Source organism: Syngnathus acus, chromosome 3 (assembly GCF_901709675.1).
Source record: "Syngnathus acus chromosome 3, fSynAcu1.2, whole genome shotgun sequence".
NCBI classification, from domain to species: Eukaryota; Metazoa; Chordata; class Actinopteri; order Syngnathiformes; family Syngnathidae; genus Syngnathus; species Syngnathus acus.
In genome coordinates this window covers 12,697,987-12,837,979 of record NC_051089.1, presented here as the reverse complement: position 1 = coordinate 12,837,979, position 139,993 = coordinate 12,697,987, and the positions used below count along the sequence as shown (strand labels likewise).

The window sequence follows — 139,993 nt, the reverse complement described above, 5'->3', positions numbered from 1 at the left end:
TCCTTTTCTTTTCGTCGTCTTTCATATTTGTAAAATAGATTTGTAAAATAGATTTTCTATTTTCAGCCCAATATAGAATGGAATTATTTTGTATATATGTACGTTCCAGCCAATGCAAAAACACAACCCCTCATAATACACATTGTTAATGAACCCCATCTGGAAATCTACATGCAATATTAATATTCTAATGAAGCTGGTGTTAGCTTCCTGTTACTTTTATTGACAATAAACCCTAAAGGATATAGACTGAAAGTCCTTCCTATTGTGTGGCCTTGAGCTTGGACGCTACCAAATAAATAGTGTAGCCTTGTGAGCCATAGTCTTAACAATGGAATGAAACATCACAGCACATTGGCGTCAGTGCGGAAATGTCAATATATTGTCAAGCGAGAGATCATTTAGCTTACATGGAGGACATAATACCTGGTCTAGATAGCATTGCACCCCTTTCATCAAAGGTACAAAAATAAAACATGACTTATGGTTGTTATTAAGAGTCTCCTATAAATGTCTGAGGACTTGCAGTGAATACTTCATGTGGAATTGCTTTATTAATTAAATTGCAGTTAATCAACCTAATTTTAAATTGCAGTAAGCGGAAGTACATTGTTAATCAACTTAATTTTACTTCATTAAGTAAACAATTTGTGACCATATATCTTGTCCTGCCTGTCAATAACGTGTGGGGCTGTTCCAGTTTAGCTAGTGTGACAGCACACTTTAATGTTTGTCCTTAATAATTAACAAAGTTCTCAAATACACGACTAATAAATAACCATCGATTTGAAAGGTGCATCTAAAATATATTTGTAAAATGGTTGTAAATCGATGCCCAAAACTGAGCCACTTTGAGTTGAAGATGAAAGTATGAGTTTGAGTAATTAAGGATCATTTTATTACTTCGCTGAGTGTGCAGAATAATGAAAGTGAATAAAGCAGAAAATGGTACGTCGTAAAAGGTGACCATTTCTAATTCAGTCATACATAGTGAATGCATGGTTGGACATTGTCTGCAATATTAAACCAATCTTTTTAACACGAGAATGCTTCTTATTCTGAGACTGTGAGCAAATGGACCACTGTGTGCAAGCAATGTAGAGCCAATGCAGTAGCAAAAAATAGTTATTGGTTGTATAATGAATCACAAATGAAAAGTATACGATTTATAAAATATAGGAACTCATAAAAGAGAAATCAAATGTATGAATTTCAACTGCAAATATGCAGAAAATCCATGCATTAGTGATGGAAGACTTATTAAAATGTTGTTGCCTCTTGTTTTAAAACTTGAAATGTGTCAGAGAGTTTTGGAATGCAGTTCAATGTTTGGGCGAATGTTAAGTATAAATACGCACGAGTTCATTAAAAGTTTGCATTGCAAGTTTGTGCCATCATCAGAGGAGCATACTAGTGAGGGTCCACAGTGACGATATTATTTTAACATGATAGCCATTGTTTTCTATTCAGAAGTGGTTTGTACTTGGTATTTGAAGCTAATGAAGATGTTCAAGTGTAAAAATAATACATTTAAAAATACCTATTTTTATTGAGTGTTTAAAATCTTTTAAAACATTTCAAACACAACGTAAATAATAAATAATAGGCTGCCTAAATTTCTAAAAGAAGAACATGATTTAAAAAATAATATAGGACCTTGTCTCTCATCGGCCCTCATTTACGAATATATATTATATTAATCTTTATAGTTTACCATTTGATACTAATACCAGTAAAATAGCATTGTGGTTATTGTTTCATAATTGTAGAGTTTAAGACATAGATGGCAAACAATGCAAAAGAAGGAATTAATACAATCTTAAATTATTGTAGTCCTGTACTACTTTTCCCTACAATTATTTCTAACTAGTGAACGCACTATGGCTATGTACTGCACCATGCCTCATATAATAACATTTAGGTATTTGAGCATCCTTAGGGGTATTCCAACATTAAATTAAATCATTCGAATTTTGAATGACTATTAAACTGATTCTCATGAATTATCATCACTGGAGTGGTTTGACTAGTGAGCCTGTCTTTACCTAAACAGGGATTTAAAGTATACTGTGATTAAAATGCACTCCAGCTTGTGCATATACTAAAAGGGAAAGATGTGCGACATTCTATATTCTGTACAAAAGATAAATAGCCATAACTCAAAGCTTGTTCATTAAAAATATGGAGTCTTACGCGATGTGTCCTTGTATTAGGAAATATGACTATGAATAGACCCATGTATGCTTAAGGGGCTTTTATGACAGTCTGCAAAAGTGCAAATCTAGATTCTATGAGTCGTCGATTTGCAGGAACAAATATATACATATTCGTAAAATTTGTAAATTAGATCATCTCTGGATTGTAATCTATCAGTGACCCATTTACAATACTACTCTTGAAAAAATTCTCCAAATATTATATTACTTACAACATAATTTGTTATAATGGTGTTATGCTGTTCTTCTGGATTACTATATAGCTAAACCTCTACTGATGTAATAAACTTTGCAAATCCTTAAAATACTCGTAGTATATGATATTATTCCTCACTTTACTGGGAAGCAAAATTTGAGATTATAATTTCAAAACACGCCAAGAGTGGGTATTAGCTGACATCATTAATCCGTCTCAGTTTAATCCTCTGTGCACATCTTTCTCTTTCACAAAATGGGCTTCTATGGAAAAGGAATTCACATGTTTTCATATTCTCAATCAAACACAAATAATAAAACCTTTACTTATATTTATGTCTGCATTGCTAATTAGGAGTGGTGACACCTCAAATATCTATTCAAAATTGTCATTTATGTGGTACTGTGTTGTTTTCAATCTAACTTCCATCAGAGGACCTGGCCTGGGTATAGATATAGATCTGACAAGGTTCAATGGCTTATGTGCAATCATCCGCAAGTCACCACATCAGGTAGTCGATGAGAAGCGGGGGAAGCTCCAGTCAGTTGGTTTTCAGTGAGAGGGAAGCATTCATGCAGGGAAAGGAGGCATCAATCTGGCAAATGCTGGGAAAATCATCTTTGTCATGCATGTGCCTGCCCATCTGGAGTTGACTAATCAGGTCAACTCAGGTGGCACAGTCCAAAAAAACCCATGAGTGGGTCATTTTCATATTATTGGATTGATAAAGGTAAACTGCTTGTAAAAATAAGAATTATAATGATAAGAAGAGGAAGAAAATATTTCTTATGCCGAATTTCAAAGTTAGTGATGGTTGAACATTTTAGTCCATACTAATAAAGCCAATCATGAGATTACTACTCTAATTTCATGGCAGTGTAGTCTTAACAATCTTTCTTAAACTTGTTTAGGAAAAATCATATTCAAGGATAACGACTTTAATTATGCCACAATTTGTAGATACAGCTCATTGACAGTACAAATGGTAGTGGCCTACTGAAATACAACAACAAAAAGCTTCTTCGCACTCATTTGAGTTGCACAATTTGCATGTTTTTCCCTTCAAACGCTGCAGATAAAAATGCATAAATTAGCCTTATTCTTGATTTTATACATTGATAAAAACAGCAAAGTCATGCAATTGTGACACTTTCACTAATTCATATACGTATTTCAATTTTGCACAATGCACAATGGCTGCCACGTCCAAGCACAGATGAGATCATATCATAGATATCAGATTCTAGAGCCTTCTGGTGCATTGCAACTACATAATGAGGCTCCCCCAGTTGCAGTTGTTAAGATTTTCTCAGGGGGATTCCAAGGCATCCATTCAAAATAAATAATTAAAACACCCCTATGTGAGCCTGTGGGGATGGGTTTTTCTCTATGTATGGAAATTGAAATGTTTGTGTATTTCTTAGAGGTGGCCATGTAATACTGGTAAAAAAAAGGAAGAGATTGAAAACAAAGATAAATCATATTGTCTTTTACATGATAACATCTTTATTTCTTTTGGATTATATTTGATCACATATCTTCTGAAATAATATTCAGTTGACAGAAAATGAATTTGCTAGAAGGTGTTTTGTGGTTTGAGTTTTGGATATACACGGAATACGAATACAAAAATTATAATGTTCATACTGCAAAGAAAATTGCCTGTGACGCTTGAATTTGCAAGGATTTCACATCATATTTTTCACATGCCAAAAGTGCTCAAGAGATGAAACAGTAGCTTGACATTTGCAGTTTTGAAGGTCAGAAATGAGAGTTGGAACACTGCTTTTTTATTTTCTATTTTGCACAACCACATCTGGATTTTATATGTGTATTAAAATTGTTTGTGTATGTTATCAGAAGAAATGCAACTAAATAAATACATTGTAAAGTTGAAATGATTATTGATACTGCCTTAGCAAACCACTTCTTCAAAAAATTAATCAAACAATCCCCAGTGCAATTGTGCATGACTAAAGCAGTCATACTAATTGGACTATGTTTGAAGAGGGGGCTTCATCAAATTTCAATGTCAATATATTTTTAGTCATCATCCTATTCCACTTCAGTACTTGTCAGAAATTGCTTTGCACCACTAGCAATGCCCCTCAATATACACTCAAATTAAATGGAAGTTGCTCTTAATCCATTGCTATTACCGTTTTGCACCCTCCACAAGTCTCTTCAGATTGACGACACAGAAGCTACACTGCTTTCTTTTATTTCAAGACCAACGGCACATCAACAGCTCATCGGGAAACAGAATAGAAACTCTGTCTGTCATTGTATTGTCCACACGCGGACTCAAACTGTCCAAGTCCAAAGCCTAAGTCATTACAAATGGGCTAAGATACTGAGAAAAATCAAATAATGTGTTTTATCTGTGTTAATTAAAAATTCATCTGTAAAACCAAGTTTACAACTCATTGCTAGTCTTGGTTGAATACAGCTCAATCACTGCCTTTGGACTTTCACAATATTGATTTTGTGACCACAGATGATTCAGTTTCAGATTTGTGGATGAACCAGTCTGAGAAAAGTTGCAGGGGGTTTTCGACTATTATGTATTGTTTTGGCCCTCATGGAAAAATAGATGGAAATCCCTGTAAAATTGTTTTTAACCAAGAGATTACATGGACCTCCAAAATACAGTACTTATTCATTTCACAGATCATGCTTGATCCTAAAATATATATCAAGCTGTAGCAATTACCAAACATATATTTTTGCTGCCTAATACGGGATTTTTTTAATGAAGGTTGTAGAATGAGAAAAGAATGAAAAATATGAATGAATCATAGATTTCTTTTCAAAATACTAATTTATACATGTGGACATACCTTCGAAACATCTTTGTGTAGTACGGTAATTTATGGACTATAAACAGCACCTGATTATAAGCCGGACGAGCAAAAATTAAAGGAAAATCGTGGTTTTTTTCCATACATAAGCCGCACTGTATTAAAAGCCGCATGTGCCCGCGAGTTATTTACAAAGAAAGGCGGTACACGGAAAGCGTTTTCAAAGTTTTATTAGCATACCTTCACTTTTCTTTCCAAACAATGCCTGTGACACAGCAGTAACACAGCAGCAACACGGAAGTAACACAGCACTAATAGGGCTGGATCAAAAAACATACCGGTAAAAGTCCCTGAGACGCAGCAGTAACACAGCAGCAAAGTAATTTGACCAATCATTCCTCAAGCTGCCTGAGATTAATTTATTTTTCTACAATATTCTAATACATTGAGATGCACCTGTTTATAAATATGTAATGTATTATCTATGGGGGGAAAATACCACTATCCATCAGAGTCACTAGGTCTCACCTCCCTTTGACTTAACTCACGAATTGGTTTTCCTGTGATGTACAGTGGCTGCCTTTCTAGTCATAAAAGGAGAGCTGAAATCACTGCAAGGTGACTGAAGAGACAAATTACAGTGCATGTCCCAACAGTGTGGTACTCTCTTGCAAATAATAACAAGAAATGTCGATTACAGTCCAGTGCAATGATTTAACCAAAGCTGTTTTAATTCTTTGACTGAATGGGCAGAGGGATATTTTCAATTAATCTTATCTCAGCCTGGTAAATGGGCCTCGAAAAATGTCCATTTTGAGTTGTATTATGTGTCAGCGTAAACCACAGAGAGTAATGTTCTTATTCAAATTGTGAAATGACTGAATTATGACCTTAACGAGTACTCCGCATATTCCCAGCCCATATTATTCCCTAACATATGAATTAAACAGAAAACTAATTATACCAACTCTCCAACGCTAGGTCTCATTTGGAATTATTTATCTCTGCGATAGATCAGTTATAAGGCACACATACTAAAACAACATAATCAATATTACTATAACCTTATGAAACAATTTTTTTACTAACCCTATTTTCTGGATTATAAATCGCTCCATAGTACAAGTCGCACCAGCCATAAAGTGCATAATAAAGAAGGAAAAGACATAAAAGTCTCACTGGAGTAATCTTGAATGGCAATTTAAAATAAAAATAGAATAGAGACAATAACAGGCTGAATAGTTGTACGCTATGTTAACGTTACATGACACAAAGACATCGAACTGAGAACGTGCCTGGTATGTTAACATAAAATGAATAGTTATTCAGATAACTATAACATAAATAACATGCTAACAAGTTAACCAAACCATCCGTGTCACTCCAAATCATTAAATCCAATGAAATCTTCATCCGGTGTCACTTTTAAACAACTCCGCTGGTAGAAGATGCATCCCTTCCTCTTCTACGTCACTTACGTCAGACTCTTCATCAGTTGCAGAAATGATCAACACAGGCCTAGAGCGCCGTCTTGCGGAGTAGTGTGAAAATAATGAGAAATTATATAATAATGTGTTAATAATTTCACACATAAATCGCTCCAGACTATAAGTCATACCCCCGACCAAACTATGAAAAACAAAATGCGACTCATAGTCCGGAAAATACAGTATATTCAAACAGTATCTGTACTTTTTAGATGCTACGTTTTCAAAACAGGATTGATACTTACGGGTTTAATGCATGACAACAATTCAAATGATTCATTAGATCTGGGCGAAAAAAGCGTGTTACTTATCTGGACGCAGCTACGCTTTTCTTTAAATCTCTGGGACTACTCAATGAGTAACGTATATAGTACTTATCTGGACGCAGCTACTCTTTTCTTCAAATCTCTGGCACTAAGGATAATTAGTTCTTGTCAAGTCAAGTTTATTTATGTTGCCCCTAATCAAGGAAACATTTCAAAGGGGTTTACATACCCACAGGTGAGAAATATTAACAGCATCCACCGAAACAGCCATAATAAAAAATACTTTTCTAGTTGAAGTAGCAGAGCTTGTAAGTTTTTCATTTAATTCAGTAGTCATTTAAATGAGTACTTTTATGAACGTAGTAGTATTTCTACTTAGAGTGTGAATTATTTTCCCATCTCTGTTAATTTGGTACCCCTACTTCTACCATCATCATTTTTTTAGTGTCTTCCAAGAGGATAAATCAAATAAGCAACTTATTAACACTCATAGTTGAACGTTTCACTGTTTGTGCTTGCACATTTTGATGTACATGTGCATTTCTCGTTTCACTTCCTTTGGTGAGATAACAAAAATAAATATTGCGCATGGATTCCCGCATTTTGGCCTTCCAGAAAAAGACTAGGACATGGGAGTGAATAGTCACAGAACTGCAGTGTTGTAATGAGAGGGTGGTGTCAAAAGGGGGAGAGGCTCACCCTGACAATCTGTCACAGAGGATATTCTCAAGGTCTGATCAGGCTCCACTCTGCGGGCAACACACATTAAAATTTTCCATGAGGCACTTTGAGCTGCGTGCAAAACAAAAGCGCGCACACCATGTCTGAGTAAGTAGTTCGTAGACTGGAGCTCGGGCAATCCTGCAAGCCAGGCATGTCGCCGAGTCCATCATTTGTCATTCTGTGATGCTGCTGACAAGGTCACTCTTTTCAGAGCATCTTCTGAGTTTGAGAAGGACACACTTCCATGAAAAAAGCTCCCGTTTAATTAAGTCCCTGAACATTGCAATCACACATGATGAACGAGCAGTCGTTTGCTTCAAAAGTTAATGACAAATTGACAGCATTGGTACTCACTCACTCATTCGCTCATTCGCTCACTCGCTCACTGCACTGCACTGAGGAGCACCTTAGGTGAAAGGATGCACCACAGCAGACATCATTGTTAATGTTTTTGGGAGTGTGTCAAACTCACATAAACCTCAACAGAAAAAAGCAGGGGAAAAAAAAATAAAAAATCTATATCAGCACTGAGCAAAAAAAAAAAAAACAATGCAATAGTTTTACTTGTCAATATGAGATCACAGTCATTGTTGAAATTGTGCCATAATCAAGTCTTTTCAAAGATGTCGGCAAATAAGTGGGACAGATAATGACACAACTCTGCAAAGGATGTTGCATGACTGCTTTGGGAAAAACTGGCGAAAGCATCGTATATATACGTCCAATGCTGTAGTTTAATGCTAACATGCAGATAATTTCCATTTCTCTTATTCAATGTTCTATTTTAAAAGAGACTCACAGACGTATGTTCAGTGAAATAGAAATGTGTAATGTTTCTTTAAAAGTAAGTCAGCAGTGAACTATGTGAAAGAGAAAAGGTCTAAAAATTGAATTACAGAAACTCAAACAAGGCTAAATTGTTCATGTTTTATTATGACAAGGCTAAAGAAAAAAGAATATGAATGTTTTTTAAATAAACGTGTTTTCATCTAAAAGGAGCACCATACTCACCCTTATCAAGGCTGAATGTTTATTAATGAGCTGTAGCATTAAATTTTGATGTTGTTTTAACTTCAGTCTACACGGGGGTCATTTACATCTGAAAGGTTGTTAATCTAGTTTGTAATCTGACTGTAATCATCCATCCATCCATGCGTTACACTGTTTATCCTTACTACGGTCCCAGGTGTACTTGGAATGTGAAAGAAAACCCGAGTACCATATTGTCCGTACTATAAGGCGCACCTAAAAACCTCAAATTTTCTCAAAAGCCGACAGTGCCCCTTATAATCAGGTGCGCCTTATATATGGGCCAATATTGAGCCACTACAGCAGGCGTGTCCAAAATCTGGCCCGCGGGCCAAATGTATACATCTTATATATGGACAAAGTCTTAAAATGGGCCATTCATTGAAGGTGCGCCTTATAATCCGGTGCGCCTTATATATGGACAAAGTTTTAAAATGGGCCATTCATTGAAGGTGCGTCTTATAATCCGGTGTGCCTTATAGTGCGGAAAATACGGTACCTGGAAAAAACATATATAGGCACGCAGGGAATACATGCAAAATCCATACGTGAAGGACTGAGCATGGTTTTTCACTCACAACCTCAGAACTGTGGGGCGATGTACTGTGCTCACCATTTGGCTATTGTGCCACTATCTTTGCTCATATTAAACATTGTCTTTTTGGTCCCATTCACTTTTTTAATGGTGCACATAATCAAACACGAGCCTCTCTAAACGCCATCTGCCCTAAACTCACATTGATTATTTACATCAGAAGAGTTTATATGTGGTATTAGCTAGTGAGCCTTTGTATTCGATGCAACTGTGATGTCACACGCCTGCCCATCCGTCAATCAACCGGTAACCACCCACCAGTCACACACTCACAGCCACGCCCCACTAATACCCTGACTCACACACACACCTGCCAGCTGCTCGTTGGATGCCCTACTTAAACGCCGCGATCTCGTCACTCCCGTCAGTCTGTCCCATGATGCCACTTGTTAACTCACTGTGCTCTGTCCGTCTGACTCCCGTTGCCGACCTATTCAGTTCTCTGATCCGTATCACCTTGCTTGCCACCCGTCCTGACCACCTGATTGTTACCGACCACGTCTTGCTCGCCGCCCATCCTGACTTTCCGCCTGTCCCTGACCACGATCACCGCAAGCACCCTGCTCTCTCCACCAGGTCAGCTCCTGCCCACCAGCTTCCCAGTGTGCCATGGAGCGCGTTCCTCCACGAAGCAGTGAGTTCCATGCAACTGCCACGCCACGAAGCAATCATCGCCCCGTTCCTGCCCGAGCTCCAGCACTTCACTTCCCCTTCCCTAAAGCTCAATAAAGTCTGTGTCACTCTGTACTTGGTTGCTCCGTCTGATCTATCACAAATGAGGCATGAAAGGTGATTGAGGCACACAGAAAACCTTGACACCAAACCAAGCCTTACAGGCTTTATTGGATGGTTCTCTACAGATGTAAATTTTCAAGTGGCTCTTCAGCACATCTCTGCTGAGCTGAACAGATTTCCCACAGGAACAAGCGGTTAAGGACAAAAAAAAAGGTGGGAATGGAGGTGGGGGGGCCTGGAAGCTTTAAAGAAGGTTGGTGGGTGAAATAGGACATTGCTCTAGGCTCGGGTTGAGTAAAAAGACTTCTGCATGTTGGGTTTATGTCTATAATCCCTCCCTCCTCTTCACCCCGCTCACACCCACCCTTTTCAAGTTCCTTTTCACTGCAGTTCCAGCCTCGAAATAAAAGAGGTTTTGTGGGGTGGGGTGTCACGTATTTATGCAAAATAGTGGAACACGAAACTGGTGGCAGCTATCTGACAGCTGAATTATTTCTCTCAACCTTGACGGCAGCTGATACAAATCACTCTATGCATTGCACATCCTCTACAAGGGCTCGTATTTACTTCAGGTAGTTGATAGACATTCCAGTCAATTGTGAATGAGATCAGATTACATTGACATGGTCGCTGGAGTCTGATCAGGGGAATAATCAAGCCACATGCTTTTAAATGAAGCTAATTGACTGGACATAAATTAATTCAATTTGACGAAAGTTGTGAATTTAAGTCAGTGCTTCTGATAGTGCTTGGATCAGCAAAGTAAGAAGCTCTGGCTTGCCCTTACAGAGCACCACTGCTACTAACGCTACTACTTCTGATGATGATAACAGCAGTAATAATAATAATAATAGTTTCTTTTGTGAATAGTGTGCACCAGAAACAGTTAGAGTATGCAACTACATACATACTAGATTTGTCTCCACTCGGGTCAAGTACAATAATATGTTACAGGAAAATATGGATAGTTTACAACATCTGTAAAACAGAAATAAGCATACTTGCATCTCTTATTTGCATACAGTAAGTATTGCTAGGCCTATTTATTCCAAAGTTACATTTACAATTGAAGGTGAACAAAAGCTCACCCCACCCACACCAACATTTTCAAGACTCTCTGTGATGCCAATTGAGGGTATTGAAACACAGATTTGTGTTTTGATTACCATGGCAACAAGCAAAAAATTTGGGTCAACCATGACAATAGCTTCAAATAATCTTTTTAAACGTGAATTCTACCATGCATTATCAGAACAAAGAAACTGGGAACAGACGTAAAATACAGCTAAAAAGACTAAACTTTATTTGAACAAAGTTACTGTCTGCAGTTGTTATCTTGTACGTATGTACGTCCATACACACACACACACAAGGCACGATGGGGCGCTAGTTAGCATGTCCGACTCACAGTTCAGAGTTGCAGCGTTCGATTTCGGCTCTGGCCTTTCTATGTGGACTTTGCATGTTCTTCCTATGCCTTCTTTGGTTTCCTGCAGGTACTTCGGTTCCACCCACATTGCAAAACATGCATGCTAGGCCTATTGACCATTTCAAATTGTCCGTAAGTGTGTTCGTGGGTGTGAAGGTTTGTCTTTATGTGCCTTGCAATTTACTTGTGACCAGTTCAGGAATGTACCCTTCTACCGCCCCAAGACTGCCCGAAGTATCAACACCCGGGGGCATTTTTTCAGGTCATTGTAATATGCAGGTCAGTCAGAGGTCAGAACTGCCCTATCTACAATTACAATGAACCTTTTGGCCTGTCAGTACCTAAAACAGAAATTACCAGGTTTGATGTGTATCCCACTAGGCCAAAATGATTTAACTGGAAGGCGTTTCAGTCCCTTTGAGCCTGTTAGATAAACAAATCTCTAATCTAGGTTTTGGGACATCTGTCACATCTGAATAAATCATTCCACATGCTTTCAACATGCCAGTTAGAGTAGAAAAACTGGCACCTCGAGGTACTTCCTCTGTTCCTGTGCAATGAATTACGACTTCGTCCAACCACATATGTTCTTGAGGGTTTCCTCTTTTGTGTTTTATTTTGATACGACGAATTAAGGAGCATATCCATTAAAAAAATAAATAATACTTTTAATGAAGCGGTCTGCTCAAGAGTCATCAATTGCAGATTACCTTTCCTCAGTACAATTAGAGCAGAGGCTGACTGGATTAAAGAGTATTTAATTACATATTAGAAATACTGTGTATACAACAAAGAGAAAGTGTATCATGTTCGCTATGTTATTATTCTGAAAAATCATGTCATTTGTCTGTGTGAAGAAAGAGACAAGTTGACTAAAGCCAGATCAATATGAACAAAGCTCTTGATGTGAAAGAGGAAGTCTGGAAAACAAACGTCATGACATTCAGTCGATTTTCACCCTGACAGACTCCCTTTAGGACTGAAAGGTTGAGCATCTGGACAGGGGGAAGGATACAGCTAACACTCTATGCCTTTCACCACTGCTATCCAGGTCTAGATTTCAGTCAAATTAGACTAATGAGCAAAGGAAAGAATATATGGATTTAAAGTATAATTACTATTTAAATGTGATAAAGAGAAATCAACTTTGCTGCCTAGGAAGGAGATCGCCTTAGGAAGCAGACCTATAAAAGTGTCGTATTGAGTTGAGTCGAAATAAACCATTTTTTTTAGCTTCACTAGTTGACACTGCAGAAATAGGACGCAGGATTTGAATCGCACTATGCTAGGGGTGTCAAACTAATTTTTTTCACGGGCCGCATTGTAGTCATAGCTTCTTTCGTTATGACTGTCAACCCAAGTAAATGTATGAGCACCTCATATTATATACAGTCAAAGCTACAAAACAAACTGACAAATAACTCGTTTTCAGATCAGATGAGTAAAAACTGGTCAAATATTTAAAAAAAAAGATGTTATTAAAAGTGAAGACAATTTGCAATTCTAGTAATGACACACAAATTTGATGCACAATTTGTCTTCACGGGCCACATTAAATGACGTGGCGGGCCGTATCTGGCACCCGGCCGGGCCTTGAGTTTGACACCTGTGGACTATGCTATATAGATTTTCTACAGAATATAAAGTGAAACAAAAAGAAAATAGTCTTTGTTGCAATGGGAAAATTCAGGTTCTACAGCAACAAAATGGACAGGCGCAGCTCGAAATAAAGCATCAGAATTTTAAATTGATTATCTTGTAGAATATCTTGATATAATTTTATAACATCAGGTAATTAGTCTTTAGTTATACGTATATTTCAGTTGTAACTAAAATTCTTTTTTAATCCAAAAGTATGTTGTGCATAATTTTTGTCAATCGGTTACTCTGCTTGCTGGAGCTGAGAGTCACCAGATATCCAGCCACCAGCTGCAGGCTACTGAATTTTTGGCGTGCTAAATGATTAAGGGCACTGAGTAAGGATAAAGATGTCCCAGTACCATCTGAAGCTTATGTTAATCCTATGGTGGATGTGGAATTTGGGCGGCATTAGCATTATTACGGTTGTCAGTGGTTTTTGGAAGGTCTCGGTCTGTAGAAATTGGAACAGCAGTGCTACTCGTGTACGGTGAGATAGGAGTAACGAAAAACTAAACTCTGTTAATCACGATTCAAAAACCACCTGACAGTTTGGGACATGCACAGTTACAGAAAAGCCAGCTAACTGCACTGTGTTATTAAAAAAAAAAACATATAGTATATAAAAGAGGTACAGAGATGTGGTCTGTGTAAGGACCTTGAAGCATAAGATATCTTTGTCAGTAATTACATTTCAGGCTTGTCTCAGGTCACCTGTCATTGCTGTTTTGTTACGGTCATGATTATTTTATACCTGGGCAGTGTCTGTACTTGGCTAAGCAACTCTCAATTCACTTTTTCATGGTGGTGGCCAGTTGTTCTACAGATTACGCCAGTCTGCCAGATGTTCCAAAGGCTTAATGCAGTATCTCAACAATGGGCAGTAACAATCCTGTAAATGCTTTTATGTAGTTCCAAACAATAAGATATTTTTTCTGTATTGCAATATTTTCCTTCTATCTACAGTATAGTAAAATGTATTGTTTAAAGGTGTATTTTTCAGTAAAAGTCAACTAATGTGTTTACCTATAGTATTTACTGTACATGTTTGCCACTGCTTGTTGTAAAAAGTCATGCAGTTGTTTACATGTGTTGTGGGCATCTACAAATCCAGGTCCAGAAAGTAACAATCCCGCCACAATTTAACCACAGTTGCTTCTACTCAACCACTGATGAAAATTCATTGAGTTAAGACTGGGCTAAAATGTATGGACATTTTGGTTCACGAGCCAAGACAAGACAAAAATTATATCATTTCTTGGAATCGATTACCCCAGTCTCGGCCAGGTTCTTGGGCCATTCACTGCAAAATAATGCTAGGTGGCAAGTTCTTGCGCGCATCACGTCAAAATAATGCTTGGAGGTGAGTTCCTGTATGATTCACAGCAAAATAATGCCAGGTGAGTAGATGGTGAGGTGCTGGTCAAGCATTAATGGTCATGCTTTGCACAGGGCCTGGGAGAAAGAAAAAGACACAGGATAGAACGCCCCGTCGTCCTCCACCAAATGGAATCCTGTGCGACTTTATGATGTTTATAAATTGTGTTTTAGAGCACTGTTTAATCATATTCATAATTTCATATGGGTTGAATAGCAAACGCTAGGGGGGTGTAGCTAATATTGTACATACTATGTCAGGTACAACTATTTTGTTTGTTCTCGTTTCCGACCTCTTCCAACTATCTTTTTTTTTGCCATGTTTAGGTCCAAGCTGGTCCAATCATGTGGCGTGTGGCAGGCTTGCGTTGTTGAGAAACAATTGCACTTGAAAGCAAGATAGCACTGATACAATTACAGTATTATCTTTATTCCTTGTGTCGATCATTGCAAAGAACTTCCAACTTTGCATTTAGTTATACATATTAAATGAGTGAATTCATGGTGAAACAAAAAAAAAACCCTCCTAACCTCCAATCTCAGAAGTGGGTTGCCGCTGTGCTGACCACTTTTTCAGAGTGCCAATAAAGGGATAATATATTCAGCGTAAATTGAGTGAATGTTTTTTTGCATTTGCCTGTATGCATGCATATTTACCAAAGGTTATTGTGTTGGTCAAAACAACAACAATGACTGTAAGGAATAAAACGCTATGTGTGTTTATTTGGGTGAGTTCTTTGTATCTGCGGTATGTGCATGTGTATGATCCAAAGGTTATGTTATGTTATCTTGGCCTCTGCTGTAAAGCGGTATATCAAATGTGCATACATATGGCCGACTGCGATATATTTCATGGTGTCTCTTTGATTAAAGAGCCCTCTGACAAAGCAGCCAGTACAGCAGAATGACAGACGAAGCTCTGTGGATTTACACTGCATAAAGCTCATCCTGAGGGACCAACGTCTAGTTGGAATTTCAAGCAGTACCATTGCTGCTCGAGAGCTGAGAGAGGGGGGCTTTTTCAGGTCACTTACATATTCAGTGAAGGGCAGGCAGATTGGGTACGTCTTGTTTGTGGTGAATACCAAATAGCCGCCCGGAACCCATTTTCTTCAAGAGATCGGCTTTCGGGAAGAAAAACATGATAATCACATAATTACATGTGGACAGTACTAGCTTTTAGTTATTATTTTGGCTTTGGAATAAAATAAACGCATATTGATTCATTTACTTTGATGTGCTATGTAATTGCAGAATCCAATTAAAAGCAAAAAAGTATTTTAATAAAGCACACAATGTAAATTGAATATAATATTACATATGTATTCATCAGATACTCTATTTTGGAACACCTACACAATCTAATGAAACCTAATATAGAATTTAAAACATCCTCCATTTTACAGAGTTCATTATGCTGATTGACACTGCTAGAGCAGTATTAAATCACCAATGGGTTTATTATTGCTTAAGTAGCTATATAAAGCTACATGCGTTCACCTCTCCCTCAAAACAACAACCTCAGTTTTTTTCCTAAGAACCCCCTTTCTTCGTTGAGCTTCGAAATTCTTTCCGTCTCTATTTCGATTATTGCCAGTAAAGAAAGTCTCCCTTGATCAGTCCTATTCGAGATTAATGTTTTCAGTCTGTGCGGAGGATAATCTTTCCACATATACCGGTGGGAAAGCGAGCGCAAGCTGGAGCAACTTTGTCGCCTCCAGTACAGTCTGAATCAAAACCTATTCTGTCAAAAATCTTAAGACCTATAGCCTAGCCATCAACATTTATGGCGATAGAGTAAATGTATGTGGCAGCGTCATGGCTGAAGGAATGGTACACGCACCTTCAATACAGAAGTTCTGTATTGAAGAAAAAAAATCAAAAGCCAAACTGGGGAAACACATACATAATATATTCAGACTGAGACAAAATAACCTTGGACTTAGAAGATATTTGAACACCTGCAAATAAGCAGGACATGCTACCAGTGGCTGGTGTGAAATACTGGAAGAGAAATCTTATGTATTGTGGCTACAATACAGGCTGGTGCCTGTGCTGCTGATATGTGCAAATGTTACAAAAACTCTTCAACGCTGTTGTCAAACCCTGATACCGAAATACATAAACAATGCTGTGGAATGTTGAATAATACATAAATGAGAGGGACTTGCAGTCTTGAGGGCACACCGGGCACAGATTTCCTATTTCCACCCAACGTTGACCCTCATGGGGTTGCACCATTAAAATAAGCTGAGAGGAGCAAACTCTATAAGAAAATGGTCAAGCTACAGGAGGCCAGCATGGGAGACGATTAGGTGTGTGATCGGTCGGTGCAGGTGCCGCCTGTTGCTGGGGACGATGCCCGGAGTGCCTTCGGGATTTGTGACTCCAACTCTCTCGAAAGTGATTCAACTCTCATTGTTATATTCAAATCAAACTGTTAAAACTAAATCAACTTGGCATTGCTGTATTCAAAACAAATTGATATCAATTGTTAAGCAGACTGCATAGTTCACCATAAAAGATGAATTGAAAACGAACTTTAGCAGAATCACATTTCTTTTGAATATTCCATTCCACAGTGATTGTATCAGCTATAACTCACCTACATCTGACAACTGATATCATTCTTAGACTAAAAGAAAAAAACATAAAAAGACAAACACAAAAGCAAGCTATAAATCTGATCATCCTACACTCAAAAACAAATGTCCCTACACAGTAATGCAGTGAAAGGCTATCTTGCTGCAGCAGATGCTTGGCTTCCTTGTGCAAGCATGTCCCCTGACATGGCTCCCACAAGCTGGGTTCATTGAAATCAATACTCTGGGGACTGCCATGGAATCAGAGCTTTTGCTGCTGCTTCTTTGGCCTCCTTCTGGCACCATTCTAAACACATGCAGGGTCTTTTGTCTACAAGGCTCCCCTGGCAACGTGAGGTACCATTCAGCAAAGGTTAAATCAAATGAATGAGACTTAATGAGACTATAATTGCATGAAAGGTCCTCGACATAGGAACAATATGTAAGAAACGCTTTCAGAAAATAAACTTGAGCTCTCCTCAAATGAGAAACCTATGGAAATGACCACTCATCTAGTACAAGTGACCTATTTGTTGTTAATGTCCTCTAAACACACAAATTAACAAGATTTAGAGTATATAATAAGTAGTTTGAGCCTTTTATTTTGTTTATGATAAAAATATGGCCAACTACATCATGAAGTAACGAGTCCCGCTAATCTGTTCAGAATTTTAATCTTGTCTCAGCACAAGGTTGTACATGGAAATATAATATAAATTTCCATTAACAATGTATATTGATTAAAGATGAGAAATATTTCGCTGGCATGTTTAGGAGTGTCTTTCAAAGTCCTGTTATTTAATAGATTATCAAAGCACACCAATCGGCAGGTTTATCACAGGATTTTATTTCCCTTAACTTTTGATTTGTTTTATTCCTGTCAGGGGCGGAGTGTGGATGGAGCGAGGACGACCAAGTGCAGCTTGGACCAGGGTTTATTGCAGGGAACTCAAAAGACAAACCCGGCAAACTGACGTGACTAAACAACAAAACTAACAGGACTGCTCGCCAAAGACGTGAAACAAAAGACAGGAACCACGCAAACCGCGTGACAGTGAGCCATGCATTGTCCACATCTCATGCAATGCTCCGACGGCGAGTGACACGCAAACAGAACATAAATACGACACAGGTAACTAGAGGCAAGTGCGTGTGATTACACTAATCAAGGGCACACAGGAAGGGAGGGGTGAGCACACAGACACAAACGATGACAACCTATACACATCACAAAACTGGGGACGAGACATGACAATTACTGTAGTAAAAACTGATATGGCATCAATATTTCAGGGAGCTATGAGGAGAGAGCATTTAGGAAGTCTTGCCTCACAATTTGACAGGGCAATGACGCACAGTTAAATTGTTTAAAATGCGCCCTCATGATCCATTTTCAGAATTAATATCTTCAGAAAAACATCCTTTAAACACAATTCAAGACTGGTTAATATTAGCAGTTCTCTTCTGGCATTATGATGATTACACTTTATGTTCTCATGTTTATACTTCAGTTAGTGAGAACATCAATTTTATGGAGAAAAAAAATCCATGAATGTGTTGGCTTTGAATTTTTTATTCATGTCTTTTCCAAAACTTTGGTTATTTGAAAAGAAGGTGGCTTTAAACAAAAGGTGCCCTGTCCTGAATTGTTTAAAATATCTAGATGTAAATACCATAAAATAAAATGTGCAATTGTACTGTAAGATGTACTGTAATGTGTCCTTTCTGAGTTCACACTCAGTTATGGTGTTCATAGATGCCATTAGTTATGCAGCTTGTGCTGTGATTGACTGGCAACCAGTCCTGGGCATGGTGTCCACCGTCCGAAATCAGCTGGGATAATATACGGCTCCCCGGCAGATAGAGAGAGAGAGAGAAAAAATTGCAAGCTGGATTGTTAACAATAGTAATCAAATATTTACAGCTAGATTTTGAAAGGCTGCGGTGAGATGACGTGGGCTAAATGTCATTGAATGGATGGATGGATGGATAGATGGTTGGACAGGTTAAACGAAGCAAGGGAAGGGGGGGTTCTGTGATATGGCAGGAGAGGATGGAGAGATGATGGTGATGGCGTAGTGAGAGAATAGAAATAGAAAGAGAGAGAGAGAGAGAAAGAGAGAAAGAGAAATAGAGCGAAAGAGAGAGAGAAAGAGAAATAGAGAGAGAGCGAAAGAGAGAGAGAGAGAGAAATAGAGAGAGAGAAATAGAGAGAGGCAGGTGGAAAGAGGAGGGGTCTGGGTGGTCCAGACAATCAGTCCTTGTGTACCTCACACACACGCATATTTAAAAAAAAAAAAAAAAATTTAAAAAAAAAAAAGAAGACTGCCTCCCCGGTCTGCCTCTCCGCCCGACGCACTGCACGGTAAAACGCCACAGCCACTCCACTTTTCACTGCACTTTTCTCTCGACATGATCCGGGCCGAAGTGTTCTGACGAAGCATGCTTTGAGCGATACATTATATCAGAGAAGAGGATCAGCCAGCCCTCCCACTCGAGAAAGGAGCGCGCATATGGAAACATTTATGAGCGCTGAGGGGAATCAGCGAGCACGGAGCATCATGAGAACACTCCTGCTACCGACAAGGTGAGACAAATGAATATGTTCGTGTGTTGTGTCACTGATTTGAATGCATGCACGTGCATTTCAACGCAATGTTTTTGAACACTTGCCGGTTGGGTGGGATGCAATCGTTTGTGCAGTGCTGCCTTATCGAAGCATTACCGAGCATGACTCCATCTCACATCAGCTCATCAGCAAGCTCAACCTGTTCGCTGCAGTCTACATACACTATGTGTGAGCTTTGTGTGGTGGAAATCTCACCCTGGGTTTTACATCAGCTCCCATTTAGATGTAAGGAAGGCATCAGCGATGCAAGCTCACTGACTAACCATTATCTCTATTTGTCCAAGGAAAAAGCAAGCTCATTTCATTATTTCAAGGCAATTTAAATTTAACAAGAATTTTATGTGATGCCAAATGTAGTCTCTGCTGGACCTGACAAATGTAATGCTGTCAGATGAGGGGATGATGAGGATTTATTTATTGTACACATCTAAGCTTCCTGCACGAAGTCACACGCTCGTGATTCACTGTTTTGGATTTTTTTTTCACTTGCAGCAACCTCTCCCCTTGACATGACATTGTTTGTGCAGCTTTACTCTCAATTTTATGGGTATCATGAGGTTTTTTTTTTTCTTCGTTCAGGCCATCATTGTAGGCTATATGATGCATGGATGTTGGAGTTGGCAGAAATTGAGGCTACATAACAATTACCAAAACTGTTAATTTGTGTTACAAAATCTTAGAAAAATATTGACTTTTTGCAAGGGCTCACATCAATATAGATATTTATCAAATATAAGCAGTCAGAAGTGTCAGGAACGGAGTGTGGATGGAACGGAGCAGGGCGACCAAGTGCAGCTTGGACCAGGGTTTATTGTAGCAAACTCAAAAAGACAGACCCGGCAAACTGACGTGACATAACAACGAAACTAACAGGACTGATCGCCAAAGACGTGAAACAAAAGACAGGAACCAAGCAAACCGCGTGACAGTGAGACATGCATTGTCCACATCTCATGCAATGCTCCGACGGCGAGTGACACGCAAACAGAACTTAAATACAACACAGGTATCGAGAGGCAAGTGCGTGTGATTACACTAATCAAGGGCACACAGGAAGGGAGGGGCGAGCACACAGACACACAAACGATGACAACCTATACACATCACAAAACTGGGGACGAGACATGACAAGAAGTACTCACCATTTTGAGAGGACCACTATTTTTCCATTGGGATATTTATATTAGGAAGATTCTTTTGCAATATATTTTTCATTTTTATACTCGACCTCCACTTGTTCTGTGGACGTAAAATCAAGTTGAGTATTGTAAGTCTTAATCATTCACCTTAAAACCTTAAAATAGTGCTGCTGCTTCATTTCTTTAGTTTGTAATATAAAATAGAATAAAAAATAACTACAACTACCTACATTTAAAACTAGTAACTATTAAAAACAAAAAGTGTAATTTCTTACTCCCCTGTAAATTGTTTGTCTGCAGGGAGAACCTGACATGGATCTCAGAGTCTAAATGAAGTGCTTCCGCCATGCAATGTTCCTGGAAGGCAGTGATCCTGCTGGCCTTGGCCTCTATCGCCATCCAGTACACGGCCATCCGTACACTCACTTCCAAGCCTTTCCAGTTGTGCACGTTGCCCAGCCCACAGAACTGCGGTCTGGGAGATCAGGAGATCGAACCTCCCTTTGAACGGGGCGCAGGAGGCTGTGAAGATTACCCTTTCTTTTACATCAATGCATCACGCAAAACCCACATCCTGGTTTTGGCCACCACCCGTAGTGGCTCCTCCTTTGTCGGCCAACTTCTCAACCAGCACCAAGAGGTTTTTTACTTGTTTGAACCTCTTTATCATGTCCAGACCACACTCATCCCTCGTCTGTCCCACAGCCACAACACAGCAGACCGCCGCGTGATGCTGGGGGCTAGCCGAGACCTCTTGAGAAGCCTATATGGTTGTGATCTATATTTCCTCGAGAGCTACATCAAACCGACTCCGACGAACCACACAACCGACAAACTTTTCCGCCGCGGCGCGAGCCGAGCGTTGTGCCAACAACCTGTATGCGATGCCTTCGGCCCATCTGATGTTAACGTGGAAGAGGGGGACTGCGTTAAGAAATGTGCACTTCTCAACATGACCTTGGCGACCGAAGCATGTCGGGAGAAACGACATGTGGCTATCAAGGTTGTCCGTGTGCCAGAGATTGGGGATTTGCGCGCCCTCTTGGAGGACCCCAGACTGAATATCAAAGTGATCCAACTTGTCAGAGACCCTCGTGGTATTCTATCATCCCGGATTGAGACGTTCAGGGATACATACCGGCTGTGGCGCATATGGAGGGCCACGGGGCGGAAGCCCTATAATCTTGACTTGAGTCAGCTCACTGTCGTCTGTGAAGACTACCGAAGTTCTGTCTCAACCGGTCTCGGCCATCCATATTGGTTGAAGGGGAAATATATGTTAGTTCGCTATGAGGATTTGGCCAAAAATCCACTTCACAAGACAAAGGAGATCTATGACTATCTGGGGCTGCCCATGGATAAAAATGTGGAAGACTGGATACATGCAAACACTCGCGGCAGCAATGAGCCATCAGCGAAACACAAATTTGGTACAGTACGAGACTCCGCTGCTAATGCTGAGAGTTGGCGCTTGAAACTCTCTTTTGACATGGTAGAATACACTCAGACAGTGTGTCAAAAGGTTCTCCACCAACTCGGATACAAGACGGTGAGATCGGTCGAGGAACTGAAAAATATGTCCAACTCACTGGTGCAAGATAAAACTTTTGTCCCCTTTTTGTAACTGAGATCGCTCCCGGTGACTATTTTTATATATTTATAATTGTTGCCTTATCATCTCATCGGTTGGGTGTTGCTTTCATTTTGCTGAATCAAATTTGCACTAAATGATCATTTGAATGCACGAAGGGACTGTGGATGATCCCCAGATGTTATGAACAGCACACTTAAAACACTAAATAATCAAACAAGCTAGTTTACAAACGTGTCATTTAAGTTTTCCAATTAACATGACTTCATTCACTTTGTGTATGTAAGTGAAATGTTGCCCTTCAAAAAATGTGTGTGTAAATGGAATGGGTCATTTTTTTCTTTTACAAGGAATGAAAACTGTGCAATAAATAGTGAATGTTGCAGTCAACTTTTCAGTGTTTCTATCCATGAAATAAGACAATAGATACTGACATGCAGTGCTGGGAAAGAAGAATAAACAAACCTTTCTAGTTTCTGGGTTAACAGACATTAAACACCCAAGGAGGTCATAAGTGTTTCATGAGAGAATTTACGACCGGCTGTGACAAACATACTGATGAGAGCTAATTCTAAAATCTCAATTTAATACTTAGAATTTAGAGATTTAGTCCCAGTTTTCAAGATGATTATGGTGTTACTGACATGGATGTCGGTTGAGATTTTACTTTAGTTCTAATTGAGGTAGAATCTAATTATTTTTCATTTTGTATTTGCAGTGTCATCATCACATTATTCATACATTCAGTCCCCTTTGCTGGAAGTAAAATGTCAATTTATCAGATAAATAGCCAATAAATTGCTTCTTTCTACAGCTAAGCCTCGATTTTACGCGGACTTTGGGGTCCAAAACTTGTCCAAAAATCGCATTAACCCCGAAAGCGCGTTGTTTAGAAAGTCTTTGAGCGGGGGGAAAAAAAAATCAAAAGTTTGAAGAGCTCAAAACTTTATTCAAACGGTGTAACTTCCTGCTGGAACATTTGAAACATATATTATTAATTATTATTATTAATTATCATCATCATTCTTATCATTATTATCATTATTGAAATGCCCCCAAAATTGAATGTAAAAGAAACACTTTTCTTCACAGGCTGTAATATCAGTCGTCTCTGTTTTAACACAATAATCACATCCCATACAATCAAACGCGTGAAACTCATCTTCTTGAACACCAACAATGTAAAGAAATGATCTTAAGTTGAACTTTTTTCTGAATTTTAAGTTTCATTTACATGGTGATTTCAGCACAGACAACTGAATAGTATGCTTCTATGACACCCATTGATCGAGGCACAATGACTGATAGTTTACCCACAAAATAGCCCATGTGAATGAATGCTCATCAGTATTGGTGGCCCAATGTCCATTAAGATGCAGAGCACAAACCTTTTGATCCTCCTCGGCGTCAAGGCTGGAGGCAAGTGCTCTTCCCTCTATTTTTCTATCGTCCACCGATTTCTTGCTGCAGCCCTCTCGTGGGATTCATCCTTTACTTCAGCACTCGCGTTTGGGTTTTCACTTGACTTTACCTACAAAATAACTGACTGTTCTTCGAGCACTTTTCATTTCTAAACTTTTTTGTAATGCTCGGATTATGTGATTATTGCTTTAGCTACTTTGATGAAATTTACTCACTGTTTCAGCTCTTAATTGAGAAATGACTTATCCATTTTTTTTCATTCATCGATTCATTCCTTTATCAGCTGAGCAACACCTTGCTGGCCTGTGTTTTACCATATTGTAAACTACAACATCCTTCATGAGCTGTTGCTTTTTTTTGCTGTCCTTGTACTTTTTTAATACACTGTATATTAGATCAAGGAAAATGACATGATCATTTTGATCTGCATTTACTTAAAATATGTTATGGCTTCGTTCCTGTGCGAAGTTTTGAACTCTGGTTTCCTTTCATTTTCCAAAGACATGCATGGTAGGTTAATTGAGCACTCCAAATTGCACCCTGGTATGATTGTGAGTGTGAATGGATGTCTGTCTATGTTTGCCCTGTGATTGGCTGGCGATTTGTTCAGAGTATACCCAAAGACTGCTGGGATAGGCACCAGCTCACAACCTGTTCAAATCCATTACTTTGTTAAGAGCTGAACATCAAAGATTTTCAAAAACATGTTCAAGAACACATTTATTTAAAAGTAATTGTTTTGCTTCACCGTATGTTCATTTTCATCTACTAGCTCTTTTGGCATTATCAGCTCAGTAGGTATAAGGAGGCATTTTCTTTTTCTTTTTTTCTGTCATGCACAGGGTGAAATTATTAAGGTCACATTATGAGGGGGTGGAGAGGGAGGTTATCTCTGACTTTCAGGGGCTAGTGAATTATTTAACAGGGATGCAAAAGAAAAGAAAAGTCCAAAACTATAGCAAAGAAAAAAAGAGTTTCTACTTTCTAGTGTGACTGAGTCTTTCAAATTTATATATCCATCCATCCATCCCTACTGCACAGGGGTGTGTGTGTGTGCGCGTGCGTGTGTGTGTGTGGACAGACAGACAGACAGACAGACAGACAGACAGACAGACAGACAGACGGGATTTTTTTTTGAATGGCAGTCGTGGTTCAAGTTGAGCGGGTCGTTCAAAAATCGGAGGATGGGCGGTTTGAATCCAGCTCTAACCATTGTTTTGGATCAAGAGTTTCATCAAACAACGGCTATAAACTACCCATACTAATAAGTTAACGTTACAAAGAATTAATCAGGTTATCGCTATGGCTGGAAAAAAAACCATACTAATTTTATTACCAACATTTAAGGCTTAGACAAACTTTATTGTCATTTTGTCAACACTGGGTGTACACAAAACGAAATTTTGTTGCATACGGCTTTCAAGAAGACGCAATCAGATGTTGCATATGTCAGGTACAGCTTTCCCACCAGATGCTCAATAGAGCTCAAAGTGTCCATTCTCTGCAAAGTAAAGTGTATAGATGCTGTGTGGAATAATTGCGGACATGTTTGATGGACACATCTGGCAGCTAATTGAAGTACTAAGATGCATCAATAACAACCAATAAAAAAACTGCACTTCCATTACACATTTTAAAAGTCTCAATTTGACTGTACATGAAGGAGAACGTAACATTATATTTTAAAAGTCCAAATTGTCATTATATGAACATATTTGGTTTTCATTGCACATTAACATTACCTGTATTTACATGTTGCAGTACGTATACTCTGCACAATAACAGATTTGAATATGGCAAATATGATACTCTGTCCTTTCAAACCGCGAGCGACAGCAACTAAAGCTCTTATTCACCCAATTGCATACACATGCAATCACATTATGGAACCATCGATGGTTAATGCACCCGTGGAAATTAGTATATATACTATGTGCGTGAAAGAGGCTGCAGTATTTGTGTGTATACGTGTGCACGCAGCATCACATTGGTGTCAAGTCAGTGGTGCTCACATCACTGTGGTCAGCTGCCACTGAAATTCTCCCCACGGCTGGCCCATAGAGCCAAAATGAGATGAGTGGTCACGTGCATAGGCAGACAAGTATGAGCAGCCATGAGCAAAAAATGACCCTCTGAGAAGTCACAAAAGAGAAGAGTCATGGAAATATATTTTCTAATAAAATAAAATCCGAAAGCACGATGGGTTTGATGATTCATATTTTGATGACGTTGATGCACAACAGGAAGAAAGAAATGCATTTGGCCGTGAAGAATCTTTTGAAATCATGCAATACTTGCTTGGCAATTCATGCTTTGCAGATTAGATAACAAACCAATGAATGATCCAGGTCTGAGTCTGTTTTTTTATTGACTCAACATTTCCAAAGCCCAAATCTTCTTCCACTAAAAGAGACAAAAAATAAAATAATGTTAATTGTAGGATAATTATGGCCTGGAGAAGTTATCTTCCACTCTAGTTACACTAACATCTGCTTGCATAGTTAATGGCACACATGGAACATTCAATTTATGTTGACATATTTTACATTAACACTTATCACTATTACACTTTTTGAAATTAGAGAGGTACTGATAATACTGCCAATGTAAACTACTGTTTGAGTGGGTTCTATTTCCTGACTCTGTAAATATGGATTCATATTATATACGTAGTTCCAATCTTCCACTACAGCAACCCGCCTAAGAGGAAATTGGTGCGCTTATGTGGTGAGTACAGTTTACCCATGAGCATAAATATAAACACAAAAGCAAAAACAGATGCTTTGAATCTCTAGAGAAAAAGTCATGTGATTCGCATCTGGTCTAGGCAAGCCATAAAAATATGTAATTCGTCCATTGTCAGAGAAGCTTTAATGTTTTGCATGACTTCTTACCAATAAATCCTCATGATACTGTTGGTTCTGCACTTTTGTGTAATGAGGGTATTGGCCTGGTAATAACCCAACAGTTTCCAAATATTATATTATTTCAAGTCCAATCCAATCTTATAGTTGGTCTGCATCACTCAAATTATGTAGACAGAAAAGCTTGGGCCCTGTCAACAATGGCAGATTGTAGATATTGACTGCCTCACAAAAGATCACAAACTAATTAATTTAATTCTTTTTAAAAATCTAATTGAAGTCATGTTCTTGTTCTGTATGAAAATGTAGGATTATAACACCCATGTGATGAAAAATAAAGTAAATAATGATTGTTTTTAATTATTTCATTTATCTAGCATTTATTTATCATTTATCTAAAATGTATCGAAGTCACTGCAAGTGTAAGCGTACTCACACCTGACTTGTGTGTGGGTAGCGTGGGATTGATTCCCAATAGGCTCCACCACCCCCGCGACCCTGAAAAGCAGTGTTGAAAATGGATAGATGGATATTTATCTATCGTAATTACTAGAAGGGCTTACTAATGTTCCATTCAGACTGAGAAGAGGGGGGCTGCTTTCTGTCCTCCAACAGTAAAAAAATACAATTAAAATATGCTAGTGACTATGGTGGCCGGTAGTTGTGTTACTGGCTGTTTAAAGTTCAGTTGTAAACGAGCCCAAATACACCAACACCATTCATCCATCCATCCAAAACTAAACCACCTATCCATCCATCCATCCATCCTATTCTTGCAAATCATTTTATATAAAAGGCAACTTAATCAAGGTTGTATCGAACAATATTATTACAATCAAAAGATCATATTAGGTGCTTATTTGACACCATTTATAGCCAGCAAGACAAACAAGAGCACTGCTTTTTCTGTGTTCCATTATTTAGGGCCATGATGTTCCTTCTCCCTCCTTCCTCCTCCATGTCCTCCTATCCTGTCAGTGTAGAGCTATGACTCAACTCTGCCTGGGCTACACAACAGAGGTGCTGAGTTCTTGAAATGCAGTGATCGTGTAGGCCTGCAGGCAGTATCTGTTATGCACAACCGTAGCACGGTGTATGCCGTAAGGTAACACACATACACACACACACACACACACACACACACACACATGGGTCTTACTCAAATAAATTACCCCAAGATGTTTTGTCTTGTTTTCACTTTGCATCGCTGCAGCTTAAAAAGTGTCATAATTTTAGAGATACTAGTTCTATAATGTGCATAATACATTTGTGCAATCGGTGAATATTTGACGTATTTCTTTTCATGGCATGCTTGATAAATGGTAAATCTGAGCTGTGAATTCTATTCATACCAAAATGTCAGGCTAATTTTCAGAGATACTGTGCCCAAATACCAACGCTACTGAAGCGAAACATATAAACTCCGCACTGGAAGGCAAGCAAGCAAGATCCATCACCTCTTTATCAAGTCATGCTTGTATTCATAGAAGAACAACATCCAATTTATTCATGAACTATAGTGCTGAACAAGCACACCAGAGCAAGGACAATCTACTGTTTATATGATGAGTACTGATACTGAATAGAATATCCAGTTTTAAGTCACACCCGGTCTCTGTAGGCCGTTCTTGTATTCAGGTGACACGATGTTAACCTATTGCTACATTCCATTTGAACTGAAATTGTAAGGGTTACACATTCTCGGAGTGACTTGATTCAAATACAGTATTTTTTTTTTTAAAAAGCCTTAATCTAGGATCTCAATGTCGTAGGAGCTAGTTGACCTGGTTTAGAGTGTCTGCTTTGCTTGGTAGCTACTGCTGTTAAATTGCTACTCTTATTTTCTCTTTAATGCATATGTAGAAAGAAAAAAGGACTTGAGTACCCCTAATAAGCAGCAGAGGAAAGAATTTCCTTGGGAGATGATGTTATTAATCCAATATCTAAGAGCCACAAAGGCATTACTGTCTCGGGATGGATCTGCAAAGCCCTGGGCTTCCCTCCATCTATGTGTAGCTGAGCAGAAAATCTCATGTCATGCCATTTTGCTGTAAAATAATTGAAAACCCATATCTATAATTACAGTGAACACGCATTGTACCAGAAGGACCATAGTGTAGCTACTCGTGGGGACAAAATTGAACCTCTGTCATAGAAACAAATTATATCTTGTCTCAGTCAGATAAGATAGCACATTGTCCCTTTCCTTCACATATTTACATATTTCTGCCTCTCATATAAACAACATCTGTTCCTAACTTGCCGTACTCACCAGGGGTTCTTGTCACTAGTAGATTTAACTCATTTTCAAAACAAGATAAAAAGTCCAATGTAAACTGATCGATCATCATTAAATAGAAACCATTAAGCTTTGTTGAACACATTTAGACTGAGCCAATTAATTATTTTGACAGGATGCAATTGATGTTTGTATAATGCAGGTCTGCCCAAATGCATTTATTTTTCTCAGAATCGTAAAGATTTCAGAGTGTATTGTAAAGGAATTCTGTAATTACTGGAATGGACAAAACTTGGCAATTATTTACATCATAAGTGTAAGTCAGAGTGAGAATCGTCATTTATTTTGACGAATCATACTTTATAAAACACGGATTAAATTCTTAATAAATGTGCATTAAAACGCTAAATATGTTTGAGTGTCTTGCAAAATGTTTGCTACCTGCAACCTCCACTCCATTAGCTGTGACCAGGTTGTACAAGCAGACCAGCGGCAGAGGCATAGTTCAAAACAAAAGCCACACAAATATAATAGCTATATGATATTTATTAATCTGAAGTTGTGTTGTGAAATTTGACTCCAAATTGCATTGCTCCGAAGGGCAAAACCTCTAATTCACATTGCTGTTGTTGTTGACCACCATCGGGTCTGATAATGACCTGAGGGAACTGACCGATGCATCATATGACCTTCATGATTCAGTGACCCTGTGGCAACATTTGTTCCTCAGCTTGAAAAGACCCTTGATATCTGTAGTTTCCATCATGTGAAGGGCACTCAGACAAACATTTCGAAGGTACCAATGGGGACATGGGGGGGTGGAGCAAGAGACCCAAATTGCTACTGCCAACGCTCTGCATGACAACCTTTCTCCCACCAGTCACCGTCTGCTCTCTAATGGCAAAGTGGACACAATTGGAGTGCTTTCACAGGCAGATGAATTAATGCATGGGCTTTTTTGGGGGGCAAAAACATTTTGGGGGCTTTTTTGTATTTTGTAATGAAGGACAAAAATAAAAAGGAAAATGACTTTAAAGAGATAAAGATCTGGTTGCAGTATTGTGTGTGCATGTGCGTGTGTGTACGCCTCAAAAGATCAATAGTGTGTTTGAGTCTTTACACTGCCACATTGGCTTCCTTTGTCAATCCAAACTTCAGAAGCACTAGACATGTTTTTACAGAAGCACGATATAGTCTATATAGAGCGATATAGAGATGTAGTGTATATAGAGAAGCTCGAAGTGGTGGGGTGTCATAGCTATATTCAAATCTATGGTTTAGGCTGACAACCCTGAAACAATTTTTTTCCGTGATCAAAAGCGTATAGCATGCCTGCACTAATTTGGATTACATGTTTTTAAGAAAAAAAAGTGTTATTTTTGAGAAATGAAATAACATTTGGATTAAGGTCAGTATTTGGGTTTCGGAAACATTTGGAATAACCCATTTACATCCCTCAACGGAAAGAGCTACTTGTGCATTTAAATATCCCAATTGCTACGGCAACGCACATCGACATCATGGCACAGATGCATTTCTGCTTCTTGCATTTTACCATAAATAAAAAACATATTATAATATTGTGACTCACCACAGGAATAAAGCAGCAGGGTTCCCCCTTTGCTCCAGAAGTGTGTCTTTCTGCCCATTGCCAAGCTCCACCATGATGTTTGCATCTGCTTGTGAGTTAAGTGCCAGATGTATGGACTTATATACACACACACACACCATCACTGTAGCGATGGAAAATAATGTGACAACGCTGCAGAGAAATCAGTGTATTCAAGGTAGGCTTGCTACAGTGAGGATGATGCGCCTACAAGTACTTCCTGAACTATAGAAATCAAGATAGAGCAGGAGCATGCAGAGGTAACACGATCGCATTTACTAGCCCAGACGTTTGGGTTCGAAAAGAGGTAACCCCTGGGTCTTATTCTGAATTTTAAAAACCTGATTAAGGGCATGCTGCGAGTGTTTACAAACTAGAATACTGCCAATATTCGGGTTGAAAAGGGTTATTGATTGCATATAAACATAGTCAGAGAAGTAAAATGATGCTTATTATTGTGGCTGTAGTTAGAAGTCGTGTTGAGGTTTGTTTCTAATCATTTTTGACTTTCATGTAATTTATTTAGGCAATTTCATTATCCCACATAGCTCTCAGTACGGTGCAGTAGAGTGTCTCACTAATGCAAACCACAACCACATAAATATTATTACAGTCGGTTGTCGATCAAAATTGAGCAATATTACCGTTGTATAGTCAGATTATATGGCGCTTGTTTTGTATTGTGCAAGTATTCATGATGTTGATTGTTGTTGCATGCAATACTCAATTATTATTTGTTGCAGTTGTTTTATCAGTTATTAAACTAAATTTCCGACCTGGCAATTAAATGGAACTGCATCATGCATTATAAGTTCCAGGTCACTGCACACAAAGATTATTATTTCCTGTTAAATACAATAGGCCAACAAGGTGGTCAAAGAATAACAAACTAAACAGCATGCAAATATCTCCATTGTTGAACTACTACAGGTTATCTTCGTATCTCAATTCTGCAGTAACTGAGTGAAAAATTATTAGTGAGGCAATATTGTAATGTCAATAATGTTACCATGTGCAGTGTTATTTTGAAACAGAGTCTAACCAAGTTCACTGCTTAAATATATAGAGAAATGTTAAGAACTCCAAATCATTCACACCTCTAGAAAATCAGCCGGTCCCGGTAGGGAGAATACACGTTGAGCGGAGAGAAAAAAAAAAAAAAGTGCTAGTTGCTGTTTTATTCAACAGGAGGCACTGTCATGGCAGAGCCTTTTATATTTTATGTTTTTTTCATCCCTGTCAGAGGCAGACACTACGAGGGTGTCAGGTGTATCCGACGTGCACAAGTGGGATTGGTGCTCACATTTTAGCAGAATACAGCTCAATTGGCATTTGCCAGAAAAAAACACAATAGAGAGTTATCTCAATTGTGGCCTATTCGCTTCAAAAATACACACATGGGCGTAGGAGAGTCTGAAGACACTTAGAATGGTTCTGCTTGGCCTCCTGTTGCTGGAGTGTTTCAGCAGGTCCCAAACGATAACAGCACTGATGCTCTATGACTGGCCTGTCGGCTCCCCAGACCTTAATTCAATAGAGCACTTCTGGGACGTTTTATATGGTTACATCCACCACTGCCATGTCGCATCACAGACCACAGCACTGATGCTCTCATTGAGTGCCTCGGTACTTAGGTAAATATAGAAGAAGCCAACTACACAGTTCCTTTATGTTTTATGGACATATGATTGACACTGCCAATCACTCTCATATACCCGACATGCTTTTCCCATGTATCAAACATGCTGAACAGTTTGAACAATGAGGGCTACCCTGGGGACAGTTCACCTTTTCAGGATTAAACATGTTCTCGGGAGTTTCTGATGCTTTAGGTTCACAGGACAGAATTACTAGCTGCAGAGCTGGTTTGCTTTAGCTCAATAGCCTAATTATAAAAGTGAAACTCCAATTTCAGTGGCTGCTTTGTGTTGCTGGTTTGTAATTTTGCACCTGTCTTTTTGTCTCATTATACTATTCCCTATTCTGCATATTTTACACTGCTAATGACATTGAATCTGATGACATCCCATCTGAGTCACGTTTTTAATTTAAACTCTCCACGAACGTCTCCTTTGTCACATCGTTTCAGGGTTATTATTCTTTCTTTACGTTTTTTTAGACAGCTGGCTTTGCAACATGGTGTGCGGAGCAACTGTGGAGTTGTGAAATAAAAATAGCCTTGATGTCAGCGGAGGTTTTTGATGGCCGTCATCCGTGAGCACTACCACAAACACCTACACTCTTCTATTACCATAGATAAACGAAGCAAGATCTGATGCTGGTTCAGAATAACAATTCAAGTCAGAGCATATACTGTAAATTTTTATGGATGCCGAATGAACATTTGTCAGTCCCTTAGTGCTTCGGACATAAGGGGGTGTCATTAAAGGGACAATGGCATCCACTTCTGAGCATACATTTACAACAAAAAAAAACTTTTAGATTTATTCATATCGGCAAAAAGATGTCAGTCTTTTTTTGACACGTTATTTTTGTGTTTTCAAAAGTGGAGCTTTTACTTCATCAAGCCTTGGAATCAATTAGCGCATGGATCTATACATGTGGCACATGCAGCAGACTCATTGCCAAAAACAAATACCACACAATCTTTGACAGCAAAATTAAGAATGGCTTGGAACAAGCAATGAACACAATATTTACTTGATGGTGAAATTTCACACTTGAATGGCTGGGGCAGGCACTCCAGTGATAACTATTTGCCAACAAATAATTGAATGATTCAAATGTCTTTACGAATTGACTATCTAGTTATAGTCTGTACAAAAGGCCACTCCAAACGGTGGACACTTTAAGGCCTGTTAACTAGCACCTTTATCACCCCATCCATGTCAACTCCCACCTATTAGCGGAGAACTCCCTGTGTTTTGAAGGACAGGAGGCCGAGGCCAAAGCTCCACAGTCCAAAGCCTGGATTAGTATTTAATCCTTAAAGGTATTTTCTCTTCCCCGCCGCCACCACTGCTTTTCAGGAATCTGCTTACGGTAAGACTTTTCAAAGAAAGGAGGTGCACAGAGAAATGTGGGAGTCAACACTGCAGTACATGCGTATACAATATGAACAAACAAAATATGAGAGAACGCCATGCAACGTCTGTGATGTAGTCGATTGTTTGAGAAACCGTCATTTTTACCTTAACCTGAATATTGACTGCATGTGAATATAGGCAATGAATCAAGTTAACTGTGCTCACGTCCACACATCTGGGGAAAATACCAACTCGAGGTCTAACCCATCGGATTCAGATTGCATCTCGCGCTAGACTTGCACTGGGCGATATAGAGCCCTTTGTTTTGAAGTACAATGCTCAAACAATGCCTCATTTCCAATTCAGACATTTTCACCTTATGAATATTTAATTTGACCTAATTATGTTTTATAATTTAGCTTAAATAATTAGTGTACATGTTGCATGCATTTAATTGAACATTGTCTAGGTTACTTTGGAATATTAATTTACATAAATCAACCACAATCCTCTGATCCTTAATTTAGTTTATGCTCACAATATCTGAACGTGAGCTATTTTAATCACATCCAAGCACTTCATGTACTATAAAAGTTGTGCCTCTGCTTTTCCTAAATGTGCTTCACAGCAGACCTTGATTGACATCCTTTGATGAGCATACAATAATTATGTTCATCACCGTATAACCATTTGACTAATTACTGTGTCATAATCACAGTCATCTAGACATTCAACGAGTCCTCATTTGCACAGGGGAAAATAATTATGCTTGCCTGATGCAGCCTAAATTTCCAAGTCATTCCACTCAGATATTCCTTTGTCTAAATGTAGTAACTGGTAAAATAAGACACGGTGAAAATGTCACAGTCTAGAGAGCATTTATATGGCTGCATCTTCTTCCGCCACTTTTGCAGTTTCCTTTGTTAGACTAGATTACACCAAGAAAATTGAGTAGAATTAGTGTTGAATTGCATACGCTTCCCAAAGACAATCAAGGCATGTGGGCGTGAGCTTGTGCACGCATGAGAACAAGAGACAGAGAAGGTACTATGTATTCAAACATGTATGATTTAAATGGGGTTCACGGTGACTTTTGCTGAAGAAGAAACTTTTTGTCAACCGAGAGCTATATCATGGGCACTAAAAAAAAAAAAAAATTTTAAAAAAAATTCTTCATAATGATTTTTTTGTTATTTTAACTAATATATGCAATATTTGTTGGAATAGACAACAAAAAACATACAATAGGAGTATTCATCGATCTCAGAAAAACATTTGACACAATTTATCATAACATATTCAATAAACTGGAAAAATATCGGAAAAGGTGATTAATATTAGACTGGATAAAGAATTATTACGGCAACAGTTTGTAAAGTTGGATAATCACTGCTCTAGTTATTTGGATATCACTTGTGGTGTCCCCCAGGGGTCAGTATTGGGCCCCAAATTATTTATTCTGTATATAAAAGATATGCGCAAAATATATAGGGGTGACTCAAATGTTTTTTGTTCAGGTGATAACATTCAACAAATGGAAACGGTATTAAACAAGGAAATAAAAAAAGATAAAAATATGGTTTGATTGGAACAAATGATCATTAAATGTAGGCAAGACCAACTTTATATCATTTAGCAAAGGCAGAGTATACATAAAGGTGCAACTAGAAACATATGGGATTGAGATTGTATGGGTATAGATATGTATACATGTAAGTGCTTATATGCATGTACATGAATGTACATGTTTAAATTATTTTTTGACAAATGTGTGAGAGCTAATAAGCTATGCTTCATGCGTATTGTGTGGAGGAAATTGGGATCATAGCTCTCACCGAGCAGGCGTGCTTGATTCTTCACCACTTGACTTTTGGCAGTCTGGAAGTAAGGATTTTTGCGTTCAACAATGTGGGTTCCTTTATGGCCAATGTGAAAAAAAGCTCAATCAAATAACTGAGAAACTGGATATACCAGAGGACGGTATTTTAGCAAGAACAGTGCTTTACTTTTCATATTGACATACATACTACTAATAATACGTTCAGCCATGAACAGGCTATCAAGATATATCCAGTGCTCTTGGGCATCCAAAGGCAAGCACTTTCCTAGTAGAGACATTACCAGGGGTGCTTGTCACTGACAAGCACTGTTCCAAGGATCACAGCCACACACACTCGACACCGCTACAATAAGATTGTGATTTACAACAGAGTTACTTCATAGAATAGCTTGTCATTGCCTTCAAGTTAAAGTGAAGCAGTTCACACATTTGAAAAGAGCTTGGCAAAGAGCCACCATTTCTTCCTATTGAGAAGAATCATTAAAGGTGGTTCCAGCATCTCATTTAGATTGCAGCTGGATGCTTTGGAGTTGATCCAACCTGGGATAGACCCAGAAGAGTGGGAATATATACTGTAGTTCATTACATCTGGGAATGGCTCTTTGTCCCCCATGAGGACCTGGAGGACGTTGCTGCCACAAGGTTTACACAACTCAGTTTGCTGACAACATGACCAGACTACAGATATGTGACCCCCCAAAAATTAATGAAGCATCCACTGGCTCGTTTTGTTTTGGGGATTTTTGTGCAGTCCTTAAAAACGGAGTATCTACTGCTGTATTTAAGAAAAATAGTCACATGACCTGGGCCATATCTCATGCTGAGCACAGCAACAAATGAGAGTAGGAAGAAAAGGTACAGCGAGGAGTGCAGATGTGCCTTGCTGTCAGGGTTGAGAATGGAAGATAATTTGGTTCCAGTATGACTGGTGTTGCCATTTATTTGCGAGTCATGTAAAAACATGCTTATGTGTACACTGTAACATGCATAAAGCACAACTACTGATTAATTTGTAATGAACCAGGTAGATCATATGTATAGTTGCCATTTGATTTATCCCAAGGTGTGCAGGATTTACTTTAAAATGTGGGATTTCTTTCAAGCAAATGATTTTAATGCTACTTTCACAAGAATATGAAAGTAAATGCATGCATTATATATTTTACTTTTGCAACTAGTATGTGAATATTTTAGTGTGCTGCTGCATGCCTGATTCCCTGGTGGGTTTTTCTTACCACCAGCAAAGAGAGGGAAGCGCGAAAACCATTCTTTTGCCTTGTGGGTGTTGTTCGTGAAGGGGCTTCTTCAAAGAGTAAGGAGAGATAGATTCTGATGTGGTGGTTATCTGCAAAATGTATCACTCTCTACTTGTGTGTTATACACAAACCACGATGCAGCAAAATGTGCCATATGACACATAACATTTAGGGTCAAATCATTTTTTTCAGAGTGTCAAGTCTTGATTCCTAGTAATGTTATTTCCTCTCACTATGCAATATATTTCTTTTCCATTACAGTCTAACATATAAGGTGGATGTGAGGGGGGAAAGCACTTGGTTCTCTGCTGTAAAGTGATCAAGTATCCAAAGTCGTGCTTTAAAAGTGGTATAAAAGGCCTCAAATAAAAGATTGCTGAAAACATGGGCAAAAACTGAGAGTCGACAGTGTTTTCTTTGTGTATAGTAAAACCCAGGGGAAAAGTAAGCATGCACAAGGGCAGTTCCTTCGAAGGAAGTCAGCATTTTCTGGGAGGCCAGTAGGCCATTACCAACGATTTATAAACAAAACAATTTATAGCAAATAACAGGCCTGGGTGATGTCTTATCAGATTACTGCACAAAATATATGCTATTGTTACTGCACAATTTGATTTGGTTATAGAATAACTGCAGTTCCACCAGAAACTGCCTGTGAATGCCAAGAAGCTGACTTGCCAAATGAATTGAGGAATATAACACTTAAGAGTAGAGAATTGGAGGGATGTACGGGCAGGGGAGGTAGTGGTTCCCCTTGAATGTGAATGGTAAAAACAAACTTACTAAAAATGGTGAATGGGCTGCACTTCTATAGCGCTTTTATCTATACTAGATGGTGCACAAAGTGCTATACAATGCCTCACAATCACCCATTCACACACATGCATACACCAATGGGAGGCTGCTGCCATGCAAGGTACTGCCAGGTTCACACTGGGAGCAAATTGGGGTTCAGCTCAAGGACAATGACAATCACCAGGGCTGAGGATCGATCCCATAACCAAGTTGAGTGGCGAGCACTCTACCACTGCCTCCCCTTAATAATAATGAAACATTATTACATTAAATGACCTGTGATTTTAGTTTTCTGCTCCATGCTTTACGTTCATATTCTTTTTAATGTCAAGGATTTCATCATTAAATAACTGGATTTTAACACTTTATATTGGTAAATAATTAGTAAAACTGACACCCCACCCCCGCCCATCCCCTCACGTACACGTGGTTTGACCATTACCATGAATGTAGATCTGAACAGCAAGGCACCTACCCTACTCAGAGCACACAATAATGACTTCAAGTCAGGAGACCAGCGGGTTCACAAAAATCAAGAGAGTCCTTGCAGAGAGGCATAAAAAAGCTAAGCACAAATGCAATGCCGGCAGTGCATGGAGGATAACTTCCAAAGCAAAAACTGGAAAAACTGTGGCAAGGAATCTAGACACTCACTGCATACATATTTGTCAGACTCTTCAGACAGCACTTTACATGTTCACTTGCTTTGACCAACAAATCAATGGAGGAAGGGGGAATCGCTGACAACATGGAAACTCCACACAAGGCTGGAGCCAGAATCGAACCCTGTAACTCTGAGGCGTTAACTATACTGAACAAACTATTATCCTCAATTTCTTATTCCAAAGCTGGTAATCTCTCGATTTGTTCGGTAGCTATATGTAATAATTTGATGAGATGATTTATTTGGTTTCAGCATTATAACAGCCTATTGAAGGATGCTAACTAACCCGAACTACAGAGTGACCTGTGACAAAATGAGTTTGACACCCCTGTGCTACCACATGAAAAAGGAAAAATAAAATATTTGTTATATATATGTAGTTTGGCGGCACAGTGACTCACTGGTTAGCACGTCCGCCTCACCGTTAGGAGGGTGCAGGTTCGATTCCACCTCCGGCCCTCCCTGTGTGGAGTTTGCATGTCCTCCCAATGCCTGCGTGGGTTTTCTCCAGGCATTCCGGTTTCCTCCCACATCCCAAAATCATGCTTGGTAGGCCTATTGAGCACTCCAAATTGCCCCTAGGTGTGAGTGCGAATGCGGATGGTTGTTCGTCTCTGTGTGCTCTGTGATTGGGTTGGCAACCGGTTCAGGGTGTCCCGCGCCTACTGCCCGATGACTGCTGGGATAGGTTCCAGCACACCCATGACCCCCGTGGAGACAAGCGGTATAGAAAACAGATGGATGGATATATGTAGCTATCCTATGCTCTTGTGTATTGATTCTTCAATTCCACGCTTTTCTATGATCATCTTGATTATGCACATAATATTTAGATGACTCCTCTAGTTCTGTCTCTTTGTTCACTAAAAGCCATTTCGAATGAGGGGGTGGAGAACCTCAAAGCATGAATCATTAAAAGACGTGAAGAGGAAAACAGATCACTGCAGATGCACCTGCAAAAATAACAGTGGGCAGGGAACGGAGAAAGACTGGGATAGTGGAGAGGGGGAGGGTGGATAGAGCAAGGCTTTTCTTCCTCTCACAAGACAGTTTTTTTTCTCGTTAATATACTGCAGGGGATGAATGGCTCGCCACACTGTTGTTTCATTTGACTCCTGATGGGATTTCTTCCAATACGTTTCCATGCATAAATATTGCCAAATTCTGTTGTTATTCATACTGACAGGGCATATCTCCATAAAAAAACATCAAAGCTACTACGATGTGAGAGTATATAATGGTATCATTGCAAGAGTAAATACGATTTTGGTTTTGTGCACACATCATAACCTTGCCGTAAAGTGCTTTGCATCTCTCTTTTACACATAAAACAATCAGGCCTGCTGTGTGGGTATTGCCAAGTGGTTTTTCGGAAAACAAAGTATACTGCTAACTTGGGCGCATATCCCAGATGCGTGTTCCAAAATAAACTGTTGAATTATCTCAATTCAATTTTCTGAAATTGTACATTTGTATGTTTGTCGACTATACTGAGAATGTTTTAATGGAATATTTCTGCTGAGCTTAGTATGTGAACATGTATTAAATAGCTCTCCAAGTGGACCTTTTGGGAACAGAGGTTATATTAGCTGCCATCAAGCCACCTTTGCCTTCAACTGTAATGAGGAGACATCTGTGCACAGTAATTATTTCCCCCGCCACTCTGGTGAATCAGATAATTGTTTTATACTTTGATGTAAATTACTCATTAGATTTAGCTCTAATTAGAACTCTGTTTAGCCCTCCTGCCGTGGCAGTTGTTGACGAGTTCCACCATAATTTAGAGAAAGAGAGAGCGATAGAGAGAAAGAGAGCAAGAGAGACTCAAGATGGTAGATTTTCATCCTTAGAAGAAAATGAGTCTGCTTAAACCATTTTTCAACTTTGAATGTATGAATATGGTCATTAATTTACTTTAACACAGTTAAGTGCAGTGCAGCCCAAGTATGTACTATTATTATCTCTTCTTCCGCATAATATATAAACATTCATGAAAATAATCATACATGTACAGTACATTGTCAATAGACCTTCAAATTCCCGTGCTTTCGCCAGGGTCGTGATCCTTATGCAGCTGAGTGCTTGTCATGCAAGGCAGGCACTTCCGTGTCTTTGGCAAATAAAAGGTACCAACGCAGCCCACAAGAGGACTGAAGAGGAGCCCTTTTTTGCTTCTTCAAATGCTGCACCGATGGCCATATTTCTTTTGTCCTTTTTTACTTTGTGTACCACTATAAAACTAGTTATTGTAAATATGTTTTTGTTATCGTTTGTGTTGTTTTGTATTATTCGGTCCAATAAATGCAATTGCTATACAGACACCATGTCATTTGTGTCATAACATACTCAAAATGAGCCCGCCCCCTATAAAATTACCACACACCCCTCCAAAAAAAGGTGTCCTCTTTTTCAGAAACTAAATCTGGTCACCCTGGGCTTGACTGTCTGTAACATGTTTTTAGAATGAAGGTGGGAGCCAGAAAAGCCCATGCAAACACATGGAAAACAAATTCCCTTTAGAATGATAGAAAATAACACACAAACCCGAGGCCTCTTCATTGTGAGATAGACATACTAAGCACCATTATACAGGGTGGCCCTTTTTTGGGTGATAATTTCTTGAATTTACTCTTTAATTGTAAGAAACCATGTTAAAACCTGTGCACTCAGCTAAAATTCCCAAGTAACAAAGTGTCTTAAATATAAAAACCCAGTGAGAAGCAAGCAGAATGAAAGGCCTTATCAGAAGATGACACTAGCTTCGAAAAGTATTTTAAGTCATGAATATACAGGACATTGACTCTGTACTTTGTCTCTATAGGGTAGTGACAAGAAGGTTACAGTTCTGATCAAGACTGATAAAATTTCAGTGGGCTGCATTTTGCATACACTCCACGTTCTTCATCAGATAGAAAGTCTATTAAGTACGGAGCATACAGTGCTTGTCAGCATCTTCCGGATGATTTTTTGCTTGTTTCCTTTGGCTGAACATCTTTTCTATATTAGGAATCAAAAGCCGTGATGAGAAGCAGTGTTACTGCAATAACATCACCTTTACTTCCTCTCGACAACTTTATTGCTGCTGTGTCTCGCCAGTAAACACGGCTGCTCTGTTTTTGTCTCAGTAATGGCAGCCATGTTCCTGGGTGTTTATTTGCCTTTGCGTGACGGATTTGTGTCTGCAAACTAATGCTCATGCAGGGGTCGTGTTGCCGCCTTGATTAACCAATTTCTTTTGTAATGGTTTCATTCGTGTCACGCTCACAACCAGTCTTATCGCGAGAAAATGTGTCTGAGGTCATTTAGCTGGATCTTGTGTCTCTCTTGGTAGTTATGATCTTGTCACAAGAGAGCTGTACATCTATCGATCGTCGTAAAAATGGCCCCTCGACTCGAATGTGGCGCTGAACCTGCATCACATATCACTGCTCTGTATTGATCGCATTTCCTGCTCCACACAACCTTTCAATGCTTGTTTATTCACAGTCTCTAGTGTGTTGACAGAGGACAGCAGTAACTGGACGAACACACTTGATGAGCATGTAAAACCAAATTGCGAGAACCCACAAGTCCCTTGAGTGATTCAAGGCTATTCATTCGCTGTTGTAAGGAATTATCATGCAGGGACTGTAAACATGAACCAAAATAAGATTTGTGTAAAGCCTAATAAATGCCAACTTAACAATGTGCTGGTGCATCACAGTCAAAGATAAATTTGCTGATGTTTTTAACACACAAGATTGAATTGTTTTAGCACTTGCTGTATATCTGAGCATCTTGGCAAGAAAACAAAAACTGATAGTTTTCTGCTCATAATTTCCTCCTGGGATCAATAAAGTATCCATCCAGCCAGTTAACTAGCTAGATAGCTATATGTCCAAACAATAAGCAGTTTAAATTTACCATGAGTTCAACCACAATAGACACCTGATTGTTTTAGTCTTTAAATTTGATAAATGAGGAGAGACTTACTTGCTTTGATTGTGATTATAGTTTTATTTTCCTTAGTTTAACTAGGCTCTCTTTCTCTCTAAGTGGGCCAAATGTGCATGTGCTTTGACATGAGCTGTAGTGTTTAACACCCAGAGGGTTAATCTGACCTGCACTCTATTCTCCTTCCACTCTCAAAATTTCTCATTTGAAGACATGTCTCACCATGAGGGTATGCCTATTGGAGTTGTCACCCCAGCTGTCAAGTATTCTGACATTCAATTACTCTCTCAGTATCCTTACCAGAGTGGCTATACTGGGTGGGTCAAGGGTCAGTTTGTCTTTCCTACGATTAGTTGATTAGGTTTGGTTTGAATACTCAAATAAAATAAGATTTTAAAAGCATATGATAAGGATGGTGCATAAGAACTTGTTCCCTTTGATGCAATGTAGTTCACAAAACAACTCTGCGTATGCAGTGTTGTTAAGCAACGTTTCATCAATGATGTGCGTGTCAAGTCAGGGTCAATCATTTACTGGTTCCCACTCTTGCCAGACCTTTCAGGGTTGGCACAGGAGTCAACATTAACGATGGCCCGGGGCCAGTGTGCCTGCCGCTGTGTCGGGCTACTCCCTACCGTCAGATGCTGTGCAAATGTCTTTGTCATCAAACGTGTTTGACCACTGAAAAAGGCCCAAAGTTTTTAAATTTGGACCACAACCCTTTCATCAGTGAAACCAACCTGCTGAATAAGGATGTTGTGATGATGCAATAAAAAAAAAAAAATAATATAATAATACTAACCACCACTTGCTATTGAGTGCTACGCCAGATCGTTCGGCTACATCTTTAAATTTGTCCTTTATGTTAAAAGAGAAAGGGGGTGGAAAGGCAAGGCAAGAGCAAGTGGTAAGTCAACCCCGCCTGCTTCCTCATCCATACCTTCAATATATACTCAACGGAGCGCTTTCACTGTTTTCATCAAGTTTGGAAATACTCTCATTGATAGTGATAGATACGTATATACAGTATAAGATGGTCAAGGAGCTCTCAGTTATCAATACTAAGTCTATCACTGCCTGACAGCACTTCTCCATCAAAATACCAATGGCAATAGGATACTGGCTCAGTTCTCAGTGTAGAAAAGTGGGACTTAATACTGAAGCATTCAATATCTCAAAATCTAAATAATTACAAACAATCAATGAATGAATGGAAATGTTTCAAAGTTGTTCTAGGAGAGCTATTGTGCACTTGAATTTTTGTTGTATTTTGCCCAGTGAATTAAAAAAAAAAAAAAAAAAAACAGTTCTGCAGTCATTTGTATCCTAAAAGCCATAGTGAATGTACATATGCCCTAATGTCCAGTTGTATGCTTACTGAGAAGTAGAGTGGAAGATATAAATGCAAGCATTAAATCACTGAATTAGCCTTTCTGGCTGTGAAAAGGGCAATACTTATTGACTGGAAGATACGCCAACCAGACTGCTATAATAAATGTGCAGGGCTGAGGGACTTCTTAGAATTGCTGTCAATGGAAAAGGCAACTGCAATTCTTGAAGATCATGGAAATAATGAGCAAGTTGCCTCATAGTCTGCTATTGCAGAATATTTGAACAATAAATATTTCATTGGATCATTTGGTTATGAATACATCTTGGTATGAATATTTTCAAAGTTTGTCTGTACTTAACCTCACCTCCATTTTGTCTTGTCTTTGCAATGTAACATAATGCATGTTTGCTATGCTGCTTGATGTTATGCTTTTAAAATTTCCTTTTCGCTATTGTGGAAAATTATGTTTAAAAATAATACAATTGTACTTTGCTTTATCAAATGGTTATATTCAAAGACGGTACTGAATAAAACAGGAAAATTATCACCAACAACTGTCATCAAGAGTCCACTCTAGATGATTTCACCCTTTTGGTTTGCAAATATTTGATTAAAACAGTACAGTTCCTTCCGTTTACAAAAATGCTTATCGTTTCTTGTAAATGTAAAAATGAAGGCGAAGTGTTCATTTTGTGTATGGAAATTTTTGGAGGGGGGGGTTGTGTCAATAAGTTCATCCATGACTGCAGCGCACATCAAGATGCAAACTCCTTCATTTGAGAATAAATTAGATATTGTTATTTTCTTATATTTTTGTATTTTATTTTTAACCTTGTTCTTACTGCATGCTTACACATGCATAAATCCTATTGTCAGCATTTCATTAGGAGTGACAGGAAAGCGAGAGCCAGCCTATTCCAGCTGAATTAGGGTGAGAGGTGATGTACACCCAGGAATCATCATCCATCCGTCAGTCAACAGACTGACAGTCAGACAACCATTAGCACACTTGAGTCTCTGGCTATGCCAGTGCAGGGAAAATGTGTAAACTCCTCACCGGAAATGCATGAGCAGGAGAGACAAAGCTTTCAACTACAGTTGAAGATTTCAAAACAATAAGAATACGGCAAGTATTAAATGACGGCTATATATTTATTTTCTTTTTTAAACCCATGATTTCATCATGAAAACGGTAACTGTTTTTCCTGATCAAATACATAGGGTAAGGGGGGAATTGAAATTTGCCTAAATTCTAAATGCAGTCAGGTAATTATCAAAAACCATAGTAAAATCTGTTGTGCTCAAAATAAATGCTTTAATGTCATGAAGAAGTTTTGTCTACAAAGTAGGAGATTCATTTTCAGGACCCACACATGAGAATACCCCAACATCTGGGACCCTATTTCCGTGCCAAGCACAAGTCAAGCGCATGACAGATTTTTTTTTTTTTTAGATGATGCACGTATAGAATTGTATATAACAGGGTGTTTACGTGATTGTGTGCCATTATGGGATGGAATTTACGGCCAACGCTCCCCTCATTCCCATTAAATTTGGAGTTTGGAAGTACAACACTGCTTAACATTGCAGGAACTGAGTCTGTGAGGTTTGAGAGATGAGATTGGCGCACGCAAATTACATTTTTAATGTATAAACTGTTTGATCTCCTTTGCGGATGATGTGGTCGGCCACGCATATGACAGGGGCAATTACAGACTGTGTGGAACCCTCAATCAAGCATCTATGTGTGACCCCTCAAGACATCCTCCCTCCTCTCCAGTTGTGACGCGAAGTCAGGGTAGTGCAATTAAAACATTTTTAAGATGATCATGATAACAGTTCATTCAGTGAATTAATTTTTGCAATGATTCGGAGGGATTGTCCCGTGCTGTTATTATATTCATTTGAAAATTCTTGCATGACTATATACCTCTCTCTGGTGCAGGCAGTTATTCTAGTTACTAGCATACAAAATCTGCCGAGCATTCAGCAATTAAATGAGTATAAGAATCCTGAAATAAATAGATAAGTTAGGCAAAGCTATCCTGATATTTATTCATGAATAAATTACAAAAAGTACAAGTTGGCCTTTTTCTAACTTCAGTCCCCGAGCCCCCAAAATGTCTGTGCATGTCCCTTCCCTCAGATGCTCAAAGGCTTTTTATCCAGTCCCTGAAATGAAATCCCTACAGTTGAGATTTGTCAAATGGTGTAGCAGCTGGAAGGAAGGACCCAGTTACAGGTATTAGGTATTAATTTTAAGGATTTTACAGAAAAGGGTGGAAGAAAAGATTGATTATTGCTTGCTATTCCAAAGAAAGTGGCGAAATAAACGAGAGTGAGCTCATAGCAGCGTCTGGGAAAATCAGTGGTCCCCTGGGAGACTAGCTGAGCTCAATTACCAGGAGAATACTGTTGCAAAGGGAAGCTGAAAGGATACAGCATCGATCTGTCACACGCTGACAGTGGGGAAGGGAGCACAGTTGAGACGGTGCAGAAAACCATGCAAGTATAAAATCATTTTGTCCTATTTGGAAAAATGACTAATTGCAAAGTAGTCATAATAATGGTAAAGAGGATCAGCAATTGCTGACCACTTCTAAATGTTGCAGAGTGGACAGAACTCATAATTTTAAAATAAGACATTTTAAAAAGAAGGGGCAGAATCTTCACTTTGAGTCAAACTCCTTCCTATTTCATGGAGGAGGGGGAACAGACTGGTTATACCAACATGGGGGTCGGAAGAATCCATTGATGCCATAGTAACTTCAACTTGTGACAATATACGCAAGTAAAGTAGTATGTACTGTATCGATCTGTACCACTATTCAAATCCTTGCTGGCATCACGAGGATTCACTCCAGAACGGTGTCTTGTGCTTTGTTTTCGTGTTATTGTGAGTCAGCACTACAGACAAACAAAGATGTTATGTGTCAACCATAAAACCGGTAGTGTAGCAAAGACCTATCCTGCATGCTCAGTCAATACCAACTCCAGGATTCTCGCACATCATGAAAGCACTTTTTATGTTTTATATAGAAATTGATATTTTATTAATCCTGTCAGAGTAACGGTACTCAGGTCAAAGTCTCTTTACAATTTATGACAATTAAGAATAGCCCTTACAAATTGCATGTTGATTTAATGATCATTTTATGTTGCACAGTTTGACTCTAATGGATTACTTCCATTTACTTTGTCCTCTGCCAAAATTTCAAAGGGCAAATTGAAGGTCTACCAACATCCCAAAATGGATTTTGTTCAACTTTGGAGGTGCAACTGTAAAAACTGTTCCTACCTGCGGCATCGAATGACAGCAATGATATAAACCAAGAAGCATCTGTTCACTCTTTGGACTTCAATCAGAAGGCTTCAGGCCACAAATGGTTGCATCATTTTTGTACCTAATGGTAGCAATGCAGAACTATTGAACACTTGTGACTTGCATCTAATATATCTGCAATGCACTTCATGAAGATGTCTTTTATTTCATAATTAGTTATGCATATGTTGCAAAAGTAATTATTTTGTCACAGAATAAGTGACGGAAAATCAGCATTCACCCACGCAGGCTCCTTTTCAAAATGCAATTAATTACTAAATTAGATCTGGAGGGTTCATTTTTGATATGACAGCACCTACTGTGTCAGCAGCAGTTTAATCTGGTGTTTTTGAGAAGGAGACAGCCACAGTTGATTGGATCCGACTACCCAGTGTAAATTTTCTAGCTTTAATGGCTTTCCTGTCGATAACTAAAACAGTTTGAAATAATTGACATATTTTGTGCAATGGATATCAAATCATTAACTGGATTCAATAAAAACAGCTCTTAAAGAAGCAGTTTTATGCTATTTTAAGATTACCACTGTAAATTCTATGCATATGATTATATATGTATTACCTTTGACACAATAGCAATCGAAATTCTTATGAAATGTGAGGTTTTTTGCTAGCTATTTTTCTGACCTAGAAGTAAGATGCCTGGGTCACTTAAACCCTGATACCGGTGTACTCGCACACATTTGTAGGTGGACTTCAGGTGCGTTCATTGACTGCTCAAAAAGAAGGGCATCACAAAATTGCATAGAAAAACTCATTCAATGCTCCAAACAGCTCTGTCTCGTTGTGAAAACTCCAAAATCAGAACAGCCGCATGTCAACTGAAGTTGACAAATGAGTTTACACAAAGTGTAAAGAACAAAAAAGAGGTAGTGGGATTTCGATAAGGATGCTAGAGGTCATCCAGTAAACTAGAGGGTCCGCTGTTCGATTCCAACTCTGCCCGAGTTATGGGTCATTGTGTCCTTGGGCAAGACACTTTGCCACCTTGCCTCCAGTATCACTCCCACTGGTATATGAATGTTTGGTGGTAGTCAGAAGGGCCGTAGGCAGGCACTGGCAGCCACACTTTTGTCAGCCTGCCCCAGGGCAGCTATGGCTACTTAGTTTACCACCACCAGTGTGAATGTGTATGTATGATTAATGCATCTAGTGTGAACGCTTTGAGTATAGGCTCCTGTAAAAAAAAATTATAATAAATAAAAATAAAAAAGCACCATATAAAAATCCAATTTTATCATCATCATTATTAATATCATTATCATCTTACAAGCCATCATAGTGTTACGCTAGTTTAGGAGACTGACCTACTGTCTACTCAAATGGTAGCTCAAGCTGTTTTAAGGTGTCAAATCCAGGTCCAGAAACTAGAAAGTCTGCCACAGTTTGACTTTACAACAGAAGCTCCCCCATCCCTTCAATTTCCTGTCAAGGGACTTAAAACTGTTCTGAATAATAATAATAAATTGTATTTGTAAGGCGCCTTTCAAGGCACTCAAGTTCGCTGTACAGACATAAAATAGCATACACAATTAAAATATAAAAACAGTATAAAAGCAAAGAAACATCTGCAGCAGAGTGATGGGTTCAGACATATGCCTGCAATGTACATTCAATTTAAAAAAATATTTTTTCCTCGGATTATTTGGCTCAGAGAACACTGTACTCTCCTCAGTACAAATTTAATAGATTACTCTAGCAGCGAGAGCAGTAATAGCTAGAGTCTAGCTATATATAGGAAATAACTAAATAGTGCCGTATTTGTTTTGTTTGGGATATTTGACCGCTTAAAAGACGGTCAAATGCACAATTCTTCTTTTGGAACCTTGATGCGATCTTTTGTCACCATCTAGTGGACAGTTAGGAGGAATGAAATAGGGTGACAACTGTTGAAGACTGTGCCCAGGGGTGGATCTAGGATATCGGGTGCTTAGCCCAGATTGATATTTATTTATTATTATTTAGTCTTAAAAAGACTAAACTAAGGCCAAATAGCCTCCACTATTGAAGTTGTATTTTATAATTTAACACGCTATAGATGTTTCACAGCAGGTTGAGATTACTGTATTATTTATTTGTTTTTGCAATGTCAGTTGACAATTAAATGCACTGAATGTTGTTATTAATGGACAGTCACATTACAGATAGCCAGCAAGCAGAATCAGTCAAAACTGGACAAATCTGGCGCATCTGTCTGTTGCTGGTGGTGGCGGTGGTGTACCTGTCAGCTTTTTGTTTTTGTTTTTGTAGCCTATCAGGGGAGCACTCGAGTCCTAGTGGCCTGCTGTCAACACTGGCCACTCGGGAAATTTAAAAAGGAATCGGCAATATCCAATGATGCAAATAATTCAAAGAGCATTGATAAAAGCACCAGCACTAAATATAATAATTCCTACAAACGGCACCCTTTACCAGCGACCAATGAATAAACTACGTCAATCGTTATGCATCACTAAAGCCCGACTTCACTACCCAGCATACACCATCAACCAGGACGTGGGTAGGCTCGCAGCAGTAACGCGCTGCGGTTCAAATATTTGCACGGACATCGCAAACTATCAAAAACACCAGGTTAAAACAATGCTTTCACTAAGCAATAAAAGTGACAAGTTAAAAAAACATCCGACAACTTCACAAAGATGACATCAGTTGACCAAGCAGTTTGACAACCAGCCGAAAGGAAATTAAAAAAACCAGCACCTTACCGGTAGCGGGCCTTGCTCTTCCAGGTATGCAAAGTCGGATTTTGAGTTTGTGTGACACCTTGCTCGTTAGCGCTTATTATGCGTCACTTTTGGATCGCTGACAGCATCCGCAACCAATCACAACCCAAAGCCCCATCCAGGTAACTGCTCCGCCCCCCTAAATAGCTGCGCTGCGTTTCCTGCCAATCAGTAATCACACCATCACTCGTGACAGTGCGTAACAGTCACCATGGATCATTGTGAAGATTCATCATCAAGTGGATATAATGAGACTAATTATGACTTTATTAAAAACTGGACATCTTTCCAAAACCGGCGAAAAGACAAGAAAACTGTTCAGGAAGACTGCCAAGAGGCTGACATGTTGGCTACTGGCTTTGACATCAATCTCCCTTCGTCTTGATGTCTGGGATATGAATTAGGATGGCAAGAAGGAAGCCTTATCTTCCAAAGGAGGAGGGAACACTGTAAATCACCAAAAATTGGAAATACTTTATTGCTGTAGGAGTTATTTGTGGTATCCAGTAGTGGAAGCAATCAAACATATTAAAGAAAGCAGACATTATGTACATTATTTATGTTATGTACATTAATTGTCTAGAGGAGACAAATGGTTAAAAAATATATATATAAAGCAAGTACGGTTTAAATAAAATTGTAAAAGTGACAACAAAAGGATCTGCATAATGCATTGCAAAATGTGCAATAGACCTCAAGGAGCAACAGTAAGAATTATTCCGACTTGAGTAAAATGTAAATAATTTGAGGCTTTGTAATGACTTAGTGACAGTCTGACATGTTACATTTGATCATATTGTATATTTTATGCGTATTTATTTTCCATATTACTGCAAACACAAAAACGTACAAAACTTGTTAAAAAGTTACCTCATTAAAGTCCTGCAGCATCATTGGCTTCTCTTTTATTTGCCAAACCACACTTGTGTTTCTTAATCTCATACTTATCATAGAATTTTTTATCACACACACTACAACTGAATGGTTTCTCACCAGTGTGTCTTTTGGAATGTCTTGTCATGGTGCCTCTTTGAGAGAATCTTTGACCACACACTGTGCAGGAAAACTCCTTTTCCCCAGTGTGTGTTCGCATGTGTTTAAGCAATCCTGAGCGGTCAGTGAAACTTAAGTCGCAGACTGAACAGGCAAAAGGTTTCTCACCCGTGTGTGTTCTTGTGTGTGTTGTTAAATTTCCCTTTAAAGAGAATGTTTTACCACAAATTGAGCAGGCAAAAGGTTTCTCACCCGTATGTGTTCTCTTGTGTTGAAGCAACCCTGAATGGTCAATGAAACTTACATTGCAGATCGAACAGGCAAACGGCTTCTCTCCGGTGTGTGTTCTTGTGTGTGTTATTAAGCTTCCCTTGATAGTGAATCTCTTACCACACAGCGAACAGGCAAAAGGTTTCTCCCCTGTATGTGTTCTTGAGTGGCGAACTAATCCCGATCGAATACTGAAACTTAAATTGCAGACTGAGCAGGCATAAGGTTTCTCTCCCGTGTGTATTCTCATGTGTTTAACCAACGATGAACGGAGACTGAAAGTTACGTTGCAGACTGAGCAAACATAAGGTTTCTCGCCAGTGTGTATTCTTGTATGTGTTGTCAGTTGTCCCTTCTGAGCAAATCGTTTACCACAGACTGAGCAGGTGTAACGCTTCTCCCCAGTGTGTGTTCTCATGTGATTGACCAATGACGAACGAACACTGAAACTTAAGCTGCAGACAGAGCAAGAATAGGGTTTCTCTCCAGTGTGTGTTCTCATGTGTACTTTCAAAGTATATTTGGAGTCAAAGCTTTTCCCACACTGAGAACACTCCCAACGTTTGGCCTCAGTGTGACATGTTACATCCCCTTCAGCACATTCATCATCAGTGTCAGGTAAGTGTGAGAATGTGTTGTCATTATCTGAGAGTGGCGCTAAGTTGTCTGCTTGTGATCCTCCACCATGGTCTCCATCACCTTCACCCCTATCATCATCCCCTTCGATCTTCACAATGACACAGTTAAAGGGCAATTTGGTGATAGCCGACTCCTCCTCTTCTTCTTTAACATCAGTGGACCTCTCATTCTCATCTTCATAACTGCATGGGGGCACCGGGCCCTCTTTCGCTTTAATGTCAGGGGTCTCTGGGTCCTCCTCTTCTTCTTTAAAGCAGTAGGGCTCCAGCACATCTTCCTCATTAAAATAGGAGGTCTCTTGCATCTGCTGCTCAGCATGATCTTCATGAATGACTGCAAGAGGGGTGAAGATGTCAAGAACAGGTACAGTTGTGAAATTGGTTTCTACATTTTTCGCATATTATTAAAATGAATAGCGGGTTTTTGAATGAGTAAACATTGAGAAAATCTACACTATACAAAATTCGACACTCTGTCCCTATTAGTCGTTACAAAACCAAAACATCGATGTTGACGTCACTCAGATATCGTCCCTCTTCATTGTTCTGCTGTTCTCATCATCTCCTTGACATGTTCTCTAACATGCTGACTTGTCCCGAGATAATAAATAAAATAAACTGACCAATCCTCAACATCAACATAACTTCATATTTACGTCACACAGTGCCCGCATCTTTAACTTTATGACTGACGAATTCATTACAAAAAAGAAATGTATACAGGAATGCTGTTAAAAATCAAAAGTATTAACTAAAAAAATCATCAAGAGATGAACAAACCTGCTCCGTGTCTCACATGAGGCTTCTTGAAAACAACGTCCTGTAGTTGACGTTGTTGCTCGTTCTCCTCTTTTGTTCGACAGAGTTCACCCTCGTAGCCATTGATCATACTTTTTGCACACATTTCACACGATGATGACCAACACTTTACACTCACTCTTGATCTCCGCGTAGCGATACGATGCTAATAAACGCGTCTCTTTGTTCGTAGCTAAGCTATCGTAAGAAGCTTAATAGTACACTAAAACGAGTTTATACAGATAGGACGATTCCCTCAATGGGGTTTTACTACAGTATGAAAGTAATGGGACATTCTGTGTCGAGGCTTAAGTGCTTTCTGTAGGAATTTGGGGAGAATCATTAAATGAAGCTCGTGTAGTGACGCAAAACGTATACGGAAGTACAGCAGTAGCGGAAGTTGGACGGCGACTCCACTTGGACAAACTACACGTCACGATCACAAAACACTATTTCAGTGGCTTTTCAATGCTACATATGACTTCGCAAATTTTCATCAGATTCTTATATATGTTTTATTTATGTTTTATGGAGGATTATTGCAGCTGTACGCCCGGTTCTCATATAATATTACCAATTTCAGAATAAAGACACCATGTTTTCTTTTTAAAATGTGTATACGTCATGTGATTTCTGTGGAATTAAATACGAAAACAAATCAGATATTGCTTACAAATGTCTCTTTTGTACAGTGCTAATTTGCTGAGGTCATGTGTCATGACAGAGATGTATAAGTTTGAAATTACTACGGGGAGCAGTAATTTAGCAAACCGACAATTACTATTAACCGTTTATACTGAGGCACTTGCTCGTATAGATATGGATACTGATTTTAGTACTAATCTTGAATATGTCATGTTTCTTTTATCGGAATATTAGCCTGAATGTAAAAATGGCCAAAATGTGCCTAATTAAAACTATATTACGTTAATAAACTCGCCACCAGGGGGTGCTGAGTATGACGGACCAAAATTGACAAACTAAAAAAATAAACAAGAGATGATAAAAACAAATGTTTAAAAAAATACATACATTAAAAATATATAAAGATATTTAATTGTGTTTATTTGATTTTGCATTTTGTCCATTTTTAATCAATGTAATTTATAATGAATATTTTTGATAATTGATAACTACTTCACCTTTAATATAATTGTGCACAGCAGTTGAAGAACAATGATTTGTAGTATTTCTTGCATCACATGGAGATCATTTAAAAGTTCACAGATTTAAATAATGCCGCTCAATCATGGGTTAGGGTTATTACATTTTGACTACTTGTCTTGCAATTGATGGCACAAATAAAATTTTACAAACAAAACAAACACTTAGAATTAGAGGTTTACAGTGTAATTGAAGTCCAGCAGCTTCATTTACCACAGCTCTTTTCACCAGCACACTGGTGTTTCGTAACCAGATACTTTTGAGAAAAGTTTTTATCACACGCACTGCAGCTGTATGGTTTCTCACCAGTATGTGTTCTCATGTGTTTAACCAAATTTGATCGTTCACTGAAACTTACGGTGCAGACCGAGCAGGCAAAAGGTTTTTCTCCGGTGTGCGTTCTCGTATGAATGTTTAGATGAGCCTTACGAGCGAATCGTCTCTCACAAACTGAGCAGGCGAAAGGTTTATCACCAGTATGTCTTCTTGCGTGTATGTTCAGATGTGCCTTCCGGGCAAATTGTTTACCACAAACTGAACAGTCAAAAGGTTTCTCTCCAGTGTGTGTTCTTGTGTGTGCCCTTAAATGTCCCTTTATAGAGAATCTTTTACCGCAAATTAAACAGGCAAAAGGTTTCTCTCCAGTGTGCGTTCTCATGTGTTTCCCCAAGTTTGAACGTTCACTGAAACTTACCGAGCAGACTGAACAAACAAAGGCTTTCTCTCCAGTGTGTGTTCTTGTGTGTGCTATCAAGTGTGCTTTCTGAGTGAATATTTTACCACAGAGTGAACAAGAAAAAGGTTTCTCTCCAGTGTGTATTCTTATGTGTACTTTCAAACCCCACTTTGAACCAAATGTTTTCCCACACTGCGAGCACTTCCATTGGATCTCATCATCTTCATCATCAGTGTCGGGAGAGTGTGACAATACATCAGCACGATTGGATAGTGAAGCTATGAGCTTGTCTGCTTGTGATCCTCCACAGTGGTCTCTATCATTTTTTTCTTCATCATCATCTTCACTCTTCACAATGACTTCCAGTGGAAAGTTGTTGATATCTTCCTCCGCCTCCTCTTCTTTAATGTGAAGAGGCAATGGAGCTTCTTCTTTAATGTTCGGTAGCTCTGTCTCCTCTACCCCCTCTTTAATGAGGGGTCGCTCTAGTGTTTCCTTTTTTGTGTGAGGAGCCTCTAGTTCCTCCTGCTCCACCCTGTAGCTCCACACTTGCTGCTCAGGATGAAGATCTTTATGGATGGCTGCAGGACAAAAGAACACAAACACTTAGCGTTTGGTAAAGCTTTGCTCATTTGAGTGTCATATTGTAAATTTTATGTGGTGATGTTGGAACAATCAAGTACACGTGAGGTACAACTTAAGTGGATCTGCTGACATTTTCCTTTTTCTTGTACATTTGTAATTTCCCGCCTTTATACAGAAATAAGAAGTTAAGTGCTGCACTGTACAAATCTTGTTAGCAGTTTTGCGCCTGCAAACTTCCCCTTTTGTCTCGCAGCCAATTGATCTGAAACATCAGCATTCTATATTTTTGGGAAGTACCTTTCCTCTTTATTTCGACTGACACTTAACAGTTCCACTACTAAATCAACTTTCAATCATTACCCCGTTTTGCCAATTGTTTTACGTTGGTGAAATGACCTAAAAGGATTCGTTAACTAGAGGTTCGTTTTGCTATCAGGAACAACGTCACGGTCATGGGTTGCATGCGATGCCCGACTTAACAAATGAGAATCAAGAAATAATCGCAGGAATAGTGTTAATGATTGTAGTTATTACATGAGTTGTACTCACTTGACATATGAGAATTAGAAGTGAACAAACCTGCATTGTATAGCACGACATGCGGTTTCTTGAAAACAGCGTCTAGTAGTTGACTTTGTCGCTTGTTTTTCTCTTTGTTTCGAGGAAGTTCGTTGAAATGTTCTTTCGCACGTTTTGCACACATTTTCACACGATAATTACACTTTAAACGCACTCTTGATCTCTTCCGGGCGATTGTGTGGAAAGGTTCTGCGTCGTGTTGGTCGCAGCTCCCAGGCTAAGCTAAGCTATCTCGGGAAGCTTTAAAGTGCGCCTGGACGGCTGTATATGGACATGAATACTTAATTAAAGCTGTTTTATTCCAGTAACGCGGGGATGGGACGCGCTGCGTTAAGTCTTCAGTGCGTTCAGTGCTTCGGAAAAAAAATATCGGAAGCCGTATGGTCGCGCGCAACATAAGCGGAAGTAGAAAGCGGAAATGAAACGGAAAGTCCGTTTGGACAAATCTGTGCCATATTGACAAACTGAGTTTGTGTATAATGGATATTGTATTATTTTGACACACAAACCCTGTGAACGACATCACAGGGGAGTTTATATAAACATTCTGGGCGGGGCATTAATGACATACTTGAGTTTTTGTGTGCTTTTAAGCCAGTTTACTTGCCCAATCACCGCAATGCTGAAATGATACAAGCAAATGTGAGACCACAGTTTGAACGAATTACATTGCGGAAGAATACATTTGTAAATGAGGAATCCAGCCACTTCTACTTCCACGAGGATTAGTTTGGAGGAAAGAAATTAACTGAGGACTACGAAAGCCAGTTAATACATCACAGCATATCATAGACAGACAGACAAATAATGTAAATGCATCCTCCGGCTTCAAATCTGTACTTGGTTCACAAACAACACTTCTGAAATGTTTTAATCAGACACACTTTTAGCTAAACATTCTCACTAGTGTTTTTTCATGTGGTGAATGAAGGATGTATGGTTACTAAAACTTGTGCTGCAAACTGAACATGAAAAAGGTTTGTCTCCACTGTGTGATCTCACGTTCTCTCAAAGTCGCCTTTTGTGAGAATCTTTAACCGCAAACTGAGCAGGCGAAAGGTTTCTCCCCAGTGTGTGTTCTCATGTGTTGAACCAGACAGGAACAAACTCGAAAATTTGTGTTGCAGACCGAGCAGGTAAATGGCTTCTCTCCAGTGTGCGTTCTTGTGTGTGCTACAAAATTCCCCTTTATAGAGAAGCTCTTGCCGCAGAATAAGTAGGAAAAGGGTTTTTCCCCAGTGTGCGTTCTCATGGGTCGCGCCAATGCTGAACTATCGTTAAAACTGGTGCTCCAGGAATGCGGCTTTTCTCCAATGTGTGTCCTCGTGTGTGTCGTCAGGCTTCCTTTCTGCGTGAAACCTTTACCACAAAGCGAGCACATGAACGGTTTCTCTCCTGTGTGACAGCTCATGTGCCGTTCCAATGTTGTTGATGTGCTTCTTTAAACTGCCCTTCTGGGAGAATCTTCTGCCACAAACTGAGCAGATGAATGATTTTTCTCCCGTACGCATTCTGGTGTGTTCGATCAAATGCTGATTTCGAGAAAATCCTTTCTCGCACACCAAACAAATGAAGGGTTTTTCTCTAGCATGACATCTTGTGTCAGAGTTTTCACACAGTTGTGCAGATGTGCAGATTCATTTACCACTGCATTTGTCAACAACACACTTGTGTTTCTTAACCTGATACTTTTGAGGGAATCTTTTATCACACACACAACAACTGAATGGTTTCTCACCAGTGTGCATTCTTATGTGTCTCGTCAAAGCACGTCTCTGAGAGAAACATTTGGTACAAAGTGAGCAGGAAAAGGGTTTTTCCCCAGTGTGTTCTCTCATGTGTTTAGCCAAACTTGAACGGTCACAGAAACTTAAGGTGCAGAGTGAGCATTCAAAGGCTTTCTCTCCAGTGTGTATTCTTGTGTGTCGGTTCAAATGTGCCTTGCGAGCGAACGCTTTACCGCAAAAAGGGCACGCAAAAGGTTTTTCCTCTGTGTGTGTTTTCATGTGATTTGTTAAATTAATCTTTTGACTGACTCGAAGACCACAGACTGAGCAGCAAAAAGGTTTCTCTCCAGTATGTGTCCTTGTATGTCTATTCAAATGTGCCTTACTAGCAAATCTTTTACCACAATCTGAACAGGTGAAAGGTTTCTCGCCTGTGTGGAGCATCATGTGTCTTCTCAGATTTTTTTTGGCAGAGAAATATTTGTCACACAGGGAGCATTCCCAGTGTTTGTCGTCTGTTTGACATGTCCCATCGCCTTTAGGGAGTTCATCATCATCAGAGTCAGACATTTTGTTGTCACTGTCTGTTACTGGAGCTAAGAGGCTGTCTTCTTGTGATCCTCCACCACTTTCCTCTTCAGCATCATCATCATCACCTTCAATTTTCACAATGACACAAGTGAATGGCAACTTCGTGACATCAGCCTCCTCCTCTTCTTCTTTAATGTGAGGGGAATCTGGTTTGTGCTGTTCAGGATGAAGATCTTCACTGAGGACTGCAAGACAAGAAAACAAACAAATGTTTGGAATAGCCAAACCCTGCTTAGTCAAGTCATCATTTATACAGACACCGCTTACAGTACAAATGTTCAGACATACAGACAGTCGTCCGAGCTAAAATGTTTGTTCACAATAATTCCACAAAGCGGCAGCATGGTGGAGCACTGCTTAGCACGTCCACCTCACAGTTCAAAGGTTGCGGGTTCGATTACGTGCCTGTGTGGGGTTTCTCTGGGTGCTCCGGTTTCCTCCCACATCCCAAACATGCATGGTAGGCTCGAATTGACTGTAGGTGTGAGTACGAGTGCAGATGGTTGTTCGTCTCTGAGTGTCCTGCCATTGGCTGTCAACCAGTTCAGGGTGTGTCCCCCACCTACTGGCCGATGACTGCTGGGATAGGCTCCAGCACATCCGTTGGGAAAAGTGGTCGGGTAAATTGATGGATACTTCCACAAACGCCTCTCCATCAAATCAAACATAATATTTGTGACACGCTGTACGCTGTGTGAGTGTGCCAGAAGCATGGACCTTCTGGCAAAATAAGAACTTACATACAATTCAAAAGTTGAAACGCCTTCTGAAACATATAAATTGTCACAAAGCAGGGCAATGTCTGTACATTTTAGGCAGTGTCAACATATTTATCATCAACATGTATAAGGATGTGTTTGAGAATCCCTGTATGACTATATATATCACTATGGCATGACAAGAATGGCATAGACTGTTGGAAATAAATACATTTCATTTCATGGAACAAATATTACAATTCAAGTTATACGTGTAGTGTTTCGGCCAGCAGAGGTCTTGCTAGTCTCATAACAATGTTACATTAAACTCTCTTTGTGTGAATTAGGGGTGTTCCCACAAGGGTTTTATGCTGGTGTGAGGTCAGACAATTTTAGAGTTGCTCACAAATGATTAATTTAAAAAAATAGATTAATTAATCTTTCTTATATAATAATTAATGAATCAGATTAAAAACACTCATTATACTAAACTCACAGGACGAGCTGCTGTGATCGGTTTTTGTGACCATCCATGAAAGGCATTGATCGATTTCTGATCTGACCGATCACATGCTGCTCGACAGAAATCGGCCAATGACGTACGTCAGACTCGGGCATTCAATTGAGATGGTTTGAAAAATGGCGTTGACTGGAGGTAGTCAAGTAGTTAGTAAAGAAGGCTGGGAAAGTAGTGAATAAACCTACCAGTTCTGTGAGAGTCCTCCTGAGGCTCGTTGAAACCAGAGTCCAGTATTTGACGTTGTGGGTCGTTCTCTTTTGTTCCAGAAAGTTCATCATTGTACTCCTTTTTTACGCTTTTTGCACACATAATCAGACGACCATCACATCACTTTACATTCACACTTGATTTCTGCTTCACAATGTGTCGCCAACAAACGTGTCGCTTTGACAGCGGCTAGCGAGCTAAGCTAAGATGACTGGAGAATCCGCTTCAACGGAAACCGAGAAGTATCTATAGATATCTTAATGAATGCCGTAGTACCAATGGGACACGATGTGTCGAGGCTTCTATATATTCTGTTCTAATTTCCGAAAAAGCATGTTTCGTGAAACTCATATTTGCTTACCCAAAACGTACACGGAAATAAAGCTGCAGTCGGAGTCGTACGGCAACTCCACTTGGACAAATTCTCGCTTATAGTGTTTGCCTTTTTCTTTTTTAAAACAAAACTTTTATATTAGAATTTTAAAGAAATGTTCAGGAGATTTTCATCTATTCGTGTTTTTAAATACAATTTGACTTGGTAAAGAACTAGGATATGACTTTTGTTCGTATATTGCACCAATAACCCGAATAAAAAACATCATCAAATCAGCTTTATTGCCCAAGTTTAGCATGCCAAACAAGTGAGCAAATGGCTTCTTTTTTCCCAAAGTCAGTCTCTTTCAGCTTAGCTTCTTCCCAGCACACTTGTGCTTACACTTTGAAGACTTGTTTCATTTCGTGTCACAAATATTTTTCAGGGCGAGCACTCAAAGTTACTTAGCTTGTTAGAACTAAGTTTCATTATTATTTAAAGACTGCAGCGTCATGTGCGGCTGCTCCTCTCACCAGGACACTTGTGTTTTTTCATCTGATACTTATAAGAGAACCTCTGATCACACACACTGCAATTGAACACTTTCTCACCAGTGTGTATTCTCGTGTGTTTAACTAATGAAGAACGATCAGCAAAACTTGTGTTGCAAACTAAGCACGTAAAAGGTTTCTCTCCAGTGTGTGTCCTTAAATGTGTTCTTAAATGTGCTCTCTGAGCAAATCTCTTCTTACAAACAGAGCAGAAAAAAGGTTTTTCCCCAGTGTGTGTTCTCATGTGTAGAACCAATGTGGAACGATCTCCAAAACCTAAATTACAGACTGAGCAGGCATAAGGCTTTTCTCCTGTATGTGTTCTTGAGTGAGTGTTCAACTGTCCCTTCTGAGTGAATCTTTTACCACAGACTGAACAGGAAAAAGGTTTCTCCCCAGTGTGTGTTCTTATGTGTTGAACCAATGATGAACGATCAACAAAACTTAGGTCGCAGACCGAGCAGACAAAAGACTTCTCGCCGGTGTGTATTCTTGTATGCGTTATCAAATTTCCCTTTACAGAGAAACTTTTACCACACACTGAGCAGGAAAAAGGTTTCTCTCCTGTGTGTGTTCTGGTGTGTGTTACCAAGTGTTCCTTCTGAGTAAATCCTTTACCACAAACTAAACAAGAAAAAGGTTTCTCCCCGGAATGTGTTCTTGTGTGTCTTGTTAACGCACCTCTTTGCGAGAATATTTGGCCACAAACGGAGCAAGAAAAGGGCTTTTCCCCAGTGTGTGTTCTCATATGTTGAACAAAACGCGAATGAACACTAAAATGTGTGCTGCAGACTGAGCAGACAAACAGTTTCCCTTTAGCATGCTTGTCTTCATCAGTGTCAGAAGAGTGCGAAGTTATGTCGTCACTCTCTGATAGTGGTGCGCAGTGGTCTCTATCACCTTCTGTTGTCACGTATTGACTTGAGCTGCTGCTTGGAGGCTCCTCCCCTCCATTCTGCTTACTTTCACTGGGATGAAGTATTGACCACTGATCTTGGTCTTCACGCTTCACAATGACATGAGTCCATGGAAACGTGGTAATATCACTGTCCTCTTCTTCCTCTTTAATGTTGAGGTTGCCTTTCTCCTCATCCTCTTCAATATGAGGAGGCTGTGCATCCTCTTCATCTTTAATGGAGGGGTACTTTAGCTGTTGCTCTTCCTCTTTAACAATTGGAGGCTCTGGCCCAGGCTGTTCCATCCTGAAGTTCCCCTCCTGCTGCTCAGTATGAAGATATTCTTCACTGGCCTCTTCTGGAAACGAGAAGACACAAAATTAGGTCATGTGCTGTACATGTCAACAGATACGATGAAGACATTATAATGAATGAATGAACACACAAACTGTAGGCAATTTTGCTGTATTTTTGTATGTATTGCTGTATAATTTTGTTGTATTTTGTTTTTATTTACATTTTACACAATTTCCCAATTTCAACCGAATCCGTTTTGTACAAACTAAGCTAGTTTTAAAATTGTACATTACTGTAGTTCTTTGAGAGTTTACCAACCTTCCCTGTGCAACACAACTTGATGTTTCTTGAATACAGGGTCCAGTCGTTGACGTTCGTTCTGCTCATCTGTTTGAGAAATCTCCTTCTCGTACTCTTCTTTCACACTTTTTGCACACATTTTCCCACTTGACTTCGCGACAACAAACGCGTCCCTTTGTTAGCAGCTAGACGAGCAGGGTAAACTTAAGTTCAGTCCACCGTGATGAGTTTATCGGGACAAAATAAATAAACAAGTGGTCGTAGTAAAAAAAAAAAAAAAAAAACGTCGTTGTCGACGTATGTTAAGCAATATAAAGAAGTATTCAGTGAAGCACAGCCTTGCTAACTATGTTATGCTTTGAATTTACTTCCGGATGACAAGATACGGTTATTGTCACTCTGATTTATTACTGCCTCCTCAGGTGAGGAGGTGTCATTACACGCCATAGCCTGACAAAAACACACAAGTTTACTGTAACTTTGTACTGAGCTAACGTAGATAAATCAGGTTGAGTTTTCACTCTTCAGAGCCCCTTATTCTTACAAAGGTCTTGCCAGAGCCTATCCTTATTAGGTGTATTAAAAACTTTTGTTACCCACTGAAACTATAGCAAAAATACTAAAGTATACTGGAATAATCATGGTACCAAAATGTATTGCAGTACAAGTAAAATAAAATGAAAAACATCTCATAAATGTTTGAGAACAAAAACATTCTAAATGATGACATACAACTGTATTGTAGTTAAAACTATAACAAATGTAATGTGTGCTACATTATTTATTTTTTTAAATTTGAAGCCTCTTGTGGCTTTTCAAAATTTCAATGATTCTTTCAAATACAGTATTACTAGAGGGAGCCTGTGTACTTTGAGGATTATTTATTTGAAAATGTATCAAATGTATATAAATAATCTTTTTACCTTGATTTAATTCCAGGAGTTGAATCAGCTCTTTTACCAAGGTATTTTTTGTGGGTATGTGTTTCCATTGTCTATGAAGCCACAAATATGGTATTTAATATAATTAAAATATTAAAGGCTGGATATGTTTGATAATGTTTTATTCAAACTGTTTAATTGACAACCATGGACTGTACTCCATATATTTTTAAACATGAATGAGTAGCATCAGTAAGTTCCCTGAGATACGCTACAATAAGTTATGAGTATAGGACATCATGAACCCAGCAGTGCATTTCGTTTGCAATTTGGCATCTACAGTGTTAACTACATGTGAAAGTCAACATTCATTCTGTTTATTTAAAGTTGTGCAGCTTCCTCCACTGCTGCTGTTTTTGTCAACACACTTGTGTTTATTTACTTGATACTTGTAAGAGAATCTTTGACCACACACACTGCAATTGAACACTTTCTCGCCAGTGTGTGTTCTCATGTGCCTTGCTAGTGCTGCAGGATGACCAAAACCTTTAGTGCATACAGAGCAGGTAAATGGTTTCTCACCCGTGTGGGTTCTCATGTGTTGGACCAATGTTGAACGAACATTAAAACGTGTATTGCAAAATGAGCAGAAAAATGCTTTCTCCCCAGTGTGTGTTCTTGTGTGTGTTCTCATAGTTGCTTTCTGTGAGAATCTTTTACCGCAAACTGAGCATGAAAAGGGTTTCTCACCCGTGTGTGTTCTCATGTGTTTCGTCAAAGTGGAATAATCACTAAAACATTTGCGGCACGCTGAGCAGGAAAAAGGTTTTTCTCCAGTGTGTGTTCTCGAGTGTGTTATCATTGATGTCTTCTGAGAGAATCTTTTCCCACACACTGAACACATGAAGGGTTTTTCTCCCGTATGAATCATCATGTGTCTTCTCAGATTTGCATTGTTGCTAAATGTTTTCTCACAATGAAGACATGCCAAAGCTTTGCTGTCTGCATGACATGTTATATCCCCTTTAGAGTGTTCATCATCATCCGTGTCAGGAGAGTATGACATGTTATCACTATTTGATAGTGGAGCTATGGGTCTGTCTGCTTGTGATCCTCCACGGTGGTCTCCATCACCGTCATCTTCCTCATCTTCACTTTTCACAATGACGCGGTTAAAGAGCAGCTGGGAGGGATCCGCCTCATCCAGCTCTCGCAACGGCTCTTCCTCCTCACCAATGCTATGTTCGTCTTCTTCCTCTTTAATATATGGGGAATCTGGCTCCTCCTGCTCTGCCCTGGAGCTCCAATCCTGCTGCTCTTCACCGACATCTGCAGGAAATATTAAGACAAGCACACAAAGTTTGGAAAAGGCAAGCTATGCTAAGTTGTGAATGTTTTGAGAGAAGAAAATCAAATTTTAAGAAGAGAATAAACAAACATATTTTCATAAGATTAAGCAATTGACACAGAAAGACTTTAGATTCATCATCTATGACTTTCATTAAGGAGGTCACATTAATACAGAGAAACAAGCAGATCACTATGAAATCAGAGCATGCATTTGTGATTAATTTTTAATTCCCATGGCATTTGTGGACACATTGTAACTACTTTTAATCAGCGTTACGGCTAATACGGGAATCCTTGGGAGGGGGGAAGGATGCCTCGGCCCAAACGGTTTAATAATTAAAACGATTATGAGGGGAGACGAACAAACCTGCTCTGTGCATTTCATCTGGATGCTTTAAAACGGCGTCCGGTAGTTGACGTTGTCTCTCATTTTTCACTTTTGATCGACAAATGTCCTCCACGTACTCCCCTATCATTCTTTCCAAACTATCACACAATAATATCAGTCTCCGTGGTATATGAGGTTACCCTCTGCGTCTCTTTTGTTAGCCAGCGGACTAAATTAGCAGGTGAAATTTTATAGTGCACCTACTCGGAGAGTAAGTTATGTTTAATCGGTTGCACGGCCTAAATATAAACAGATTACAAAGCAAAAGTCGCAATTTTGATGGAATGGTACGGACGTCTCACTTCCTGCAGTTCCTTGCTGACCTGATTTCAATTTCCTGCAGAGAAGATACATTCGGTTCATTCAGGTACGTTACTGCCTCCTTTGGTGTGAAAGCGTCATTACAGTATGGTTGCGGAGTCATACAGATAACTGAACTTGTTTTCGTTTCACTTGCAGTCTATTTGGTATCTGGGCCTTCAGTGGGACGAGCCGACTTGATCCACCCTCAAGACCAGTATAAAAACGGTGTTAGGTAACGACGTCATATTGATTGAATAAACTAACAGTAATCCGAGCGGATCTCTGCCAAGGCAAGTGAGGAGTTTCCTAGTTAACCTAATAAATCCGTAAGCGATTGGCTTAGGCAGCCCTGGTAGCGAGTTACTTTTATTGTTTTCATCAAGTCCTTCCTCGTACTCTGCCGTCGTTTTTTCGCAACCATCCGAGTCTGACAGCAAAGACAAATATTTAGCAGGTAAATCTAGCAATGAGAGCAAATTATTTTTAAACAATGACAGAAATATAAACGGGATTACGAGTAAACAAATGATTATGCCGATTTAATTCGACCGCTCCGTCGCACTATTTTCCTTGACTAAATTTTCATTTCCGGTAGACAAGGCACACTTAGTATAATCTGATACAATACTGCCTCCTTTGGTCTGGATGGTTCATAATCACGCTAAATATTCCGGTATAATTGTTGCACTTTTGGGAAACGGAGGCTGTACTCGGCTCTCTCACATCATGGTTTGAATTTAAAGTAGAATGTTTCATTGTGCTCATTTCCTAATAATTCTGTCCCTTTTTTTCGTGGAACTTCAATGGTGTAATGGCATATTCCCATCTCAAGGAGGCAGCAATGCACCACTATGAAGCAATCGCAGTTTTTTACTGTGCCGGAAGTAAAACAGAAAAAGAAAACAAACCTCAGCGAGACAGTCTTGAAAAGTCCTCGTCCTTGGCTACATTACATCACAGTTTGTTCTTGGTGTAGTTAATGGTTTGTTGATATAACATAGTAAACATTATTAATGTTCTGATAAACTCTTCTTGGGTCACGTTGAAGATTCTCAAAATAGCTTAGCTTGCTAGCTGCGAAGTTAGCAGTATTGCTCAGCAGCGCTCGAGTGTGAGTGTAAAGTGGTATGATTATCGTGTGAAAATGTGTAAAGTTGAAATGCTGAGAGCGTTGCTAAATCAGCGACTGAATGCAGCCGTTGAAGAAGTATTTGTAGTGTTTGAGAGAACCATAGCTGAGTACGAGGAGGAACTTTGTCGGACAAAAGAGGAGAACGAGCGCCAACGTCAACTCCTGGATGCTGTTTTCAAGAAGTCTCGACGCGTACCAGGTTTGTAGTCATAGCTTCCGCTCACATGTTTAGAAGTGTGTAGTAGTTAAACTTTGTGTGCATCCGCCTGAAAGACAGTACTGCAGTACTACTGTGTATGGTTTATCCTTTCCACATACTAAATGTTTAAACACACTCAAACTTATTTAATCATATTTAAAAGGTTTCCTTTGAGTCTATTCTCACTCGATACCTATTTACAAAATAATCGCCTTAAGGTCTGCATTATAGTGGTGGGATAAATAATAGAGGGTGACTGGGTTCACTCCATTCATATTTACCCAAAAATAACATGTGAAGTGACCGAGCAAAGTTTGACTTGACAAAACCATGTGTGTTTCTCCTCTTGTGTCCTGCAGATATCAGTGAAGAAGATCCTAATCTTGAGCAGCAGGAGCGGAGTTCCGGGGTGGAGCAGGAGGAGCCCAAGCCACCCTACATTAAAGTGGAAGAGGACGGGGAGCTTCTTCAAGGGCTGGATTTCTCAGTGTATCGTGTCATTGTGAAGAGTGAAGACGATGAAGACAAAGTTCAGCGTGAGGAGAACGGAAGGACAGAGGCTGCAAGCAGCAGCTCAAGTCATCACAAGACAACAAGAGATGATGGAGGATCACAAGCAACCAGCCGCTTAGCGCCACTATCAGATAGTGGTGACACGATGTCTGATACTGACGATGAACACCCTAAAAGTGATGTGACAGGACACACTGATGACAAACATGTGAAATGTACTCAGTGTGACAAAACATTTGGAAACAAGCGGAATCTTAAACGACACATGAGATGTCACACAGGAGAGAAACCTTTCCTGTGCTCAGATTGTGGCAAAAGATTCTCTCGGAAGGATTATTTAATAACACACACGAGAAAACACACGGGAGAAAAACCTTTTTCCTGCTCAGTCTGCAACTCAAGTTTTACTTTTCAGTCGGCATTATTTCAACACATGGAAACGCACTTTGGGGAGAAACCGCAATGTCCTCAGTGTGACAAAACCTTTGGCAACAAGAGAAACCTGATAAGACATATGAGGCGTCACACGGGAGAGAAACCATGCATCTGCTCATTCTGCGGTGAAAGATTCTCCCTGAAGAGAAGTTTGATCAGACACATCAGAACACACATTGGTGAAAAAACCTTCTCCTGCTCAATCTGCAACACAAGTTTCTGCTATCAGTCCGGTTTGAGTAAGCACATGAAGAAACACACCGGTCAAAGTGTTGAACTCAAGTGTGTGTGATTAGAAGAATAACATCAAAGTTGGGATGTATAAATACAAAGATAACAGGAATGAAAATCAGTGTGAGCATGTATTCAATATTCTTGCTATACAGATTAAGGCCCATTTACAAGTACACTCTTTGTCCTCTCTAGTAAGACAAATTAGAGCACTAGTACCCTTGGGGCTCCATAAAATGTGGGGGTCTCAGAAGGTTTTTTTTCATCAAAAGCCCTATTAAAACTCCTTTAATGACTATTGCCAAGTCAAGTTTTAAACTGTTATATTCTTAAACGTTTTTTATTTTAAATTCTTCCCTTTATTTTTATCTTGATTTTTGTAAAGGTATACTGTATGTTAAACTGCTATTTTTATTGTACCCTCTGTTTTTAACCTACTGTAGCACTTTGAGACTGCTATGAAATATAGTGCACTATAAATTATATTTATTATACGTTTTACTAGTACACTGAATTGTCTTACAAGTGAGGGGAAAAGAGCATACGAGTACATGAACCTTAAAGGGCAATAAATGCCCAACTGACTCTCCATAGATAGCATGTATATACATGGACACAAACACTGATGCCTGTGAATATAGGAGAGGATGTGTATTGTATGTGGACTGTTTTGATATGTTGTGATGTGATAAACCGTGTTATAGTCCTGGAGTATACAGTAGCTCTCTGTTCTTGCGACATGTATTGTCATGCTTAATGAGTGTATTTTCATACACTCATAAGTATTTAATCCATTCATCATCGAAGACCACAACAATGTTATAATATTGTTCAATAAAGATGTCAAAGATTGTGCAAATATGTGCTTGGAACTGAGACTATTTTTAGGCAATTGTAGATTATGCATGCAAAAACTTGTGGTACGTGATGTTTTTTTTTCTTCTCGTGTTTATCAGGCAGCTAATTATACCCTTCACCTCCTTGTTCACAATAATAAGGCTAGGGAACACTGAACCAAGGCTAGCTAGTTCTTTTTTCCCCTCCTATTTTGCCAAGTTACTAAAAATGGATGTTGCATAGAATTCAAAATGTCAGGTTGATGTCATGTCAACTCAGGTAGTTGTGGTCCAGCATGAGCCATGAACCGTGGTCCCCGACCCTGACAGCATTATATTTAATATTCTAAAGTACATTATTTCCTCAGTCTTCTTGTGTATTGTCAAGTCTCCCTTTAGTCCTGGGATAAAGAAATCCTTGCGTCATCCCTGGAAATAAATAAAGATTGAAATGAATGAATAAATAAATATCGAAAAAAAATAGAAATATCAAAATCGATAAATGATTACAAAAATAAGTATTGAATTAATTCAATAAGTATTGAATACATTAAACACAATGAAATATTTAAATATGTACTATTACATATATTTAGGTTTTTCACGCTTGGTCCTCCAGCGTTTTGTCTTGTCGTCCACATATGTATCTACAGCGGAATCTTTAAAACGTTCTTTTTGAAAGCATGCTCGCTATTCGTTTTTGAATTCATCGTTGATAAATTTGTCATTTTAATTCATGTTCGTAACTCTGTCAAATGGTTTGTCCAGGTGGAGTTGCCGTACAATTTCCACTGCAGCGCTCCCTCTGTGTATCATTTTGCTAACTAAACGCGCGTCATTAAAAAAACTCCTTCTAAATAACAACTTAATATACTAAAGCCACAACACAGTATGTCCTATCGCTTATTTACTAGACTAAAACATCATGAGTTCACTCTTTTTGTCTGGATACTCACTGCGGTCACTCGTCTCCGTGCACACTGAAGCGTCTCCAGCTTGCTAGCATAACTTGCTAGCTGCGAACAAAGAGACTCGTTTGTTGGCAGCATATTGTGTTAAGAAAATATCAAGTGTGAGTATAAAGTGATTATCACGAGGAAATGTCTGCCAACATTTTAGAAGACGAGGGTGAACTTTCTCGGACAAAGGGGAACAAGCGACGGCGTCAGTTACTGGACGCTGTTTTCAAGAAGCCTCCAGTTGGGTTCCGGAAAACAGGTTAGGTAACGGTCCATTTACACTTGTTAAGTAACAAATGGGTTATTAAGTCAGACACGTTAATGTCCGAAATTTACAGTTTGATATTGTCGGCAGCTTATTGACTCTTCCTTAGTAATGCTTATATTAATGACATACATTAGCTGTTTTTCACTCTATCTACGACAAGCGTCTCTCCGATTACTATATTTCCATTTTTGATGTGTCTGCAGCAGGGCTTAAACCGTGACCCAAAGCTCAAGTCGCCAAAACAAATAAAACACAACATCAAAATAACAGCATAAGACTTAAGTTCACCAAACCATGTTTCTTGTGTTCTATAGATGTCAGTGAATATCTTTGCCAAGAGCAGCAGGAGCCGGAGTCGCCTTACGCTAAAGAAGAAGAAGAGGAGGAGGATAGAGTGATGTCAGAATTCCCCCACATTAAGGAGGAAGAACAAGAGGCCGATATCACCAATTTTACATTGACTGGTGTCATTGTCAAGATTGAAGATGATGATGAAAGCGAAAGTAATGGCAACAACTGTGGAGGATCACAAGCAGACAGCCTCTTACCGCCACTATCAGACAGTGACCAAACGTCACACACTTCTGACACTGATGACGAGGAGCACTCAAAAGGTGACATATGTCACACTGACAACAAACCCTGGAAATGTTCTCACTGTGAGAAAACATTTGATGCCAAGTATACTTTGAAAGTACACATGAGAATACATACTGGGGAGAAGCCTTTTGCCTGCTCAGTTTGTGGTAAAACATTCACTCAGAGGGGACATTTGGGAACACATGCAAGAAAACACACTGGGGAAAAACCTTTTGTCTGCTCATTTTGTGGTAAACGATTCTCTGGAAAGGGAAACTTAAGAACACATACAAGAACACACACTGTGGAGAAACCTTTTACCTGTTCAGTGTGTGGTAAAAGATTCACTATAAAGGGAAACTTACGAACACACACAAGGACTCATACTGGGGAGAAACCTTTTGCCTGCACGGTTTGTGGTAAAAAATTCTCTCAAAAGCCAAATTTGGTTACACATGCAAGAACTCACACTGGGGAGAAACCATTTGCATGCTTAATTTGTGGCGCAACCTTCTCTACAAAGGATGGTTTAATCAGGCACACGAAAACACACACTGGAGATAAACCTTTTCCATGCTCAGTTTGTGGTAAAAGATTTTCTCAAAAGCCAAATTTGGCTGCACACATAAAAACACACAGTGGAGAGAAGCATTTGCCTCCTCAGTTTCTGATAACAGATTCAGACGAGTGATACACAAATGTTTTTTCCCCCCCCCAATGTTGATACTTATTATTATTGGTAGTGATGGAAGCCATTGACCATTATTAGTAGCCTGTATCTGTCTGTGGTAAATAGGAAAATATTGGCTCTAAGCATGTTTGTTTATAGACCTGCAACATGTTAAAGTTATTTTTCTATCTTAGAAAATAGACTTTTTTGTTTTAAAGTCGAACAAAAATGTGCAGGGAGCTTGCATGCTCAGCAGCATGTCTTTAAACGGTCAATGAGTGAGTTTCCTACAGTAAACAGCTATCATTATTATTATTTTTGTTTGTTCAAAAACAAAAAAGTGCATCCGCATTGCAGGTTCTGGCTAGTAGCTCACGAGTAGTACTTAAACATCCTGCCACTTTTTGATTCATTGCTTATTGTGCGAGTTCAATTCCACCTCTGGCCCTCCCTCTGTGGAGTTTGCATGTTCTCCCCATGGGTTTTCCCAGGGCACTCCAGTTTCCTCCCACATCCCAAAAACATGCTTGGTAGACCGATTAAGCACTTCAAATTGCCCCTAGGTGTGAGTGCAAGTGTGGATGGTTGTTCGTCTGTGTGTGCCCTGCGATTGGCTGGCAACCGGTTCAGGGTGTCCCCCGCCTACTGCCTGATGACTGCTGGGATAGGCTCCAGGCTCATATAACGCACTTTTCTTTTTGAGCATTTGCTTCTTGCTGTGTACTGATCCTTATGACCTTGTGTTGATAACTACATTTGTTTTTATTTTTTTAATGTGAGGCAGCATGTTGTGAAAATGACTTTGAATCATTAAAAGCAAATAATGATTTACTGTCCTTTTTTTTCATCTGAGCCTGTACAGGCTTAAGAACCACCATTGAGTTAAACTGAATTTTTGTCTGTTCTGGAGCTTTTGTATGACTGTAAATTATTGAAAAATTATGACCAAATAATTTGTCAATCTCAAGACAATAATAAAATGATTTTAGAAGTATTGATTGTGTGTAATTACCCCCCCATCCAGCCCCCCAAAAAACAGTAGTATCTTAAATATGTCTTACCTTATTAGGTGTTAGCAAATCACAATGTTGCCACACGAGATTATCGATCCGTTCCATTTAATCATTGAAAACATCCCCGTATAGCTATATCTCTAATTCATGTTTTTTCTCTGACCATGCTTGCAGTATGGTACATGCCTGTGGTAGTGTCAGGGTTGCAAATATGCCAAGTGTGCCCACTAAATAGTAGATTTATTAGTCAAACAGTCTAAAACTGGTTGATTAGTGGTTGATGTAATGCTTCGCACATTGAGCTTCATTAAAAAAAAGTTCCGAATGACTACCAACTTATCTGTGACAGACTTAAGATGGTAAAGCAAGAAAAAGACGAAGAGTGGCACCTTGACTTACAAATGTCATTTGCATAATTTCTTCCCTTGTGTTGTAAAGCCTCAGACGCCTCACTACTTGAGTGAACTGAGGGGGGGAAATGGAGCAGTAAGGATAGTGTAATGCCCTCGCATGTGGGCAAGGGGAGCCACAGTCATTGATACACTTTTGAGGTGTTTATTGAATGGGACTAACGGTCAAATACACAAAATAAGACATTCACACTGAACTAACCACATGGTTGATGGCCAACTCGACTGACTTTACAGCCTGAAATGACTCACTCGGCAATGGCCCTTAAATCAATCAATCAATCAATCAATCAATCAATCAATCAATCAATCAATCAATCAATCAATCAATCTTTTATTGGCCAAGTTTGAGCATGCCAAACAAGGAATTAGACTCCGGTAGATCTCTGTACAAAGGCACGCATCAACAGACAAATACTAAATGTGTGTATACAGTATGTGAGGGTTTTGGCTGAATTACAATTTAGAAAACCTGTTTTAATTTATTCCTCGTTCTATGATGTTTGATTATCTACAATACAGTGATTTGTGTTAATTAAAAGCACATTTCTGAGGCATCTGGAACAGACTGATGGCATTTTAATTTCAATATGAAAAACTGATTTGATTTTGAAATACATTTACCATCTTTTTCATGGAATGAATTAAACTTGTAAGTTTAATCACAGTTTACATTTGTTTAATGTACTTTGTCATAATAAAATCAGTGAAACTGTTTACATTAAATATAAGTTAAAATGACATTAAAAATACCAAATATATTACATCAAAATTAAAATTATAGATCAAAACAACTGAGTTGAGCCAATGAAAATGTCTTTTTGGTGCTATCAAAGAGTACACTTGCAGTTTGTCAACGGTGGGACATGTCATATGTCCTTTTGATTGTTCATCATCATCAGTGTGACATTGTGTCATCATCACTCGGTGATACTGGAGCTCAAGAGGCATGGTGGTCTCACTATCTTGCGTTGTCATGTGTTGACTGATGCTTGGACGGTCAGCTCCTGGGTTCTCCTCCCTTTGTCGTCATCTTCACTCTTAACAGCGACAACAGTCAATGGGATCTTAGTGATAACATCCTCCTCTTCTTCTTTCTTAATGTGGGAGGGCTCTGGCTGCACTTCCTTCTTTTTAATGTCAGCGGTCAACTCGTGCTGCTCAGGACCAAGATCTTTCGTAGGTGCACTTAAGTTGTCGACTGAACCGCTAACAGGTTTCTCTCCAGTGTGTGTCCTTGTGTGTCTTGTTAAATGTACCTTTTGAGTGAAGATTTTTCCACAAATTGAACAGGCAAAAGGTTTCTCGCCTGTGTGTGTCCTGGTGTGGCTTACTAAACTTCCCTTTACAGAGAAACTCTTGCCACAAACAGTGCAGGGAAAAGGTTTCTCACCTGTGTGTGTCCTTATGTGTGTCCGTAATGTTGCCTTCACAGAGAATTTTTGGTCACAAACTGTGCAAGCAAAAGGTTTCTCACCTGTGTGTGTTCTTGTGTGTATTCTTAAGTTGCCCTTTGCGGAGAATTTTTGACCACAAACTGAGCAGGCATAAGGTTTCTCCCCAGTGTGTGTTCTTATATGTGCATTCAGAAGTCCCTTCCAAGCAAATCTTTGACCACAGACTGAGCAAGCAAATGGTGTCTCACCAGTGTGCGTTCTTGTGTGTGTTCTTAAGTTCCCTTTTTCAGAGAATCGTTGACCACAAAATGAACAGGAAAAAGGTTTCTCCCCAGTGTGCGTTCTTGTGTGGCTTATTAAACTGGCCTTTTCAGTAAAGCTTTTACTACAAAGTGAACAGGTAAAAGGCTTCTCTCCAGTGTGTGTTCTTGTGTGTTTTATCAAATTTCCCTTTTCAGAGAATCTTTGGCCACAAAATGCGCAGGCAAACGGTTTTTCCCCAGTGTGCGTTCTCATGTGAGTCGTCAAACTACATTTTTGATTGACGATAAGACCACACACTGAGCAGGAGAAAGGTTTCTCCCCAGTGTGCGTTCTCATGTGTCTTTTCAATGATGACCTGTTGAAAAAGGTTTTGTCACACTGAGAACATTGCCTGTGTTTTTTGTCAGCGTGATCTGTCATATCACCTTTAGAGCATCCATCATCATCAGTTTCAGGAGAGGGTGATGATATGTCATCACTATCTGATAGTGGAGCTAAACAGCTGTCCACTTGTGATCCTTCGGAGTGGTCTCCAACACCTTCTGTTGTGGCGTGTTGACTTGAGCTGCTGCTGCTGCTTGGAGGCTCAGCCCCTCCCATCACCTCACTTTGACCATCGTCTTCCTCATCTTCTCTCTTCAGAAAGATGCCAGTCAATGGCAACTTGGTGATATCAGTCTCCAACTCTTCCTCTTTAATGTGGAGTGGCTCTGGCTCATTTTCCTCTTTACAATTAGGAGGCTCAGGCTCCTGCTGCTCACTAAGCTCTGCAAGACACAAGACAAACGCACATTGTTTGACAAAGTCAAGTTTGTGACTTTGTCGTCTATTAACGTTTATCTGGAACGTTTGTAATTATGAGCTTCAACAGTCACTCATTTGCGCTACTTTTAAAGGCACTTGAGCAGTTCAGTAATTGGAAAATTCGAATTAGCAATTTTTAGGATGATAATGTTATTCATTAAATGCCTGCGACCCTTGTGAAAATAAACGGTTCAAAAATTGGATGGATGGATATTCAATTACTTAATTGCTAGACATCATTGACTACCGAGTGAATGTTTCGTTCACAGAATAAAACATTACAAGAAATAGGCTGCTTGGTCCTTCAAACAATAATGGAGTAATTTGTTCATTGACTATTTAAGCGTACATACTTTAGCGTTATGATGAGGGGGAAATAGCCTACTCATCACTCCCATATATGTATATTGTGTCAACAAACACTTGCCACCATTTATAGTGTTTCTGTTCACCTTCAAGTAAAGGTAAACAACTAAAATCATTTTTGTAGCCAAAGCACAAGTCATAGTGTGCATAACTTTCCACAAGACCTCACTGTTCAGAGACGTGCTATCTAGATTATACGTGAATAGTTTAATTTAGTAGCTAAACAAGCGTAAAATTGAACAAACCTGCTCTGTGTAACACATCTTGAGGCTCGTTGAAAACGCCGTCCAATAATTTGCGTTGTGTCCAAAAAAGTTGCTCCTCGCACTCTTCCTTTACAGTTTTTGCACACATTTTCTGACGATAACCTCAACACTTCACACTCACACTTGATTTGTGCCTATCACAAGATGTGTTCTTGTCAAACAAGTCTCTTTGTTAGCGGTTAGCAAGCTAAGCTAAGCTTGGCTAGAAGAAGCTTCAACAACGTGCATCGAGACGAGTTTACACGATCACGTAGATTTTATGAGAGTGGTTTTATTTCGGCAAGGTAGTGATATAACGATCTACGTCGAGGTTTCAGTACGAGGTATAATAATTGGGGGATATTTATTTCGCGACCCGCGTGCGGTTAGCCACAACGAACACGGAAGTCAGATCAACAGCGGAAGTTGTACGACAACTTCACTTGGACAAACTTCTTCCCACGCTTACAAAAAAAAAAAAAAAACGAATTCAAGTCCCCTCTGATAAAAAGTGCTACAAGTTTTATCCGGACAAAAAACTAAGTTTTAGTCTGTGAAGGCTTCAGTGTGTACAGCACTATATCAGAGACGAATTATTTGCATATGTTGGTTCTATAAAGACACCACCAGTGCAATTTCATTTCACGTTTATCAAAAAACCAATCAAACAATAAAACGCATGCAAGGATAAAACAAGGTCAACCAAATCAAGTCATCGCACTACAACTACAATAAAAAAACATGCATAGGGTAACAAACCACACTCAACATTAAATACATCTTTTGAGAAAACCAAACCACACAAACAAAAGTAGAAGGAGATTATAGGCCCATAACAGATTTAGCGGATGAAGACCTTCAGACCAATCACTGACTGCAGCAGCTGCTGGGCTGCAGCCTCTCGAGCTCTTTCCAGTGTGGCCGTGTCATTGGGTCCAGGCGAAATCATAATCTGCCCTGGGAAGACTCCCAGCCCAGGGACACGTACCTTATAGTCAAAGTGGTAGACCTCATCAGGTTGAGCATAGTTGTAGATGAACTCAAATTGTGGCAGACCAAGTCCACTCACAGCACAGCAATTTTGAAGGAAAATCACTGGAGAAACTGACAATGCTGCGGTGGGCGGACATGTGGCTGATTTGGGGACAAGAGGTTCTCCCACAGCTCCGCAGAAAGCAGCAGAAATGAAGGAAGGGTTTTGTGGCGCAGGATGAGGCATCTGTGAGATCTCCGCCATGTGCTGTGCAAGCTCTGAGAACTTTGGAGTTGAAGCCGGGAAGCTTTCGGATTTCTCAGGAAGGTGCAACTCATCGTTTACCTTCTCCGGGCACTTCCACTGGATTGAGATACATACGCCAAAGCGCTTCAGGAATGCTAGTGGCAAAAACGTGCATTAGGCAAGGCAAGTTTATTAGTATAGCACATTTCAACAACAAGGTAATTCAAAATGGGCACACAAAACATGAAAGGCGTCAAAGAAAAAGAAAACATTAAAAGCATCAGGGCACAGTTAAAAACAATTAATTAAAATTAGTAAAAATAAAAATAAAACAGGAACAGAATTACAGTGCAGTTTGCGGCATTGTGTTTGGCATTGTTAAACCTGGAAATGAGTCCATCGTTTGTTTGTAGTTTCTCGAGTTCACAATCTAATACAGAATTAAACCATATGCTTGAGGAAACTATGAATGTAGTGTTACCTTTCTAGTCATATTTTTGTCTAGTTGCTCCATCCAACTTTCTAGTCACTTTTTTGTCTGTAGTTGCTCCAGGTGAGTTTTGAATAGATTGAAAACATGCTCAAATGACTCTTTTGATGTGAAAGGTCGCCGAGTCAATGTAAACAACCATATGTTCATCTCCTGAAGTTCCATATGAATTTGCAAGAGTTCACTCACCTTGCCCCAGTGTCCTCTTTGCGATAGAAGCCATATAGTGGCTTGAGAAGACAACTACAGCTGACATTGTCATTGTTTCAGGTCCAGACATCAGAGAAAGGCTCTCAACCCCTTCTACCATTTTACGGAGTTCCTGGTAGTTAGATAATGGTGGAAAAGATGAGTAGGTTTGATCAACAGTAACATTGATACAAGTTGAACATTTCATTGGTAAACATGCCGTTTCATTTACAAAATCAGCAGATAGTGTGAAAGATGGTTGTACTTTCCCTTACATTATGAGCCAATCAGAACAACTGTCTCTTCTAACCTGAATTTCATCATTGAAAGGGAACGGGAGGTGTCAAAAATCATTTTTATCATGGGCCACATTGTGGTTACAGTTTTCAGGGCAGTTATGGCTGTGAAACCATATGAATGTTTATCTCATCATATTACAAATAGTACACAAATAATGATGGAGAACTAGTTTTAGAAGTCCAGGATATTAGTTGTCCAAGTCAGTCAAGTGCAATAGCGCAACGCTAGTACTTACAGTATTGCATATGACAATTGGAAATTTTGGTACAGATTTGTGCAACAAAGTAGGTCATGAGCAAATAATCCAGCCATGTACTGAAGTGACTAAACCCTATGTGGTCGCTTCCCAGGGTTGATAAACGGAGCGTTAGTAAAAGTACAGTGCGTATTGTTATACAAAGGGAGTAAGACAACTGCAGTACCTGGAGAAGATCATCTTTCCTGATTGTGGTGGATAAAGGTGTGAGGTAGATCTTCCTCTTCTCTGAGCTAGGGCATACAAATATACGCACACCTGGTGCAAGCATGGAACCATTTAGACAGCGTATAGCATTTTTAGCTACTTTTGCTGAGCCGTATTTGGCATAAGCAAATCCACGGTTTTGCCCGCTGAAGTTCATCATGAGTCGGAACTCCCACAATGGGCCCACGGAGCTAAAGAGGGGAATCAGCAGGTCCTCGTACGTGTCTCGTGGGATGTGGCTGATGAAAACCTCACAGTTCAATCCAGGCAATGGGCCATCCCACACTTTTGAAGCAATGGGGGAAAAGAGAAGGTAGGTGATGATTTCATTCACTAAAAGTTCTGAGGGTTTGACATGTGCCATGACAGGAAACATTTTTTTTTTTTTTAATAAAACAGAAGTATTCATAAGCTCTACCCTTAACAGTTATGTTAACCGTCCTGGAGAAATTATTCAATTTTTTTTTCATTTATTCAGGCTATATGAATGGCATTTTACACCTTCTAGTTTTCTGATCGCATTTATACATTTGTCTAAGAAGCATTGTATCACAATCAGAGGTGAAAAATCTCAAAAAGCTGTGAAAGTCTAAGTGGACGTCGACCTGCTTGCACTATGAACCTGCAAATGGATCATTAAATGAGCTTTAATCGCTTCAACAACACTTGCATTTCCCCTAAATGCACACTGAGGTAATATATGATTTCATTCTCACCCTCAGGTGGTCCTCCATACTTCCGCTGACCTTTAACTTGAGTGATCTTTGTATTGGTTGTTTTAATCCAGGTTTCCAGTGCCTGCAAACGCTCAACATTCACCATCTAAGAAGTAACAAAGAAACTCCACAATGACAACCAACCTCTTGACATCTGAATCTTCATATACACGCACATATGTACACGCACGCGCACGCGCACACGCACACACTCAAAAGTTTGGAGTCACTTAGAAACGTCCTTATTTATGAAATAAAAAAGTTTATTTTTTCAATAACATTAAACTAATCAGGAATACACTCTATACTACATTTTTAATGTGGTAAATGACTATTTTAGCAGCAAATATAACTAAAAAATAACTCAAATCTGAGCCCCTAAGCACATTTTGCACATGAGAAATCGTAAACTGCAGCAACCATCTTTGTCACGCATGCAAGAACTTTTTCTTTCAGATTACAAACAATTGATGTTTTATAACGAGTATAATCCACCTTTTCGCGTTCGGTTAAGAATCACCGAGATGGGAAAAAAATATCTTCCCTTTTATTAATAGTCAATAAAACGTTTTTTACGGAATACAAGATCATTCGTATCACCATGATTTTAAAGCATCGTGGACCCTTCGTCTTCGTAACCATTTTGTTAAAACAAAATGTCAAACTCTGAGATCCGACAATGGCGCAATAACAGCAATTGAACAGTGCAATATAAATGCCGGAATTGGAATGGAAAACATGTCAAAACCTCTAAAATATTAAATTCTATTGAAGTTTGCGGCATTTCTTGCAGCACACTTCAAAAACGAATAGCACGCGTGCTGCTTGTTATCTCTAGTTGACTCGGCCTATAAAAACGACGATGCCACGCGCCTCAAATTAAGACTATTGGCCAGCCAATTGAATACAATTAACCAAAGAGGAAACAGTTTCCAAAGCATCCGCAGGTAAGGGTACTTTTATAATAGGTAAAAAAACAATAATTACTACCTGGATTTTGTTGTCCATCTTTTACGGTGCTTTATATCCAATTAATAGTTGCGCCTAACCTGCAAAGCCTGAGGTGGAGTCAACATAGTGGCACAACTTGCAGGTCTCAAGTGGAGCGATGTATTATGGGTAGGGTCTTTTTTTTTTGTTCGGCTCCCGAGCAGCGTTTAATATAAAGTGGAAAGCAAGGAAGAAAGCTGTTATTTGGACTAATTCAACCATTGGAACGTTTGTGTTTTTTATTTTATGTATTGTAAACATGCATAGCCTCTGTCATTTAATGGTCCTACTCAGAGCGCCCGCTGGACCGAGCAGCGTCAGCGCGAGCCTGCGACACCTTGATCGGGAAGTAGAAAGAGGCAGGTAGACTATTTCTTTCGTGAGGGCTCAAGCAGCTGAAAGCCGGTTCTATATGATGTGTTACGACCCAAAGCATATTACTGAGTTGCTGAGAAATTAAATGCGCAAAGTAGTGGTGTGCAATACTGATTTATTTTGGATGGATCCGATAGTGCGCATAAGGCCAATATCTCCGATATTGATACTTAACAAAAATTCTAACAACGACGACGCCAGCAACATAATATTGACAAGATCGATATAAGTCACGCTGAGAAGTTTGTCCTTTGGCGCGAGCAATCCAGCTGTTGGAAGTTTATCCAAAATTCCAATGAAATCCTTTTTGAATTAAAAAAATAGACTAATGCACATGTGATGTGGTTCTTCTTTATTGCCTAAGAGTACAAAAGCAACAGTCAGGATTTGTAATAAAGTCTCAACCATTAACATATTTCATATATTCACCATGACAATGCACCCACCTCAACTGGCGTTTCAGTCATAGAATTTCAAGGTCTGTTTTAATAATCTGCTTGAGGTACACCCTGTACAACTCCTTAACTGGGAAACATGGCCAACACTTAATCCCACACACAATTCTACATACAGATTTAACATGGTATTGACTGAAAATCTCACTGTGTCAAGCTGTGCTGTTGAGGTTGATGGACCCTCTGGTAGTGCCCAGCCATGTTCTGTTGAAGGACAAGAATGAGCTAGTTTGTCCATTATCTTTGCTCATCTCATTATTATTATTATTATTATTATTATTATCTATTCAGTGTACATGTCAAACTCCAAATTCCACTCGAGAATGTAAATGAATGGGCACTGCCAGTAGCTATACATAATATTAAGACACAGTTCCAGTAGGACCCTCCGGATCGCTCCCTGTGGCAGCAGACAGTGTTTCTTCATCATCATCCTCTTCCTCCTCCGGTGTGGGTGTGACAAAAAAAACTATCAGTGCGCTAACACACACACACACACACACACACACACACACACACACACACACACACACACACACACACACACTACCTGATAAAGTGTGTGTAAGTGGTGTGTCAGCTGTTGAAGCTAGTGGTCATGATTCTTTGAGAGGACGTGTATTTTGAGGAGGAGGCGGCGTCCGACCGAGACTTGTACGTTAACGCCAAGGACCACAGGAACACAAAGGCCCCTTAGAGAGAGATCAATAAAATACAATAATCAATAATATGTGCAGCTAGAGAGGGATCAATAAAATACATTAGTCAATAATATGTGTAGACTTTGAACCACTGGTTCTCAAGGCATGGCAGTCAGCAAAATAATGTGCAGTAAATTTTCATGTTATATTGTTTTTTTAAAAGTGCAAACGTATGGGAACTGGGGCACCAATAGTATAAATCAATGATTCTTAAAGCTCTGATAGGATCATGACATATCCTCACATAAATCTATCCAAGCCCTGCATGAATATTTGTTTTTCATTAGAAAACTGATTATATTAGTGAGAATATAGTCATATATTTATAAGGGTAAAGGTCTCTTGTTTAACTGGCATTGGAATATAAGGGAATAAATGTGAAAATTCTCCTCGGATTGTAAAGGGTCCCTGGCCTAAAAGTTGGACAACACCTGTACCTTACTGCTGTTTGCTTTTCCTTGACTCACCTTGCACGGAGTTGAGCACGGTGAAGATGTAGATTCCTGGCAGGGAGACGTAGGTGGCGCTAGACAGTCCAAAAGGTAAGCCCAGCACACAGCTGAGGCCCAGCACGGTCACGCAGTCCTTCCACAACCTGCTGGTCTTCTCCCTGGCGCCATTCGGCCCGCCGCCTGCTCGCAACCTCCACAGCTTGAAGACTACCAGGCCCAACATGCAGGAGTTGAAGACCACCACCAGGCACGGGAAGACCATCGTGGTAGCATAAATGACTGCTTGCCTATGAATGAATTTGTTGTTCATCCAGCACCTGTTGGTTTGTAGAATGAGTGCAATGAGAAACTGGAGCTACAAAACAAGAAAAAAACTGGAATGTAGAATAAAATAATTTATGCAAAGGCATCTCTAAAAGTTTAGCATTTTTTTGGATTGCATATGATTTATTAAAGAATAGACTATTTTTTTTCCACATTACAAACATCAGGGATGAGGTTGTTGCCTAACTTACAGCTGCATTGTTGAATTATTGGAGTTGTCAGAGTCCCGCAATTTCAGCGTGTATTTGCCATAAACACCAGACGCTCCACAAATCAAAGCGATCAGTGTGGGAATACCTGAAGAGAAAGAAAAAGAAAAAAAAAGAAAAAACGTTATTGTTGCTTTAAACATGTCAAGTGTTTTGACTGCGCATGTAAGGGATAAAGCTATATCCAAGAAAATGTCATTGTTGATAGCTGATTTTTTTTTTTTTACCTACGTATTGTCTGGTTGGTCTAGATTAGAATCGATCCTTGGCAATAAAAAGAGGTAGACTGTCGTTTTGGAAAGCCTGCGTTTGATGTCGTGACCCATGTAGGACAACCTAGGTCTTCTGCATTCCTTACCCCAGCCCACCACGCTGAGTTTGAGCAGGTATCTCCTGATGTAGATGTTGAAGACACGCACCAGCAGGAGGTACAGGTGGAAGCCCTCCAAGGCCGACCAGCAGACAGTGGCCAGCAGAGACCAGTGCAGAAGGAAGCCCAGAGCCCCGCAGAACCAGTCGGTCTGCTGCTTGCCGAGCCTCCAGGCCCACAAGCAGCAGAGCAAGAAGCAGAGGTGTAGGCACAGCAGCGCCGCCGTCAGGTGCATGTGCAGGCCGATGGCTCTTTCTGGCTGCCGCTTGCTGAGTGAGACAAACATCATTAGCTCAATGGTTGCCAAACTGGAGTCTCTGGATCCTCGGGGGTGGTCAAAATTATTACCTTGATGCCAAATGTTTGATAAATGCTGTATGAAATTACTTGATAATCAAAGTGCTTCTTTAATTTGAAGTAAAGTGAAGAAAAAGTTGAAGAACTGACTTTACACACGAGTAGATGATCAAGCTGATGATGGTGAAGATGACGGAGAGCGCTGATCCCACGTAAGTGATCAAACTCAGGTTGAAGGCGTCCTCTTCACTCAGTGAGAGATCAGGGTTCTGTTCAAGGAAAAGCTCAGGCTGTATTCCATTCTCTTTGAGGATGACTGGAACTATCTTAATGTTTTCGAAAATATTCACGTTAGGTTATCTTAAACGTTCACACGTTTTTTGCAATTGCATTACTTGTAGCGGAGGAAAATTAGCAAAAAATAAATAAAATCCGGCGAGCATGAAACCCTTGAGTTTAATGTTTTCCAAACAATGTTCCTGATAAACAAACAAACAAATGAATAAATATATAAATAAGAAAAAATGTGACATGCATGTGTGTGACAAATTATGTAGTGTTTGTGTGTGTGTGATATTTTCATGATGATTTTTACCACAAGTACAGCAAAGAAGCTCAAATGGTTGCAACGACAAATAAATTCATTGCTAGTGTTATTGGTGATACAGCCGAATGTGCTCCAGTGACCTAGAAAAGAGAAAATGCAAATACATCAGCGTGAGGGGTGGCGCTTGGAGATGAAGACATGAAGCAGATGTCAGCGCCCACCAGTTCCGTCTTCTTCATTTATCTCCTCCCAGAACACACAAGTCCCGTTGGCAACCTGAAAGATTTGTTCAAAAAGTTAGAAAACAACTTAGGAGAGGGACCCCTGGTTGGTTGTTACCTTCTTGTTGTGTTTGAAGGTCATGGTGATGGGTTCTGAGAGGTTCTGCAGCGGGTTTAAACCTGCCTGCACCACCAGGACAGTCCCCCCCAACACTGTGCCTGGAGGGCCAGGAAGGAATCTTCTTCGTTTTCTTGGGGGCTATGGAATCAGAAAGATCGTCTGTAATGTCTTTAAGGTTTGATATTTCCAATGGGTACAGATTATCTGTTCAATGGAATGCGTGCTGCATAGTAGAGCCTTGGAAAGTGCTTCTATGCTTTGCATTCGAACAAAGTTTAACTTCACATTTTGGGGCTTAATGTAATGCTTAAAATTCTCCTTCAGTGCCAACATGGTACAATCCAAACATCTAGCCTCCCTCTCATTTAAAATAGCCAAACAAGATTGGATGCTCTCTCATGCTGACCTTGAAATATGCGCTGTCAAGCACAGTGACCACCACCACCACCAGGTCCGTGGACTCGGGTGCTCTGCTTCTCTGGAGGGCTGACGATGGGATGTGAACACCATGTTCTGGAGTTGGGCGCTCCTTGCTCTGATATTCATTCAAGAACCATTTTTCTTTACCATCAATAATGTGAGTCAATTGCAACAAAGTTTTACTTCTCATTCCTTTTTGAACATGAAATGAAATCATCATTGTGTAATGTCGATTGTAACATTTGTGCCAGATCAAACCTCACTTTAATTAAAACTGTCAAACTAATGCCATTCCTGATTTAAGTGACTCATTGAAGAACATTTGTGACTGATTTTCAAAATAGGTGCCTGACTGAATTGATTATGACATTGATGCCTGGTTTTAAGCATGATTGAGTCAATTAGTATACTCGACCATCATATTCATGCCTTGTTCAAATTGAATTTAACACCCAGTGATCATGCACGTATACATTTTAAATAGCCATGATAAACAGCGAGTCAAGGTTCTCTGTTCGGTGAGCAACGGTCAAAATAAAATAAAAGCACATAAGAAATCATCTCACCTCTTCGGAAGGGTCGACCGTCCTAAAAATGAAGCTGCTCCCACCTCGTCCTCTTGATTTGCATTTTACAATCTGCTGCTTATAACATCTTCAAACATAATAGTGACACAATATAACATCACGGCTTCATAAACTTCAGTGCCATTTAGGGCAACACTAAAATGTTGTGGTCTAAAATTGAGGGGATGTTGTTTTAATTTATTTGACCATACAATAGTTAACTTTTTTTTTTTACATATGTTTGACAAGCAAGAAAGTTGAGTACCAAGTGAGACATATTTTGTATCACTTCTGTGTTTCCTACGCCTACACTCTACGTCAAAAGGTTGAGTCATAATTTTTGTTCGCTTTTTATTTCGTCTTGTTCTACACATATGTACATACATCATAATGTATGATTTCTTTTTTTAGTCCACTTTTTTAAATTTTTTTCCAATATGCTCATTCTAGTTTATGTTACAATGAAACATAAACCAGTTATGATGTTTTCTAATAGTTTACAAAGAAAATACACCAACCTTGTTTAATTTGCCCTTTCAAAAATTGAATGGTGGATTTAAGGATTGAACGTGCAGTGGGAACACTGTCGAATGTTGGCATTCCATTTACACTTGTGGTATTGAACATATGTGCGAATGCACTTTAAGGAGATTACCTGATCCAGGAACTTTGAGCAAGGCATTCAGAGAGCACGTCTTCACAGTCTGTCACAGAGAACGGGAAAAAAAAAAGTTGGAAAGGTCAGAGGCATTGAGAATTTATGCTAAGATTTGGGATAGGGTCAACTCACACTTGCTCTCTGTAAGTTTGTTGTTCTCTTTGGCACAGTTGGCGGTCTGCCCAATAGTGGTAAAGATATTGTTGGACTCCAGGCAATCTGAACACCAAGGCCAAAGAGAAGATTATAACGCGGGAGAGAAAAGTAGAGCCCCCCAGGCCACATAAGGCACAAATCACATCTCTACATTTCTAACTCATTAGAAGAATACAATAACTCAGCTCAAGTGTTTTCATAGCGCACTTTAAAACAACCACTGCTGCACAAAGTTTTGTTCATGGAGCCAGACAACAAACAGTTAAAAACAACAAAGACAAGAAAAAACATTAGAATAAACTTACTTGAATTACTTATTATATACATATACTATTTTTTTAATTGAATGACCTGGCACATCTGACCATTTTCCAAAACAAAAGTACACAAAGGTTTGGGGACAAACTCACCCTCATCGGCGTAAGACAACGAGAGCCAGAAGAGGAGGACAAGCACTTGCATCACGGGACCCCAATCTAATAACGACATGTCCTGGTGTGATGCCTGTCAACAGTGTCACATCACTAAAAATGAAACTGCTGGTGAGTGGGGTAGGACAGGATGTGATGCACTTTTTTTTGGGTCAGATCTGCAGGAAATTTCCTGCACAATCTGATAGCAACATGAGACTAAATGATCCTCACACTTTCGTCTGTCAACCATAGCTTGGGATTCTTTTTTCCCCTTCATATTTAAAATTCTTACGGGATTCAGGAGTACACGTAGTAGTGATGTTTATATGCCGTTTTACGAAGAATCCTGGGAAAACGTTCTCCCAAAAGTATGAGAACAGCAGCTTTTCATTACTTTCTGTCGGCTATCTAGCAAGAAAAAGAAACCACTGATTAAACAAACGTCCAGAAAAGATGTAGACTTTGGTGTGCAAGTGTCATATTAGAGTAGAAGAAAGAGGAAGTTTCGAAATGCGTCATGCTCAGAAAAAGCCACAGAAAAAAAGCTACACTTGGCTGACTAAGCGAAACTCGAAGCACATCCTCTTTGAGTGCGCAAGAGCACAGGCATTTCCAAACGTCACCTCAAAAACCTCAAGTAGGCTTAGAGTATGGTACACATTTTTCATATTCAGGATGATACCAAAACATTTAACTTTAAATGTCAAACAAAAAAGTATTACTACTTATTACAGAAAGGTGTGTGTGCGTGCGTGCGCGTGTGAGGCGTTTCTAATGAAATTGTATGTGATGTATTTCCATGTGAGTGAGAGGTAAATTTTATTTCCGTTTTACATGTTTCTTGGCCCAAGAGAAGACAAAAGTTCTTTTCAGCCAGTAAAGCACAATGACAACATTCTTAACATTTCAATTTATTAGGAGCTTCGAAATCATGATTGGATATTACAGAAGTAAGCTGTGCTTATGTACAAGTCGGTATTGTACGTATTTAAGATAGCAAATGTTTTGAATGTAAAATATACATAATATGTTGTCCACCAGCACACTTAGCTTTCTTATCTTGACATCCACACTACTTAAAAAAGTTCTGGATATTGGACTTTCAGAAGAAATTTCAGGATAAAATGCATTATGGGACACTGCTGGGATGCCACCACTCTCACGACGGCGCCATAAAAAAAAAAGACATCAAAACACACTACGACTCAAAATTGTCTCATCAGCTTGCCATTTCAATTGATCTTTTTCTCACTGGCAGGCAAACGCATCTGTCCCATGTGTCTCCTCATGTGCCGGACAAATGTTGAACGGTCACTGAAACTGGTGTGGCAGACTGAACAGGTAAAAGGTTTCTCTCCGGTGTGTCGTCTCGTGTGTGTCGTCATGTGTCCCTTCTGAGAGAACCTCTGGCCACACACCGAGCAGCTAAAAGGTTTCTCTCCTGTATGCGTTCTAATGTGTTTGTTCAGCGTTGAACGGTCGCTGAATGTCGTGCTGCACACCGAGCATGCAAACGGTTTCTCTCCAGTGTGCGTTCTTGTGTGCGTCGTTAAGTTGGACTTCCGAGAGAATCTTTCGCCGCACAAGGAGCAGCTGAAAGGTTTTTCACCCGTGTGTCTCCTCATGTGCTTCACTAACGTGGAACTGTCACTGAAACTTGTGCTGCAATATGGACAAGTGAAGGGTTTCTCCCCAGTGTGCGTTCTTGTATGTTTGATCAAGTTACCCCTCTGAGCGAATGTTTTACCGCATACCGAGCAGACGAAAGGTTTCTCTCCCGTGTGCGTTCTCATGTGGACTTTCAATGTTTTCTTGTCATAAAGGCTTCTCCCACAAATAGAACACGTCCAGTGTTTGTTGTTAGAACGACATGTCCGATCACCTTTCCAGCGTTTGGCCCAACGCTCATCATCTGTGTCAGGAGAATGTGAGCGTGTGTCCTTGCTCTCTGACAGTTGTGCTATGTGATTGTCGGCTTGGGATCGCTTCTCACCGTCGCTACCATGAAGCTGTGAGGAGTGAGGCTCGTCTTCGTCGTCTTCATTCTTCACGATGACGCGAATCACTGGGAAGTCAAGCCCCCCAAGCTGCTCACCCTCCTCATTGATACTGTGTTCATCCTCTTCCTCTTTAATGCGGGGAGGCTCTGGCTCCTGCTGCTCCACCCTGGAGCGCCACTCCTGCTCCTCAGGAGAATTGGCATCTTTACTGACATCTGAAGGGCAGAAAATCAACGACTGAGTGAAAGAATTAGTGTGTTGATAATAGTTGTGTGGTTATCCGTAACGGATTCTTGGCAATTAAAGTTTTCCACATTTACAGCTTTACTCTAAAACAGAATACATTTCCCCCTGCCAATTCTACACACCAAACCATTTAATGACAAGTGACAACTTGACAACTACAAAAACTAATTAAAAACATTCTCATATATTTGCAAAGCTCTCAAAAACTACGTTTTCTTTTTGTTGTCAATATGAGCTGGTGTGTACATAATATTGAGGTTAATAAAATAATTCATTAGATTTGGGAACAAGGCTTTGTCTGACAATTTTGTTTGACCACAAAAAGATGTTCAGAAAGTACTCCAACCCTTCACCAGATATTCAAAAACCCTAACATTTTGTTAAGTTAAGACTTGAGACTTAATTATGACTTGTGTGACTTGACACCTCGGAATAATAAAATGACTTAATGAAAAAACAAACCTGCGTGCAACACGCAACGATGTCGATGTTCGTTCTCTTTTTCGGCAGGAAGAAACTCCTCTTCGTACTGGGCTATCATTCTCTGCGTATTTCTTCACCAATCGGATTTGTCTAACTATAGATCAAAACGTTCTCAGCTTTCCACTGTCAACATGCTAGCCTTGTTAGCATGCGTTGCTAACAGACGCGTCTTTGTTCGCAGCTAGCAAGTGCAACCAGCTGGAGGAGTTTCCAAGCGCACCGACACGACGTTAAAAGAGCGTTAAAATGTTTGCTCTGCCATGTGATCGGACAATACAAGAGAATTGTGAGAAAATCGCTGCAACTACAGTTATAAAACGGTTTCTGCAATCACATCATTTTGTCGGTGAAAACCTGACGTGCGGCGATCAACTACGGAAACATCACATAGACAAACTTTACGTTCTCCATTTTTACACTACAGAGAGGTGTGTCCAGATTCGGTCAGCGACGATGGAGAACCAATGAAATAATTTGACCTTTTTTCATTTAATTTTATTTTTACTTGATTTATTGTTTATGTTGGCAGTTTTGGTCTTCCATACCTCAAGGGCCACTAGCCTGAATATTTTAGATATCTCTCTCTTTCTCTCTCCGTCTCTCGTTCTCCCTCTATCATGTAAAACCTGAGTTAGAAAATATTGAAATTTGTGGTTCTAAAGTGACAACATTTGATAAAGGTCATGCAGTATAATTACGTTTTCAAGACACTGAGCATGATATGCATAAAATAGCAGACATTATTTGCAGATATTTTTTTTTTTGCAAAAACAAGCATAAAGTAACTTTGGTTACATCTTGATTTCTTTATTTCAGAATAATTATGGTGATGTACAAATACAAAATAATAATAATGATAATAAATTATGATAGTTGTGAAGTGTCCAGGTAGCATTTTTGGTAGTCAAACACACTTTTCCAGCTAACCACAACCATTCAAAATGTGTTGGCATGTCAAAGTTTTGAATGTTTCATTTAGTGTTGCTCCTCTCACCAGGACACTTGTGTTTCTTAATCTTATACTTATAAGAGAATCTTTGATCACACACATTGCAACGAAACGGTTTCTCGCCAGTGTGTGTTCTTGTGTGTGTTATCAAACATTCACTTCGAGAGAATCTTTTACCGCAAAAGGAGCAGGCAAAAGGCTTCTCTCCAGTGTGTGTTCTGAAGTGCGATGTCAAGTGTGCCTTCTGGGTGAACCTTTTACCACAAACTGAGCAGGCGAAAGGTTTCTCTCCTGTGTGAATGATCATGTGTCTTTTCAGATTTATCTTGACACCAAAGGTTTTGTTACATTGGGAACATTTCCAGTGTTTCTTGCCAGTGTGATACGTCGAATCACCTTTCAAGTGTTCTTCATCATCAGTGTCAGGCGAATGTGGCATTATGTAGTCGTCTGATAGAGGAGCCAAGAGGCTTTCTGGTTGTGATGCTTCACAGTGCTCTCCATCATCTTCTCTTGTCATGTGGCTTAAGCTGCTGCTTGGAGGCTCGGTCCACCTGTTCAGCTCACTCTGACCTTTCTCTCCATCACATTCAGTCTTCACGGGAGCAACCGTCAATGGCAAATTGGTGACATCATCTTCCTGCTCTTCCTCCTTAATGTAAGGGGGGTCTGGTTCCTGTTGCTCCACCCTGGAGCTCCACTCCTGCTGCACAGGATGAAGGATTTCTTCATTCACCTCTGCAGGACACAAGGGAACAATCAAATGAGGAAATTGTTTTCTTGACGATGCTCAGTGTGTGAAGAAAGATGATGTACTGTATTATAATCAGTCAGACCCACAATAATAACGGCATTTCCTGTCCTCTGATTGGTTACTCAGAGCAAAACTTATGTTTTAAAGTTATGTTTGACGATCAAAACATGCCTGTGATGATCTTCGCACATTAATACATTTATCAATCATCATTTCTGATTACTATGGTGGATTTTATTTAAGTATGTCATGTTTTGTCATGTGAGATAAATACCGATGGTGAACTGCTCCAGATGATGTACGTGACACAGACGTACTATGTTATATTGCGTTTTTGATCATTTGATATTAGCTAGATACCAAATGCTGAAATGACGGTACTGAGCCTGATTGCGTTGATTGTATTCTTATTTTTAAGTTACGAGAAAGGTGAGAGAAAGAGATCAACAAACCCGCTCTCTGCACCGCAACTTGAGGCATGAAAAACGTATCCAGCAGTTGACGTTGTCTTTCGTTTTCCTCTTTTGTCCGACAAAGTTCCTCCTCGTACTCTGCTATCGTTCTTTCAAACACAACAACTATTTCGTCGACGGCAGCGCTTAGTCGCTGATTAAGGAATGCTCTCAGCATTTCTACCTTACACATTTTCATACGATAACCTAAACACTTTACACTCTGCTTGCGATGTAACGCTAGCAAACGCGTTGCTTTAACATGGCACTGTCGCTTATTTATTACGTCACCCGTGCGACTCTCACCAGGCATAACTAGATGAGTTATGCTTAATCAAACTCTTAAACTAACTTGAGACGCTCCAATGTGCACCAAGTCGTCGTAATGGGAGGCAATATGTCAAGACTTTTAGTAAATAATAAACCAAGAAAGATGGCCATCATTCGCGTTGCCGACAACATTTTGGAGGCAACGGGACAACGCAAGATGTACTGTCAATTAAAAAAAAACACTGATAACTGTAAAGAATTCCTAGAGGACACCACCAGAGGCCTCGGTGCGAAAAAACAAGAAGTTCAATTATACACCTCTGTTCTTGTAATGTTTATTTTATAGGTGATATATATCCATCCATCCATTTTCTGTACCGCTGTATCCCCACGGGGGTCGCGGGCTTGCTGGAGCCTATCCCAGCTGTCATCGGGCAGTAGGCAGGGGACACCCTGAACCGGTTGCCAGCCAATCGCAGGGCACACAGAGACGAACAACCGTTCTCACACCTAGGGGCAATTTGGAGCGCTCAATCAGCCTACCAAGCATGATATATATATTGTGTCTAAATCACAGGTGTCAAACTCAAGTGCCCGGGGGCCAGTAACGGCCCACCACATCATTTAATGTGGCCCGCGAAGACAAATTGTGCATCAAATTCGTGTCATTACTAGAATTGCAAATTGTCTTCACTTTTAATAATAGTTTTTTAAAAAAATATATTTGACCAGTTTTTACTCGTCTGATTTGAAATCGAGTTATTTGTCAGTTTGTTTTGTAGCTTTTACTGCATATAATATGAGGTGCTCATACATTTATTTGGGTTGACAGTCAAAATGGCCCTCCGAAAGAAGCTATGACTACAGTGCGGCCCGCGAAAAAAATGAATTTGACACCCCTGATTTAATGCAACAAATAGAAAAAACAAAAACTACCCGAGCAAAACCACCGGCGCCTGTCGTGCCTGTGTCACCCGTGGGGTTAGGAAGTCGGGCGACTTCTCTTATGGGATAATTTTTATAAATCAGTGCCACATCTGTCTATTCTAAAACATTCGTGTCATTATGTGATTGCATTATTCAGCGTCATCAGTTTTATCAGACCAGCAAATGTGTGCGTGGGCGCCTGTGTGTCTGAGCGTACGCTGAAAGCTGCAGCATAAGAATCGAGAGCTATAATCACCATGTCGTACCTGTAGCAGAAGCAGTTGCCTGTTGAAACGGCAATGCCTTATAAACGTAAATGAAGTTTGCTTGGCCAAGTTAATGTACATGGTAACAGGGAACAACTGGATGAATGACCCAGACGATTGGCCAAATTTGCAGTACCAGGACATCTACACTAACACCTAATCATTTTTATTACTTTAACCCCTACCACACATTTTAACACATTTAAAATTATTTAGAAAAAATACCCTTAAGACGTATTAAAATACTTTTTACAGTAATGCTTTGCAGCTGTTCTCACTCTTACTCACAGTTCTCAAAATATGCGTGTTGCTTCATTTTTATTGGGAAAAAATGCCGCTTCATGTACTGCTCCTGTTCTCACTAGCTCAGGCATGTTTGTCAAGCTGATAATTTTGAAAGAATTTTGATCACACGCACTGCAACTGGATTTCTCACTAGTGTGCGTGTTCATGTGTGTTTTCAAGAGAGAATTTTCACGTAAGCTTTTTCCATACAGAGCAGGAAAAAGTTCTCAGGTGTGTCACTAAAGTTGAGCTTGCACCAAAACTTTTATCACAGGAGCAGGAATAAGGTTTCTCTCCTGTGTGTGCTCTTGTGTGTTTAATCATTGCAGAATAATTAATAAACGCTTTGTTGCAAGCCGGGCAAGAAAATTGTTTCTCTGCAGTGTGGGTCCTTGTTTGTGATTTCAAATTTGTCTTGGGATTGAAACTTTTACCACAATCCAAGCAAATGAAAAGTTTCTCTCCAGTGTGTATTCTCAGGTGTGACGTGAGGTGCACCGTCTGGTTGAATCTTTTGCCAAAAAGTGAAGAGCTGAAAGGATCTTCCTGTGTGAATGATCGTGGGCCTTTTTCAGATTTTTTTGTGGCCAAACGCCTTGTCACATTGAGAACATTTCCTGGGTCCATTGTCATTGTCATCTCTTCTTTAGAGTGTTCATCATCATCACTGTCAGATGTTGTGACACTACAGTCTGATGATGGAGCTAAGAGGCTTTCTACTTGTGATCCTCTGCAGTGGTCTTCATCACCATTTGTTGTCATGTGTTGACTGGAACTGCTGCCTGGAGGCTCCTCCGCTCTCTTCCGCTTACTTTGACATTTGCCTTCATCATCATGACGAAACACCGGGAAATCCAGGTCATGAAGCTGCTCTTCTTTCATGAAAAGGAACTCAGGCTTCTCCTGCTCCCACCCTGCAAACTGTTTGCCAAACTGCCGCTAATTATGAGGTGAATTGAATAACGTTTGGAGTTGCAGTGATGAGAAGGAATGAACCCGATGAAATAATTCATCATAAAATGAAATGGCAAAGTGGCGCGAGGAATAACAACTAACAAAATGAGACGGAACTGCAATTTCCCCAAACCGTTCAGTTGTCTTAACATGTCATCAAACGTCATCTTGAAAGTGCCACTTATAATGCTGAATAAATATTGAGCTGTTGCAAACATGTGTTCCTGTCGTCAATTAATATTTAGTGACAAATTAAACTTTGAATCCAAAGCTGACTGGATTGGTGATCGACATTTTCAGCTGAAGGATTTTAATAAAACAGTAGCAATGTCAGAAAGCTAAAGCTCAGCAAAAATGGCTAGATGCAAACTGTCAGTGCTTGTATGATATAATTTATGACAGTTACACATTTTCAGCCACATGTTGAACCGTACAACCAATTTGTTTGAGAATCTTTATCGGATCATAGAGTAAAACAAACAGTACACAACTCAACAATGTGTTACGTGATCTACAGTTCTCAAAGACAATTCTTCCCTTATGAGTTTTGTTAGGTGTTTCGTAGCATTTGCAAAAACTATGGTGGTGTATTGCTGTTATCCTTGTGGAGTCTGATCTTCTGAAACATCAAGGACACTGTATTGTCATTTACTAAATTCCATCTATGATCATAAGAAATATTTCCAAAACAACTACTTCCTCTGCTCCACATCTTGGATTGTCTCTGCGAGGCTGACGTTATTTGTCTCAGGGAGGAGGAAGGTTAACAACCCAGCACCTGAAGCCATCAGGCCAAACAGGAGTCTGGGTAAACCGACCCACACTTCGTCAAGAAGAGCCACCAGGGGTGAAAGTGCCACACCGAGACGGCCGATGATAGAACAGCAGCTATAACTAATTTGCCTGTGACAAAACATGTAATGAATGAGGAAGCAGTGTGATTTGTTTTGTGTACCAAAGGTAGAAAATTGACAGACAATCACAGGCCTTTTACAAGTTGGGGGTATCATAAGTCTCTGTTCATTGTGTTTCACTGACCTCACTACTGTCGGATAGAGTTCTGTTGTGTACAAACACAAAACTGTGAAAGCTGCTTCGGAAAAAAACTTGCCCAGTGTCCCCACTGCTGTCCGACACACTGCCATATCTGAAACAAAGACATCCGAGAAGCATATTCCCACTGAGCGGGTCTCCCAATTTCTTGCACTCTCGTCACTTACCAGACGGGATAAGTATGACGCAAATCAAACACAGTCCAGTCAGAAGAAGTCCACCACTCACAATTAACTTTCGGCCGATTTTGTTAATTGAAAAAAAGCAGACAAGTTTGGCGGGTAGTTCAATGGCGCCGTAGATCAACTGCGTGAGGAAAATGTTGACGCCAAATCCAGAGATATTCAAAGTGATGCCGTAGTAACTGCAGGCTACTCCAAACCTAGGAGTAGGAGAAGAGATTGATCTGCATTGCGAAATTTTTCAATACTGTTGAACCTTGCCAAGTTGAGCCATATACCACACAGGGCCGGCAATTAGAGTCAGTCTTCTCAACGTTGGAGTCCTCATAAGATCCAAAAAGGAATATTTCCCTTTTTCATTTTCAAGCACAATTCTTTTTAACAAATCCTGTGGCAGATAGGAGAAATAAATTGAATACGAGCAATAACAAAAAAATCTGACTCAACTAATTCACCAATAAGAGTTTGCACCTCAGGTTTTAGGTCATCCATAAATTGCTTTCTGTCATTTACCATTGCACACTTGCTTAGATAAAAATAAGCAGGGTTAACCTTTTTCTGGCTCACCAGCCATCTGGCAGACTCTGGAAGCCACCTGTACACACACACACACACACACACACACACACACACATACACACTATCAATCACAATATTCTCAACCGTCATAACTAAAGGTCATAAAAGTGTGACAGTTGGTTTCAAACTCTCAGAAATCATTTGATCCGTTTTTATTACCACCAATAAATGATGGCCGGCAACAGCAGGCTTGTTGCCGCCGCCGTCAGATACCTCCAATCATTCACGAAATAGGCGAGCGCAGCAAGCAGCGAACATCCCAAACTCCAGTCCATAGTTAATACAATGTACATTAAAGATCGATGCTTGATGTCCGCCCATTCCATACCTATGAGGAGAGATTTAGGACAAGGAAAAGGTCAATTTCAAGGTTGCTGTTGAGTCAAGTTCAGTTGCTTGTTATTTACTCATTGCATGTAAAATAAAACTCACACAAAACCCCACTAGCTATGATGACTCCAGAAGTTCCGAAGCCAGTAAAGAATCTCATGACTGCAAACATGGCAAAATTAGTTGACAGAGCACTTCCGAATCCAAAGATCATGGTTATCACATAGGACACCAACAGTGCAGTTTTCCTGCCAAATCTGCCAGAAAAAAAAATGGAATCACAAGAGAGACTAAAACAATGTCCGTCATGCGAAGCTAGCTTTTAGACTATAAGATTATCTTCATACTGATAGCTGAAAGACCTCAGGCACAAACAAAATCAGAAGTGCAAAAAAATATAAATAAACATGAGGACCTGTCACTGAGCTGGCCAAAGATTGCTGATCCCAACATGACGCCCAAGAAGAAAATAGTGGCTGTAGATCGGTTCATTTTCTTTCTCTCACAAACCAGATCCCACTGAAGAACCAAGTGATTTAAAATCAAGCATATATCTGATGATCTTTAGAGAAATTGAGGACCTACTCACCTCTGTCGCCAGAGTAGACTTCATGATGGAGGTATCATACACCCATCCATTCTGACAATGTACAGTCGGCAACACCGTCGTGTTGGAGGAATTCAGCAACAGATGATATTGAGGCTCTGCAAACATCTGACAAGAGCTCAGACTCCCGACACCCTCGACCGGAATACTGACTATAAGCCTTTCCTCACTGGAGAGATTCCTAAAAACATCTCCATCATCTAAAGCACTGACGTTGCAGTGGTGAAGAGGAATAAACGCGATGAAATTATTCAGCAGAAATTGTAAAGGCATAGCCAGACGAGGAATCGTCAACGATAGCATCAGCCTATACTGAAACGGCCCGAAGCCTTTCACTTCTGCTAACACGTCATCAAACTTCATTCCAAAAGTTCAACTGGTAATGCGGAGTAGCTGATGGTGCTGGGGTGCACTTGCCTGTCTTGTGTGCCGACACTGTAAGTTTCGATTCCCGCATATGATGGTTTGAATGTGTGTGTTTGTGACCCCACCCACACACACTCACACACACAAACAATTCCAAGAAATTCTGGTTGAGAACCGTTTTGGAATTCCCATCCCTACCAGTACAGACATGCTGATAATTATAAGTTTTATCTATAATTTTGTCTTTTATCTAACTGTAGGTTTGGTTCATAGATTGTTGTTGGTCAGAACTGCTTTTCTTTGTTAAGTGTTATATACAGTTTGAGGTAGTTGCGTACAAGTTATCCTATATTTACTCAATATTTGTGTAAGGAACTGCATACCAGTTACCTTATATTTACTCAATGTGTGTTGAAATGTTTGGGACAAGTTACTTATTATTATTGTGTGTTAATTTACCAAGTAGATAAAGTTAGCCAAGGTTTAGTTGCATTGTTCCACAGGAAAGCGGCAATTCAAGTTATCTGATCCCACTCGAGGACAAATCAGCCAACCATGAGAAGAACAGCTGGTTGAGGAAGGAGGACAAAGTCTGCGGGGGTCACGGGCCGACAATGAAGTGCTAATTCACACCACACTACATTCCTTAGCTAATAAAGCGTTGCTACAGACACTATCTCCCCTCCCTTTAGTGTAGCAACACCTCTGTAACCAGGGCAACCAAAACATTAAATAGAGGAGCACGTGAAGTGAGAACTCAGAATTGATGGAGATTGTAACTGAGTTTGCTCTCTATCGTTCTCCTCGCGAGTAAACCTGTTCTGGTTATTTTCTCCTCTTCCTTCCAGCGTGTGGTTTAATGCCTGATGGTATTTAGACCTAACAATAAGATGATTGATAATTATAAGAGAAATTGACTTTTTCACCAGTACGTGTCCTCATATGCCTTTTCAAAAGTGACTTACTGCGGGATGTTTTACCACACAGTAAGCAGAAAAAAGTTTTTCTCCAGTGTTTGCTCTCATGTGTTCAAGCAAACCTGAACATTCGTACAAGCTTTTGTTGCACAGGGAGCAGGTGTATGGTTTCTCTCCTTGAGTGAGTAATCATATTTAGCTTTCGTGAGAATCCTTTGCCACAAACTGAGCACACAAATGGTTTCCCTCGCATGTGTCTCTTTGTGTGTAATCATGTTTACTTTTTGAGAGAATCCTTTGCCACAAACTGAGCAAAAGAACGGTCTGTTTGGACAACAAAAGTCTCTCCAAGTACTAAAGATGGTGGATTTTCCTTCTTTGGTTTGTCCCGCCCCAACGGATGTGATGTAATAGATAAAAATACGTAATAGAAAACGGAGAAAACTGAACAAAGTACAAAATAGCCCCCCAAACAGATCATAAATGTATCTCTGCAGAACCTGGAGGGATATATGACACTTTTCTACATTCTTGGAGACTCCAAATACTACTAATATTATTATTATTATCATTATTACTTTCTCATATTACGAGATATTTTACATTTTCACCTTCTTACACATTTCAAGTGTCATATTCAAGAACTCCATGCAGTTTCATCTCTTCAGCATTCACAAGCATTCGTTCTGAAATTGCATCCTCTCGTAATGGGAGATTTTAACTATGATGCTTGAAATAGATTAGGCGGCAAAAAGTCACATTGTTTCTTTAAGAGGGCAAATGCTCAAATATTAATACACCAAAATTGGGACATAAAACGAATACGCATGTGCTGGTCGACTCCTCAATGTGAGTCGACAGAGGAGGTACAAGGAGTCTGTCGGTGAAGTGTGGATTTATAAGAAAACGCCATTGAAGAAGCCATTATCAGGTAACAATGAATGCTTCTTAGAATAAAACAAACAAAAAGGCTTTTTATGACTGTAAGAATATCCAATGAAATCTGCTATTGTGGCACCAAAGTAACACATTACTATAGTGTTTTTTTATTCTCCAACCCTCTACAGACTGAGCAGAATGTTCAAGGCAGTGTTTGGACAAAAAAAACACAAAGAAGAAAGAACAGCTGAAACATGGAGGCAGAAACACCCTGGTAAGCACAAACAAATAAGCACATCTTGCATTGTAAGCTCGTTTTGGGTCATTATCATCTCAGTAAAAGGTGCTTACCTGACTAACAATGAGAAAGGGGAAATCATTATAATAGTGAACCTGCTCACAGTTGTATTAATGGAACTTGCCAAGTTCTCTGGGGTGATTGAAGTGGAGCCTGTTCAGTTAGCCTCATTTCAAGTGTGTCAGAAAACATCATGACCTAGTACAACACAGGGACGCATCTGCAATGATTCAAGTAGATTCAATTGGCCTCTTTATGTTGCATCCACTTTAAAACAACCTTACTCTTTGTTTTGAAGACCAATTTCAAATTAATTATGAACATGTAAGAATGTTGCTGCTGAAATAAAGCAAATTTCCTGCATGGGCTGCAGTTGCTGCAGTGCAGATATGATTTCAGAGCTGCTGTAATGATCGACAAACATAAGTAGAGCTCAGTCCAATAGAAAACATTGTCCTCATTAATATTTAATGCCGCGCCGCCCTGGGTTGCGGAGGAACTGTGTCGGTCTCATTAAAATGATACTGCGTGTTTACTGTACATTTGCACTGCCCTGATCAAAAATGGAGGAGCACCAAACTTGACAAAAATCCAAAACACATCTCATTTATGTTATTTCCTTGTCTGGTTTAATATCAAAGAATAACACTACTGAGGTGCTTGTAAAACTACTTCAACATGGTACAATAGGACCTTCAGATGCAAGTTTACACTCATTTGTTCCACAACCAAACTCGTATCTCAATAGTTCCCAAGATGTCCCGAATAAGCTGAAAAGTTTGAAAAAAATGTGGAAATTCTGGGAATGTGGAAAATTACATTTGAAGATGTCAAGATTGAGCTAAACAGATTGAATCCAGAACAAGAAAGAACTTTTGTTGTATCGGTCATTCACAAATGAGAAATTGTGGAAAAAGCGGGAATTTTGGGAACATCGATAATAATGATGTAGGTATATAATAATATGGAATGGTTTGAATCAAATGAGAAACATAAAAGTGAAATGTGGAATAATATTTTTGTGGTGAAGAATAACATGGACAAATAGCAACAATTCATCTCAATAGATTGACACTCAATGCCTGTTTTCTGTAGGTGGTGGGGTGCAACCTCCTAACACTTTGCAGCTGGAGTGCGATGGACATGCCCCACACCGCCATCACTTTGACAGCGGTTACCAAGGAAGCCATGGAAAGTCCAAGCAACTGACTAAGGGGCTGTCCATATCTTTACCATCCTCCCCTCTACTCCCTCGCCATGACAACTTAATCCCATCCCATTTGTGCAGCAAGTTCCCAGGTGGGTGACTTGACAGTGACAATGACAGCCACCTGAACAGCACCGAAAGCGGAACGCTTACTATAATGAATTTGCCTTGATTAGCAAGCATCTGTGCGTTCAGCTGCGCCTTACATATGACAGCAAACACATGCATGCATGCATACAGACGGAGGCCCAGAGGGCACCAAACACGTGACAGATTGTCACTGTAAATGATTGAACATGATGACTTCAGGCAAGGAACTACAATTAGGTGGGTCTAATTTGCAATATCACATGATTTTGTCTGGAGAAGATTCAACATAGTGGGAATGAAAAGCTGCTTTAATGTGTCTTTTGACTGGAGTGTCCATTTATGATGCCATCTGGAAAATACGACTTGCAGTTTTTTCTTATTATCATAAGATGTTCAAATACATTCTGTCATGCATGCATGGTTTTAAAGTACACAGTAGGTGGCAGTGTCCTATAACAAAGAGAGCCATTGAGGGAAAAGGAGCCTTTTTTGATCATTGCAAAACTACTTTCCTTGAAGGACCAGAGCACACTCTTGACTGTTTTCCTAGTTTTTTTCCCCACAACTACCTTCCATGACTCGTTGACATCTGCATCACTGGGGAAGCACAAGATGTTGTCCATCCATCCATCCATCCATCCATCCATCCATCCATCCATCCATCCATCCATCCATCCATCTATCCATCCATCCATCCATCCATCCATCCATCCATCCATCCATCCATCCATCCATCCATCCATCCATCCATCCATCCATCCATCCATCCAGTTTCTATATCACTTGTCCTCACGGGGGTAGCAGGTGTGCTGGAGCCCATCTCGGCAGTCATCGGGCAGTAGGCGGGGGACACCCTGAACTGGTTGCCAGCCAATCGCAGGGCACACAGAGATGAACAACCATTCGCACTCACACCTAGGGGCAATTTGGAGTGCTCAATCGGCCTACCAAGCATAGTTTTGGGATGTGGGAGGACGCCGGAGTTCCCACGCAGGCACGGGGAGAACATGCAAACTCCACACAGGGAGGGCCGGAGGTGGAATCGAACCCGCACCCTCCTAACTGTGAGGCAGACATGCTAACCAGTGCGACACCGTGCACAGGATGTTGTATAATTTCATAACATCACAAGTAGTACTGGCTGCACACAGTTGTCAACTGAAATGTAAAAAAAACACTGCAAAAAAGTTTGATGCCTAGAATATTTTATCTCACGGATGGAGATAGAAGAACCACTTATCTAGATACTTGATAGATAGATAGATAGATAGATAGATAGATAGATAGATAGATAGATAGATAGATAGATAGATAGATAGATAGATAGATAGATAGATAGATAGATAGATAGATAGATAGATAGATAGATAGATAGATAGATAGATAGATAGATAGATAGATAGATAGATAGATAGACAGATAGCACTAACCTGCAGTGTATGTTGTCTGACTACTGTGTAGACAACTCAAACACTGACCAACCCTCAGTGTGAAAATTAATTGAATCTCACTGTTTCATTATGGACGATCCACAGTCACTCCTAAAGAATCTGTGCGTCAGAGGAGCCTCAGATGTTGTTGCATTGCATAAATTGAGACACACCCACACATCAATAGTGCACTGTCCCTGCACGCACGCACACACACACACACACACACACACACACACACACACACACACACACACACACACACACACACACACACACACACACACACACACACACACACACACACACACACACACACACACACACAATATAGATGTCACAGACAAATGCCAATGTTGGAGTGAGCATTAAAATGTGTACATGACACGTCCATCATATGTATATTTTAATTCATACGCCTGGGACATGATTTAAATTCACCACAGATCTTATCTAGAGGGCCTTAATCTCTCTCTCTCTCTCTCTCTCTCTCTCTCTCTCTCTCTCTCTCTCTCTCTCTCTCTCTCTCTCTCCCCTCCCTCCCTGGCTGCACTCTAAAAAAAACCTCCCTCCCATCTCGCCTTCACTCCTCTCCCACCCCTCCCCTTCCCCTTCTCCTTCTCCCCTCCACTGTGGCCGAAGGACGGGTGAGGAAGCCGGACTATGTGGACGGCTCGCGTGACTCAAGAGGAGCTCTTGTCTTTGCTTCGTGCTGTGGCGAGACAGACCATAGAGGTGAGAGTGCGGCCGTGATTGTGTTCTGCATTGTGGCTGTTTTGTACTCAATGACGAGAGAAGCAACACGGCTGAGGAGAATGAATGGGATAAAGGTGATGAATGTGAGTCGGGTGTAAGTGTCTTTTAGAAACATCTGTAAGCGTCCGGATGAAGTTCTTGCTTTCAGGTGAATGAGACAAATGATGTCAGTATAATCACAGTATGTTAAGTCGATTACACGCCCAGAAGTTCAATGACATTTTTTTCCAGAAAGTATCAATAATGCAGACGGGTCTTCTTATGTGTGTGAGGAGGGAGCTATTTTATATGAAGATTTTTTTTCTAAGGCATTTGCAATCCCCGTTGCCAGGCACCTTTCAGCTTCCCGTCTCCAATGGCAACTGCTCGATGGTTTGATGAATCGCACTGGACATTCATGTTGTCCTCGTGTTCCTCCGGATTGAGTCTTCGTGCTCTGCTGACTAAATTCAAAGTTTTCTCGTCATACCCCCCCCCCCACCCTTTCGCCGTCCTCTCCCAAGCTGTGAAGTGAGAAGTGCATAGAGAAAGGCTCTAATTGGGGAACCTTGTGAAACAAAATGCCCAGGCCTGCTTATTAAAACTGACATTCATCCTCTCAAGGCTAGTGCTGAGTTGAATGTGCGAGTGTACCTCAAAACTAGACAGAGCGAAACGGCGAGAACGAATGAGTACAAAACAAATGTGGTGTGTGCGAGGCGGCGTGAGCTGTTCTTGTTATCTGAGATGTTCTGTCATCCTGTTTATGAGCCTACTCAATATGCATGTTACTCAGCCCCGAACATGAGGTACAAGAACATGAGATGTGAATTGCTCAGCTGGTTCAAGAGAGAGACACGTTACAATTTTGAAGAATGTTTTTATTCTACGGAGATGTGAGCACCTGTTTTGCTGTCGATGGGTCGGAGGTCAAAGCATTAGGAAGCCTGACCTAGTGATAAATGAATGCAGCATATGTGTGTGTCAGGCACTCCCCCAGGAAGCAAAAGCCAAAGCTCCGCATCTCTCTACTCACCAAGCTCATTAAAATTCACAAGCTGTCTTTTAACCACGAGCACCTGGCAATCGCTCTACCTCACACAACCTTGTGACGCTACCTATGGAAAGCCCTTTCGGCATTTATCCTGCATCCTTGATTTATTAGTGCACTAATTGAATGACGAGCGTGCACGAGCAGCTGTCTTTAGTAACATTTTTAGCACTTCTGCATGACATATCTACACACATGAAGTTTGCCAAAGTTGCCCTACGAGCGAGGACAAAGAGCCTAGTAGTCCATGTATAGCCGGGCAAGCATCGAAGACCATTACTAGTAATTTATTTCGCTACTAGTGCCACTTTTGGCCTACTAGTACATATTAAAGATATTGACAAAGAAATGCTCCTTGGGCATCGGTGTCAAACCTAAGGCCCGGGGGCCAGAAACGGCAAAACATAAAAAAAACGGCCCGCAAAGACAAAATGTGCATCAACTTCATGTGTCAATACAAAAATTACAAATTGTCCACTATAAAACAATAGATATATTGCTGGCAATGTTTATTATCATTCATCATTTAAAAATATTTGAACCGTTTTTACTCGTCTCTGATTTCAAAACTAGTTATTCATCCATTTGTTGTGTAGCATGTACTGTATATACGTAATATAAGGCGTTGACAGTCATAATGACGCTCCAAAGGAAATTATGACTACGAAAAATGAGTTTGACACTCCTGTGACCTATCCCCGCTTACTAGTATCTACTTGTCCTAACTCGTAGGACAATTTTGGCATGCTATAGGTTAACATCTCGAACTTTCCCAATAATAATAACATGCAGCTCCTCCTAGCCATTCTGCTACTGCAAGAGCTTTCTAGTTTATGGACCTTAAGGTCGATATCAAGGATACGGAATGAATGCTCAAACGTTACGTTCCCGTCAGTGCATTTCTAAACAGGGGAGTCGTGCGTGGCGACCTGTGGATGCAATGCCCACAATTCACGCAGGGTGCTAGTCATGCTGCCACACAGGAAGCACAGAGGCATTCATTCCATATCTTTATCGGCCTGCTCATATGTGCTTCAGAACTCCACGTGGAGCCCCAGTGGGGCTCCTCCTTTTCTTCCCACGAACTGATGACCAGACTATGCTTCTTATTGGGAGAAGCAACATCCGGCATAGCTAGTTCTCCTATGGAGGACAGGAAAGAAAAGAAGGTAAGAAAGCATCTTGATTTACTCTCCTTTTGTTAGCCTGTAAAAATGCTTAGTTTTCTTCATATTTTCATTTCTGGATGATTTCTTTTATGAAGAACCAATTTAATATGTGCCAACCAAGTACCAAACACATACTGATGATCATCTTTGAATTCAATCATCCAATTAGAAGAGAGCTATATATACCTACACTATGATTTATGTTGCAATCCTTGGGAAACTCATTTGAGCATTAATTCGATCTCCATCTTAAGGTCCATGTCTTGTATCCTCTTTGTTCTCTCATTAGTTAGACATTTCATTTCGCAAGTGCACCGGTGTCAAACTAAAGGCTCGGGGCCAGATATGGCCTGCCAACTTTATTTTATATGGCCTGCGTATGCCAACTTCCATGATCCTCACTAATACTGAGACTAAAATTTCAAATTGTCATGTGTAATAAATAATGGCTTTGAGACTTGAAAAAAATTTAGTTGTCCTAATAGTACGCCAATGTTGTCAATGAAAGCGCAAACATGTCATGCAATAGTGGGAAAAGATACTATTAAGACACAACCTTACTAGTGCACCCTAATTGTATTATTAATGGACTGAGTTGTCTTAGTAGTGAGGACTAAGAGCATACTCATATGTAGACATTAATAAAGAATTAGTAAAGAATATTGTTTGAACATTTGTTTGATATCTTTGCTTTACTTTAAGTTCCACACACTAGTACACGCTCTCTTCACTAGTAGAACACCTTTGGCATATTAGCAGGACGACTACTACTAATGATGCAAAACTCTGCACTAGTTGACGACTGTGGCTTAGTGCATCTTTGTTTTACTTGTGAGGACAAAGAGCGTGTTAATACCCGAAGGTGAATATCAAGGATATGGAATAAATGCTCAAAAGGCTTTCAATAGCATAGCTCATGTGACTGTTGTTTGTGTGCCAATCTGTGTCCGAGAATTATTGAATGTGCTTGTGGCGCCATCTCTGTGCCTTGGCCCATTTAGCCAGCCTCATTCCACCACCTGAGCTCCAGATCCAGTCAATTTCACCCAGATAGCAGGGATCATATGAAGAATGTGGCTTGTCCTGCACTGGCTAAGATAGATTAGGCTCCGGTATAATAGGAACATCAGCGAGCCGCTTCATTTCTCTTCACTCCCTGCATTGCATAAATGTTGCATCAGTGATAGAAGACCCCAAGTGCGTTTTGATCAAACCAGCAAGATACAAATATTATGAGCAAGCCTATTTTTCCCGTTAGCACGATTTACTAACAAAACTATCTGTTTTGTTGTGTGTAATGATGCAAGGAACACATAAAGGCACATTGTAAAACTGACCATTTAGTAGAACCAACACCTGCAGCCTATGTTATTCTATTTATTTTTAGACAACTCTATTGCTATTTCATGCGTCTCGAAATATGTTATATTCTTCACTTGTCGACTGATTAAACCCCGAACTACAAAAAAAGCCATGATGAATGTTTTTAGCCTTGGTCCTAATGTTTCAGGTTTTTATTGTTTTACATTAATTTGATACTTTTTGTTGTTCTCCCCAGGGAAAGTATTCAAAATGGAATAAAAACCAAAACCCCCCCCAAAAAAAGCCTAGTCTAGTCTAGTCTAGTCTAGTCTAGTCCAGTCTAGTCTAATTAATACTATTCTACTGTTGATATTCTACTGTTGATTCTTCATCTTTAGTTCCTCATTTTTTAACTTTGTACACAATACAGTAGGTCTGTAATGCTATCACTATCATCCACATGAAGTGTTCATTGGATTTTCTGTGCCTAAATGTATCCTTTCATCTGTGAAAAATATCCATCTCCGTGAGGATATTTTCCATCTTGAACAGCAGTGTGTGTCGAGTGAGTGTTTCTGCAAGTGCTGAATGTCAACAGTGCAGGATTCATTTGAGAATCTAACCAGCTGTCCTTCTGAAATGATAGGGAAAATGACAGTTGCAGTGATAACGTTAGAGTTTGTGTCAGTAGGGCTACTAGCAGCACACAGTTGGCCACTAGTGCATAGTTTTGCCTTACTAGTGACATGTAGCTGCCTACTTGTATGCAAAAGTTGTCCTACAGGTGAGGATAAATCCTTTACTACTACATGGACCTTCAAATGGATATCAAGGACATCAAATAAATGCTAAAATAAGATTTGTAGTAACAATTTCACTCTAGTAGGCCAAAAGTTGCGCGCGTAGCGACTCGCAAGAAGGTCATTTTACTGTTGAACATTCTATCGATGCGCTGAAGTGATACTAGTGAGGTCAAAAAAATGTTCATGCTGCTTTCCATAGAATGAGGCGAAAGGCAAACAGTGCCACAGAGAAAATCGTGATTTGCCCTGACTGACTTACATTGAGTGTCTCTTTTCTTTTTCAGGGCCCTACTCCCACTCAGGGAGGGAGCCCCAGTTCCACATTGACTTGCAGCACTGCCTCTCTTTGTTCTGAGAGCCCCTCTTCCACCTTAAGCGGCAGTAATGTGTGCCATCCTTTGCCCTTGCCCTCACCACACGGTGGTGGCTCCTGCCTCAGCACTAGCGGGGCGCTCTCCAGTCCCGTTCGCAGCCCCACCCAATGCTCTCCCGCTGTACTCGTTGCTGGCAGCAGCCTCGGCCCACCATCTCAAAGCCCCTCCTCCACCCTGGAGAGCAAGGACAGTGGAATTATAGGTGAGATTTTCTCAACTTTAATGTTGACAAGATATGTACAGTGAACCTCCACTACGTCATGATTTTTAAGCAATTGCTATCTTGAAAAGGAATTTGAGTCTGAGTTTAGAATTGGTGTCACATCTATGCCACTAGTTAGCCTGTCTATGTCGTTTCACTGGATATTAAGTTACAAGACTAAAATAAAATACATTTTTTGGTTGGACGTTTTGGTGTTGAAGTTTTGTTTTATCTGTCAGTTTTACAGTAAACCTCCACTGGAAGTTCACATGTTTTAATGAGTTTACATTTTAAAATGATCAAATAAAGTGGGTCTGAAACATCTGGTGTGATAAACGGAGTTTTACTATACTTAGTGATTATCAGCCTAGTTGCCTTTTAGCAGGTCTTTAGGTGATGCAGACAAGAACCGCCACTTAGCTGCAAGAACTTGTGAAATTTGTACTCCTATCCCGCAGTTTCTGTGTGTTGCCTGTGCCACTTCAGCCTCAAGGCTTCAACTCCCTGCTGTCAAAACTGGGACACTGCTGTCTTTCTTGCTTATGGGTCTGATGCTCCTAAAATAGGACACTTTTTTTCTCCAAATAGACTCTGTATTTATAGTTAAATACTAAAGGGCAAAGGCAGCGTCATGAATGACAAAAACCTTTGATTGATGATATTTTAATAGAAAAAAGTTTGTCTATTTCGCTCAGTGTGCTGGTGGTGCAGTCTGTCCAACTGTGGTTGCGCAGATAGGATTTAAAACCGTTATATACGATAAATAATTAGGGGAATAGGGACTGAATTCTGCCATGAATACTTGGACGAATGCTGAGAAGTTCTCATTATTTTTGTTCATATGCCAAACTTCCTCTTGTGGTTTTCAGCGACCATCACGAGTTCGTCTGAGAATGAGGAGCGAAGTGTCTCGAGTTCGGATCTGACTACGGACGAACCCCCAGGGGGCAGTGTTATCGTCATGGGCCACACAGGCGAAGACAATCATCTTGGGCCCCAACGGAGTAATCCCACCATCCAATTTGAGGAGTTATCAGTGAGAGCCGATATCAAGGAGCCCAGAACACCCCCGCCACCCAAGAGACCCCTCCCACAGCACCACATACACAACACTTCCTCCTCGGTCATGCCCCGTCCAAATTCTGTAGCAGGTACATCATTTGCATTGTTCTATTAGTCATGGTCATCACAGAAAAGCTCATTTAATTAGGAAATGGGCTTACAGGTTTCCTGCGCGCTAAGATGATGGTTGTTTTCAGGGAAATCGTGAAATCTTTAAACTGTGTGTCCACCACATTTGCACAGCTTCCTGCAGAAACACACACCTCTTGGTCTTTGAAAAGTTATGTGGAATCTGAAACAGTGAAGAGTAAAACAGCCTTAGAAAGATTATACATATTAAGCAAAAGAAAAACAAGTCAGACAAAAGTATGAGGACGCTCAGGCGAGTAGGTTTGCACCTGCAAAAGCGTGTTCAAGTAAATAAAAATGCACTCTCTCTTTTCATCATCCACCTAAAGGCTATCTTCTACATATTGAAAGGATTTGTACATATATAGAGGAGAGCTTCAGCTCAATAAAGGTTGGAAAATACATATAGAATATGAAATTAGGATCACCATGGCAATGAGGAGTGAGAACTATCCCCATGAGCCCTGGAAACATGAGCAGATAGCTGGTTAAGATAGCATGGTCCAACTTTTCATTTAATGATACAGGGAGTGAGGAGTCCTTGCGCCATATGTCGGCTAAACTACCAGAGAGTGGAGCACTTGAAATGCTTCGTGAGGCTGTCATAAAACTAAATCTCCTACCTTTCCTGTCGTAATCAGTGTCGGTGCACAAGGCTCTTTTTCCTCTTCTTCTTCTTCTTCTTCTCATTCTCTTAGATGTCTGTTCATTTGCGCTTCATGGTGCGGGTATGAAAAAGATTCCCCAAGGAGTGGATTCACAGTAAAGTCTGCCAGTTTCTTCTGTCAGCTGGTGCTTTCATTTAGACAGTCGAGATGAAATTGAGAATAAAGACAAAGTGGGCTGCACAGTGCTGGCCGGGCCTGCTAATATTTGCTCCACATGAAAGTTGAGAACATAATGTATCATTCTAAATTTAAAACAAAGCTGTAATTGTCCCCTTGTGAAAAATGCTGGAACAAGTTGCAATACAGGAATGAGGCTAAACGCATGTATACGGTACAGCATGACAAACAGCAGCAGCGCATTGGGGAAGACATTGTTGAAGGGGAGAGCGGTTTGCTAAAGTCTTAGGTCATGAGCAGTGGTCTTGTTTTAACAGACTTTTTTCCCCATAGTGATTTTGTCATTATAAACCAAGAAGCGACAGGGTGGACATGCTTGGAAATCTGGTTGAGCATTTATCTGCTATCCTTGAGATCCACCTTAAGATCCATGTCCTCACTGCTAAGCGCACTAGTAGTACAACTAGGGCATACTTGTGAAGACTTTTGACCTACTCGTGCTAAATTTAGCTTTAGTTAAACTGGATGTTTTTAATTCTATATAAATTGAGTAAATGCTCAGATGCTTTGCTATAGAAACAGATGGTAGTGATTATGTTTACGTTTACTATAGGTTCTTTTCCAGTTAGCTTTAGAATTTTATTTTTTGCTCAAATTGCTTATTTGTAGCTGTTTGTTGTTTAGTGTTGTGTATCATAGGTATTGTTTTGATTTACACAATTTTCAAAATAGTTCAGAGATACACTCCACGTGCATGTTATACAAGTATAATTATTATATCAACATAAATGTAGTCCAAAGAATTAAATACTGTGTACTGTCTAAAAGCAAGATTGTGAATAATGTGCACTCGTGGGCTTTGAGTGAGACATGATCGTTTTAGAGTTTTTGAGGGAGACACTCCAGCCCTAATTGCATTACATATTTTTGTAACTTGATTTGGGAGTTGATGGAGGCCAACATTAGCAGTAGCCTGCAGCAAGGCACATAACCTACACACTGAATTGTAAAAAATCATGATTGGACATTGCTGCAATATAACACAGTCTTTCTGTTACTGCACCCTAGTCGTTCTACTAGTGCGCAGTCTCTTACTAGTGAGGATAAAGAGCATACTACAATTTAAGCAGGCTTAAAGTTCATGTACTATGCACACGCTCTTTGTTTTCACTAGTATTATAATATTTGGCTTAATAATATGACGGTTTTGCCTCATTAGTAACATAGTTGTCCTATAGTATACTTTAGTATCATGCTAAACTTGTCAGAAATATCATACAGTAGTAGAGGGCTCCAGTGGGGAAGAAAACACGACTAGTAATTCATTCATCTGACAAATGCATGCTGAGGACAAAGTGTATAAGATCAAGGCAACAAAATAAATGTTCAAATGCTTTTTCACAAGTGAATTTCATTGCTGTGAATGGGGCCCCATTGTAAAATCGCTTTGTATAAAGGCTGCCCATTTAGTGATTGGATTCAGTAATAGTTCCAGTCATATCCCCTAAAAAAGGATTTTATTGTGTTGGAGGCCAGTTGTTAACTTTAGCAAATAGCGAATGTTCTACCTTTTCAGACAGCAGCAACAAATTCCAATTGAAGAGCAACCCGGTGCCACATTGCCTGCTCGTGATTCAAGTGTCTTGCTGCGCTTGTGTTATGAGGTTTGATGGGTGCAGGGGCTGAGTTGACCTTTGAATGCGGGGAAGGATCAACAAGAGGTGGCGGGTAATCAGTCACACTGTCATCTTCAGGTGATGAGATGGGAGGCAGCCTTGTTGTGGGTGACCAGGGCTGTTGTCAAACTGCTTGAAAACAGAAATGGTTTTTCAGTCTCTCTCACGCTGGCTCTTTCACTCTCATTCGTGGTCCACTCAGCAATTTGGCCAAGCAGTCTTTAGCCAGCAAGCTTTCTCATCCCACGCCACACCTCCTTCACACTGTTTCTCCTGTTCACACCTCTCGCTGAAGATGTTGTCTCCATCCTCCATTCTCCCCCTGGAGACGTGATCCTCTGCATTCCCATGAAGTCATTGTTGATGACAGATTATTATGATAGTACATGTAAATTAGCTTCAATATTTGCAAAGGTTAAGTGTGTCCCTCTCAATAAGTGGATGAGGCAATTCGTAATCGCAAAGACACGGTTCCTCAAACAAAAGAAATGCAGCATATCAATACAGTCAACAGCCATTAATCACTCCAAACCCAAGTGCGATAGGTGAAATTCCGTGATCGAAACTGTATAAAACAATTTAAATAACTTTTAAGCTGATTGAAATACACAGCTCTTAACTATAAAAGTGACACATAAACAAAAGAATAAAACATAGTATGTACATTGAAATATGAAATATGTTCAACCTAATCATATCGTCTAACATGTCTGCTAGCTTAACATGGAGGTCAAGTAAAAAAAAAAAGATTTACAATAATATATTCTTATAAGAGCTATAGCTATATGGATAGATAGATGGATAGATGTATAATTTAACTGTATCATTTCGTGTGAAACCTAAAAAATTGTCTTAAATACTGTGGAGAAGAAAAGCATGGCTGACCTGTAAACTCAGATGTATGAGTGGGTGGATGGCAAAGGCGGGCGTGGGAGTAAATAACTCGGCTTCTCTTCTAAACCTGTTCTTTATTCAATTGATTGATTTCATTATTCAGTGGCGAAAGCAATCCAGAATGGCTAAAGCAATCCAGGTTTTTGCCACAATGTTAAGTAATCAGTGTATATCCAATGTAAATGTTTACTGGCTCTTCAAAATAACTCTACACATGGCCATATATAAACTGCAGGCAACAAAAGTGAGCGCATGACCGAGTGAAATTGTCCACATTGGGTTCAGTTAGCCATTTTCCCTTCTTCTCTGTCATGGATGTGAGTACTTGATATTACAAGGTCTCAGGGAGGTGTGTTAAATTTGGTCTTCTCACCTTCACCTTCTCTCATGCTGGTCACTGCAAGATCAGGATGACACCTCATAGCAATGGACATAAAAATTGCCCATGCTTGAAAATGAGATTTTGTATGTGTTGAATTATGACGGTGTAAAGAAAAATTTCACCAAACTTGTGTCGAATCAGGATGACAAGACATGATAATGTTCCTTGCATATTATTCCCTCCTGACTAGGTAAGGTCACCGAGTCCTTCTCATGCTACAGCAACAAAGATGACTCATGTTTCCATGGGAACAATAATGAAGTCAAGCCATAAATCTTACACGCATGAGCTTTTGCATTTATACAGTTTGTGCCTTTCCTTGATCTTCTCATTATGACTCTCTTGACAGCAACGTGTTCCACTAGATTGGAAGATCTGAGTTATCTGGACAACCAACAGGTTGGCGGGCACAAGGGCTCCATCCGCAAGTTAAACACACCTGGACGCACAAATGAAGACTCCAAAGGTATTTTATTTGATATCCTTGGGATGTGAGCGTAATGTTAATGTGGCTTTGTGCTGTGTCATCTCCAGCAGTGGCAAGTGATGAAGTACAATTACTTTGGTCCTGTACTTAAGAGGGTTTTGCAGGTATCTGCAGTTTGCCTTTCTGACACCCTTTACTTTTACTCCCTACTTTTGAAAACTGATACCTGTGACATCTACTCCTTCTCAAAAGAAGCCTTGATAGTTTTTCAAACTCCTGACATAAAAAAAAAAAAAAAAAATCCAAATAGAGAGCGGGAATGTCAAACGCACTTGAGATGCTGATTGTGTGCGATCTTAGCTCTCTTTGTTTGGCATTATTGTATATAATATAAAGTGATATCCCAAATTGGTCGTTGAAAAAATACACAGTGTTATTTGAACTGGCCAAAGGACATTAACATTTTGAACTTATTGCACCCTCCTGATTGGTGAAGAGCGCAGTTAATGAGTGAAGAGAAAATTAGTTTATGTTGTCGGCTCGAAGAATGATTTGTCCAAGAGTGACACCCACCAGCATCCGACCTCCCCAATCTGAACAGAAAACACATTAATTTAAAATGTATTTTAATCAGTGAGCTTGAAGCATTTTGTGAGTTGTAATCAGTTGTTTTGATTGCATTTAGTTCATACTAGGTAGCTAATCAAAATGGATATTTTGTCTATAACTGACATTTTACTTTTACGCAAATAAAGGAGCACTACTTTTAAGATTTTTTTTTAGCCAATTATCTGTGCACCTGCTTCAATATAGCATGCAGCTACTTTTGCCTCTTCTGCTCATCTCGTAATTTGCCCAGGGAGATTGAGCCATTTCAAACAAGCCGACATCACGCTGAAGCCGCTGCTGTTCGAAGTTCCCGGCACCAGTGCGGAAACATCTTTTGTTGGTCGGGATTGGCTTTTCACGCGACTGGATGAGGTCTTGAGGAAAACCATTAACTGCGAGGGAAGAGGGGCCGTCATCGTGGGAAACGCAGGCTCAGGCAAAACGGCCATCATGTGGCGGTTGGTGGCGCTCAGCTGTCACGGCTTGCGCACGCAACACGGAGGGCCCAGCATCCCTCACAGTCCGAGCTCTTCTCCCAAATGTAAGGTTCACATCATTGCTTATCAAGGTGTGAAAGATGAAAAAAAGAAACAATTGTTGAACTAACAACAAAAACAAGTATGACTGCACTATTTCATGTAGCTCTTCTACTGAATCATTGTTAACTTGTGCATGTGGAGCCTAATCCAGTATTGTGTCCTTTGCTTTTCTGTGATGCCCATATAGCCGTTTTAAAAATATCTTGCATCCATTTTTCTTGTGGCAAGAAAAGATATACAGCACTGTTTGGATGATATGCGGTGCAAATGCATAACAACTACAGCGGTGTTCATTTTTCAGCATCACTGCATTATTCATGGACACCTGCACTATACGTATGTTGTCATTTTGATTTATTTTCAACATGGTTGCAGTTGGTCTGTCATTTCATTAGGAGCCAAGGCCCTTCTGCAACTACCATTCCGTTGTCTTAGGTGGTTGGACTGCATATTTTTCACACGTGGTTAAATATGTACTAATTAACTGCAGAAATGTGGAAAGCCTTTAAGCATTTATACAAGATCCTTGATATCCAGCTCAAAGTGCTGACAAGACTACTGTTTCTAGTGAGGCAAAACTGCACTAGTTGACATCTGTATACTACTGAACCTGCCACGTAAGCACCAGATGTTAATCACTGCAACTTTTTAATGTCACTCGTCGTACCAGGAGAGTGCTTCTTAATTATTTTTGTTTCCGCCCCTTTGGAAGAAAAAAAACATTTTGCCTCCCCCTTACTCCACAGCCACAACTGTAATTATCATTTGTCTAAAAAATACTTAAGTATACCTCTACATAACATTGCGTCCTTATTATCATTAAAGACAACAACAAAAAAGAAAAAAGGAAAATAGTATGTGTGGCCACATGTAGTTGTACTAGTATACCAATTGTGCCAATAAATAGCAACAGTTTAATTATAGTGGGCTCTCAACATACTGTACCTGCACTTACACTTGAGACCTCGTCTAATATATAAATAATAGTCTAAATGGCACTTTGTGCTCTATTCAGGTGGGGAAAGGCAGCGAAAAGCCACCTCCAAACAAGGCGCTGATGATTCCCAGATCAACCAGAGTGCTGTTACAGGAGCGGCTGGTGGCACAGCACAGAGGAAAGAGCTTGCCAGATGTCTCGCCAACAAGGTACACCGCACGAGTGCTTATATTTGCACATTTGTGAGAAAATGTTGCACGACGCAGTCTCCTTTTTCACCCTTACATCAGCGCTGTATGGATTTTACTTAATAGAGCAAGGAAATAGTGTTCCAAGTAATGAGCTGCATGTGCTGACGAAATAAAGGAGGCAGAATTCCCTTGGGTAATTTTCCCCTATCAGAAAGATGTTTCCATTATGTGTGTATGGACAGACATGATGTGGTTCAGCTGAGGGGGAAGTACAAAATACTTTGTCATTGTACTTTAAGTAGCAGTTTGCAGTTGCTGTTTTTTATGGACGCAAGATTGAAGCAGTCATTGTTCTACCGTTTGGGTATACAGCTCAAAGTTGACGTGGAAGCTTCTAAATTTACTAAAATAGCCTCAATAAGAGTTACCATGGGAACTCATAAGACTGCTTGTGATGTAAGGTGTTCTCTCAAAAGTCATTATTTATTGGTCCCCAGGCTGAAATTTTCCATGCAATATTAAAAGTCAACACTTTATAATATTGTCTGCTTCTAAAGCATTAACAACACTTTATAAACAATGAACTAATGATGGACATAACATTTACAAATGTTTGTAAATGAGTAAGATATTGTCTGTTATTATTAGATATTATGTAAGTTGTTTTGTAGAGGTGACATCATCTACAGCTTTAACATCTTTGTTTTGACAGGTGGTCGCTTACCATTTCTGCCAGGCTGACAACACATACACCTGCCTGGTCCCAGAATTCGTTCACAGTCTTGCCGCCTTGTTGGCTAGATCCCCACAGCTCACTCCATACAGGGAGCTGCTGATCCAGGAACCTCATCTCCAGAATATGCTCAGCCTGCGCTCCTGTGTGCAAGACCCCATTGCTGCCTTTCGAAAGGGGGTCCTCGAGCCCATGACCAGCTTGCGCAAGGGTAATAAAGTCTACACACTCGTAAAAAGTGTTTGAACGATTATTTAAAGTTTAATCTGAGGTTGCAAAAAGATGTTTTTCACACAAAGAAATTTGTATTGAGCAGTAACATCCGCAGTGTGACCGTAGCCTAATTTGGGTCCCAGGAAAGCGATGCTCGATCGTTTGCATAAGGCAGGAATAAGTGTTATTTTTGCCCTGGTGTCTCATCAGCATCTCACTGGATTTCAAGGTCGCTCAATACGCTGAGGCAGAGACGGTGGAACACTTTGGCCATATTAGCAAGCTCAGTGTTTTATGATACAGCCAGTCAAGCTGGATTGATGTGTTTATTATAGCCCAGCCCTGCTGAATCCAAACAAAGGAGTCTTGTGTCTCCTCCATCTCTATTAAGCAGGTTAAGGAAAAAATGAAGAGCCCTTGTGCCTCTTGAGAGCATGTGTGTGTCTTCACCCGCTTGTATGGCTCCATTGACAGCTTTGATAATACATAACAAGATGGATTTCCTGTTTGGGGAGGATAAACAACGATGTCATCCAGCCCTTTTCAGTAGGGTATAATCAATAGCTCCACTTTCACCACCTAGACTTGTTGGAAAACAAAGATGCACATATTCAAACGAATATACTCGTTTAAAGTACTGGTACATATAGTCATGCCAGAACCATAGGGCAGTTTTGGAAAACGTACCAAATGTTTTATGTATGCAGCCAACAAAACATCATATAATTTCTTTCATCCTGCTCGGTATACTTTTTATGAGGTTTTATTCATCTTATCATTTTGCTATATTTGGCTCAACTCTTCTTCTAAATACTCAGGCATAAACATAACACATTTTAAACACATTTTTAAAAAATATTTTCAGCGAGATAAAGAGAGTAAAATTTGATTTAAAAACGAATTTACTCAAATTATATGCTATATGGCCAAGAAAAAACTTGGCTATATAATAAAATAAGAAGAAAAAGGCTATTAAAAAAAAAATCCTAATAATATGAGTAACAGGTTTGCATTGTTTTTAGTGCGGCTGGAAACATTGAAAAATATGAAAAATCGAAGAGAGGACTTATATTAGTTCTACCAAGGGTCGGCGCAATTCGTGTGATCTCATTTCTGCCAGGTTATCAAGCTCACTTTTTGTTCTCTTTGCCCAAAAGAGTTTTAGTAACAGCGTTATGATGAGAGGCAAAACCTCACAGCTTAATTACCACTATTTAAAGTATGTATGATAAAAAAAATGAAAATGAAATGTTTTTTAAAATTACGTGGTAGACGACATTAACAAAAATCATCCCTCCAAAATAAGCACATTTGACTTCATATTTGCAATGTAAGTTAGTCATCAAGAAAGCTATTTAAGCGCTATCAAATGTTTTAAATCATTTTCAGGAATACTTCTGCACAGTTTCAGTTTGTCTCACAGCAACTATGATTTACACAATTTAGTACATGTTCTGTATTTTTTGCATGACCCATATCTCTAACATCCCATCTTAGCTTTGTTTTCCCGTACAATAGAAACAAGTTTGGCATTGGCATGTTATCCCAGGCACTTTATTTGCTTTTCCGCATGTGTTCAGAGCGAAAGCTGCCTGAAGAAGACTACATCATCTTGGTTGACAGCCTCAATGAGGCTGAATTTCATAAACCGGACTACGGGGACACCATAGCCACCTTCATCACCAAGATCGTCTCTAAATTCCCCGTCTGGCTCAAGCTTGTGGTCACAGTGAGGACGGGCCTGTTGGTGAGTCAGCCATGCAAATCACCCATGCGCTCCTCAGAAAAAGTTCAAGACATTGGACTTTCAGGTGGAATTTGAGGACTGTTCTTCATACCATTATCTCTCTACACTCCTCTTTGTTAGATGTTTGACGTACAGTCTCACTGCCATGGTATAGACATTGCATTTGATGGTACATGGTGCCTTTGCTCAATCTGCTCACTAATCCCAGCCAACAGCGGCTGCATCTGTCAAAAGCCGAAGCCAAAAAGTCCAAATGCTGTATGGATTATAGCGTGAACGCATGTCAATACTACGCGGAGTCAGTTGTGAGTCTGCAGTTTGTCAAGCAGCCATTCGGTTACATAATTGAATTAGTGATTTGGAAAGCTCCAAACGCATTTGGACGTCCATCACAAGTTAGCAGGCATTACACAATGAAGGATAACAATAAAAGACACTCCTACAATCCCACCTTCCCTGTCATTCTGAGACCTTGTTGGAGCATTAGTAGTATCTATTCACCCATATAACATTTCACACATTGTGTTGAACAGTGGCGGCTGGTGGATTTGCTATCTGGGCCTTCAGTGAGGATTTAGCCAATTTAATCCTGCCGCTGTCACATTATAACTCGTGGAAACCAACAAGGATATTAAGGATGCATGCAACTCACAATCATTTTATTAATCGATTAATCTGTCAATTATTTTGTTGATTAATTGATGAATATGACAAAAAAGTTTACATTTCCATCTCAATTCAAAACTGGGACATTGTTTCAAATTGACAGCGCAGAAAATGCACAAATACAAATTATCTAGGCAAAAATCATTAATTGTTGTTTTAGTTTGATATAACACAATGAGTCGCCTTCTGTGGAGGAACATTTTTTTTACTGTTGAGAAGATGAAATTTCTGCAATTTTCAATTAAAAAGATATCTTAATTAGTCGATTAGCAAAAATAATGATCAATTACTTTGATATTCAATTAGTGGTCAATTAATAATTTCACCTCAAATCAATACTATTTAAAAAAAAAAAGCAATATAATAGCCAGCAAGGTGTCCATGCTTAGTGAGTGAGAAGCTGCTGACAGGTGTCTCAATGAGTTGATAATAACTAAAATTTCTGTAGAAATTGCTTGTAAATGCCTAAAGAAAAAGTGTTGTTTTGTTTTGTTTTCTTCTTGCAGGAAATAACCACCCTGCTGCCGTTCTCTGGCATCTCACTAGACATTCTGCCCGACAGCAGCGATCTGGGAGCTGACCTGAGCGACTACATTCATCACCGGGTGAACGGGAGTGCCCAGATCGCCGCAAACGTCACCACGGCCACAGGCTCGGTGCCTGATCTTCTGCTCCTCAGCAAGTTCAGCAGTCACTTGACCACGCGCAGCAATGGCTCCATCCTCTACCTCCAGCTGACCCTGGATCTGTTCCACAAGGGGCATCTGGCATTGAAAGGGGGAAACTACCTGGTTGTGCCAGTGTCGCTATCAGAGGTTAGTCAAATGCTAGCGTCCAGTCTTTTACTTGTTTGATTGAGAAGTTCTTTTACTGTGATTGAGTTATTTTGCTTTAGAATTTATTTGTGTGAGAAAGTTTTGGTGAGCTTGAAGCTATTTTTGTGTTAGTAAGGGTTTTTCTTTTGTGCAAGACATGACGAGCAGAGTTTTTTTTGGGTGGGTGTGGGATTTTTGTGTGTGAGAGGTTTTTTTGTGCCAGAGTTTGTTGTTGCATTAGATGTTGTCAATGTAAGAGTTTATTGGATTTTATGAGAGGGTTTATGGTAAGTCTGAGTTTTTTTTGGGAGAGTTTTTTGTGACAAAACAATCAATATGCGCTACTCTCGCATTCGTTTGCCGCTCAGGGGAATATGGGCTTAAGCAAAATTCAGTTGTTTTGTCCAATCAAGTTGTCAGCTAAAGTGTGTTGACAACATGTTGTTGAGTGTGCGCTGGAGAACAAATCCCTTAGAGGAAAACACTGTAGGATTCATTCTACAATCTTGTGGAAAAAGTGCATTAGCAGAATTAAAGAACACATTTGTTAATGAACAAGGTCCAACGTAGACAGAAACAAAAACAGGCACAGAGCAACACGGGGGTTTGCAAAATGTTTCACACAAACACAAAGTTGACGTCTGTGATCAGAGATGAAAGATTTAGAAAGGGCCCGGAAATAGCTGACTGACGCCTTTTGATGCTGTGTGATGAAGAGTATGAAGGAGAGCAGCAGATGAACAAGGCCTGTATGAAAGCTTTACATGCTTGCCATATTAAGTGACTTTTTTTTTTTAAAATCATTACTGCATAAATGCTGAACTGATTCTGCCCCCCCCCCCCAAATAATTTTCATCTTATTATTATTCCACAAATTCTTGCCACTTTACTGCTGCCACATTTCTCCACCAAAACCAACTTGGGAACTATTTCCATATTCCCCCAACAGAAATTGGATTCTCAGGTTTTTTGTTTACCTGCTATGTCATCAGTCGTCATTCTAAGACGTCTATCTGTGTTAGGTGTACCTGCTGATGTGCCGCGTGAACTTCCCAGACAAAGACGACTTTGAACGAGTGCTTCCAGTGCTAAATGTGGCACTGGCGTCGCTGCACCCGCTGACGGATGAACAAATGTTCCGAGCGCTCAATGCAGGCAGCGTGAGGGGGGAGCTGGAGTGGAAGGACTTTCAGCAGAGATTAGAGAGCCTGGCTGAATTCATGGTGAGACTCCGAGCTGCTCTTGAGGAAAATTTCATTTTGGGGCCATCTATTTCTGCCCAAAATATTGATTTTTGATGATTTATACACCTACTACTCCAAACTTGTTGTAGAAGTGTTGCACTACAAGATTGAAGTTGATCTACACAACACTGCATGTTATCATATCATCTTGAGCTACTAAAAGCTGTCAAGATAAACCAATACTGTTAACGTGTCATCTGGTTTATTATTATTTTGTTTTAATACATCTGGAACAGTAATCAAATCACTTATACAGTCGACCCCTGCATGTTCATGGTTCAGCACTTGCAAATTTGCATTATCAAGGACCCCCCCTTATTTTCCCAATATTTTCTCAATATTTATTTCATTTTGCGGGGAGGTTTTTTTTCTTATCATGTCCTCCTTGTTTGTGTCATTGTAAATAGTTTATCAGCAATTTTTGAAGAAATTTTTGTGTGAAGACTTTTTTTCCTTCAGTGTATTTAATAATATAATTGTAATATGTGGGTAATATCATTGATGCCTATAATCATATGCAGATTTTATCTATTTGTGGGCCAGCGTGGGCCCTATCCTCAGCAAATAGCGAGGGCAGTATTAAATAAAACTATTGAAAAATGTTCACGTCAAAATGTCAATCTATTTTCTACATCACATACTAGTTTGTATATTAAAGAAACACATCCGCCCCAAGTACAAAAAATAATAATTTTCTATCTAATGAGTATAACAGTTCACTCCTTATGTTATGATCATATTCAGTAGGCAAGCACCAAGTGCCCGTTACTTACATCTAAAAGGAAGCTGAAATTAAGGGCAAACCCATCTTTTGGGAAGTTGACTAATTAAAATTCAAAAGTTGTTGTGTTTTACACGTGCCGGCAGGTGAAACGCAGAGATGGCACACGCATGCTGTGCCATCCCTCCTTCAGAGAGTGGCTCGTTTGGAGAGCAGATGGAGAAAGCGCTGACTTCCTCTGTGACCCAAGGTTAGACTGAACAACAAAATACTGTGAAGCCACTTTTATTGAGGGGGATATAGTCCAGAAAAAATCTGCGCTATAGAAAGAACTGCCCGCATGTCTACAGGAGCGGCCATGCTCTCCTGGCGTTCATGTTCTCCAGACAGGAGGGCAAGTTGAACCGTCAGCAGACCATGGAACTGGGACACCACATCCTCAAGGCTCACATTTTCAAGGTGAACACAACTGCCAATTCGGTCCCTCTCTTTACACTTTGGCCAAGGCCAAATAGGTCAGTCTTTCCCATCTATGAGCCAAGGCACCACAATTTACATGAGAAAATTCTCACTGCACACCACCAAAGAACATTAATACAAGAAGGGAAAATATTGAAAGTGATCTCATCTCCATTTACTGTTATTTTGAAATCTGGGCCTGTTTCGTTGAATGCAAAGCTATGCATCTGTTGACTGAATGGCAACAGATGGATTATATGGGTTAATTGCACATTCTGCCATCGAGCAGAAATGCACTGAATTATTGTGCCTGTCACAATACGTCACTATCAAGGATACATTATTTGTTGTAATCAAAATTAAATGGTGTCGTCCGTATTTGTACCCCAAACCGTTGGGTACATTTACAGTTGCTCATCATTGGGAAATGATTCATTTGTTACAAGTCCAAAAAATAAAGACACAGTTTAGGGTAATTAACAAATACAAGGCTTTTATACCTCAAAACCATTCAAACTCAGATCACAGACTATTGAATTTCTCTCTTTCCCTCCTGTTTATACAGGGTCTGAGTAAGAAAACCGGGGTGTCCTCCACTGTCCTGCAGGCCATGTGGGTAAACTGCAGCACAGACAGCCTGTCTGCTGCGCTCGCCTCCCTTAGGAATCTGTACACACCTAATATCAAGGTGACTTGACACACATAGGGCTGAAAAGATCCCAGAATTTTCAATGGACACAAAAATGGAATAAACTAGGAAATTATAACATTAGAGGTAGTTGGCTTGCTCTTAATATGGAAGCTGGTTAACAAAAAAAAAAAAAAACATTTATAACAACAATGATCTAAATTACAGGCAGAATATTTAAGTGTCGCAATACTTTATCTGTTAGTAATTAAAATTATTGTCATTATCTTTGTCCTATGCTGTAATCAGTGGAAAAAAATTGTCAGATTTTTTTCTTGATTTGAAAAGAGAAAAAATCAGCTGAAATCACTTTATCTGCTCTGGTAGGCCACAAAAACACATGTGGGTCATTGGTTCTGGTCCCAGTGCCTTGGGTTTGACACCTGTGTCACACAGCATCCTATTAATCTCAGTTCGGGCAGAAACTGCAGCGTGAGCCAATACTCAATATCACACAAGCCTCTGCAATAAGAATCTATCACTTTTCTGGAGAGTGTTCAATAAAATGAGAACATGACCTTCGCTGAAGAAGGTTTATTGCGCGCACGTGTCTGTTCAGTGCATTGCAAAATTATTCAGAGAATGAGGAAAAAAAAATCATGTTGTCATTATGAGGTGTGGCAAAAAAATGGATTGCATTTTAGAACGAGACTATCATGTCTTATAATATGTTAATGCTCCTTTTACCCCATGTAGGTCAGCCGTCTGCTGATGCTTGGTGGCGCTAATGTGAACTGGTATACTGAGGTAGTGGGACACGCCCCCATCCTGGCCGTCCATTCCCACCTGGGACATGTAGAGATGGTGGGCTTGTTGATGGAAATGGGGGCAACCGTAGATATGAGCACGGACAGCGGCATGACGCCTCTGTGCCTGGCGGCAGCCGCGGGACACGTGGCTGTTGTCAGCCTGCTCTGCAAGAGAGCGGCCAAGGTATGTTGCTCACGTGTGTGTATGTGTCTGTATATAAAACCCTTTGAGCTTTTATTGCATAGCGTTAATATGGTATTTAAGGTCTTTGCACTACTGTACTCCTGGTCTTCACTAGTAACACCCTTTTTTTTCTGTAACTGGTATAATCACACACTTGCTGCTTCTTCATTGTGTTTGGCACCTTCTTTATGTCCTACGCGATGTATCGACACACATTTCCTATTGGTTGTTCTTAGTTCGTGTTTGGTGGCTTCTTCCCCAGGGTGAACTAGAAAACTAACTAGTAACATGTAGTTGTTCTACTCATATGCCAAAGTTGCCTACTCGTGTGCCGACATGTCATAAAGTAGTGGAGAAAAATGTTACCAGTAAAACACAGTCAACTTACAAGTGAGCTGAATTGCCTTACCACTTACCAGTGAGGGCAGAGAGTGTACTTGTCCATGGACTAAGATGGATATCAAGAATATGGATGAACTGCTCAGACGGCCCCAGGCAATTGGCTGGCTTGTTGCGGCGTTTATTCTGGGAGACAGACGACAACTGCAGACCTCATCTAGGACAGCGTGTTGGAAGCGATGGTCTGGACTGGCGCAAATCCCTCTGTGTGCTCCTCGATTTGCCAGGTGGCCCAGGCTGATAAGAATGGCCAGTGTGCACTGCTCCACGCCGCACTAAAGGGCCACATGGAGATCGTCAGCGTCTTGCTGGGACAGGATTGGGGTCCTGAAAATGCCACCGATCCACAGCAGCAGCAGCAGACTAGCACTGGGAAAAAGCAGGCCGTGCAGCAGGCGGTCACAGCCGCAGCCAGCGTGGGACACACACAGGTACACAACATAGATGAACTCATCTTTTTTGAAGAGCATTTTCCAAATTGTACAAATTAAGCTCTCATCTCGAGGCACCACTGCATAGTATATTCTACATATTCAGTGTTTGGCAGTGGCAAATTCACCTTTTTGCTGATTTCTTTTTCATTATTTGCTGAGACATCCAGCGTATCACTATATGCTCAGGCAAAAGAGATCACAGTATTGCTTTGACACCATTGGGCAAGCTTGTTTCCAAGGAACCTTGTTTAAGTCAGTCGAGGAGTTTCATTTCGGACAAATAAGTAAATCATTTGCCCCTATCTTCCTCAGTCAATCATTATACAGTAAATCCGTGCATATTTGCAGTGTGAAATTTTGGCTTGTTATTTGAACACAAAACTAATATTCTAACGGGTAGATGCTCAGGTTAATGGCACCCTCTGATGTAAAATGGAAGAGTACTTAATTGTTCTGCCTGTCGCTATTTGCCGCCAGCATAGATAGATGAGGAAAGATATATGAATTCAATTGAGTGAAATTGGTTATTTTCCTGCAGAGGTGGTTGGGAATCATTGATGTGGAGCACAGTGCCTGTCCTTGCTTTTATTAAGATGTTTTTTTTCTCTGTGCACAACCAAAACTAGGAGACAAATGTTTTTTTCTGCAGGTGGTAAAGTGCCTGCTGGACTTGGAAGATGAACAGCTGGCAGTGCAGATGGACGCTCACGATTCTCTCTGGGGAGAAACGGGTGCGTCTCTTCCATCACTCACATCCATTTAGCATTCGCCCTTCCTTCCGTGTGCTACTTTCTTCCATTTGACCCACCTGACATAGAGTTTGTTGTGTGTTATATAAAAACCTTCCCACCTTGAGTGAACATGAACATCAAAGTTATTTCATTGAAATGACAATCAGGCTTCAGTAGGATTCTGCAAAAAATAGAACAGAATCACGATTAGGTCCCGAACTATGGTTCTACTGTTATTAACTGTTGATTCAGTTGTCTCTTTTTTTTTGGTATGAAATTAGAGAGCATTTCTTTTATGAGGAACATGTTGTCCTGCCACATTTGCAGCACATATTCAGTTGTAACACACTTTGCCCGTTATTGCAAATGCAAGCACAGTTTAGGTCCATTTGCTGCAAGCATCATAGAGGCCTGCGCTATCTGTGCTTGCCGCTCCATTAGAGTGTAATTCTATTACACTGTACTCTGCCGTGCCACAGTGATGACATAGAAAGCTTGTTTGCATGAAGTAGCCTCTCAAATATTCACATTTGCATGACCATTAATCTTTCATGGGCTTGGGAAATACTGGCAGGGAGCTTAAGATCAGGGGATGCTTTGAGAATAATTGTCAATTTTTTGTCTATGTGAAGCCCTTTGAGACTGCTTGTGATTTAGGGCTATACAAATAAACTTGACTTGACTTGGCCATGACAAAGACGCATGCATTCAGCTTCAGCCAATTTTACAGAACGCTCAGTGGTCGGACTTCTTCACACTTTGGTGTCATTTTATTATCCTGATTGGTCACAGCGGTCTGATGATGGCCTTTTACTTATGCCTCTCACACATGGTGAAAAACTCAACTTGCAGGCTGTTGTGCTTAAGTCGTGGACTCTGCAATTGTGGATCGTGCCTATCATTTGTCTGTCTCTTCTGTAGACATTTATTGGTTGGAATAATTTGAATCAGTCAAATGTGAAATATATCTCTTAATTTAGGAATTTTATGGTGAACCTTTTACTGGCAGTAATTCTGGCAAGCTGTGATTAGACTTTTTTTCTCATATTAACTGTGTTTGTGGTTCTGTATTTCAACACCCTTCATGCGTCATCTATGAGAATTGCTTTGGTATATAAAATAGACAATGCAATTTCTGTTGAAATCGCATGTGATTGCTTAAGAACTGGAACAAGGTACTAAATATGTAAAGATTTGATTTGGGAATTTTAGAGTGTGGAAAAAAAAAAGCATTGTGGAAAATAGTTTCCAAGCTGTACTGAATGAGCTGAACAGTTTGTATTTGGAAAACCAAAGGGGGAACTTTTTTTTTTTCCAATGTTTTTTTTTTTTGGTAAGGTAATGAAGTTGTCAGGTGTGTGTGTGTCTACTGGAAGAGAGCATTCTACACAACACTGCACAAGTCCTGATTGAAAATAATTATAATGTCTTTGCAAGGCTAATTATGATAAACTAGCTACCATGGTAAATGATTCTCTACCTTATCAAAGCACTCTCTTTTCAGTCCTGAGTGCAGCAGCAGGCAGGGGGAGGATGGAAGTGTGCAAGCTCCTTTTGGATCGAGGGGCTGGGCTGGAGGTGCCAAATCGCAGAGGGATGGTTCCCCTCCTAAGCGCGGCCAAACACGGACACACACAGGTGAGCCGACACAAGCGCATTCCTCTACTTGATTTTCAGATGGACACATTTATATAATCATCTCATGAGGATAAGCGACTAAGAAAATGTATGGATGGATTGATATCTGTACATTTTTACAAAACGTCTCAAATATTGCTGCCATTGTAAAGAATCCTTCGCTTTTCAGGGGACCAAAAAACCAACATACGTACTTGTGTCATGAAGTGAATGGAGCTTATTGAAGAACTCAAAAGATAGACTAGAGGCTCGACTAGGGACAAGGCTAGAACAGAACAGACTGGAGACTAGAAACAAGAAGACATGAGACGCAAACAATCCGAAAGGGAAGTGATACACAGACAGGACTTATATACGCAACAGGTAACGCGAGGCAGGTGACTGTGATTAGTACATAGATTGAGAGTAGACACAGGAAGGGAGGGGCGAGCACACAGACACTGACAGAACTAATGACAACCTACACGTAATGGACTGACCGGGGGCGAGTCGTGACAACTTGTTGAGCCATTACCATTTTATCATCAAAGAGTCCAAGATTGCTCAATAATTTATTATCATTTGAACAAAGTTAGACATATCAGGTTTCATTACAATGCTAATAACGTGTGACTTGCATAATAAGAGTGTTTGTGTTTCTGGCCTAGTTCAGTAAACGTATTCCTTGGGCATCATCATGGTACCAAGGGACTATCTAGAAGTGATTAGAAGAGCTTTATTAGACAAAAGTAGTGCTTTTCCAGTTTTATCTTGATGCCATGGGTTAAGGAGTTCACTTTAGATTATGTAATGCACTGCTGCCATCTTGTTGCCAAGCAACTATATTGAATTGGTGCCATCTTGGTGCCAAGGAATTACTATGTTGAAACGGGTTGAGGAGTTTCTTTTAGACATCACAGTCCTAATTTTGTAAAATTGGTTAGTCCACAGCCCGAGGCCTGAGTTTGACACCACAAAGAAGATAGAGATGAGTGAATGTTTTGTGAAGTTAATGGGGTGTGACTTACTTCCAAAAAAGCTCAGAGCAATAGTATCCGAACAACCACTGAACAGATGCTTTTGTTTTACAGTTGTTGATCCTTTTTCATAGACTATTAAATCATTATCTTAGCTTATCAAAGGTCTCGTGGATATTCTTTAAGGAACTCTAACTGCAATATTTTAGGTGGCAGAGTTGCTGTTGAAACACAACTCGGACATGAGCGTGTGTGACAAGCAGGGCCGCACACCGCTCATATTGGCTGCCTCGGAGGGCCACGGCAGCACTGTGGAGATGTTGCTGTCTAAGGGTAAGACTCTTATTCAATTTTAAATCACTTCTTCTACAAGTAATGGATCTATCTATCTATTGCCAGTGATGTCGGGTGACAGGTACAACAATTAAATGCTCTTCAACTAGATGGCAAATAGAGGGTGACACAGGAGTGGATTTTCCCTCCCGTCCCATTCCACGATCCTGTCCCGTCCCAGTTTTGGACCATATTAAAAATAAATGAATAAATAAATAATCATGCCTTATCCCGATGAAAATGAGTCCCACTGCCATACTAATCCCGTTCAGACTAACCCCCACTCCTGTATCGCTCCCATTTCGGAGGTCAGCCACATTAAACAAACAAACTGCATTTTACTCATTTATTGTTTGTCACCCCCTTCCTCATCATGGACACTGTTTTTCTTACTGGATAAGGCCTCTCCCATCTGCTCCTGTGAACTTTTCATCTCGTACTGTCCTAACTAGTTAGGCAGCAAAATTCACCCATTTTTATCTATCTCAGGGGGTGGCCATTTTACCAATTGTTGTCAACTGACAATTACACAACTGCCAGGTCTCAGGTCACAACCAATCATGGCTCTGTGGTTTTACAATGCTGATCCGTGATTGATTGTGACCTGATCAACGATAATTTCCATTCATTTCTATGCCGTTCTGTGACCCTTCCATGATTTTTAAACATAGGTTCTCTGTCTCATGTAAGTGTTTTCTGTCTCATGTGATTAGGCTCCTCGGTGTCTGCTGCGGATCAGGAAGGTCTGACTGCAATGGGCTGGGCTTGCATGAGGGGCCACAAAGGTGTGCTGCAGCCTCTGGTGGATGCCGGTGCAGACCTGAACCAAGCAGACAGACAGGGACGCACTCCTCTCGACCTCGCCGCCCTTAACGGAGATGCTGATATGGTGGGTGTCATGCTGAATCTATCATACTGTACCTTTAATACCACAGCATAACAAGATTGCTTTCAAAGTAAAATGATATAGCCCATAATAGAAGAATTTGAATACAAAAGTGATGGATATGATGAAAGCACAGTGAGCATAAACATCCACTACTTCATTGCTAAATTATTGTTTTATTTATTATTATAAATTAAAATAAATTACTTTAATCTTTAGTGTTTAATTTTACAACAGAGAATAAAAAATCTGCTTTTTTTTTTTTTTTTGATGTCAGTTTTTTAAAAATGTTGAAATGCCTAAATGTCGTTACTTTTAAAAGATCTGAAATCCATTCATTCATTCATTATGTACCCGGCCGATTAATTCCTACATTACATTTATAATAACTCAGATTTTCCTCCTCATTAGAGCGACAAAGATAAACTGCAATAGATTTATTGAAATTCCATTTTCAATCTCTGATGACATACTGGAAAAGAAAATCATTGTGTGAAATGATTAAAGTGTAACTTGCCTGGATTTTGCCCTTTCTGGTTAGGTACACGTTTTGCTAGATCACGGTGCAGTGCTAGAGAGGACGGACAGCAGTGGAAGTAGGGCTGCGGACCGGACTCCTGGCTGCCAGAATCCGGCTCTGGTGGCCTCGCTACTCAAGAAAGGCTCCAAAACTAGTATGTACACTAATGCAGCTTTTACTCCAGAAACACAAGATTGCATGACTACATTGACGAGTTTAGCTGTGACTAAAGTGGCTGCTTTGAAAAGCAGCAAATCGAAACAGCCAGTTTTACATCCTCTTAACCATCTCACTTTTCTCCTTCTCCATCTTTCATCAAGCACAAGGCTACAGAACGGCACCGCATGATCGATCAGGTAGGTAAATTGGTGCAAGTCCCAGAGAGAAGGTGAAACCCATGAGAATTATTTGTGACTTCCTATCAGGTCATGCCACATGGGCCATGGCTTCCTCCAAACCAGATATCCTTCTCATCCTGCTGCAGAAGCTCATGGAGGAAGGAAACTTGCTTTACAAGGTATATGAAACTCAAGGGTTACCTCTACAAAGAAGGTTAGGTCTTTAGTCTACCGTCTTTCCTCAATCAACATAGCTTTTTTTGGGGGGGGGGGGGGTATTCAGAGATTTGGTAATCTACCCGCATTGAGGAGAACATCATATTATGTTTGCCAAATGGTCATTTGCAGGATGAGAAGAAACATCTTACATTCAGGTTTAATCAAGATGCATGTATGGGATATTTCATCAAGATGTCATGTACTTTCGGGTGGCAAAAGTGGCTTGATGAAGGTAAATGGCTTTTATAGTAATTTTAAATCTGTCACGTGCTTCACAAACGTGTTAGTGTCATTCAAAAAGAAGGTATTACTTTGGTAAATTTCAAGAGCTAAGTTCATTAAAAAAAATTGGTGTGATGGAAATTCAGACATCATGCTCTTTTTACTGTGTAGTTGTTGGGCTGATGTACGTAGCTATCAGGCTCACCATTACTCAGTTCTATAAATGTCTCACAAATTGCACACAAATTTGGGAGAAAAAGCCTGCCACGAACCTGATGAGTTATTAGGCTCCCAGTCTGTTCCTTGAGAAGTGGCTACTACACTTGTAATCTTCTCTGAACAACTATTGGCAAATCTCCTCACACTAACTCACCTCATCTCACCCACAGGTTCAAATGGTTTAATTTGGAAATTGGAAAAAAACAAAACCATAAGCCTCTCAGGTAATTTCTCACAGCGTAAGCTTAAATATAGGATTTTGTCATCTCAGTTAAGATCAGTGGTAGTCAATCACTTTTCTGCCACCCGCAAGTATTCCGGCACCTGTTGTTTTCCAAACATCATGTAATAGTCTGGGTATGAAAAGGTCATTGGGTTTTCCATTCATTTCTTTCTCTTGCTTCTTATGTGCTAAGCAGAAGGGACGTATGAAGGAGGCCGGCCAGCGTTACCAGTACGCTCTGAGAAAATTGCCTCGGGAAGGCCAAGGGGAAGAGTTAAAAGGGCTCAAAGACCTGCGGGTGTCTCTCTATCTCAACCTATCCCGCTGCCGAAGGAAAACCAATGTAAGGCTGCATCATTAGATGTAGGAAGGGATAGATAGCAGAGGGTCTGCCAAGCTGAGATAAATTGTTCTAAGACACACAACTGTCAAAGTTGGGGATTCTCAGCTTTTAGTGAGATTTCAGGATAAGCCTAAAATGCACTACAGATTAACCTAATTTGACCCTCTCAAAATGTACAGTATGTCTACCTGTGTCAGCACCTTTTGCATAATGTCCGTTCTCTAATAAGGAGCTGAATAGCAAAATTCACAAATTGCGCTTGCTCCATCGTTTCCATTCTGCTCAAATGATTCTTTTGGGTGTGAAACCTCAGGACTTTGGCATCGCTGAGGACTTTGCAACTAAAGCTCTGGAACTGAAGCCCAGGTCCTATGAGGCCTATTATGCCAGAGCACGTGCCAAGAGGAGTAGCAGGTACATTGACTGTAAAACTGACGCTGTACATTTAACCACCAAGCTGTTCAGCCAAATCATATCATTTTGTCTCAAAGTCCAAGAGCCTAATGCTAACATATGTTATCAAAGTAGGGCTGATAGAAATGACCATAGACTAATTATAAATGTTATCAGAACACATGGGTGTGAATGGTAAACCGAGGTACAGCGTAGTTTTACTACATATTTAAATATGTTCCCCAGGCAATTTTCCGAGGCACTGGCAGACCTCCATGAAGCCGCACGACTCTGCCCAACCAACCGGGAGATCCGTCGCCTGCTGCTACGGGTGGAGGAGGAGTGCGCGCATCATCAGAGGATATCCAGTGGCAGCAACACGTCACAGAGCTGGGACCCTCACAGTCACCACTGTCACACCCCTGAGGACGAGGCAGACGTGTGTTCACAGGGAAGTCTTGAAAGGCCAATCCCAGAAGAGCACTCTGATCCACAGCAAGAAGAGGAAGAGGAAGAAGGGGAGGAGCTGAGCCTGCAATGTGGAAAAGGCTCAGAATGTTGGCCTCTGAATCCGTACGGTCCAAACAGAACTCTCCCTGGTGGTGTGGCCTTTGGGTTAGCTGATCAGATGGTGTGTTTTCCTCAAGAGGAGTACATTCAGAATCCGCTCTTTACGGATCTGCCTGACCCGCTTCTCGCTGTCCACAAGCAAAGTCAAAACCAGAGCGGGAGGACTCATCACCACTGCCACTCCCTGCAATCAGGGGCCAGAGTGGGTGGCAGACCTCTATCTCTCTGTGGACCCTCCAGTCCTTTGCCAGGGAGACACATCTCCACCTCTCTGAGGCCTGTTCCTGCACTGGCCCTCGAAACGGAACATTCCGGGCTCAGCCCCACTGAACACTACCATCCCATGTCCCCGAGCAGTTCCTCCCCGCCGGGTCCTCTTCAAATGTACCAGCCCCGCTCGTCCAGCTTCTCCAGGGGTTCCGACAGACTCTCTGCACACTCAGTGGCTCTGGATAGCCTGGCACTTGCCCTGGGCTCGGTTGTGGAAGTCAGGAGGGAGGCTGGTGGAGCAGGAACAACAGGGTCCAGGGGTTCGAGCTCCAGTCAGGCCTCCAGTGGGAACCAGTCAGACAACGGCAAGCAGCAGATGCTAGACCCCCCTTGTCCCCTAAAGAGCAGCGGCAGCTTCAAGTCTAAAGGCGAGATGAAGCCACGACCCTTCATGGGGGTTATGGACAAAGCGGTGCGAGTCCAGAGCCAGCAGACCTCCAGTTTTGGCCGACAGGGGCAAGGAGGAGGGGGCGCGGAAAGTTTCAACATGTCAGTCATGGAGTTCCAGGGCTTGAACAATGAGTACAAGCGCTCTTCCTTCCAGGAACCGCTCTCTGGAAGTCACGCCAGCTGCCAGCAGAGTCGGGACCAGGGAGAGCGACTCCACCAACGAGAGGCAAGAGCCGCCATGTCGTCCCACCTACGTTTTCCCGAGGGGAGGAACAGGCAAGCGAGTCTGACCAGAGACAACCCAACGCTGCATATGGCGCCCATGAAGCCCAAACGCTCCTTTATCGAGTCCAACGTCTGAATAATTGATCAAAGCCCAAAAGAACACAAAGTCCCATACAAGGTAGCTACAATGCAAGCCTGTGTGATGACTTCTGCTGCAGCGTCGCATTTACAATCGAGAATCAACCAGTGATCTGCTTCTGCTTACATGTTTACAGCTAGTGCATAGTGTGTTAAAGAAAACCACACATACCTTAAGTAGGGTTTTTAAAGAACTAGCACATTATCTGAACAGTAGTCCTGATAGACCAACTGGGATATTTATAGATAGTAGGCGCCAAGATACTTCCGGGTGGCAGAATCCAACTGAATGAATCGATGACAAAAACCCATTGAGCTTGGCGTTGCGCTGACAGCTTTAGCCGAGGAGTTTTGGATTTTTTGGGGAAAAAAATTGCAATCCAACTAAATTTGTGGATGAGCAGAATTTGGCAAACGGATGTCATAAACGGCCTTTAGTCTCTGTAATCTAAAACCATTTTTAAGAAATGAGCGATGTACGACTACTGAAATGCAAAATTTGAAAAAAGGTGGAGTAATTCTTTTTTTTTTGTCTTTGACAGCAAATTTCAATTGGGAGTGGCAATGAATACCTTCAAGACACATTACTGAATTCATAATTTTATCAGCCAAACTGCTTTTTGTAATAAATTTCAGGTACTGCTTCCATTCAGTACTCGAATCTTTAGGCTGCGCTCAGAAAGCAAAGCAAAAATAATCAAGCAACAACTCTGCCTCATATTTTGAAAAACTTGTAAGTTGAATCAATAGTATTGCATCATACCACTGTAAATGATTTGAATGGTTTTCTTTTTGTGGGCTGGTACGGGAAGTCTTACTTTTATGGGAGATCAAACACCCATTGAAATACATTTGAACTGTTTATTAAGAAAGAAACATGGTTAAAACTCAGAGAAAGTTAGAGTGATCAATGAGAATCTGCATAATTAACTAACGTTGGTCATGGTAGCAGCTGTCTTAACCAGGGTTTCTTAACCAGGGGTACGTGCAGTATGGAAAGGAACATTTTACTCGAATTCGAGACCTTTATCTATGAAACTACAATGGGTAAAAGGACTGTGGATTCCTTCAACAGCCATTTCAGTACAACCAGGTGAAAAAGGAGATTGTAAAAGAAATGTTAAAAAATACATCATTTTCCTCTACCACTACAGATAGTACTGTGTGTGGTGTTGTTAATATTTATTGAATGTTGTTGTTGCAAAAAGAATTAACAGCCCAAGTCTTTTCTTTTATTTATCGGTTCAAAATATTTAATTGCTCTACATTTCAGTGTAAAAGTTACATTTACTTGAGAATTTAAATATAATTACCATTAGAAGGGATGTTCTTTCATTATTTTTGCTCTAACATCATCAGTATATCAGATGCATTTAAAAAAACAACAACAACCAAAAGTATTGTTTATCCTGATAGTTTTGGGTAAATATATCATCCACAAAAAAATTGTTATTGTGAAAGGCTTACCAATGAAATATTTGATAGTCGGCTTCAGCTCGGTGCAGTGTAACTGATAAATTGCATTTTCATTCATTTAAATGAGACTAGATGATACGAGTGTGATCACGGAATAAATTGAAGTCGTATCTCAACATTCCTCTGTACGTTGGTTTTTCAAGAGAAAGTTTCATTCGCCACCCGGAAGTACATGTGTGATGTCATGATGAATTGTCCTTTATCAAACATTCAAGTCTGAGAACGTCTTGTGCATGAATCATAATAATAAACCCCATGCTAGGATAAGACCATTCTGATTGTGTCTTTTAAAAAAAACATTTATATTTGTATCATATACACTATATTTGAAGATGATATATTTACTTGTAAATGGCTTTGTCAACATTACAGCTTTCTAACGACATCAGATTCTTTTTCATAAACACATAACACATGACAACGTTAGAACATCCTTGTCAATGTTGGTTGCTTCAATATTTACAGTATATGGCTTTTATTTTTGCATAGCAGATGACTTATGAAGTGTTTACTGGTTTTATTGAACACAAGCAGTCAAGAATTAAAAATACACAATAGGCATTACAATTATGTCTATAGTTGTCATATACACTTTTCATGCTATGAATACAAAATGTGGCCACAATTAATGTGGTACAATAAAAGAACAAAGATGACTGTAGTTCATTATTTATGCTTTACAGGGTGTATTTGGATTAAGAGAAAATAAACATTGAAATGTATAGATATGAAATAAAAGAATGTCCATTTATGAATGCTGGGTGTGTAAATTGTCCTCATGCAATGTGTAAGGAGAACAAATAATGGCTACATTAATAAAATACAAAATATTTTAAAACAAGATGTTTATTCTTGTGGATTTCATTTGCAGTGGTATAGAAGGTGGCGGCAATAAATTGAGAGCTGTTTCCAATAATTCTCACATAGATTACTACTAAGACTAGTAATCTAGATCAGGGATGGGAAACTCATTGTACTTAGCATACTTCAACTGACAGCAGTTCTTGTGGGGAAAAGAAATCTCAGGATTCATTGCAGCATGCAATACCAAACTGAACTTATAAGGCAAGACATCAATCATTAGCATTTAGGTGTGTTTAAATGTATTTGTTGAATGTGTGTCTTAATTAACTGTAGCGTTTAATTAAGTTACATGAAACTGTGACCAATACAGTACTTTTTACTCTTTTCTGAGTCATACTTGTCTAAAGTAACAGTACACATAAGTACTTCCAATTAATTATAATAATTTATTTTTTATAAATATTTAAATATCTATTTTTATATATATAATATTAAATATTGTTTTAATTTATTAATAATAATCTTTAACTAGTTCACCCACTTCTAGTTAAGACTAAGTCTACATGTGACTGAAAGCTACTCACATTTTGAAATATTGAAATAATTGAGGAGAATGTGATGATTGAGAGTGTAAAATGTCATCTTGTATTGTCAAGTTCTGTTAATGTGTAGTTTGTTCTGCAGCCGGCCTAACTGCATGATTATGATTGCACTCAAATGAACGAGCTATAAGAGCACATTCAACTCTGCCCACATGGAACAACTTGACACTAATGAAGTGAAGTTGCCCATGAAGAAGGTGAAACATCGTGTACTTCTACTTGTGTACCTGAAACGATGTGGTGCTGCTGCTTAGTGGCTCACCCTCCACCGAGCAATGGCCATCTTCAACGTGTGATTCGGTGTAAGCAAAGTTGTGAGTAAGGGCAGGTTGGTCATGGGGCTGGAGCGGTTCTTGGTGTGGATCCACATCGTGATGGCCTCCCTCTCATATGAGTAGCCATCTATGGGCATGTGCAAAGTACACAGGATAAATGTTGGACGAACATCACTGACTCAGAACACCAACATCATCGAGACTTGCCAACATTTGTAGGTTTGCAATGCTAGAACAATTTTCAGAAACTCGCCATGGGAATTGATGACTATAAACTGAGTATAAAACAGGGATTTACAAAACTGAAGGTTAGGGAATGTAAATATAGGTAGGGAAAATGTTTTTTTTGCAAAGTATTGACTAAAATAACCACATTTCACTCAAGCACAGCGGTATCGGGATTTATGGGTTTCCGTTTTGAGCTGTCCCTTGGTTGAATTTAGTTTTTTCATAACGCTGGGAGCTCAAATTTAAGTTGCCAGTGAGTTTCAGTTACGCCGCCACTTGAGAGAAATGAAAGCAAATTCGCATGGGTCAAATTTGTTTTTTTTTTATATTTAAGTATGAAAACTTACAGTTTAAATACAACTAATTGCAAATACTGGTAATTAGCATAAATTCACAATAATTCTCACGGTTCGCAGAGATCCTAATTTTGAAAACAGCGCGCCACTGCAACATAAGATGTGAAAAATCTGTAAATTGAGGCTGCCATATTAATTGCCAAGACAAAAAGGAAAAATATGGATCTGCCCCTTCAAAATAATCTTCAAATAGGTGAATTTGCAAATGCCATACAAAGAATATGCTTACGTGTACCACAGTGCTTTCCCTATCTTAAATTCCCTTGTAAATTTTCCAACAATTCAGGGGAAAGTCCCACCCCTTGGACCTGTGCCTCACCAGCAGCAAGGACTGGGTCTCTCATCAACTCCCTGGTGATTGGACACAAGAACTCATCAGGAACTCCTGAACACACCAACGCATTCTTCAGCTCCTCAACCTTTCTGAGGACTTTGCCACGTAGTCCCACCGATTCTGCACACACATAGACACACACACACAGTCATAGTCACTGTGCTCTTATTAAATGGGAAATGGAACAACATGACAGCTCACTTAATTCAGAATTAAGATTTGGAACATTTGCTCCCTGCGTGTTTTCAGTTTGTGAGTGAGTCAATATGGATGGAAGCACGACTGCTGACTATCTGTCCAAGTCAGTGAAATATCAAGCAGTCAGTCCTGTTTATAAGTGTGCATAAAGTGCACTCATACAATCATTCCCGTGGAGTGTGCGATGGGAAGTTATCCAATGTCAATTATGATTTATTTCCTGATTAATTCTTCTATGCCAAAACTACACTACTTGACACCTGCATAACACTTGTGACTTACTACACTGAAAAAAAGTACTTGCATTTTGATTGCACATGATTAAAATGTGGGCAACAGGCGTAAATTTCACTTCTTCAAATGGTATCTTTGTTTAACACATCCAACAAATCCAATGAAACAAAAGATTTTTCAGTGTACTCTTTAGCGAATCACATCTTCGTAGTGTCATTAATAATATTAATAGTAGTTGTCAACTACTGCACATTTTAGTCTCCCAATTATGCCAATGCTGTCCTCGTACGGTACTTGTCTTCACAAGACAATTCAGCACACTAGTAGAATGATGAGACCTCACGAGTACTGCTATTGCCTTCCACTGGGTCTCGTATAAATACCAGCGTTTCGAGAGTTGCAGCGAGCAGTTCCCACCTATGCGCAGTTCTGACAGTAGTGTCTCTTTGGTGAGAGCCAGCAGCTCAATCCCGTCAATGTTGTTGGCCCTGAACGTGTCCACCAATGCATCCAGCCCTTCCTCCAACAGCCACACAGACACATCCTCCTCTGACCAATCACTGACCAGCAACTTGGATCGACCTGACGATGTCGATGCTGGGAGGACAAAGCAGAGTGACAGTTGAAAAAGCCCCCCTCCTTTTATTTAAAAAGGCACAAATGTTATCTTGGAGCCCTGCCGGCTACATTATGGATTCATCCTGAGAGCTTTCATTGACATTTTCGTTGACAAAGGATAAAAGTCCAGTATAAAAGGTGCAGGCAGATCAAAAGCTGACATGCACTAACTCGTACACTGAATGTATATACGTAGACAAAACCATTGGGGAGAAGTCTGGAGCAGGCACCTTTATGGACCTTGCTTTGTACACTGGTGCACAGTCATGTAACAGAAAAAAGCCTTTACTAATTGTGTTTTTTTTATTTATTTGTCTTTTAAATTAGTGAACACATACTTATCATAGGGGAGACAGTCAAGATCCACCCACCAACCCCAGAATAACAGACCGGATCATGTTTTTAAATATATAATTTTACCCTTACCACACACTGTAAACACATTTAAACTCATTAAAACGCACTTAAACTCACTAAGTCACTTCTTGTCAAAACACAGGACACGTGTGCTTTGTTGTAATAAAATTGTACAGATAATGGCTTTTAAATCTGGTTGGTAATGATGCGAAATAATTACTTTTCGTAAGTTATTTACTCCTGTGTATGTCTGTAGTTACTTTTGTATTATTTCCGCACCTACAGATTTATTTTATATAATCTCTGGCGTCAGTCAGAATCTTCATACCGGTTTAAATCATCACTTTTCAGGAGACCCCCAAAATGGAATGTTTGTTCAACCATTAACAATGCATCATCAAAGAGAGCAAGACATGTTCAACACTTTAGATTGATCAATAATTTGTTTAAAAAAAAGAAAAAAGAAAGAACCTCACACATGTGGACTGAGCAATAGTATAGATTTGTTATAATACAGTACATGACATCTACCAAATTGTGGAGGAGGTTTCGGCCCGACACGGACAAGATATACCTGTAGATAGTTGCAAGGCTCGAAATAACTTTTCATTTCAAGAGCAATTTTACTAATTAATTTGCTCATTCCTTTGAGGAGAAATATATCTGAGGAGCAATTTTTTGCAAGTGCTTCCCAAGGACAAGGATTTTATTAAACAATAAAAATATAATAATACTACAACGGGCAGAGATGGGAAATTCAGGTCCCAGAAAGTAAAAACCCTGCCACAGTTTGGCTTGAGCCACAGGTGCTTCGACTCAACGGGCAGGTAACTGAGGTTGTGGCAGGGTTTTCTCTTTTCTGGACCTGACATACCCAAAGTATGAATATAGGGGCTCATGCATTGACAGCTCCTAGCTGCTAAGACTAATGTGAATTGCACAATGTATTGACCTTCGACACTTCACACGTGTTGCCATGTGCTTCACTTTGTTGCAAAGATAAGGTTACACTGTCAACACTGGTGGAACACAGGTAACAGCTTACCTTGGCACGTGGTCACAGTGAACTCTTCTGGAAGAGAGAGCATGTTTAAGATAAATTACTAAAAATAGTACATAAGACAAAGTGTGGTGAAAATATAATTGGATCAATATTCTCTCAGTATGCTAAGAGTGTCAAATGGTATAAAATCAAGACAATAGACCAGTGGGAATAGTAAAATGGAACAAATGTTGATATAAAGCTTACCAGGCAATGATTTCCCAGCTGTGATGCAGCAAAGCCGGTATGAAAAAGACAGAGAGACGACAATGAAAACTTAAAAAAAATCATGATAAGTAGTTTGTGTTGCTCTAACCGTGGCCACTGCATCCATCTTCCACTCTCCAGATGTTCACCGTCTTGTCCATGGATCCTGTGGCTATTAATGGTGAGGTTGGAGAGAAGGAACACGCAGTCACGTACCTGCGGCAGAGGATGATCGTCATTGCTCCTCAGCAATCAGCAAAATAAATATATACATATACATATTGGCTTTCTCCACGTAGTGCAGAAAATGTTCGTACTGAATGCTAAGAAACGTGGTCTAAAGGCTATTGTGCAATGAACGACATTTGGAATTTGCTTTGCATGTTATTGGTAAAACTATATGTTATATTATTTATATATGTGAATATTCACCCATTTTACAACATTTTGATTTGTGCAGTGATTTTTGTGAAATAATTAATGTTCTAATTTTCCATTGGAGTATGCCTCAACAAGACCAGAGTTGGCACAAGTAGGCTTGATGGATATTACAGGACACTCACGCTATCCACAATTCACTCATGGCTGGACCAAAACAAGACAGACAATACAATTGGAATACAAATATGATTGGAATTTGATTTGTGTGATCAAATCTACTGTATAAGCTTTGCATCTCGGAAGACCCACCTCTTATGCTGATTCAATGTATAAAGCAACACAGCATTTTTCTACAAAGTCAAAAAGAAAAACAATGTGTATTAATAAATATAACGATATATAAGAGTCGCCATAATGTACGAGGTGTCGAATATGCAAAATATAACCTTTGCTTCTCATGCCTAAAATAAATAAATATGACTTTTGAGGTCTGCACAATAAATGATCTCAACATTACATTACAGTAGATCAAAATTGACAACTTTGCTCCTCAAACGAAGTCACTGATTATCAAAATTGCTTCACAAAGACAAAAAAAATATTTTGAGCCTTGGATTTTGGGGGAATATTTTAAGTGACTTTTTGGGCGAGTGGCGAGTTGCGAGCATGAGAAGGAATTGTTATTTTCAGCCTATTCGGCACCTCATACTAATCAACTTGAACATGGAACTCACTGCGTCATACACGGTCACTGTTTTGTCCACAGAGCTGTGGAATTAAAACAAAAATGTTGAGTGAGTATCAGATGTTCAGTAATAAATTGATCCATGTCACCCTCCAGTGGTCATATCCTTCAAAGTCATTCTGTTTATCTTGTGACGTCATCTGGTGTAAATGATTAAACTAGCCTGGAGATAATAAATTCCATTGTCATTGTGACTTCTCAAAAGGATGACCATACTGTTGGGCCACAAAATGTAACAAATTCTCCACCCTCCTTCCTACCCTGAGACAAGCAGTTGTCCATCTGAGGAGTATGCACATGTGAGGACTGGAGCTGACTGGCCAGTCAATGTATGCAGAAGTTGCATCTTAAAGGCTACAAAAGAGAGAAAGGTCCTGAATGGCAAAGAATCCCGGCGAGACCTCGAGTGTGTATTGGGCATTTTTCCGCTGTGGTTTACCTCCAGAACTCAGCTTGTTCAGGGCCCATATCTTTACATGACTGTCCTGTCCACATGACGCCAAGTGGAACTGTACAACTTGACTGTCTGCAAGACAATCACAAT

The 139,993-nt window shown here is 39.9% G+C and overlaps 15 protein-coding genes across 25 annotated transcripts in view; 4 read left to right on the top strand and 11 right to left on the bottom strand.

Annotated features, from left to right (window-relative positions):
* Positions 1 to 19,287: 19,287 nt before the first annotated feature.
* chst1 (carbohydrate (keratan sulfate Gal-6) sulfotransferase 1) lies at positions 19,288 to 22,823 on the top strand. Its single transcript, XM_037248254.1, has 2 exons — positions 19,288 to 19,661; positions 21,143 to 22,823. Exon 2 carries the CDS (start codon positions 21,189 to 21,191, stop codon positions 22,464 to 22,466), a length of 1,278 nt encoding a protein of 425 aa, XP_037104149.1. The 5' UTR covers positions 19,288 to 19,661; positions 21,143 to 21,188; the 3' UTR covers positions 22,467 to 22,823.
* A 26,860-nt stretch (positions 22,824 to 49,683) lies between these two features.
* On the bottom strand, positions 49,684 to 52,525 carry LOC119121022 (zinc finger protein 501-like). The gene is made up of 2 exons (XM_037248365.1): positions 52,119 to 52,525; positions 49,684 to 51,672 (listed from the first exon to the last, which is right to left on the bottom strand). Exons 1-2 carry the CDS (start codon positions 52,240 to 52,242, stop codon positions 50,312 to 50,314), a joined length of 1,485 nt encoding a protein of 494 aa, XP_037104260.1. The 5' UTR covers positions 52,243 to 52,525; the 3' UTR covers positions 49,684 to 50,311.
* A 664-nt stretch (positions 52,526 to 53,189) lies between these two features.
* Positions 53,190 to 55,559, bottom strand: LOC119121024 (zinc finger protein OZF-like). Of its 2 annotated transcripts, none has more exons than XM_037248368.1 (2): positions 55,111 to 55,559; positions 53,190 to 54,557 (listed from the first exon to the last, which is right to left on the bottom strand). In XM_037248368.1, exons 1-2 carry the CDS (start codon positions 55,262 to 55,264, stop codon positions 53,506 to 53,508), a joined length of 1,206 nt encoding a protein of 401 aa, XP_037104263.1. In that variant the 5' UTR covers positions 55,265 to 55,559; the 3' UTR covers positions 53,190 to 53,505. The 2 variants fall into 2 exon arrangements, with proteins under 2 accessions (XP_037104263.1, XP_037104264.1); XM_037248369.1 differs by having other exon boundaries at positions 55,141 to 55,559.
* Positions 55,560 to 55,722: 163 nt separating this feature from the next.
* LOC119121029 (gastrula zinc finger protein XlCGF7.1-like) lies at positions 55,723 to 59,285 on the bottom strand. Its single transcript, XM_037248374.1, has 2 exons — positions 58,862 to 59,285; positions 55,723 to 57,643 (listed from the first exon to the last, which is right to left on the bottom strand). The coding sequence occupies exons 1-2, from the start codon at positions 58,983 to 58,985 to the stop codon at positions 56,778 to 56,780; spliced, it is 990 nt and encodes a 329-aa protein (XP_037104269.1). The 5' UTR covers positions 58,986 to 59,285; the 3' UTR covers positions 55,723 to 56,777.
* Positions 59,286 to 59,548: 263 nt separating this feature from the next.
* Positions 59,549 to 61,579, bottom strand: LOC119121023 (zinc finger protein OZF-like). 2 transcript variants are annotated; one of them, XM_037248366.1, is made up of 2 exons: positions 61,259 to 61,579; positions 59,549 to 61,001 (listed from the first exon to the last, which is right to left on the bottom strand). In XM_037248366.1, exons 1-2 carry the CDS (start codon positions 61,377 to 61,379, stop codon positions 59,707 to 59,709), a joined length of 1,416 nt encoding a protein of 471 aa, XP_037104261.1. In that variant the 5' UTR covers positions 61,380 to 61,579; the 3' UTR covers positions 59,549 to 59,706. The 2 variants fall into 2 exon arrangements, with proteins under 2 accessions (XP_037104261.1, XP_037104262.1); XM_037248367.1 differs by having other exon boundaries at positions 59,549 to 60,998.
* Positions 61,580 to 62,286: 707 nt separating this feature from the next.
* Positions 62,287 to 64,749, bottom strand: LOC119121026 (gastrula zinc finger protein XlCGF17.1-like). The gene is made up of 2 exons (XM_037248370.1): positions 63,839 to 64,749; positions 62,287 to 63,450 (listed from the first exon to the last, which is right to left on the bottom strand). The coding sequence occupies exons 1-2, from the start codon at positions 63,945 to 63,947 to the stop codon at positions 62,483 to 62,485; spliced, it is 1,077 nt and encodes a 358-aa protein (XP_037104265.1). The 5' UTR covers positions 63,948 to 64,749; the 3' UTR covers positions 62,287 to 62,482.
* Positions 64,750 to 65,025: 276 nt separating this feature from the next.
* LOC119121028 (gastrula zinc finger protein XlCGF8.2DB-like) lies at positions 65,026 to 67,533 on the top strand. The gene is made up of 2 exons (XM_037248372.1): positions 65,026 to 65,493; positions 65,853 to 67,533. The coding sequence occupies exons 1-2, from the start codon at positions 65,307 to 65,309 to the stop codon at positions 66,731 to 66,733; spliced, it is 1,068 nt and encodes a 355-aa protein (XP_037104267.1). The 5' UTR covers positions 65,026 to 65,306; the 3' UTR covers positions 66,734 to 67,533.
* A 753-nt stretch (positions 67,534 to 68,286) lies between these two features.
* On the top strand, positions 68,287 to 70,530 carry LOC119121027 (gastrula zinc finger protein XlCGF8.2DB-like). Its single transcript, XM_037248371.1, has 2 exons — positions 68,287 to 68,726; positions 69,050 to 70,530. The coding sequence occupies exons 1-2, from the start codon at positions 68,609 to 68,611 to the stop codon at positions 70,003 to 70,005; spliced, it is 1,074 nt and encodes a 357-aa protein (XP_037104266.1). The 5' UTR covers positions 68,287 to 68,608; the 3' UTR covers positions 70,006 to 70,530.
* A 798-nt stretch (positions 70,531 to 71,328) lies between these two features.
* LOC119121021 (gastrula zinc finger protein XlCGF8.2DB-like) lies at positions 71,329 to 74,926 on the bottom strand. Of its 3 annotated transcripts, XM_037248364.1 has the most exons (3): positions 74,484 to 74,926; positions 73,494 to 73,835; positions 73,281 to 73,423 (listed from the first exon to the last, which is right to left on the bottom strand). In XM_037248364.1, the coding sequence occupies exons 1-3, from the start codon at positions 74,590 to 74,592 to the stop codon at positions 73,413 to 73,415; spliced, it is 462 nt and encodes a 153-aa protein (XP_037104259.1). In that variant the 5' UTR covers positions 74,593 to 74,926; the 3' UTR covers positions 73,281 to 73,412. The 3 variants fall into 3 exon arrangements, with proteins under 3 accessions (XP_037104258.1, XP_037104257.1, XP_037104259.1); XM_037248363.1 differs by lacking the exon at positions 74,484 to 74,926 and having other exon boundaries at positions 71,329 to 73,423; positions 73,494 to 73,607; XM_037248362.1 differs by having other exon boundaries at positions 71,331 to 73,835.
* Positions 74,927 to 75,074: 148 nt separating this feature from the next.
* dnd1 (DND microRNA-mediated repression inhibitor 1) lies at positions 75,075 to 78,031 on the bottom strand. The gene is made up of 4 exons (XM_037248376.1): positions 77,861 to 78,031; positions 77,104 to 77,429; positions 76,382 to 76,514; positions 75,075 to 75,857 (listed from the first exon to the last, which is right to left on the bottom strand). The coding sequence occupies exons 1-4, from the start codon at positions 77,964 to 77,966 to the stop codon at positions 75,325 to 75,327; spliced, it is 1,098 nt and encodes a 365-aa protein (XP_037104271.1). The 5' UTR covers positions 77,967 to 78,031; the 3' UTR covers positions 75,075 to 75,324.
* Positions 78,032 to 79,560: 1,529 nt separating this feature from the next.
* On the bottom strand, positions 79,561 to 87,909 carry LOC119121020 (adhesion G protein-coupled receptor G3-like). Of its 3 annotated transcripts, none has more exons than XM_037248359.1 (16): positions 87,844 to 87,901; positions 87,129 to 87,372; positions 85,133 to 85,226; positions 84,699 to 84,785; positions 84,564 to 84,612; positions 83,909 to 83,996; positions 83,329 to 83,457; positions 82,920 to 83,060; positions 82,802 to 82,856; positions 82,629 to 82,720; positions 82,184 to 82,302; positions 81,725 to 82,005; positions 81,349 to 81,454; positions 80,849 to 81,150; positions 80,231 to 80,372; positions 79,561 to 79,884 (listed from the first exon to the last, which is right to left on the bottom strand). In XM_037248359.1, exons 2-15 carry the CDS (start codon positions 87,177 to 87,179, stop codon positions 80,257 to 80,259), a joined length of 1,710 nt encoding a protein of 569 aa, XP_037104254.1. In that variant the 5' UTR covers positions 87,180 to 87,372; positions 87,844 to 87,901; the 3' UTR covers positions 79,561 to 79,884; positions 80,231 to 80,256. The 3 variants fall into 3 exon arrangements, with proteins under 3 accessions (XP_037104254.1, XP_037104253.1, XP_037104255.1); XM_037248358.1 differs by having other exon boundaries at positions 79,561 to 80,186; positions 80,228 to 80,372; positions 87,844 to 87,900; XM_037248360.1 differs by lacking the exons at positions 79,561 to 79,884; positions 80,231 to 80,372 and having other exon boundaries at positions 81,034 to 81,188; positions 87,844 to 87,909.
* A 741-nt stretch (positions 87,910 to 88,650) lies between these two features.
* Positions 88,651 to 90,300, bottom strand: LOC119121030 (zinc finger protein 3 homolog). The gene is made up of 2 exons (XM_037248375.1): positions 90,020 to 90,300; positions 88,651 to 89,551 (listed from the first exon to the last, which is right to left on the bottom strand). Exons 1-2 carry the CDS (start codon positions 90,216 to 90,218, stop codon positions 88,836 to 88,838), a joined length of 915 nt encoding a protein of 304 aa, XP_037104270.1. The 5' UTR covers positions 90,219 to 90,300; the 3' UTR covers positions 88,651 to 88,835.
* A 2,861-nt stretch (positions 90,301 to 93,161) lies between these two features.
* On the bottom strand, positions 93,162 to 95,922 carry LOC119120950 (solute carrier family 22 member 7-like). Of its 2 annotated transcripts, none has more exons than XM_037248230.1 (9): positions 95,455 to 95,922; positions 95,281 to 95,384; positions 94,968 to 95,122; positions 94,695 to 94,863; positions 94,428 to 94,551; positions 94,235 to 94,344; positions 93,942 to 94,156; positions 93,760 to 93,868; positions 93,162 to 93,624 (listed from the first exon to the last, which is right to left on the bottom strand). In XM_037248230.1, the coding sequence occupies exons 1-9, from the start codon at positions 95,833 to 95,835 to the stop codon at positions 93,414 to 93,416; spliced, it is 1,578 nt and encodes a 525-aa protein (XP_037104125.1). In that variant the 5' UTR covers positions 95,836 to 95,922; the 3' UTR covers positions 93,162 to 93,413. The 2 variants fall into 2 exon arrangements, with proteins under 2 accessions (XP_037104125.1, XP_037104126.1); XM_037248231.1 differs by having other exon boundaries at positions 94,509 to 94,551.
* A 5,329-nt stretch (positions 95,923 to 101,251) lies between these two features.
* Positions 101,252 to 133,906, top strand: tanc1a (tetratricopeptide repeat, ankyrin repeat and coiled-coil containing 1a). The gene is made up of 26 exons (XM_037247453.1): positions 101,252 to 101,394; positions 103,484 to 103,614; positions 106,004 to 106,295; positions 107,165 to 107,446; positions 111,573 to 111,689; positions 112,510 to 112,800; positions 113,814 to 113,944; positions 114,639 to 114,870; positions 116,453 to 116,619; positions 117,792 to 118,100; positions 119,123 to 119,323; positions 120,212 to 120,315; positions 120,416 to 120,524; positions 121,090 to 121,212; positions 121,909 to 122,145; positions 122,772 to 122,975; positions 123,628 to 123,709; positions 125,214 to 125,347; positions 126,513 to 126,636; positions 127,350 to 127,525; positions 128,064 to 128,196; positions 128,363 to 128,398; positions 128,468 to 128,559; positions 129,460 to 129,606; positions 129,920 to 130,020; positions 130,246 to 133,906. Exons 2-26 carry the CDS (start codon positions 103,534 to 103,536, stop codon positions 131,588 to 131,590), a joined length of 5,250 nt encoding a protein of 1,749 aa, XP_037103348.1. The 5' UTR covers positions 101,252 to 101,394; positions 103,484 to 103,533; the 3' UTR covers positions 131,591 to 133,906.
* Positions 133,571 to 139,993, bottom strand: part of wdsub1 (WD repeat, sterile alpha motif and U-box domain containing 1) — a 7,950-nt gene continuing 1,527 nt past the window's right edge. For 3 of the 4 annotated variants that reach the window (XM_037247454.1, XM_037247456.1, XM_037247455.1), the window contains exons 4-13: positions 139,889 to 139,975; positions 139,710 to 139,803; positions 139,439 to 139,472; positions 139,014 to 139,054; positions 138,433 to 138,539; positions 138,324 to 138,341; positions 138,120 to 138,146; positions 136,517 to 136,696; positions 135,653 to 135,787; positions 133,571 to 134,876 (exon numbers count right to left, since the gene is read on the bottom strand). In XM_037247454.1, coding sequence (XP_037103349.1) covers positions 134,725 to 134,876; positions 135,653 to 135,787; positions 136,517 to 136,696; positions 138,120 to 138,146; positions 138,324 to 138,341; positions 138,433 to 138,539; positions 139,014 to 139,054; positions 139,439 to 139,472; positions 139,710 to 139,803; positions 139,889 to 139,975 — 875 coding nt within the window. In that variant the 3' untranslated portion in view covers positions 133,571 to 134,724. The remainder of the gene's footprint in view (positions 134,877 to 135,652; positions 135,788 to 136,516; positions 136,697 to 138,119; positions 138,147 to 138,323; positions 138,342 to 138,432; positions 138,540 to 139,013; positions 139,055 to 139,438; positions 139,473 to 139,709; positions 139,804 to 139,888; positions 139,976 to 139,993) is intronic. The other variant, XM_037247457.1, reaches the window with a different exon arrangement.

What these genes read in the sequence shown, in the direction of transcription:
- tanc1a (XM_037247453.1), top strand. Translation starts at nt 103,534, where the DNA reads ATGACCAGACTATGCTTCTTATTGGGAGAAGCAACATCCGGCATAGCT. An exon ending in GGAGATGTTGCTGTCTAAGG is followed by an intron (nt 126,637 to 127,349) that starts GTAAGACTCTTA and finishes TCATGTGATTAG; the next exon opens with GCTCCTCGGTGTCTGCTGCG. An exon ending in GGCACCGCATGATCGATCAG is followed by an intron (nt 128,399 to 128,467) that starts GTAGGTAAATTG and finishes ACTTCCTATCAG; the next exon opens with GTCATGCCACATGGGCCATG.
- LOC119121026 (XM_037248370.1), bottom strand. Translation starts at nt 63,947, where the DNA reads ATGATAGGGGAGTACGTGGAGGACATTTGTCGATCAAAAGTGAAAAAT. An exon ending in AGATGAAATGCACAGAGCAG is followed by an intron (nt 63,451 to 63,838) that starts GTTTGTTCGTCT and finishes TATTTCCTGCAG; the next exon opens with ATGTCGGTGAAGAGCAGCAG.
- LOC119121029 (XM_037248374.1), bottom strand. Translation starts at nt 58,985, where the DNA reads ATGTGTGCAAAAAGCGTAAAAAAGGAGTACAATGATGAACTTTCTGGA. An exon ending in GGAGGACTCTCACAGAACTG is followed by an intron (nt 57,644 to 58,861) that starts GTAGGTTTATTC and finishes CTTGTCTTGCAG; the next exon opens with TCCTCAGTGAAGATCTTCAT.
- LOC119121022 (XM_037248365.1), bottom strand. Translation starts at nt 52,242, where the DNA reads ATGTGTGCAAAAAGTATGATCAATGGCTACGAGGGTGAACTCTGTCGA. An exon ending in TCATGTGAGACACGGAGCAG is followed by an intron (nt 51,673 to 52,118) that starts GTTTGTTCATCT and finishes CCCCTCTTGCAG; the next exon opens with TCATTCATGAAGATCATGCT.
- LOC119121030 (XM_037248375.1), bottom strand. Translation starts at nt 90,218, where the DNA reads ATGAAAATGTGTAAGGTAGAAATGCTGAGAGCATTCCTTAATCAGCGA. An exon ending in AGTTGCGGTGCAGAGAGCGG is followed by an intron (nt 89,552 to 90,019) that starts GTTTGTTGATCT and finishes TGTGTCCTGCAG; the next exon opens with AGGTGAATGAAGAAATCCTT.
- chst1 (XM_037248254.1), top strand. Translation starts at nt 21,189, where the DNA reads ATGCAATGTTCCTGGAAGGCAGTGATCCTGCTGGCCTTGGCCTCTATC.
- LOC119121023 (XM_037248366.1), bottom strand. Translation starts at nt 61,379, where the DNA reads ATGTGTGCAAAAAGTGTGAAAGAAGAGTACGAGAAGGAGATTTCTCAA. An exon ending in AGTTGTGTTGCACAGGGAAG is followed by an intron (nt 61,002 to 61,258) that starts GTTGGTAAACTC and finishes TCTCGTTTCCAG; the next exon opens with AAGAGGCCAGTGAAGAATAT.
- LOC119121024 (XM_037248368.1), bottom strand. Translation starts at nt 55,264, where the DNA reads ATGTGTGCAAAACGTGCGAAAGAACATTTCAACGAACTTCCTCGAAAC. An exon ending in TTCTAATTCTCATATGTCAA is followed by an intron (nt 54,558 to 55,110) that starts GTGAGTACAACT and finishes TTTGTCCTGCAG; the next exon opens with CCATCCATAAAGATCTTCAT.
- LOC119121027 (XM_037248371.1), top strand. Translation starts at nt 68,609, where the DNA reads ATGTCTGCCAACATTTTAGAAGACGAGGGTGAACTTTCTCGGACAAAG. An exon ending in AGTTGGGTTCCGGAAAACAG is followed by an intron (nt 68,727 to 69,049) that starts GTTAGGTAACGG and finishes TGTGTTCTATAG; the next exon opens with ATGTCAGTGAATATCTTTGC.
- LOC119121028 (XM_037248372.1), top strand. Translation starts at nt 65,307, where the DNA reads ATGTGTAAAGTTGAAATGCTGAGAGCGTTGCTAAATCAGCGACTGAAT. An exon ending in GAAGTCTCGACGCGTACCAG is followed by an intron (nt 65,494 to 65,852) that starts GTTTGTAGTCAT and finishes TGTGTCCTGCAG; the next exon opens with ATATCAGTGAAGAAGATCCT.
- LOC119121020 (XM_037248359.1), bottom strand. Translation starts at nt 87,179, where the DNA reads ATGAAGACGACGAAGACGAGCCTCACTCCTCACAGCTTCATGGTAGCG. An exon ending in CCTTCAAACACAACAAGAAG is followed by an intron (nt 82,857 to 82,919) that starts GTAACAACCAAC and finishes CAAATCTTTCAG; the next exon opens with GTTGCCAACGGGACTTGTGT. An exon ending in ACTCAGCGTGGTGGGCTGGG is followed by an intron (nt 81,455 to 81,724) that starts GTAAGGAATGCA and finishes CTTTCTCTTCAG; the next exon opens with GTATTCCCACACTGATCGCT.
- LOC119121021 (XM_037248362.1), bottom strand. Translation starts at nt 74,592, where the DNA reads ATGTGTGCAAAAACTGTAAAGGAAGAGTGCGAGGAGCAACTTTTTTGG. An exon ending in AGATGTGTTACACAGAGCAG is followed by an intron (nt 73,836 to 74,483) that starts GTTTGTTCAATT and finishes TGTGTCTTGCAG; the next exon opens with AGCTTAGTGAGCAGCAGGAG.
- LOC119120950 (XM_037248230.1), bottom strand. Translation starts at nt 95,835, where the DNA reads ATGAAGTTTGATGACGTGTTAGCAGAAGTGAAAGGCTTCGGGCCGTTT. An exon ending in CATAGCTAGTGGGGTTTTGT is followed by an intron (nt 94,864 to 94,967) that starts GTGAGTTTTATT and finishes CTCTCCTCATAG; the next exon opens with GTATGGAATGGGCGGACATC. An exon ending in CTCTATCCGACAGTAGTGAG is followed by an intron (nt 93,625 to 93,759) that starts GTCAGTGAAACA and finishes GTTTTGTCACAG; the next exon opens with GCAAATTAGTTATAGCTGCT.
- dnd1 (XM_037248376.1), bottom strand. Translation starts at nt 77,966, where the DNA reads ATGGTGAATGTTGAGCGTTTGCAGGCACTGGAAACCTGGATTAAAACA. An exon ending in GGAAAGATGATCTTCTCCAG is followed by an intron (nt 76,515 to 77,103) that starts GTACTGCAGTTG and finishes TCTAACTACCAG; the next exon opens with GAACTCCGTAAAATGGTAGA. An exon ending in AAAGAGGACACTGGGGCAAG is followed by an intron (nt 75,858 to 76,381) that starts GTGAGTGAACTC and finishes TTTTGCCACTAG; the next exon opens with CATTCCTGAAGCGCTTTGGC.